This window comes from Pelodiscus sinensis, chromosome 22, assembly GCF_049634645.1.
Source record: "Pelodiscus sinensis isolate JC-2024 chromosome 22, ASM4963464v1, whole genome shotgun sequence".
Taxonomy (NCBI): domain Eukaryota; kingdom Metazoa; phylum Chordata; order Testudines; family Trionychidae; genus Pelodiscus; species Pelodiscus sinensis.
This window is the reverse complement of record NC_134732.1, coordinates 2,376,523-2,511,675: the sequence shown is the minus strand read 5'-3', so window position 1 is coordinate 2,511,675 and position 135,153 is coordinate 2,376,523. Positions and strand designations below refer to the sequence as shown.

At 60.0% G+C, this 135,153-nt stretch overlaps 8 protein-coding genes across 11 annotated transcripts in view; 5 read left to right on the top strand and 3 right to left on the bottom strand.

Annotated features, from left to right (window-relative positions):
• The window catches only part of LOC142819322 (uncharacterized), a 4,077-nt gene extending 3,126 nt beyond the window's left edge, over positions 1 to 951 (top strand). Inside the window, exon 1 of the mRNA XM_075905440.1 lies at positions 1 to 951. This exon is cut by the window's left edge and continues 3,126 nt beyond it. The gene's annotated coding sequence lies outside the window, so the exon portion shown is untranslated.
• A 33,305-nt stretch (positions 952 to 34,256) lies between these two features.
• Positions 34,257 to 37,444, top strand: RNF208 (ring finger protein 208). Its single transcript, XM_075905506.1, has one exon. The coding sequence runs from the start codon at positions 34,669 to 34,671 to the stop codon at positions 35,464 to 35,466; it is 798 nt and encodes a 265-aa protein (XP_075761621.1). The 5' UTR covers positions 34,257 to 34,668; the 3' UTR covers positions 35,467 to 37,444.
• Positions 37,445 to 46,918: 9,474 nt separating this feature from the next.
• On the bottom strand, positions 46,919 to 51,602 carry LOC142819303 (ring finger protein-like). Its single transcript, XM_075905201.1, has one exon. It carries the CDS (start codon positions 49,061 to 49,063, stop codon positions 47,459 to 47,461), a length of 1,605 nt encoding a protein of 534 aa, XP_075761316.1. The 5' UTR covers positions 49,064 to 51,602; the 3' UTR covers positions 46,919 to 47,458.
• A 154-nt stretch (positions 51,603 to 51,756) lies between these two features.
• Positions 51,757 to 70,723, bottom strand: NDOR1 (NADPH dependent diflavin oxidoreductase 1). 3 transcript variants are annotated; one of them, XM_075905198.1, is made up of 15 exons: positions 70,633 to 70,723; positions 69,731 to 69,865; positions 67,685 to 67,762; positions 66,961 to 67,058; positions 65,688 to 65,786; positions 64,597 to 64,698; positions 63,849 to 64,055; positions 63,094 to 63,215; positions 62,588 to 62,808; positions 61,740 to 61,847; positions 60,609 to 60,723; positions 59,924 to 60,070; positions 59,116 to 59,234; positions 55,044 to 55,138; positions 51,757 to 52,007 (listed from the first exon to the last, which is right to left on the bottom strand). In XM_075905198.1, exons 2-15 carry the CDS (start codon positions 69,863 to 69,865, stop codon positions 51,863 to 51,865), a joined length of 1,791 nt encoding a protein of 596 aa, XP_075761313.1. In that variant the 5' UTR covers positions 70,633 to 70,723; the 3' UTR covers positions 51,757 to 51,862. The 3 variants fall into 3 exon arrangements, with proteins under 3 accessions (XP_075761313.1, XP_075761315.1, XP_075761314.1); XM_075905200.1 differs by lacking the exon at positions 70,633 to 70,723 and adding an exon at positions 69,475 to 69,631 and having other exon boundaries at positions 69,731 to 69,868; XM_075905199.1 differs by lacking the exons at positions 51,757 to 52,007; positions 55,044 to 55,138 and adding an exon at positions 57,251 to 58,050.
• Positions 70,724 to 70,765: 42 nt separating this feature from the next.
• On the top strand, positions 70,766 to 71,432 carry TMEM203 (transmembrane protein 203). The gene has a single exon (XM_075905202.1). It carries the CDS (start codon positions 70,810 to 70,812, stop codon positions 71,215 to 71,217), a length of 408 nt encoding a protein of 135 aa, XP_075761317.1. The 5' UTR covers positions 70,766 to 70,809; the 3' UTR covers positions 71,218 to 71,432.
• Positions 71,433 to 80,068: 8,636 nt separating this feature from the next.
• On the top strand, positions 80,069 to 99,714 carry TPRN (taperin). Its single transcript, XM_006131846.3, has 4 exons — positions 80,069 to 82,115; positions 96,455 to 96,641; positions 97,237 to 97,364; positions 98,002 to 99,714. The coding sequence occupies exons 1-4, from the start codon at positions 80,118 to 80,120 to the stop codon at positions 98,062 to 98,064; spliced, it is 2,376 nt and encodes a 791-aa protein (XP_006131908.3). The 5' UTR covers positions 80,069 to 80,117; the 3' UTR covers positions 98,065 to 99,714.
• A 2,357-nt stretch (positions 99,715 to 102,071) lies between these two features.
• Positions 102,072 to 111,751, bottom strand: SSNA1 (SS nuclear autoantigen 1). The gene is made up of 3 exons (XM_075905537.1): positions 111,629 to 111,751; positions 108,157 to 108,356; positions 102,072 to 102,289 (listed from the first exon to the last, which is right to left on the bottom strand). The coding sequence occupies exons 1-3, from the start codon at positions 111,678 to 111,680 to the stop codon at positions 102,188 to 102,190; spliced, it is 354 nt and encodes a 117-aa protein (XP_075761652.1). The 5' UTR covers positions 111,681 to 111,751; the 3' UTR covers positions 102,072 to 102,187.
• Positions 111,752 to 111,773: 22 nt separating this feature from the next.
• Positions 111,774 to 126,698, top strand: ANAPC2 (anaphase promoting complex subunit 2). 2 transcript variants are annotated; one of them, XM_075905530.1, is made up of 13 exons: positions 111,774 to 111,894; positions 113,260 to 113,879; positions 115,181 to 115,307; positions 117,343 to 117,517; positions 117,658 to 117,777; positions 118,797 to 118,914; positions 121,496 to 121,677; positions 121,852 to 121,993; positions 122,858 to 122,933; positions 123,470 to 123,673; positions 124,501 to 124,630; positions 125,385 to 125,620; positions 126,233 to 126,698. In XM_075905530.1, exons 1-13 carry the CDS (start codon positions 111,811 to 111,813, stop codon positions 126,443 to 126,445), a joined length of 2,427 nt encoding a protein of 808 aa, XP_075761645.1. In that variant the 5' UTR covers positions 111,774 to 111,810; the 3' UTR covers positions 126,446 to 126,698. The 2 variants fall into 2 exon arrangements, with proteins under 2 accessions (XP_075761645.1, XP_075761644.1); XM_075905529.1 differs by having other exon boundaries at positions 115,175 to 115,307.
• Positions 126,699 to 135,153: the final 8,455 nt, after the last annotated feature.

The window sequence follows — 135,153 nt, the reverse complement described above, 5'->3', positions numbered from 1 at the left end:
TCAGGCCTTCAAAACTGTCTCTAAACACGGGTGGAATTGGGCCTGTCCCGAGTAGCGCGGTTCAGGACGGCAGCGGCTGTCCCACTCTCAACGTGCCGCCACCGCGGGGGGCCCGAAAGCCGGGAGGGATTATCGTCCGGGGCGGTTTGGGTCTGACTGGGAAGGAAAGGTGCTCTGCCCGGGGCATGTGCAGTCTGTGGGGAGCCAGCACAGGCGGGAGGGCTCGGGCCCGGAAGGAGCAATTTGTTCTCTCTATGCTCGTTCTCTTTCTGGGTTCTGCCCAGACTGTGTGTGGGGTTGTGAGACGCTTCCGAGCGGTCTGACCTAGCGCTGCTACAAAGTGAGTCCAGCAATGAGACAAGGTGCCTGGTAAAGCACAGAGCCCATTTTAATGTTTTCCGGGGAATCCTTCCTTTCTATCCTTCCGTTATCTGTATCCCCTGGAGCCCCCAAGTCGGCCAGGTACATCTGTCAGCGATCAGAAAACAGGGCCCTTCCCCCATGAGTTCAGAAGACTCTCTTCAAAGCTGTGGTCCAAGCCCAGAAGCAGACAGCCGGCCTTCAGCTCCTGCTGCGGTTTCTGACTTGCTGGAGCACGGAGCAGTGAGCCAAAGCAGGCCGTGCAGAGGATCCCTGCTGCTCCAACAGAATCTCTGTGATCAGCTGCCAGAAGTTTAACACTTCCTGGGGAGGCTGGATTAGGACAGGCCATAGCCGCTGGGAGCGTAAACAGCCCAGTGGGGTGAAGGAGCAGAAGCAGGGAGCCTCCACCAGGCGCAGTCTGACTGGCTTTTGGGAGTGGAAGCCGGTAGGTAAATCTACCCTCTGAGCCCCCCCCCGAGTGCGGAGTGTCACCACTTCACTTCTAAGATGGCCAAAAATGGGTCCATTCTGTAAGTAATGGGATGAGCTATTTAGTAGCGCTAAGAAATTCCATGTGATGAACCCGAATTTTATGACAGAAGCGTCTACGTAAATCGGTTAGGAAATGCAAGCCTAATGTAAGTGACGGGAATTACTGAATATTCTGAAACCAGACAAGTCATGAGCAACCTTAAATCATTTTTCAACATATTCATAAAGGATCTGGAGAAAGGGGTAATGGGTGAGGTGGCAAAATTTGCAGCTGATACCAGTTTGCTCAAGATAGTAAAGTCCACAGCAGACTACAAAGCGCTTCAAACGGATCTCATAAAACTGGGCGAGTGGGCAGCAAAATGGCAGATGAAATTCGGTGTTGATAACTGCACAGTAATGCACATTGGAACATATAATTCCATCAATACGTATAAATTGCTGGGGTCTACATTAGCTGTTACCACTCAGAGAGATGTTGGAATCGTTGTGGATAGTCCTCTGAAAACATCCACGCAATGTGCAGCGGCAGTCAAAAAAGCAAACAATGTTGGGAATCATTAAGAAAGGGATACAGAATAAGATGGAAAATACCATATTGCCACTATATAAGTACATTGTATATCCACATCTTAAATACTGTGTGCAGATATGGTCGCCTCGTCTCAAAAAAGATGTACTGGAATTGGAAAAGGTTCAGAAAAGGGCAACAAAATGATTAAGGGTATGGAACTACAGCCATATGAGGAGAGATTAATAAGACTGGAATTTTTCAGCTGGGAAAAGAGAGGACTAAGGGAGATATAGAGATCTATAAAATCATGACTAATGTGAAGAAAATGAATAAGGAAAAGTTACTCCTTTCCGTAACACAAGAACGAGGGGTCACCAAGTGCAATTAATAGACAGTAGGTTTAAAACAAAGGAAAGGAAGTATTTCACACAATTCACGCTTCCTGTGGAACTCCTCGCCAGAGGATGTTGTGAAGGCCAGGACTTCAACAGGCTTAAAGAAAAACTAGATAAATTCATGGAGGTTAGGTCCATCAATGGTTATTAGCCAGGATGGGCCAGGAGGGTGTCCCTAGCCTCTCTCAGAGGCTGGGAATGGACAACAGGGGATGGATCACATGGTGATTATCTGTTCTGTTCGTTCCGTCTGGGCATTGGCCACTGTCGGCAGACAGGATACTGGGCTAGATGGACCTTTGGTCCGACCCAATATGGCCGTTCTTATGTTCATATTAAAGTGCAACCAATTAATAGTTCAGCTGGGAAGATACTATTATAAAATGAACTCCCCACGCCCAGATCGATGCTGGAAGTCTCATGCAGCCAGTAATGAAACAACATCAGAGTTTCTAGAAATTGTAGATGACCATTTCCTAACACAAACTTGTTTGCTTCAACACATGACAGGTTTACTTTGAATCTCATGAGAGAGAAAAATGTGGCAGTCGGTGGACTGGCAGTTGGTGGCTGCCTAAGAGTCAGTGATCATGACCTGATTAGCATCACTATGGGCAAAGCTGAGGAAAGCTACTAATGAAGTTGATTGGGGGAAAACATTAAACAACGTGCATTGGGATTTCTTTGAGCGGAATACGTTGACTGGCCAGAAGTCCCTCCAGCCAAGTTGTCCTTAGTGACTGGGAACTAAGTCAAGAGGAGAAGGGAAGATCACAATTCAAAATCTCACACCCAGACCGACATGTATGGGGAAATGGGGGAGTAGGTTGCAATCAGTATTGAAGTGTAGAAAATGGATAAGGGAATCTAAAGAAATAAAGAGGACAAGCCCATGGCTGCAAGGGCTAAGGGCAAGAAAGGGTTCTTTGGCTGAGTGAGGTGAGGGCCGTGGCTCCCCCGACGGGCATAGTCTGTAACTCAGTAACTTTGGAACAACCCCTCTGCCCGGTGCCAGACAGGAGGAGACCATTCTAGGCAGCGTTAGCAGGAACCCTCCAGGGCTCTTGTTTCATATGTGACTGTTCATACCACCTCAGAGCTTCCAATGCCCCTCTGAGCCCCTGGTCTCTCCGAGTGCACCCCCACTCAGGCCTCGTGCCTCCAAAGGGGGTGGGATCACCCACTTCCTGCCCCCCCGACACTGGGCCCTGGCTGCAGTCCCCTGGTGTTACTTCAGCAGGTCTGTCTTAGGCCCAATCCCCGCAGCGCTGCTGTCAGCAGTACTCACTGACCAGCCCCCTTGAAGGAAAGTGTCACTCAGGGCCAACGTATGTCAGAGAACAGGTCTTCAAACTCCGCCACGGCCTGGCATTGCCTGCCGGTGTTTGCTGGGGGCAGGGGGCTGCTTCGCTCAGGCTGCCTCTCTCCAGGGCCTTGCACAAGTCTCACAACTTCCCCAAGTCTCCTCTGCTTAGCCCACTCCCTGGTTTCTGCACCTCGGAGCCCCAGCCTTCAGCAGCACCCTGAGGTGGTGCAGCCCGGGAAGGAGAGCCTGGCTCGGCCCTGCCTTCGGGCGGCCAAGAGGTCACATTTCCCTTAAACAGCCCAAAGGGCTAGAAACGTGCCGCTCTGACAACGGAGCCTGGACTCAGCGTTGCTGCTGTTTTCACGTGACTACTGCAGGCCCGAATGCCCCCGCCCTGCTCACACGCCAGGCGCCAGGACGGGACGTGCCATGGCCCAGGAGCAACGTGGCCAGGTCACCTGCTTAGAGCCTGGGGCCAGGCCCAGCCCCCCCGAGCGCTCTCGCCGGTCTCCCACCTACACTGGTTTGCTCACGTCCTTATTGGCATCGGCCCCAGCTGGTCCGCTCAGGAGGCCGCCCGCTGGGTCGGTCCTGCCTGGAGACACCCCTCAGAGGGGAGGCAGCCTGGCCGTGCCAGCGCCCTAGGCCCGGGGGTGGGGGGACGTTCACAGTCAGCAGGGGGGAGGCTGGACTGCGGACACCTGGCCCGAGGAGAGTGAACGGCTCTGGGGCTGGGCGTGAGCCAGTCTGCCTGCCATGTCCCCTTTCCGCCACCGGAGGGCACGGCAGGGCACAAAAGCTGGGACTGCGGCCGGGCGCACGGGGGGCAGGCCTGCGTGTGGCAGGCTTCGTGCTGTGCTGCAGCCTTGACGCCCGGCGCTGGCATGACCGTGCCCCAGACCGCGCTGTCCTGCCCTGCCCGTAGCGCTGCCTGGCGGCACTGGCCCAGCGGGGCTGCTCTGCTGTGCACTTGCAGCCTGAACCCGCCTGGCCGGGTGCGTCGCCTCCAGCGTGGCTGGCAGGTGGATGCAGTGACGCCGGGTGCTAGGGCTGGTGCCGGTCCTGCCCCACTGTGGCCCCAGGAGCAGGACCGGCCTCCCTGGGCCCAGGCGCGCTGGCTTGTCGCCCGGTTGCACCGGAATCTTTGCAGCGCCCGGCCTGCCTTCTCCGCGGGGGCGGGTCTCCTTTCCTGGGACCGTGGGCCTGTTTACCCCCCCCCGGAGGCGGTGAATTGGCTGCTGACAGCCTCAGCCCAGCCCCGAGAGCAGGGTGGCATCTAGCAGAGCCCCCTTCGAAAGGCCAGGAAAGGCCGGAGCCCTCGCCTCTGCCGGCGGCTTTTGGCAGAATCTTCTGCTCGTTTGGAGTCAGGCCCCTGAATGCAAAGCCAGAGCCCCTGCCCCCAACGCAGGGACCCGGCTCTGCTCCTCGGGTTCAGCCACCGAGGCGGCAGGCTGGGCCGGGCGAGGGGCAAGAGGCAGCAACGTTCACGCTCGACCCAAAGCGCTAAGTCCGCCCTGTTTGCTGGGGGTCGTGTGTGACTGTTAGCGGGGGATGGGGGTGGCGCGGCTTGGGCAGTATTTCGGGCCTGGGGGTGTCCCAGCCCGGGGTCTTGTCTCCGGCCAGGCAGGGACACGGCTGCGTTCCTGGTACGTCCATGCTGTCAGTGTCCATCTTGCTTTGTGCTGGCCGGCAGGCACTGGAGACAAGCTGATCTCCGCAGCCCGAGCCCAGCAGATGAAGGCTCGGTCCATCCAGCCCGTCATGCAGGGCCTTGGTGCAAGGGGGGAAGTGCGCACTGGGCTGCCTGCCGGGGCCTGGCGGGAGCAGAAAGCAAGGATTCCCTGTCCCCCAGGGCCCTGGCAGGCCCTTCCCACCGGGCCACGTGCTGGCAGCAGGCGGCCCACAAAGCACCGGCCGCACCTTCTGGCCCTTGGCTTGACCTGAGCTGCTGGAGGCAAGTCCCCCTCCCCCACCTGCCGCTCTCCACTGCTGGGGCGCCTCTCGCGCCAGCTCGGGGTGCAGAGGGGACCAGGGGCCATTGCTAGCTGGGGGGGACAAGCTAAAGGTTCAGCCGCCCTCCCAAACAGCCTGAGTCACGGCCCCCTCCGGGCAGGCCCAGCTGGGGGGTTCTGCCCATTGGTCACCCCTGACTCCCTGTGCAAGACCAACACGCAGCAGAGCAGGTGACCAGCCCCATAGGCCAGTGACCCCAAAGTGGACCCCGCCCTGCAGCCTTGGGCGGGGCAGGATTTGCCCCCCATGCGCAGCCCTCAGGCCCTGACTGGGGGAGGGGCTCCCCAAAAAAGAAAAGTATCAAACTGGCAGAAATGCAGGGAAGGGAGCCCCGCCGGAGGCTGCGTGGCTGCTCTTGGCCTGCAGGGGGCGTAGCGAGAGACGGCATGTGGAGATGCTACCCCCCGGGAGTCCCGACCCCAGCCAGCCAGAGCCCCTTCCTGACCCGGCCCCACTGCACAGCTCCAGGCACTCACCCCGCCAGACCGAGCCTGCAGGGAGCAAGCAGACGGGGCCACACTCAGGGGCTGGAGGGCCCTGTCCAGCAATGGCCAGGACTCGAGTAGGGTTGCCAGGTGTCCGGCACTGACCCAGACACGCCGGTATTGTCACCTCCTGTCCAGTAAAAAAATTCAGAAAATACCGGACACCTAAAACGTCCTAAAACGTCCAGAATTTTCTGACTTTTTCCCGGCCAGGAGGCAAAAATACCGGACACCTGGCAACCCTACGACACGCTCAGCAACCGGGCCCAGCCCCTGGACCCCCCGCCGGTCCCCCCTCCCGCTTACCTGCTTCTGCAGGGGCTTGTCTTGGGGCTGAAACAGAAAAACAAAAATGGCCACTGGCAAAAAAAAGCCTCTTCTTAAAGGGGCCATGCTGATTTTTTTTTTTTTCTCAACAACTTTGGTCTCCCCCTTTTTTTTTCCAACAGATTTTTTTTCCCGGTGGGTTTTTTTTTGCGGGGGGGGGAGGGGTGTTCGGTATTTTCGTTTAAACCATCTGGCAACCCTAGACTGGAGGGGAGCATCCTTCTGCCTCCCACCCAAGCCAGGCCCTTGGGCACAGCCCCCTCTGCTTTCCCTGAACAACATGAAGGGCTGGGGCAGGAGGGGTGTGGAGAACTCCACCCCCACACCCGGGCCCCCTTCTGTTGAGAGCCGGAATAGAAGGCGCCCCACACTGACTGAGGACAGCGCGGGCCATGTTCTGTTTCAACGCGGGACCCCCTGATGGCAGCACGTGCTGGGAGCCAGGAGCTGCGGAGCCCGGGTGCAATGCCTGGGGCATCCCAACAGGCCCCATGGGACGGCCAGGGAAACGGCTGCCCCCTTCCTGCTGGCTGTGTGCCGCTGCTGTGGTCTCTCCGCTGCCAGCCCACACCACAGCCTTCCGGCCCTGACTCAAACCTGGCCCGAGGCAGGGCTCTGCCGGAGGCCGCAGAGAGCCTGGGACAGCAGCCTCCCTGGGCTTGGTCGGCCCCTGCCCACAAGAGGGAGTCAGCGGAGAGATGCCCCTCCCGCCCCCGGCCACCCCTCAGTGTTCGCTGGGGTCAGGTGGCCCAGGGGTCCCACTTCTTCAGGGCAGCACCGCCAGGCGATGCGTATGAGGGTCTCCCTTCTTCCTAGCCCGGCCTCCTGCTCTGACCCCGGCAGCCTCTCTGCTGAGCCGCCTCCGCTCTGGGGCCAGGCCGGCCCCTGGGAGAGTAATCAGGGATGCAGGGTCTGGGTAGCTCACTTTGGTCCTTGCTTTAGTCCTGCAAGCCGGGACTCCGCCAGTGGAACAGGAGGGTTTATTGCTTCTGCGAGATACAGCCCAGCCCGGGTTCGATGTGGACATCGGAGCAAGGGGCAGGCAGCCTCAGACCCCGTGGAGCAGGGGTACCCAGGCCCCGATCCCCAGTCTCTTCTCTTTGTGTCTGCCTCTTCTCCAAACCACAGAACACTCATCCCCCTGCCTTTGTTTAAACCCCTTCTCATGGGCAGGTGAGACGCCTCTGCTGGCCATCGCCTACGTGTGTCTGATCTGGGAGACCCCCCCCCCCCCCCCACACACACACACCCCGCTGGGCAGTGCTTACAGCCAGAGGCCAGTAGGGGTCACCCACAGCCCACACAGCAACCAGTCACTGCCCAACCACAGTGGACCCAACCCACAAGAGTAGACATCACACCCAGAGCCGGCCCAAGCAACAGGCTGACCGGGCTACCGCCCGGGGAGCCCCATTGTAGGGGGCGCCAGGTGGGGCTGCTGGGACGGGCGGGGGTGGTGCCATGCATGCGCCGGGCACCGGGAGCTGGGCCACGCTCCCAGGGTGCACAAATGGCTCAGGCCGGCCCTGAGTACACCCCAGCGTGTCCTCCCGACTACATCACACTAGCCTAACTAAAGCTAATCTCTTACCCAAAACTGAACATTGCTTGCACACTAAGGCCATGTCCAGACTGCAGAGCTTATCCGGGACAACAGAGGTATCCCAGAAAAGCTCTGCTGCGTCCAAGGAACGCGTCCACTTTTTGGGAACAGTTTCCGAAAAAGCGGACGTGTTCTTTCGGCATCCCTGTATTCCTCTTGGTGAGAGGAGTAAGGGCTCTTCCGAAAGAAGCCGACTTTTCCGGGCAGTGTAGACATAACGTAGGCTGGGAAAAGACCATGTGTGAGTGCACCACCTGGTGGCACCTTCCACAATAACAACAAATAGCTCGGGATCCTGCGCTGCAAGGCTGGCCGGGGATTAGAGGGAGGGCATGGGACAAAGCTGCTGTCCTGGGAAGCTGAGATCCCCGCTCCATAGGGCTCTGGCTGTGCTAGGCACACGGGGTGTGTCCGAGTGACGGAAGAGTTGCGTTTTGAAGCAGAGGGTCCCCCTTTGATATGGCTGAAGACTGCAGCGTGTCCTCCCGACACAGAGCAAAGAAGGATTTTTCTGAGACTGAACCAGGCGATCCAGCCGTTAGTTGGTCACTGCGCAGGGCCGTGCTCTGGGCCGTGCTTTGCTCGCCAGCAGTGGCTGCAGGACAGCGAGACCGGTGTGACGACCAGACGTGCTCCCCCCGGGCCGGGTGGGCCAGGCGGGTGCCCTGCAGCCAGTGCTGCCAGCCCCAAGTGGCCAAACACCCTGAGTCAAGCCAGCAAACCCACGGAGACCGGGCAGGGTTTTAAAGCCAAATCACTGCAGCGAGGATCTGTTCATTGCAACGGGCATCACTTGACTCCTGGAGCTGCGGCCTCAAGGGAACAAGGCTTGTGAGGAGACCCAGACAAGAGCAGGAGTTGGCCACACTAGTCACTGCCCCAGGGCAGCTGTCACAGGGAGGTAGAGTGGGGGCAGGTCTCCCCTGGAGAGCCGGGAGCTCTGGGCCACGGCTCAGCTCGGCTCCTGCTCTCGGCGCGGGCTGGCCGGTTGCTGACCCGCCGTCCGTTTGTTCTTCCCCTCTTTGAACAACCCCCGTTTCTTTGGCTAGAACTGGGGCCTTTTGTCTGGGCCACCCCCTGACAATGGTTCATTGTTTCCCCTCTGCTGGCTCGGCTTGTGCCCACACTGGCCTGTGTCTGCTTCAGCAATTATCCCAATTAACGCAGCCCCCTCCCAGGCTCCCCAGGACACCCCCCACTCCCTGGTGCCTCGCCCTGCCTGGCAGACGCTGCTGCTGGCACGTACGTGCAGCACTGCCGTCCTGGGGCCCGGGAGCACAGCTCTCTGGGGCGCTCAAGGGGCAGCACCTCACCGTGTGCAAGGGGCTAGGCAGGCCCACCCTGCTGCAGCGGGACACTCCCGGAGAAGTGGTTGCTGAGATTCTGGGAGCCCAAGGGGGTGAAGATGCTGGACCCACAGGCCTGTAAAACTTGCTGGAAGGGCTGAACGAGTTTGGTAACTTTCTCGTCCGGCTTCTCCCAGCTCTGCTCCCGCCAGGCTCCCCCCCCCCCAGCCTCTTGGTACCTCTTCTGGCAGGGATGCAGCGGGTGACGGCCGGGCGAGAGCCCCATCGTGTGGCCTCCGTCCTTTAGAGCAGCCCCTGCCACGCGGGAATGGACAGCAGGCTGCGTACGGCGCTGCGGGATCTCACGGCACGACTCGGCGCCGGCACAGTGCGGACTCACTGGGTGGGAAATGGATCTCCAAGCCCTGGGCAGGTCTCTGAGCTGTTACTGATGCTCCAATTCACCTCCTCTGGCTGAACCAGCCCTGTGCCTAGAACTGGGGGGAGGGGAAGCTGCTGCCTGGGCAAAGCTTAGCTGAAGCCTAAACCCAGGGGCCTGACCCCTGTCAGTCAGAAACCCCACCATGACACCTTCCGTAAGAGCAAAGAGCAAGTCCTGGCCACACGCCACTCTGTGCAACTACCTCCTGCATCTAAAGCCCCGGAGCACTGACCTAATGCAGTGTGTGACACTCCTTGCCCCTGTATTGTGGACTGTTCCTGCGCACTGTTAAACAGCTGCCTCATTCCACCCCAGAGGTAGGCGCATCTCTGTCTGTGCCTGCACTGGTCTTGGGGCTGTGGGACATGCACATGCTAGCTTTGAGCCAGGGCACTAGAAACAGCAGTGCATGCAGCAGGATGGTCTTGCCCACCCGGGCACAATTCCATGTAAGCCCCTAGGTACGGAGACACATAGTCTGTCCTGTTACCCATGTTGCTGTGGCTCCTTGTAGCCCGTGTACCCCTGCCCAGGTTGGGAAATTGAGCTCCAGCTCCAGCAGCCGTGGGAACAAGGTTGCTTCCTGTGCACTGTCAGTTCTGCTCTGACTGGGGCCTCCCTCGCACTCGGGTCAGGTAACGCCTCCGCCGTGTGGCTGAAGTTTCCACTAGCAAAGCTGGGGAGATGCTGACGCTGCTTGTGCTGTAGCTGCTCTAGTTTTCCAACCCGTGCTGTCAGCAGGATGCCCCGTGAGGGGAAACTAGCTGGGGGAGGCCTCTCACCTCGACAGCGACAGGCTTTTGGTGACAAAGCAGCGAGAGCATTCACACGGTGATGCAAATTGTCAGAAAAAATGCCCAGTTTGGGTGACAAAATCCTTCCAACAAGAGACTTTTGGTTTTTCCCCTCGATACATTTGTACTGACAAACAGCCGGTGTAGGGAGCCCACTTACTGCAATCACGGTGACTTCCAAGATGTGTCCCACCAGGCCCATTCTGACCGCTCTGAGCAGCAGTTTGAACTCCACGGCTCTGCAGCCAAGTACACAACTACCCGCCCCGCCCCCTTGCAAGCCCTGGGAATTTTGAAACTCCATTTCCTGCTGGCTAGGCATGGCGAGATCCCATCACAATTTCCCTATATGATCTGAAAATCAAAAAGGAGTCGTATAAAAAGTGGAAGCTAGTCAAATCACAAAGGGTGAATATTAGCAAACAACACAGGTATGCAGAGGCAAGATTAGAAAGGCAAAAGCACAACATGAGTGAAATCTAGGTAGAGACATAAAGGGTAACAAGAAGACATTCTACAAGTATATTGGAAGCAAAAGGAAGACTAAGGGTTGGGTAGGCCCATTGCTCAGCGAAGAGGAAGAAACAATCAGAGGAAACCTGGAAATGGCAGAGGTGCTTAATGACTTCTTTATTTCAGTTTTCATCAGGATGGATGGTAACAGGGTGCCTGACATAGTGAATGCCAGTGGGAAGGGGGTAGGTCTAGAAGTTAAAATAAAAAAAATGAACAAGTTAAAAATGACTTAGAAAAGTTAGAATGTCTGCAAGTCCCCAGGGCCTGATGAAATGCACCTAGAATACTTAAGGAGCTGATAGAGGAGGTATCTGACCCTTTAGCTGTCATCTTTGAAAAATCATGGAAGTTGGGAGAGATTCCAGAAGACTGGAAAAGGGCAAACATAGCGCCCATCTATAGAAAGGGAAATAAGAACAACCCACGGAACTACAGACCAGTCAGTTTAACTTCTGTGCCAGGGAAGATAATGGAGCAAGTAATTAAGGAATCCACTTGCAAACATCTGGAAGATAATAAAGTGACAGGTAGCAGCCAGCATGGATTTGCAAAGAACAAATCACGTCAAACCAATCTGCTAGCTTCTTTGATAGGATACCGAGCCTTGTGGAGAAGGGAGAAGCGGTGGACGTGGTATTCCTAGATTTTAGGAAGGCGTTTGACACAATCTAACATGACCTTCTTATCAATAAACTAGGGAAATGCAACCTAGACGGGGCTACTATAAGGTGGGTGCATAACTGGCTGGAGAACAGCTCTCAGAGAGTACTTATTAATGGTTCACAGTCATGCTGGAAGGGCATAACAAGTAGGGTTTTGCAGGGGTCTGTTCTAGGCCTGGTTCTGTTCAATATCTTCATCAATGATTTAGGTATTGGCATAGAGAGTACGATTATTAAGTCTGCAGATGATCCCAAGCTGGGAGGGGTTTTGGAGGAAAGGGACATAATTCAAAATGATCTGGACAAACTGGAGAAATGGTCTGAGGTAAACAGGATGACGTTTAATAAAGACAAATGCAACGTGCTCCACTGAGGAAGGAACAATCCATTTCACACACACAGAATGGGAAGTGATTGTCTAGGAAGGAGCACTGCAGAAAGGGATCTCGGGTCATGGTGGACCACACATTAAACATGAGTCAGTGTGACACCGTTGCAAAGAAAGCAAACATGATTCTGGGATGCATTCACAGGAGTGTTGTGAGCAAGACACGAGAAGTCATTCTTCCGCTCTCCTCTGTGTTGATTAGGCCCCAATTGGAGTCTTGTGTCCAGTTCTGGGCACCACATTTCAGGAAAGATGTGGAGAAATTGGAGAAGGTCCAGAGAAGAGCAACAAAAATGATGAAAGGTCTAGAGACTGAAAGAATTGGGCTTGTTTAATTTAGAAGAGAAAAGACTGAGAGGGGTCATGAGAGCAGTTTTCAAGTATCTAAAAGGGTGTCACAAGGAGGAGGGAGAAAAATTGTTCCCCTTGGCCTCTGAGGATAGGACAGGAAGCAATGGGCTTAAATTGCAGCAAGGGAGGTTTAGGTTGGAGATTAGGAAAAACTTCCTATCTAACAGGGTGGTTAAACACTGGAATAAGTTGCCTAGGGAGGTTGTGGAATCTCCATCACAGGAGATATTTAAGAGCAGGCTGGACACACACCTGCCAGGGATGATCTAGATGGTGCTTGGTCCTGCCCTGAGGGCAGGACTGGACTTGCTGACCTCTCATGGTCCCTTCCAGTGCTAATGTTCTATGATTCCCAGGTGATCGTGGCTGGCTACCACACCACACACTTTCCTGCTTGGACCACTGCGGCGCTCTTGGATCTGATCAGTAACGGGGAGCGGAGTCTCTAAGTCCCAGCTGTGTCTGACTCGTAGGAGTTGGGACACCTACTTGTCCTGGCTTGCAAGAGAAGGGCCATGGTTGGACACGCTGCCGTGCAGGGTGAAGATACAGGAGAGGAGAAGACCTGCCATTTCCAATAGGGAGCGGGACACTATCATCGGTGGTGACCCCACCTCCACCGGAAAGAGCCCTGGGGATACTTCAGAGGCAGTGGACAGAGGACCTCACCCAGCGGGTTGAAGAGGTGGAGTGGGACACGGCTGTGGCGCTCCTGGCAGGGTCGCTGGTGGGGCAGGCACCCAGGAACTGTTCTTCTCCCCAGAGGTGCCTCTCCACCCTCAGCAGATGCTCCCTGGGGAGCAGGAAGCAGGAGGTGAGATACAGGGTACGTGCCTGGAGTGTGTGCAGTGTGGAGGCGGGTTTAGGGTCTGGAGGAGTGGGAGTCTGGCTGTGTGTTTGGGCGGGACAGTTCCCTGGGCAGCGAATCAGTACAGCAGAACAGAGGTAGAAACACACCAAGATCTCCAGAGAGAGCTCCAGGAAAGTTTCCTAGAGATGCTTGTCAATCCTCTGCCGCAGGTTCCATGGCAGAGCAGCTTTGTTCCTCCCCCTGGTAGGACGCTGTCCCGGGCCAGGCTGCAATCTTGTGCCGGGACCCAAGCAGTACACAGGGAGGCAGCGTAGAGAGCAGGACAGATGCTGCACCCTGCTTCCCCTGTGTATTCACAGCAGTGAGATGTCTGCTACATTCAGCATTTGCTCCCTGGTGCGCCGCACTCACACCTTGCAAAGCCTGGTGCACTTTTGTCCCCGTGGAGCCCTGAATCCCAGCAGCGCTCACCAAGCTTTGGGTGCTTGCAGAGATGTGTGCCATGCACGGGTCCATGGGAACGAGGTGTGCGTGGCGCAAAAGGTGCATGTAATGGAAATATTTCTCTGTTTTGCTGGAATTGAACCATCCTGCTTCTGTGCATTGTCCCCTGTGCTGCACCCCTGTGCTGCTCCAGCCGACCGTCCCTGCCAAATATGAAAGCGCCCAAGAGGCGTCCCAGATGACATGCGTCGGAGGGACTGCAGGGCTCCCCTCTAGAGAAAAGGGAACGCAAGAAGCGCTGGGAAGCCAAAAAGAGACTCACGTGTTGTGACGTAGTGGGGGTACCTGGCTGGTTTCTATGCTGCTGGCTCTGGGGTAACCCCCACTGGCTGCCGTGGGTACCACGACCCAGCAAAACAGGATGAGTCACTATGCAAACCAGTATGGCCAGACACCCCCCAAGGAGAGGAACAAAGGAAGGTGGAATGCTGCCCTGGCTGGGGGGCAGGGTTGGAAGAGAGTTAGTTAGTGGCTGTCTGGGAGCATGGAGGAGACAGCCTAGGGAAAGGGGCTGGAGTTTAGGGGCCCAGTCTCCCCCATCTCAAGGGGGCCTGAGGCATCCTAGCCCAGCTCTGTGACCAGATTCCATCTGTGCTGTGCTGTATCCTGGAGAGGCAATAAACTTCCTCTATTCCACCGGCTGGTGCAGTCTGTTTGTGCCATTTTGGGGTGCAGGAGACGGGGGACCCCCAACGCGCCGTCACACGTGTTGGTTAAGGATGCAACTGAGCGGATGATGAAAGCGATGGAGGAGCAAACACAGATGCTCGATTCTTTAATAACGCTGCAGACAACGTCAGGCTCAGCCTCCACTGTAGCACATTCACAGCCCTAACCATGCCCCCCACATTCCTTTCCCTTCCTGGGACTCCTCCGTTTGCCTGGGACTCCACCCTCAGACAGTGTTCACTGCGATAGCTGGACTGACACACAGCTGTGAAGGTTCCTGCTTTACCAGGGTTGGTGTGTTCAGTGGGCTGGTTCTTGATGAATAAAGACAACGTTTTATAATGGTGAATCTTCATTTTGTCTTCTACAGTCAGATCGCAAGCGCTACTCATACACGAACAGGCATCCTAATCGTTGTCTTACTAGGGTGTGCAACCCCAAATGTCACTGTTGCCGCTTAGGATAACTCCATGAAATGTAACACGGAAGCACCTCTGACAGATACTTGTCAAACTGCTTCCTCAAAGCCGCCCTGATTTGAATTGCTGCCCTCTGGGTCCCTCTGACAGCTGTGGCAGCTGCCTGCTCAAACTCAGCAGCCAAGCACCGAGCCTCAGCACTCCACCCCTGAGCAAACATCACAGAGATTATGCAAAGTACAGCACGCAGCTATGACCATGGGCATATTAGCCTCACTAAAGTCTGATCAGCCTGCCTTTAATCTGTAGGCATGTTCAACTGTCACCTGACACCTACTCAGTGTACTAATGAATCGTTCCTTTCTTCTGTTCAGGTGCCCCGTGTAAGATTTCACAAGCGAGGGCTGTACGAGGTAAGCTGGGTCTCCCAGGATCGCTATAGACACTTCCACATCCCCACTGTAATCCTGAGGTCCGGAAAGAAAGTCCTGCGTGAAGCTTTCAGTACAGTCCAGTGTTCCTGAAGATGTGTGCATCATGCACCTTCCCAGACCATCTCACGTTGGTGTCAGTGAAAAGCCCACAGTGGTCCACAAGCACCTGCAAGACCATAGAGAAATACCCCTTCCTATTGCTGCACTCTGTCGCAAGGTGGTCTGCTGCTAATTTCAGAGCATGTGTGCATCTGTGGGCCCTCCACCCATTTCTGCAAAGCAGCCCACTATTTCACGCACGTTTCTCAGAGTCACTGTCATCTGTAGCAGGATGTGATTCATTGCCCTGCACCGCTCCAACGGCCAACTTCCCCATTCCAAAGGGACTTGCAGCTAACTGGAAGCAGCCTGGCGTGGCCCCTTTCCAGACAGCGAGTGCCACGTGCTTCTGTGCCCGTAGGACAGCTCTCATTGTGGTGTCCTTGTGCTGCAGGCCTGGGACAAGCTCTACACCGTTGAAGGAATGTAGATTTCCACTTCCAAAAATACTGGAGCCGTTGCTCTTTGCCCCACACCTGCCTGAGGATGCGATCCACATTCAGAGCTTGTCTCCCTGGCCCACAAGTGATGACCTACCCTATACAGCTTCTCTGTGAATGCCAAAAGCAACCTAAAGTTGCTCCTAACCATATCACACAGAACGGCACATGCCTGCGAGTCTTTCTCTGCTAGGAACATCATGGTTAACCGCACTGTCATGCAGATGTCTTCACAACACTTGGCAGAATCCATCCCTTCTCACAAAAAATGGCCATTGAAAGAAGAGCCTGAAAGAAAGCCAGAAGCCCATGGAGGACAGAAAGCAATGCATCATGGGACAGTTAGCATCGTCCCCAACTGCACCACGATCCACTCCGCCTTCCCACAATACCTAGCAACAGAAGGTACTGTGGGATACGTATCCACAAAGCATTGCTCACACTGTTGCTGACGGAGCTAGCATGAACAATGTAGTCCAATTTCTCCAGTCATCTGAAGAAGTGGGCTGTGCCCATGAAAGCTCATGATACCATCTACATGTGTTGTTAGTCTTTAACGTGATACTAGACTATCTGTTGGTTTTTAAGTTTTTCCAATTTTTAGTATGTCGACTTTTGGGTGTCGACATAAGTTTGGTCGACAAAACTTGGTAGTGCAGACAAAGCCTTAGGGAATTCTCGCAGGAGCATAACACAGATGTAAAGGTTTTAAGGTTCCTCTACCTACCGTGCCAGAATGCAAGTGAAAGTCCTAGACTACTCAGCTAGGAACTTGTGTGTTTTCTTGCTTCGTTCCTGGGCCATAGTATGGGCGGGGGGGAGGGGGGAGGGTGTTAGATCCCAGCTCAGGATTGATTTTCCTTGCCCATTTTTTAAAAAGACAGGGAGTGTGAGGGTAAATGAACTGTTTATCAAGCTGTCAGTTAAACGACAGGACAGTCAGAACCAAGCATTTCCCAAAGTAGCCAGCCAAGACTCTACCCGGAATACAGGGCACAGAGTACCAACTGGTTGTAACTTTCACATGTTTAGGAAATGGAGACTAGTCAGTCCGACTCGTTCCTGTTTTGTAGTTTCATAAATTACCCAAATAACTGAAAGGGGCTTGGTTACAGCATTATTTGGACAAGGCGTAAGGGAAGCTGACGGACACATTTGCTCCCATCAGCCTCCCGCTGTGAAGACCAAACAGAAACTCAAGTTAAGGTACCTTGACTCCAGCTATGTAATTAACGTAATTCGGCCTTCCCCTTTAGTGTGGGCTGTTGCATTCGGCAGCATAAGGCAAGATCCAGTAAACAGCTCAGAGACAGTTTATGAAACTTCAAAGAAAAATACGGACAAAGAAATTACTGCCTCCAAGTTTCAGCTAAACATCAATGCTCCCTCCCGAGCTCCGATCCGATCGAGTCCAGTCACCGACAGGAACCGTCTGGTTCCAGCGTTAATCTCTAAGGGTCTGTCTACACTACCCCCTAGTTCGAACTAGGGTGGTAATGTAGGCAACCGGAGTTGCAAATGAAGCCCGGGATTTGAATTTCCCGGGCTTCATTTGCATCTTGCCGGGCGCCGCCATTTTTAAATGTCCGCTAGTGCGGACTCCATGCTGCGCAGCTACACGCGGCATGAAGTCCGCACTAGCGGACATTTTAAAATGGCGGCGCACCGCTTTATGCAAATAAAGCCCGGGAAATTCAAATCCCGGGCTTCATTTGCAACTCCGGTTGCCTACATTCCCACCCTAGTTCAAATTAGGGGGTAGTGTAGACATACTCTAACGAGGCAGGCAAGCACTGCCCCATGCAAACTCCCCCACCCCGCCAACAGGACGAGTCTGCGTCTCAAAGCTCTGCCCTGTCTAACATGGATTGGTCAGCAATGGGCCTAATCACCACCCACGTACTCCTCCCGTGTCGCCTGGCAGTGCCACCGGAGGCACATGTGCCGTGAGCCAGCACCGCCAGGCCGTCGTGGTCCGTCCAGCCAGGGCCCCATCTCAGCCCAGGGCCGCCAGCGCCAGGTGCGCCCACGGGAGCGAACAGAGGTGCCGGGAGTCGTATGGGTTGCGCTGTTTGGTTGGTCTGAGTGCGGAGCCGCCCACTCGGGTGTGGCACTGCCACGTGCCCTCCGCACAGGGAAAAGAACATGCTCCTGCCACTGGCACTGCCTCTGCTCCCAAGGGGCCTGGAATGACCCTCCTGCACATCCCACACGGGCGTCCTAGGCAGTAAGAAGAGCCCATTACAAATATTTCTCTCTCTGGGAGGCCCCTTTGTGAAGCTGTGAGCCGCCTGTGGGCAGATGCGATTGGCTGCCATTAGCCAAATTGGATGGGGAGCAGGTGGGGGCAGGCCCGGCAGCTGCCTGTTGTGAACGAGGATCAAGTTACAAGGGCAGCGTGCGGCAGACAGCCCGGAGACACGGCCCTGACAGACAGACAGACAGACAGACAGAGACGGTCTTGCTGCCTGCTCCATGCTGAAATCCATGGCCCCTTGGATGGAGGGGAGCAGCAGGCCTCCATGCACCACCTGGGGCAGAGGTAGAGCCCGGAGCTGCCTCCCCCAGCTAGAGGCATCCAGACACGCGCCGGCAGCCAGTTGCTTCCAGAAGTGGCCTGCCTGAGCCCCGCTCAGCTGCTGCATTTTGGGGGCCTGCCTGTTGTGGGGGGCCCCAGGACACCACACATTGTGTCATTGGTAACGCTGCTCCTGGGCTGCATATGCTCTGCTGATGGCAGAACCTCTCCTCCCACCTTCTGGGACCTCACGCTGGCCACGGGGTTAGACTGGTTTAACTGAACTGGATTTCATTTGCAAATGTAATACTATCATCTTAGGACCGAATAAGGATCTGACCTGGTCAATGCTGTACAAAGGCAATTTCCTCTCTCTTGATAATCAACTCTCCACATCAACTGCTGTGAATGAGCCACTTCCCCCGTACTGGATTAGCCTCATTAACACAACTTCTTTCTTTTGTTGTTCTTATATACACCCCTGCCTCTGCAGCTTCCACTCCAGTTCATCGGATGAAGTGGGTTTTACCCACAGGAGTAATGTTATCTGTTAGTCTCTAAGGCTACGTCTACACAGCTATGCTATTTCGGGATATCGGAGTATCCCGAAATAGCTATCCTGCGTCTTCACAGCAAGCCTGTTGTTTCAGGCTCGCTATTCCAACGTCCCTGTAAACCTCATTCTACAAGGAATAAGGGATGTTTTGGAAAAAAGATTTATTTCAAAATTTGGCGCCGTGTAGACAGCGCCAAATGACGAAATAAGCTAGTTTGAAATAGCGTCAAAATAAGATGTTGAGGTTCAGCAAGGACAAGTGTAGAGTCCTGCACTTGGGATGGAAGAATCCCAAGCATTGTTACAGGCTGGGGACCAACTGGCTAAGCAGCAGTTCTGCAGAAAAGGACCTGGGGATTACAGTGGATGAGAAGTTGGCTATGAGTCAACAGTGTGTCCTTGTAGCCAAGGAGGCTAATGGCATATTAGGTTGTATTAGAGGAGCATTGCCAGCAGATCTAGAGAAGTGATTATTCCCCTTTATTCAGCTCTGGGGAGGTCACATCTGGAGTATTGTGTCCAGTTCTGGGCCCCCAATTACAGGAAGGATGTGGACGCATTGGAGAGGGTCCAGCGGAGGGCAACCAAAATGATTGGGGGGCTGGAGCGCATGACCTCCAAGGAGAGGCTGAGGGAGTTGGCTTTGTTTAGTCTGCAGAAGAGAAGAGTGAGGGGGGATTTGATAGCAGCCTGCAACTTCCTGAAGGGGGGTTCCAAAGAGGCTGGAGAGAGGCTGTTCTCAGTGATGGCAGATGACAGAACGAGGAGCAATGGTCTGAAATGGCAGAAGAGGTCGAGGTTGGATATTAGGAAGAACTATTTCACTAGGAGGGTGGGGAAGCACTGGGATGGGTTACCTAGGGAAGTAGTGGAATCTCCATCCCTGGAGGTTTTTAAGTCTCGGCTTGACAAAGCCCTGGCTGGGTTGATTGAGTTGGGATTGGTCCTGCTTTGGGCAGGGGGTTGGACTTGATGACTCCTGCAGGCTCTTCCAGCCCTAGGATTCTGTGAAGATACACAATTTGCATAGCTCAAATTGCATCTCTTATTTCGAGTTATGGTGCAGTGTAGTGTGTAGACGCACGCTAAGGTGCCACAGGACTCCTCGTTTTTGCAGATACTGACTAACAGGGCTACCTCTCGGAGGCTTTCTTGTCCAGTCTCATTTTCTTTGTGTTCTGTCTCCCCATCCCCACACCTCCCGCCCACCCAAAGCAACACTTCGCCAACGCCTCTGGGTGGAATCACACATGCTTTTGCTAACTGCAGGGTGGCTTCACACCTCTCAATCTCAAAGCAAGGGTTCACCCAGCTAATAACAGTCGTTTTTCAGCCAAAACTATTTGCCGAATTCATTTCAAATTTGCAAGTAGTTCCGGTCAATAGTTCCGGAAACCTCATTTTGGTGGATAAATTTTGGTGGTCATTGAAAAATGTAGCCCAGGCCCAGCTCTCATTTACATCTTGGTAGTTTCCTGCTTTTGGAAGAACCTCCCCTTCCAGGCAAGAATGCTCACACCCCTCAAGAGCAGCAGCGAATAACACTGGGGCTATGTCTAGACTACGGGGGGTTTCCAGGAAATGGGGGTTTCCCCAGAGGTATCCCAGGAAAAATTCTTCCGTGTCCAGGGAACGCGTCCACTCTTCCGGTTTCTTTTTCGGAAAAGCAGACACGCTCTTTTGGAAGCCCTGTATTCCTCCTCCCATGAAGAAGAAGGGCTCTTCCGAAAGAATTTTCCCCCCGAAATTTGGGCCAGTGTAGATGGGCCAAATCTTGGAAAAGCCTCTTCTGAAAAAAATATCAGAAAAAGGTTTGCAACTTGTGGAGCACAATTTGTGTAGCTTTTTCCGATAAAGCCCCGTAGCGTAGACAGAGCCTGATTCGAAGTTTCAGAGGGGCAGCCGAGTTAGTCTGTAGCTGGAAAAACGTAACACACAACCAATAGTCTTACAGCACCTTAGAGACTAATCAAACATGACTGTAGACAGTATCGTGAGCTTCCGTGGGCACCACCCACTTCTTCTTCCGTCTCCTGATGTCAAGAGTGTTCCTCGTTCCAATCTGAACAGCCCAGAGACGAAGGATCTTTCTTTGAATCCATTCTTAGATCTTCTGACAGAAGACGAGCTGACAGAGTCTGTCCCCTTGTGAACTTTTCTTCTGATGACAATGCAGTGAGTGAGGAATTCCTTTTGGCCTCCAACCATCACACGTAAAGGCAACTTGCTTTGACATTAGCATGTTCTGTTCGGCTATGTCTACACTACAGAGGTTTTTTTCGGAAAAACAGTTGGGTTTTTTTCGAAAAAAACTCATGGAGCATCCACATCTCAAGTATGTTTTTGTGCAAAAAAACCGAAAGAACAGAGGGGTTTTCCAGAATAGGTATCCCTTATTCTACGAGGAAGAATGCCTTTTTGCAAAAGAGCTCTTACACAAAAAGGTGTGTGTGGACGGGGAAGAGGAGTTTTTTGCACGAAAAGAGAAAAGAGGAAAAAGCATAGGTGCCCTGGTGGCCATTCTGTGCATAGCAAACACAGCTTACTTTCAGGAGAGCGTCCATGCAGTCTGGATGCTCTCACAAAAACACATCACTTTTTAAATGTGCTTTTTCAGTGTGGACGCGCTCTTGCACACGAAGTTTTTGCAGAAGATCTCTTCCGATAAAAGCTTCTTGCACAAAAAGCCTGCAGTCTAGATGTAGCCTTGATGTCCTTAAATCCTTCATTAGCACGTCACAAGTTTTCTTAATGGATTATTTAGTTACCTGGGCATACACAACATAAATGTGTGCTATTGCGTTAGCACAGGAACAGATCTGTGAAAACAATACAGGTAACAGCCCATCAGTTTTCATGAAGTTTAACGATCTGCATACTCACTTACCGATTACTCATCTCAATCTATACTAACACACAAGCAAATTGGCCTGTGACCCTGACCTGACCTGGTCTGCCAGCATCACAATCATCATAGTCCTCATTGTCATGAATGTATCGACTCTTTGGCCACTCAGTGGAAATTATAATCGCATATTCCCAAACGTACCCGCTTCGAGACCATTATGAAGTCTGCAGCCTGCCCTGGGGAGTTTATAATTGTCAATTCCAGAAATCTGGATCCAACAGCATCTTTGCAGAATGTGCCATAAGCCAAGAAACAAGGACTTGTGAACTACTCTGAGCCCTGTAACAGTAGAAGTAGCCCATTCAGGGCTATTGCAGACTGTACTGTGAGCACGGGACTGGCTGGATCTTCTTGACCATTATAAACGTGCGGGTCTCTATGCTGGTTTATGAGCCGCCAGAGCAGAAAGAGCTGGCTTGCAACCCTACATTCGGCTGGCTCCCTGGCAGACTTTTTAATAGCTTCCAGCCTTGAAATGTGTTTACGCCCCTTGCTAGAGCTGTCTGCATTATGAGCTACGGCCAATTTAGTCAACAGTTATGCTGGGGGTTGGGCAAAACCTCTCAGAAGCTGGTGACGTGCCAGCTGCCTTTCATTCACGATGAATGTCAGAAGCAGGTAAACTCCTTTGGGGACTGAGATAGCAGCAGCAATAGGAGCCGCTTCCCAGAACACCGCACACAGGCAAGGGTGGTCAGAGGCTGGGTGGGGGAGCGCTTTCGTTGGGGGCTGAATCCGAGTCTGGGAGCTGGATGCTGTTCTGCGGGAGGTGGGTGTCTGGGAGCAGAAGCAGACCGCAGCAGACAGCCAGAGAAGCATTGATAACACGGCTGGGAGAGAAAGCCAGGAGGGAGAGCTTTCATGGCCAGGGATGGCTGGAAAGGGGCGTGGAGCTCCGAGCAAAGCAATTGCCCCCCGTGGTTTGAGTCCCTGCTGTGGGCAGGGCAACGGCACTTTGTGGACATTTTTGTAAATAAACAGGATTTCATCAAAGAAGTTCCTTTGTCATCAGCGTCTAACGGAAACGGCCCACAAGGCCTCGCACGCTGGCTAGCTGCCCAGGTCAGAAGGGATAACACAATGTGCGGCCGCCATTATTCTCTTTGGGGATCCGTTCTGAAAACGCTTTGTTCTCTCCCAGCGCCTCTGCTGCTCCGAGCGGCGTGGCCCACACGCGCCGAACGCCGATGCGCTTCGTGCTCTGGGTTCTTCAAGAACTTCCCGCCCTTTGGCGCCGCGATGCGACTGCTCAGCCCCGGTCACGGGGTTTTGTTTCCAGCGCCTGGCTGGGCACACGTGATCGCCAGTGAGCCTGAGGGCATGATGAACAGGCTGGGCCTTGGATTCCCTCGGGGAGTGGGTGGGATGTGGGGGCCGTGAGGAGCAGCGACTCTGGAAGGATTAGAGAATCTTAAAGACATTTTCAATCCTTCCCTGGCCTGAGACATCCCTGCACGGAGAGCTGGGCTATTGTACTCGCACAGGCAGACAGATTGCACGGGAACCGCTCGTCACACCCGTCCAACGTTCCCGCTGGCGGGATGAGGCCTCTGCTCCCAGCTCCATAGACTGGGGCAAATCTCTCATCGAACTGATGCGGAGACGTGGCTCTGGCCCCGTGCTAGCCACAGTGCCCACGTTCCCAACGCGCCCCTGCGGTCAGGGCTGGCCTGTGGGCCACTGACGGTCATGCAAAGACCCTGGCATGCAGACTTCGGGGGGAGCTGGACGGGCCTTGCGCCAGACCTGCCTGCAAAAGATGCAGAGAAGCAGCCGATCAGCACAGAGCAGGCTCAGATAAACGGAGCTACAGGGGCTGAGCGGGTCAGTTGCTGGCAGGGGCAGAGGATGGGGGGCTGCCCTCTGGCCAGAGGATCTTGACCGGGTGAAGTACAGGCCCGAGGACGCAGAGGGCTTGTAGCCCTTCAGCGAGGGGTGGCAGGAGAGGGGCTACGTGGGAAGAGCCCAGGAGAAAGCAGCAATGAACTAGGGGCAGTGAGATGGGGCACTGTGTGTAGGGTCTCTGGGCTGGAGCATGGAGTAGTGGACAGGCCTCAGTTCCCCCATCAGCCACTGGGGAGGTGGCCTGACCCCCAAGAAGGGGACAAAGCTTGCTGAGAAGCCCGAGTGTTAATGGGCCCCTCATTCCTGGCCCCACCCCAGAGCCCGTACCCCCAGACAGAGCTCTCGCCTCCTCCCACTGCCCCACCCCCTGCCCAGCCCAGTGAAAATGAGCTAGCGAGCAAAGAGTGAGCAACAGAGGGAGGAAGGATGGAGTGAGCGGGGGTGGGGGCTCACATAAGGGGTGGGGCTGGGGCCAGGGAAGGATCAGGGCAGGGGGTGGGCGGTTTTCTGCAACCGGAACGTCGCACATGCTCCGTTCCAGGCCGGCTGAGTCCCACGAGTTCTGTTCTGTTCTAGTTTGTATTCTCCATCCCCACCACATGCGAGAGCCGGTCCTGTCACGGAACAAGGAGAGCCTCTCGCGGGCGACCCACCTTCCCAGCGCTCTGGGGAGAGCTTTCCAAATGTAGGCCAACAAAGAAGGATTTCTGTTTTCTCAGGGGAGACCCCAGACCTGGGTTCCAGCATGTGCCAGCTGCAAGACACGAGCCTCGATCTTCTTCTCCTTTTGGTGTGTCCAGGCAGCACTGGGACTGAGCGATACAGGAAGGGAATCACCACCACAAAAATCAATGGACCCGAGGGGCACCCAGGGGCGAACACGCCCTCAGAATCTGGTGGAGGCTCAGAACGTTCGGTCTGCTGACGGTGTGAAGACGGATCCTCGTGTCCCGTGCAATAGCGGAGATACTTGGTAGCGCTGCCGTGGCTCTGCAGAGGGAGGCTGGTGTCTTCATTGCGTGTGGTCCGGGCCCCAGCTGCCGATTACACAAGTGAGAGCTAGTTGACAAGGCACCTGGTCGGAATGTTAATTTAACTCCTGGCTAAATCGGCACCGTCCAGGGGAGGAGACAGTCCAAACGAAAGAAACTCCTTCAACCTGCATGGACTTTTATCTCCCTGGGCCGCAGCCTTCTTCTAGGGCGGGGTGGGCAATAATTCAAACATTTTTTGAAGTGGCCCCAGGCCACACCGGAAGGGGCGGGGCCTCAAATAGAAGGGGCGGGGCCAAGATGCTTCCAGCTTTCCCGCCCACAGATCATAGTTGGTCTGGGGGTGGGGGAGCCCCTTTGCCCCTCCCGTTCCCACTAAGCACCCATGCCTCCGTGCTCCTCCACCCCAGACCAATCAGGGCCTGGGAGTGGGGGAGCACACGAAGACTCCTCCCGCCCTGCCAGGAGCACACGGTGCTTCTAAGTGCTGCATGCTCCTTGCAGGGCGGGGGCAGGGCAGAGGAAATGTCATGCGCTAATTGGCCTAGGGGCAGATGTACCTTGGCCTTGTGGCATTCTTGCTTGGATCCCAGAGACAGGAGAAGGTCCCACAGGCCCTTTTGCCCACCCCTACTCTAGGGCCTGTGGGACCTTCTCCTGTCTCTGGGATCCAAGCAAGAATGCCACAAGGCCAAGGTGCATCTTCTTTACAGGAATTGAGCTGCCCGGTGAGACTTGCCTGTTCCGTTAGAGACCTACCTATTAAAGATGCACTATATGAATCTGAACAGCGAACGGGTGACCTGATTACCTGCGATCTGAGAGCAATGCACAACGAGTGCGAGAAGGAGACCGGAGGTAAGAAAGAACCGTGGATATCTGCAGGGCTAGTGAACATTCTACTTCCCAGCTGCAAGTGTTCACAGGGAAACAGAAACGCATCCAACGACAGAGGCACAGGAAGGCACAAAGAGCGAACTCACGGGACACAGACACAGTAAAGACCAGAGCTGTTCACAGTCAACGCGGAGGCAATCGCAACGCAACCCCAAGAGCTCACTCCCAGGGACCTGACCAACATCTGTATCCCATGGACGCACATCTGGGGAGTGTCCTCGTGCATATGTGCAAAGCGCTGGTCAAAACTGCAGCCTAGCTATTCGGAGAGGGGCCAGCCCAGAGTGACGGTGTTAAAGCAGCCATGTCGTAAGGGCATCACTCTGAGCAAGACCTGCAGGGAAGTGCAAAAGCAGAATAAACTCCTGAAAATGCAGCTAGAGGCCAAAGTTCTGATGCTGATGTTGCTGATGATGCTGGAATTTAGGGCCAAATTCTCTCCTGCTATAATTGATCTCAATGGAGTTATGTCAGCAGAGAGCTTGGCACAGAGCCCTTTGTCTCTTCATCAATTTACAAAGCAAGGGGCGAAAGGATCGGGCTTTGACACGATTTCCCAGGTAGACGCTGGAGTCGAATGACAGCAACCACAGCCAGAGAAACCCACAAGCACCTGATCTTAAGACAGGAGGGCTGCGTCTAGACTGGCATGATTTTGCGGAAATACTTTTAACGGAAAAGTTTTTCCGTAAAAGTATTTCCGCAAAAGAGCGTCTAGATTAGCAAGGATGCTTTTGCGCAAAAAGTGGTTTTGCGCAAAAGCACCCATGCCCAGTATAGACGCGCTTTTGTGCAAGAAAGCTCTGATGGCCATTTTAGCCATCGGGCTTTCTTGCGCAAAAAATTAAGGTGCCTGTCTGCACTGGCCCTCTTGCACAAGTATTCTTGCACAAGAGGGCTTATCCCTGAGCAGGAGCGTCAAAGTATTTGCGCAAGAAGCACTGAATTCTTATATTAGAACGCCAGTGTTCTTGCGCAAATTCAAGCTGCCAGTGTAGACAGCTTGCCAGTCTAGATGCACCCCAAGTGTTTGTACACAGGCATAAAGGGGGCCTGTATGTGGACTGGCAGGACTTAGGAGAATTTGAACAGTTGAACGGAAGGCACCTGAAAAGCTGCCTGCCAATGCAGAAGAGCACGAGGGGGCATAGTTTGTCTGGGGAACAGGATGCAAACGAACCTCTTAAAGAATTCAGCGAGGCTTTTTAACGGACCAAAACACGTAAACGATAGCACACATCTGTCACGCTGCCTGGGTGGGTTCATGACCATGAGTGCCTCTCTCAGGGTGGACTGTCCAAAGCTGGACAGACACCCCAAAACCGTGGTGGGTTCTATAATTAGATTTCAACCCAGCAGCAAACGTGAACTCCTTGATCAGTGTAACTGTCTTACCACGGAGTTACTGGCAGTCTCTTTGGGCTCTCCAATGACCCAGGCAAGCTGAACTTTGTGATAAGTGGTCACTTACATCAAAAATCACAAACTATTCAAGTTGCTTCCAGTCTCTAGGAGTTAGTCACTGACCCCAGATTAATTTAGATCTCAGATCGAAGACAACACTGGTAGCCAGGCCTAGCGTAAACGAATTAAGGGTTCATTAATTAGGAAAAAGAAATGAGAGTTATTCACAGGTTAAAGCAGGCAATCTATATGCAGGCTATGGTTCCAAAAGATGACAGAGAGGTAGTAATCTGTCAGCAATGAATGTCTTTTCAGGGCTAACCCAGGTTGATCCTGGGAATCTCGGCTGTTTTTCCTTAGCTTCAGCCCTTGGAAGAGTCCAAACAACAGAGATGAAAGGTCTTCATGTCTGCTAGCTTTATTTCGCACTTCCAGCATTCTGACTGATGGAACGAGGCCTTTTGCATGCACTTCTCCAGGGGTTGATGAGCAATCGTTTTTGTCCCACAATGGCCCACTTTGGATATGAGTGGACGATCTAAGCTCAGAAATTCAGTGCAGGCATTTTTACAATTATATAGCAAACGCATTTTACCTTGTTGCACGGAACACAGACGTCAGAGTTCCCTCTAAGAGCCGTGTGCTTGTGCAACCACTCAGGAGAGATTCACATGCCACCTAGCTGATGAGCAGAGTGCCCACAGCTAGGTTGTGTGTTTCTACTGGTGGTGCAAAATCACACATATCTCGGTGCACATCAAAAACTGTGTCCCCGCTAGCAGTTTGTCGGTGCTCAGCTGATGCCTACAGACTTAGCAAGAGCTGGCGCTGGTTTACCAGCATCACAACATCACATTAATATAGGTCCCACCCTAAAACAAAAATACACACACATGCGGCTATGTCTACACTGCAGGCTTTTTGCGCAAGAACACCTATTCTTGCGCAAAAACTTGCAGAGTGTCTACACTACACACGTGTTCTTGCGCAAGTAAATTCACAGGACAGCGTCAGAAAACAGGGCTTCTTCCGGAAGGGTTAGTCCTCTCCCCATGAGGAATAAGCCCTCTTGTGCAAGAGCTCTTCCACAAGAAGGCAGTGTGGACAGGCAACATGAATTTCTTGTGCAAGAAACCCCTATGGCTAAAATGGCCATCAGAGCTTTCTTGCTCAAGAGAGCGTCCACACTGCCATGGATGCTCTTGCACAAAAGCACATGGCAGTGTGGACGCGCTCTTGTGGAAGACCTTTTTCACAAGAACTCTTGCGCAAAACAGTTCTTGTGCAAGAAGCCTGCAGTGTAGACCTAGCCACAATGTAAAATGCCATTGGCACCGAAAAATCAGTAATAACGTGGCTGAGACACGAGTAGTTTTTACGTGGGGTGTAACCAAGACAAATCACAGTCCTGAAAGGGTTACAGTTGTTTGGAAAGTTTGAAAGCTTCTGCCTAGCATGTCTTCACCGAGTACTGTTCTAGGGTTTGGTTGTGGCTGTTGTGTTCGGGGGTAGCTTGGTTGTTCGGATGTGGATATTGGTTGCATTGCTGGCTGTCTCTTGGGATCAGGTGTGACTTTGGGGTGAGGATCTAGCTCTTGTGTCTCTGTGGGGTTTCGGTGTAGCTGTGGAGTTAAGGATTTGGACCTTGTGGCTGGTGGATCTGGGTGTCACTACTGGGTATTGGTGTGGCTGATTACCTTTTGGGGTTGTACATTTTTTTTCTAGAAGGAGGAAGCGGAGGAGGTGGGGGGTGGGGGAGATTGCTGGTGTGATCGGAAACTGAGCCCTGACACATGACAGAGCTGTGAGCATTCGCAACACTGCCCTGTGTGAGACGATTGGGCTCTGGAAAAAACGAGCCATTTCTTATCTGCTCTTCTGGGCACCACATCCCCTTTTCCCTGGCCAGAGCCACCAAGCAGGCGACACGATTGTGAGATTTTCTCCCTCCCGACCGAGGGACCGTCCTGCCGACCCGTCTCCAAAGCCGCCCTCAGGTACTGAACGAAGGGCCGAAAGCACCTGGGCCTAGCGGTCCCCGAGCCCCAGGCGGGGCGAGCGTTGGCCCAGGGCGGCTGGGCCTTGTCGCCACTGCAGAGCCGGGGGTGCCAAGAAGACCCCCTGGGCAGGCTGTAGGGACCGGCCTGGCAGCACAGCCCCTGGGGCCAGGCTCCTAGCTCCGCACCGCAGCATGGGCAGGCCGGGATGCTGAGTCACCGCAGGCCCCTCCGAGAGGCCGGGCCCCTGTCCGTCCGGGGGGCCCCAGCAGGCCGCGCCAGGGGTCCAGGCTCTGGGCCAGCCCCCCCCGCGGCAGGGGGCACGTGCTGGGCTGGGAGGCTGACCTTGGGCGGCCACGGGGCCGAGCCTCGCTGCAGCAGCAGCCGCCGGCAGCTGCAAGGTGGAAAGCGGGGGGGGGGGGGGGAGGAAATCCAGCCCCAGCGAGCGGCGCGCTGCAGCCCGGGGGGCCTCCCCCGCCCCCGCGATCGCAGGCGCTGAGCGCCAGGCTGCGGCGGGAGGGGGAACGGCTGCGGGAGCCGGCTCCGGGCACTAGGCGCTGCGGCCCGCTGGGCTCCGTGCTGCTGAGAGGGGGAAATGTGAGCCGGCTGCATCACTGCAGTACCCACTGCAGACACCGCGCGGGGGGAGCGAGCGGCCAGCCCCGGCGCTGAGCATCCGGACCGCCGGCAGCCCGGAGCATCCCCCGCCAGCCCCGCACCTGCCGCCGGAGATGAGCCCAGGCGAGCGCCTCGCCCGGTAGCGGCGGTGCCCGGGCAGCCTTGCGCCCGCCGCGGCTCCGGGAGGCGCAGCCCTCGGGAAACGCGTTCGCCCTTCGCCGCTGCAGCCTTGGCGGCGCCGCATCCCGGGGGCCAGGCGGGAGCAGCGCGCACAGGCCTGCGGGGCCCTCGGGGGCTGCCCCCCGCGCAGCGTCCGGAGCAGAGCGCGGGGGGGGGGGGCTGCCTCGGCGCCCCTCCGGGGATCGGCGCCGCCTCGCAGGGCCCCGGGGCCGCTGGGCTGGGTCTGAGCAAGAGCCGGGCTGGATTTGGGGAGAGCGGGGCCCACGGAGCGTCCCCCGAGGGGCCGGAGCCTGCATCGCTGCCTTTCAGATAACCTCTGCCGCGGGGCCTCCAGCCGCTGGCCCTGGCCTGGCCCCAGAGGAGCCGGAGCCTCCGTAGCTCACGGCCGCCCAGCCCAGGTAAGGGCATCCCTGCCTGCCGGGGTGGTCAGCTGGGCAGCGCCTGCAGGTGTGTGCGCCCTGCCTGCGCTGCCAGAGGGCTCGGCTGCGTGTCTGCCAGGGGCCCCCGTGCTGCCTGCCCTGTGTCCCTGTGTGTCTGCCCTGGGCCCCTGCGTGTCTGCCCTGTGTCCCTGCGTGTCTGCCCTGGGCCCCTGCGTGTCTGCCCTGTGTCCCTGCGTGTCTGCCCTGTGTCCCTGCGTGTCTGCCCTGGGCCCCTGCGTGTCTGCCCTGTGTCCCTGCGTGTCTGCCCTGGGCCCCTGCGTGTCTGCCCTGTGTCCCTGCGTGTCTGCCCTGGGCCCCTGCGTGTCTGCCCTGTGTCCCTGCGTGTCTGCCCTGTGTCCCTGTGTGTCTGCCCTGGGCCCCTGCGTGTCTGCCCTGTGTCCCTGCGTGTCTGCCCTGTGTCCCTGCGTGTCTGCCCTGGGCCCCTGCGTGTCTGCCCTGTGTCCCTGCGTGTCTGCCCTGGGCCCCTGCGTGTCTGCCCTGTGTCCCTGCGTGTCTGCCCTGGGCCCCTGCGTGTCTGCCCTGGGCCCCTGCGTGTCTGCCCTGTGTCCCTGTGTGTCTGCCCTGGGCCCCTGCGTGTCTGCCCTGTGTCCCTGCGTGTCTGCCCTGTGTCCCTGCGTGTCGTCCCTGTGTGTCTGCCCTGTGTCCCTGTGTGTCTGCCCTGTGTCCCTGCGTGTCTGCCCTGGGCCCCTGCGTGTCTGCCCTGGGCCCCTGCGTGTCTGCCCTGTGTCCCTGCGTGTCTGCCCTGGGCCCCTGCGTGTCTGCCCTGTGTCCCTGCGTGTCTGCCCTGGGCCCCTGCGTGTCTGCCCTGGGCCCCTGCGTGTCTGCCCTGTGTCCCTGCGTGTCTGCCCTGGGCCCCTGTGTGTCTGCCCTGTGTCCCTGCGTGTCTGCCCTGGGCCCCTGCGTGTCTGCCCTGTGTCCCTGCGTGTCTGCCCTGGGCCCCTGCGTGTCTGCCCTGTGTCCCTGTGTGTCTGCCCTGTGTCCCTGCGTGTCTGCCCTGGGCCCCTGCGTGTCTGCCCTGTGTCCCTGCGTGTCTGCCCTGTGTCCCTGCGTGTCTGCCCTGGGCCCCTGCGTGTCTGCCCTGTGTCCCTGTGTGTCTGCCCTGTGTCCCTGTGTGTCTGCCCTGGGCCCCTGTGTCAGCCCTCGGCTCCTGTGTGTCTGCCCTGGGCCCCTGTGTCAGCCCTCGGCTCCTGTGTGTCAGCCCTGGGCCCCTGTGTATCTGCCCTGGGCCTCTGTGCTGCCTGCCGTGTGTCCCTTTGCTGCCCCCGGCCTGCCAGCCTGGGGGGTGCAGGGCCTGCGAATGCTGTGTGTGAGTTTTGTGGTGTGGGGTGTGCTTCTTGAGCCAAGTGTGTCACTGCTGTGTTGTGTAGCTGGGTGTGTGCTATGTCTGTGCTGGCTGTGTCATTCCCTTGTTGTGTAGTGGGGTGTGCTGTGTGTACTGGGTTTGTTGTGCCTGTGTTGTGAGATGTGTGCTATGTGTCAGTGTGTGCCGAGAGCCTCACTCTTGTGTTGTGTAGTAGGGAGTGTGTTGTAGCAGGGTGTGTGCCAGGAGTGTCACTGCTGTGCCATGCAGCACGATGTGTGCTATGTCTGTGCTGGCTGTGTTGTTCCTGTGTTGTGTAGTGGAGCGTGCTGTGTGTGGTGGGTTTGTTGTGCCTACGTTGTGTTGAGATGTATGCTATGTGTCAGTGTGTGACTGTCACTCCTGTGTTGTGTAGCAGGGTGTCTGCCAGGGTGTCATGTCTGTGTTGTATAGCAGGCTGTGTGCTGGGGGTGTCACTCCTGTGTTGCATAGTGGGGTATGTGTTGGGGTGTCACACCTGTGTTGTGTACCAGGGTGTGTGCCTTGTGTGCTGGGGGTGTTGCACCTGTGCTGTGTGTGCGGGGGTGTCACACCTATGTTGTGTACCAAGGTTGTGTGCCAGGGTATCATGCCTGTGTTGTGTACCAAGGATGTGCGTCAGGGTATCACGCCTAAGTTGTGTGCCAGGGTGTGTGCCAGGGAATCACTCCCGTGTTGTGGAGCGGGGTGCGTGCCGGGTATCACCCCCGTGTTGTGGAGCGGGGTGCGTGCCGGGGTATCACTCCCGTGTTGTGGAGCGGGGTGCGTGCCGGGTATCACCCCCGTGTTGTGGAGCGGGGTGCGTGCCGGGTATCACTCCCGTGTTGTGGAGCGGGGTGCGTGCCGGGGTATCACTCCCGTGTTGTGGAGCGGGGTTGTGCCGGGGTATCACTCCCGTGTTGTGGAGCGGGGTTGTGCCGGGGTATCGCTCCCGTGTTGTGGAGCGGGGTGCGTGCCGGGTATCACTCCCGGGTTGTGGAGCGGGGTGCGTGCCGGGTATCACTCCCGTGTTGTGGAGCGGGGTGCGTGCCGGGGTATCACTCCCGTGTTGTGGAGCGGGGTGCGTGCCGGGTATCACTCCCGTGTTGTGGAGCGGGGTGCGTGCCGGGTATCACTCCCGTGTTGTGGAGCGGGGTGCGTGCCGGGGTATCACTCCCGTGTTGTGGAGCGGGGTGCGTGCCGGGTATCACTCCCGTGTTGTGGAGCGGGGTGCGTGCCGGGTATCACTCCCGTGTTGTGGAGCGGGGTGCGTGCCGGGGTATCACTCCCGTGTTGTGGAGCGGGGTGCGTGCCGGGTATCACTCCCGTGTTGTGGAGCGGGGTGCGTGCCGGGGTATCACTCCCGTGTTGTGGAGCGGGGTGCGTGCCGGGTATCACTCCCGTGCTGTGGAGCGGGGTGCGTGCCGGGGTATCACTCCCGTGCTGTGGAGCGGGGTGCGTGCCGGGTATCACTCCCGTGCTGTGGAGCGGGGTGCGTGCCGGGGTATCACTCCCGTGTTGTGGAGCGGGGTGCGTGCCGGGGTATCACTCCCGTGTTGTGGAGCGGGGTGCGTGCCGGGTATCACTCCCGTGTTGTGGAGCGGGGTGCGTGCCGGGGTATCACTCCCGTGTTGTGGAGCGGGGTGCGTGCCGGGGTATCACTCCCGTGTTGTGGAGCGGGGTGCGTGCCGGGGTATCACTCCCGTGTTGTGGAGCGGGGTGCGTGCCGGGGTATCACTCCCGTGTTGTGGAGCGGGGTGCGTGCCGGGGTATCACTCCCGTGTTGTGGAGCGGGGTGCGTGCCGGGGTATCACTCCCGTGTTGTGGAGCGGGGTGCGTGCCGGGGTATCACTCCCGTGTTGTGGAGCGGGGTGTGTGCCGGGGTATCACTCCCGTGTTGTGGAGCGGGGTGTGTGCCGGGGTATCACTCCCGTGTTGTGGAGCGGGGTGTGTGCCGGGTATCACTCCCGTGTTGTGGAGCGGGGTGCGTGCCGGGGTATCACTCCCGTGTTGTGGAGCGGGGTGCGTGCCGGGGTATCACTCCCGTGTTGTGGAGCGGGGTGCGTGCCGGGGTATCACTCCCGTGTTGTGGAGCGGGGTGCGTGCCGGGGTATCACTCCCGTGTTGTGGAGCGGGTGCTGTGTTGTGGCTGTGATGGAGGGCCCGGCCGGCCCAGCGGATTCCCCAGCTCTTCCACCCACCTCCTGCTGAGGCCACAGGGCGGGTGGGGTAAACTCCCTTGGCCAGTTCCCTCAGCTGGCCCCTGGGGCTGCCCCACAGCCAGTCAGCCCTGTTGCGTGGTCCTGTGGCCAAGCAGCCCCCTCTCGGGGGTCCCGTGGGCCCCTGGCCCCCAGGCCGGTCCGTGGGAGCTTGGCCGGAGCAGGCAGCTCTGTGCTCACACAGGCTAGGAATTTGCCGGGCCTGCAGTGAAGGAGCCTTTGGCGTCCTCTGCCGAGGGGCAGGCTTGTTTGTCTCCTTGCCACTGGGCAGGCAGCCCCGACAGCCGGGCGCCCCTAGACCCTGGGGCCTCCTCAGCCCCGTCCCGAGAGCACTGGGGGGCACAGAGAAGCCCGGGGGGGGATGTGGGGAGAGTGAAGCAATCGGCGTGGGGGTGCACGTGGACAAAGAGCGCCTGAGACCTGGGCCTGGGGGGAACAGGATACTTTTGCATTGGGATTTCGAGGGGAGGCATCGGAATCCGCCCCCAGCCTTGCCCAGGGTGGGTGCGCCCCTCCCGCAGGGCCCCCTCCTCCCGGGGAGCTGCCAGGTAGGCCCCAGCGAGCCAGGCCTTGCAGCTGTGCTGGGCGGGCGCCCGGGGGGCTGCCGAGAAGCGGAGCGCGAGGCGATTCCCCACGGGCCACTGGCCCATGTCACCTCTCCCTGGAGCCGCGGCACCAACTTCCTGTTGCTTTGTGTTTCCAGCTTTTTCCTGCAAGTGGCTGCGGGGCCCAGAGAGCTGAGGCCGGAGCCGCGGGGCGGCGTGGCGGCTGCATCCCTGCAGCGGGGCATGCCAAGGTGAGCCCCTTCCTTCCCCCACCCCGGCAGGACGCTCCCCGGGCTGGGGCCCCGGGACGGCCCCGCAGAGCTGCAGGCTCCAGGAGCAGCGGCAGTGGGAGAGCCGGAGGGTCAGCGCGCAGGAATTCGCACACATTCTTCAGCCCTGCCAGGACCTTCCCCAGCCAGAGAAACACCCGCCGGGTGGGGGCAGGGCACCTGTGGGAGCTTTCCTCGCTGCCGGCTGCGGATCGGAGCCCTGACGCGCCCGGCCTGGCCTGACCCCTCTTGCCTGGCTGCTCCGTGCAGCGGATGCTGCTCTGGCTCGCACAGAGAGAGCGGGCGCTTGCTCCACGTCACGGGCTGCCGCGGAGCCAGCCCCCGAGGAAGGGACTGCGGGGAGGAAGAGCTTTGATCCTCACCCTGGAGCCTCGGCGGCGAAAGGCTCCGCTCGGCAGGATGGCGCTGTGACTCCAGCCGCTTCCTGTGCACGGCTCCGACCACGCGGGCGGCACCTTTCGGCTCAGCGGGGGCGCCCGAGGGGCTGGAGTCCGGCGGGAAGGTGGCTGCCGACAGCTGCTCCTTTCTCCCAGGATGTGCCCCTGCACCCGGGGCTTTCTCCAGCCCTGCCGCTTCGCCGCCCGCCCGCGATTGAAAGCCCCGCCCGCTGCCGGCGCGCTGTAGCCTCATGCAGGCGCCCCTGGCCGAGCCCCGAGCAGCGGACAGCAATGTGAAAACGATCCTCATGTCGTGTCTCAAAGGGCAACAGGTCATCCTCAAAATGGAGGCCATGAAGATCATCCACCCCGAAAAGTTCTCGGAGCTGCAGGCCTCCCAGCCGCGCTACGCCCCCGCCTCCCGCCGGGAGCCGCCCCTCGTGGCCAAGCGCGCCTGGCCCTCCGAGTCCGAGATCATCGTCAACCAAGCGTGCGGGGACATCCCGGCTCTGGACAGCACCCCGGGCTCGCTGGGGCTGCCCCGGACGCCGCCCCTGCCCCGGCGAGAGCGACTCTACCAGGGGCAGCGCAAGGGCAGCTCGGAGGTGTGTTACCACCGCCAGCCGCCCTCCGACGAGGTGATCGTCAACCAGTACGTGCTGCACCCCTCCACGCCCTGCGAGCCCCTCGAGTGCCCCACCTGCGGCCACACGTACAACTTCACCCACAAGCGGCCCCGCATCCTCTCCTGCCTGCACTCGGTGTGCGAGGAGTGCCTGCAGATCCTCTACGAGTCCTGCCCCAAGTACAAGTTCATCTCCTGCCCCACCTGCAAGCGGGAGACCGTGCTCTTCACCGACTACGGGCTGGCCGCGCTGGCGGTCAACACCAGTATCCTGAACAGACTGCCCGCCGAGGCCCTGGCCGCCAACCCCGGGCAGTGGAGCAGCGACGCCGACCGCAGCTGCTACCAGACCTTCCGCCAGTACTGCGGGGCGGCTTGCACCTGCCACCTTCGAAACCCGCTGTCTTCCTGCACCATCATGTGACCGGTGCCCGCCCAGCCCCGCACCGCCGGCCAGGCCCCGGGGACGCCAGGCCCGAGCGAGGGAGGCGGGTCTGACTCGCTCCCCTGGCGCTGCGGGTGCTGTGCCCGTCCTGCCCCGGCCCGGCTCCCTTCCAGCGCAGGGCCCCCCCGCTCGGCTGAGCAGAGCACCCGCCTGGGCCTGGCTTTGCCCCAGACTGAGGGTCGTTCTCTCGCTCACCAGGTGCCACTCCCTGGGCAGCTGCTCCCCGGGGCCGAGCTGTGCGGAGGCCTGAACGTGCCTCCCGCCGGGATGGGCCGGGGACGTGTCACCGGGCCGCCAGCTCCTCCCTGCGTCATTTGCCAAAGCTTTGCTCTCTGGGGCCAAGCCCCCCGCGCCCACGTCCCCATAGCCAAGCAAACCCCCTGCATTCGCGCACGGCCCGGCCCCCCGCAGGCCCTGCAGGAAAGCTCCCATTTGTCCTCGTTTTGGAGGATCCGTGTGCGTCCATCCCTGCCCTGGGGCGCTTTGTGCGGCCAACGCCGTTGGGTTGGGACCCAGCTTCGTGTGCCTCTGGGAGGGGCCGGGGCTCCCCTCACACGGCTTTTCTGCTCCCAGCAGCCAGCTGAGCAGATGCCGTGCTCCCCGCCCCTCGGCTGCCGGGCCCATCCAGCCCTCCAGCGAGGCTCCCGCTCCCCAGCGGACAGCCCAGGAGTGGGGGCCCCCCCCACATGCTGCTAGCGCCAGAGGAGGGGTGACCCCTGTGATGACAGGGGCTGGGGCGAGTGGCTACCCGGCCCCCTGCCCTCTGTTTTCTTGCCCAGTGGGGCGAGCCGGGGAGCAGCGGCCCTGCTAGGAGACTCTCCGGGACATTTTGGGGAGGGCTTGCTGCAGAAAAGCAAAAAACAAACCCAGAATAAAACAAGCCATAAGCTGCGAGGTGCCACAGAGCGGGCGCGCCGGCTGCACGCTCCCTGGCCACGCTGCCCCGCCCGGGAACGAGGCGTGAGTCCCGCTCGGCCGTCCGGGGGACACGCCGGGATCCTCGGGGCCCTCAGGCCAGGCTGGCTCTGCCCCAGGCGCTCTGGACGCCCAGCTCAGCTCCCCCCACAAAGGCCGGCGTGAGATCCTGCCTGCTCCTTACACTGCCACAGCCCAGAGCCAAACACCCAGCCAAGAGGCCCGAAGCCACCCCCTCTCCCGGTGGCCAGAGCTGGCTCCCTGCCATGTGGAGAGGGGAGGGGAGAGCCGGCAGCAACCCCCCTGGGCTCCCATGGACACGGGTCCCGCAGGCGGCCAAGGGCCACGCGCCCTGGCAGGGGTGGGACAGGGCTGGGGGAGAGCAGGGCCTGACATTGTCTCGTTTTCGCTCTGCCGATTCTCCTGCTGCTGGTTGTGACGATGCTCCTGTTTTCTGCCCGGCCTTGTGAACCCTGCTCCATCTCCCAAATAAAGATTATACCGGAACGAGCCGCCCCGAGCAGCTGTCACATCTTGCACGGGGCGCGGAGCGGGGGCCGGGCCAGGATCCCGGCGGAGACGTTTGCAGACCACCCCAGAGGCCTGCTCCCTGCCCTGGCTGGCAAGGCCCCGGAGCAGGCTCTTGGGCGTGAGCCCTTGACGGGGACCTGCATCAGCTCCGGCTCTCGGCCCAGGACTGGGCTCCCGTGCCTGGCGTGAGTGTCAGAGCTGGTGCCAGGAGCTCATCCTCATGCAGCTCTTGTCCGGCCTGAGGGACGGGGCCTGGTGGGTCTCCCAGTGGTGCCTCTTGTTCTAGCCCGGAATAGCTCTCTTCGGGCTGCTAGTCTCCCACAGGTGTGTGTGTGAGGACCGGGGCGCAGTGGGGGTGAAGGTAGGGTGCAGTGGGGTGAGGGTCAAGGCGAAGTGGGGGTGAGGGCCAGGGTGCAGTGGCGGTGAGGGCCAGGGCACAGGGGAGATGATGGCTAGGGTGCAGTGGTGAGGAGGCCACAGTGCAGTAGGGCCAGGGTGCAGTGGCGGTGAATGTAGGATGTAGTGGGGGGTGAGGGTAAGGGTGCAGTGGGCATGAGGGTCAAGGTGAAGTGGTGGTGAGGGCCAGGGCACCGTGGTGGTGAGGTCCAGGGTGCAGTGGCGGTGAGGGCCAGGGCCAGGGTGCAGTGGCAGTGAGGTCCAGGGTGCAGTGGTGGTGAGGGCCAGGACCAGGGTGCAGTGGCGGTGAGGGCCAGGGTCAGGGTGCAGTGGCGGTGAGGGCCAGGGTCAGGGTGCAGTGGCGGTGAGGGCCAGGGCGCTGTGGCGGTGAGGGCCAGGGCCAGGGTGCAGTGGCGGTGAGGGCCAGGGCCAGGGTGCAGTGGCGGTAGGCCCAGGGCCAGGGTGCAGTGGCGGTAGGCCCAGGGCCAGGGTGCAGTGGCGGTAGGGCCAGGGCCAGGGCGCAGTGGCGGTAGGGCCAGGGTGCAGTGGCGGTAGGGCCAGGGTGCAGTGGCGGTAGGCCCAGGGCCAGGGTGCAGTGGCGGTAGGCCCAGGGCCAGGGCGCAGTGGCGGTAGGGCCAGGGCGCAGTGGCGGTAGGCCCAGGCCCAGGGTGCAGTGGCGGTAGGCCCAGGGCCAGGGCGCAGTGGCGGTAGGGCCAGGGCCAGGGCGCAGTGGCGGTAGGGCCAGGGCGCAGTGGCGGTAGGGCCAGGGCGCAGTGGCGGTAGGGCCAGGGCCAGGGCGCAGTGGCGGTAGGGCCAGGGCGCAGTGGCGGTAGGGCCAGGGCCAGGGCGCAGTGGCGGTAGGCCCAGGGCCAGGGCGCAGTGGCGGTAGGCCCAGGGCCAGGGCGCAGTGGCGGTAGGCCCAGGGCCAGGGTGCAGTGGCGGTAGGGCCAGGGCGCAGTGGCGGTAGGCGCAGTGGCGGTAGGGCCAGGGCGCAGTGGCGGTAGGGCCAGGGCCAGGGCGCAGTGGCGGTAGGGCCAGGGCCAGGGCGCAGTGGCGGTAGGCCCAGGGCCAGGGCGCAGTGGCGGTAGGGCCAGGGTGCAGTGGCGGTAGGCCCAGGGCCAGGGTGCAGTGGCGGTAGGGCCAGGGCCAGGGTGCAGTGGCGGTAGGGCCAGGGCGCAGTGGCGGTAGGCCCAGGGCCAGGGTGCAGTGACGGTAGGGCCAGGGCACAGTGATAAATAAGTGAAAGCAAAACCACAGCAGAGTTGCTGCTCTCCCGCTACGTAACAAAGCCAGGATGTGGTGAAGCAAAGCGCAGCTTCCCTGGGGCTCCTGGCGCCCTGCCGGCACGGTTCACCGCACGCCGGGGCATTTTTGCCGTAACGGTGACCATGAGCGGCATGTGCCAGTGGGGCAAAGGCGTCAAGTTTCCAGTATCGACGGGGTGCGTGGGGGGGTGTGCGGGTGCGTATCCTTCTGTGTGTATGGAACTGCGTATGTGTGTGCATGCACCTCTGTGTGCAGGTGCATGTGCACACCCAGCTCTGTGAGTGTGTGTGCATGGATGCACCTCTGGGTGCATGTCTCCCCTCCCCCCAGACACTGCAGCACGAGGCTTTCCTGCCTCTGGCTAGCCCCAGCGCACCGCTGACCTGCCACTCGTAGCCCTGCACGGGGGGGGGCGATTTCCCAGGAGCCCCTCCAGCCAGTGGGCGGCGCTGCCCTGCACTGGTGCAGCTGATGCAAGGGAGCTGCAGGACCATGGAGAATTCAGCCCCCTAACTCCCCACTGAACCAGAGCTCACCCTCCCTAGGGCCCTGGGCTCTGCAGTGCAGGCAGGGGACAGCAGAAACAGACCCTTGGAGTCCAGCACAGAGAGGACAGATCCCACAATGCACCAGGCCGCATGCAAATGAGGCCCCAGGCCAATGCCCTGGGCTGGCGCTCCCTGGAGCTGGGCCAGGGGCAGTGCTGCCTGGGGCCCGTTCCAGCCGAGCCAGCCCCCGTGGGGCAGAGGGGTCTCGGCCGCGTTAACAGCTCTGGGACCCGCCGGCCACGGCACGTGCTAGTGAGCAGGCGCGTGGATCGGGGTCGGCCAAGGGTCACTGGCTCCCCCCCCACCCGAATGTGGCTGGCCTGGCACCCTGCCCCTCACCTTCTCCCCAGCCACGGAGCCCAGGCTGCTGCAGAGCCTCCACCTGCCAGGGGCGGGGGGCCATGTCCCCCCCACGGCCTGCCCCCAAATGTGGGGGAGGTGAGCACAGCGGGCCTGGAGCCTGGGGCGCTCTCACATCCTGGCTTGGCAAAGTGAACCCGCCGGAGGAGACGGCGCCGAGGAGGATCCGGCGCACGTGGGGCTAAGAGGCGACACACTCGTGTGCTCCCGGGGGCTGGGTAAAGCCACGGAAAGGTGGGCGCGAGGGCCAGAGCCAGGCGGGTTACTTAGAATACGCCGAACTTCGCCAAAGGAAGCAGGGTTTGAGCCTCCCCCGACCGCCGCGCCGGGTTGCAGCTCCTCCCTCCAGGGGCTGGCGCCACCTCCCCCAGCACAGAGTCTTGGTCCGCCAGACGTGGAGAGGGGAGGCAGCGGCCCAGGGAGCCTCCCTGCTGAGCCCTGGCGGTCAGGCAGTCTGCCCGGCTCGGCCAGTCGCGCTGTCTGGGCGCTGCCGCCACACGGCGTATTTCCGCCACACAGAGGACAGTATTTCCTACCGTCCCACATGACGCCCGCGCTCACCCGCCAGCAGGACGGTCCCGTGCAGCAGATCAGGATGCGGAAGACGCGCGCCCAAGACGGACTTTAACAAACCCACCGGCAGCGCCGGACCCTGGTGAGCAGGAGTCCGGGGGCTACGCTGGCGCTGTCTTTGGGGAGCCGCCGACGGCGCCGGGAGCCAGGCTGTGCGCGGGCGCCGTGGGGGTGTCACACCCCCGCAGCACAGTCCAGCGCGGTAACATGCCAGTGCGGACAAGCCCCTTCGGGGGAGCCTGGCGCATGGTTCGCGTTCGGTGACCCGAGCTGGCTGTACCAGAGGCACCCGCGTAGCGGCGGCTGCTGGCGCCCCGGGAGCTGGCGGCAGGTGCACGGGACCGTGTGGCCGCTGAGTTCCCAGTTCCCCGCATGTTCACATCCCTGGTACCACGTGGCCCAGGGTTCGCCGGCCTGGCCTTCAGCGCACTGGGTGGCAGCTCCCCCCCGGGGCCGCAGGGCAGAGCTTTTGGAAACGCGGCCAGCCCGGAGTCACAGGCACTCGGCCTGGACCCCCCAGCCCGTGGGAAGGCCCTGCCCCGCTACACACTCTGGGGCCGGCTGGCTTCCACTTCCAGCCACGGGAGCTGGCCTCACCTTTCCCAGGCAGGTGCCTACAGAGGCCCCGCCCGGCTCCTGCTGTCAGGAAGGCCGTGACGCTGCCCAGGAAGTGCAGGTTAGCAGGGTCCTCGTGGGCCCCAAAGGCCCTTGGCTTTGGCCCCGGAGCCGGGGCGAGCCCCATGGCTCCTTTCCTGGCCGATATGCCAAAGGGGCTGCCATTGGGCCATTCATATGACCCTAACGAAGTCACGCCCCTTGTCTGGCCAAACCCGCCTGTCCAGCCGGCCTGGGACAGCGGCTAGGAGCTACCTGCGGTGGGGGCCGGAGCCTGGTCCCTCGGCACGTTCCTCTTGCAGCCACGTGGGTTCAGCTCGGAGTGAGTCCCCCCCCGCCCCGGCTCTGGAAGCAGCGTTGGGTGCAGTGAGTTTGTCAGGCCTGGGGGCGTTGCTGGCGCAGAGCAGTGGCCCCCTGGCCAGGGGCTCGCCGGGGAGGGTTGCCCCGTGTCGAGCCTCCGTCCTCTCCGGGCGGATCTGTCGCGTGCCAGGCCAGGCCCAGGGTGTCTGCCGAGCAGAGACGCTGCCAGTCAACGCGCTTCCCAAAGGTCCCCCCTACGGCCTCAGCTGCTGGGTCCCGTCCACCCAGCCCCCGGCTCCCAGTCCTGGGAGGGGTCCTGCGCGGAGCCGCTGCCCGACGGTGGGTGGCGCGTCCTGCACTTGCACCAGCCCCGGTCACCGTGACAGGGAGCAACATTGCCCCCACCTCTAATGAGCACCCCCCTGCGGTAACTCCCACCTGCCCCCCTCCCCCCCACGGTATCCCCCACCTGCCCCCCTCCCCCCCACGGTATCCCCCACCTGCCCCCCTCCCCCCCACGGTATCCCCCACCTGTCCCCCTCCCTCCTGTGGTAACCCCCACCTGCCCCCTCTCCCCCACGGTATCCCCCACCTGTCCCCCTCCCCCCCACGGTATCCCCCACCTGTCCCCCTCCCTCCTGTGGTAACCCCCACCTGCCCCCTCTCCCCCACGGTATCCCCCACCTGCCCCCTCCCTCCTGTGGTAACCCCCACCTGCCCCCTCTCCCCCACGGTATCCCCCACCTGCCCCCTCTCCCCCACGGTATCCCCCACCTGTCCCCCTCCCTCCTGTGGTATCCCCCACCTGCCCCCCTCCCCCCCATGGTAACCCCCACCTGCCCCCCTCCCCCCCACGGTATCCCCCACCTGTCCCCCTCCCTCCTGTGGTAACCCCCACCTGCCCCCCTCCCCCCCACGGTATCCCCCACCTGTCCCCCTCCCTCCTGTGGTAACCCCCACCTGTCCCCCTCCCCCCCACGGTATCCCCCACCTGTCCCCCTCCCTCCTGTGGTAACCCCCACCTGCCCCCTCTCCCCCACGGTATCCCCCACCTGCCCCCTCCCTCCTGTGGTAACCCCCACCTGCCCCCTCTCCCCCACGGTATCCCCCACCTGCCCCCTCTCCCCCACGGTATCCCCCACCTGTCCCCCTCCCTCCTGTGGTATCCCCCACCTGCCCCCCTCCCCCCCATGGTAACCCCCACCTGCCCCCCTCCCCCCCACGGTATCCCCCACCTGTCCCCCTCCCTCCTGTGGTAACCCCCACCTGCCCCCCTCCCCCCCACGGTATCCCCCACCTGTCCCCCTCCCTCCTGTGGTAACCCCCACCTGCCCCCCTCCCCCCCACGGTATCCCCCACCTGTCCCCCTCCCTCCTGTGGTAACCCCCACCTGCCCCCCTCCCCCCCACGGTATCCCCCACCTGTCCCCCTCCCTCCTGTGGTAACCCCCACCTGCCCCCCTCCCCCCCACGGTATCCCCCACCTGTCCCCCTCCCTCCTGTGGTAACCCCCACCTGCCCCCTCTCCCCCACGGTATCCCCCACCTGCCCCCTCTCCCCCACGGTATCCCCCACCTGTCCCCCTCCCTCCTGTGGTAACCCCCACCTGCCCCCCTCCCCCCCACGGTATCCCCCACCTGTCCCCCTCCCTCCTGTGGTAACCCCCACCTGCCCCCCTCCCCCCCACGGTATCCCCCACCTGTCCCCCTCCCTCCTGTGGTAACCCCCACCTGCCCCCTCTCCCCCACGGTATCCCCCACCTGTCCCCCTCCCTCCTGTGGTATCCCCCACCTGCCCCCCTCCCCCCCACGGTAACCCCCACCTGCCCCCCTCCCTCCTGTGGTAACCCCCACCTGCCCCCTCCCCCCCGAGGTATCCCCCACCAGCCCCTTCCCCCCTGCGGTATCCCCCACCTGCCCTCTCCCACCGCAGTATCCCCCACCAGCCCCCTCCCCCCCGCGGTATCCCCCATCTGCCCCCTCCCCCCCACGGTAACCCCCACCTGCCCCCCTCCCCCCCATGGTATCCCCCACCTGTCCCCCTCCCTCCTGTGGTAACCCCCACCTGCCCCCCTCCCCCCCATGGTATCCCCCACCTGTCCCCCTCCCTCCTGTGGTATCCCCCACCTGTCCCCCTCCCTCCCGTGGTATCCCCCACCTGCCCCCCTCCCCCCCACGGTAACCCCCACCTGCCCCCCTCCCTCCTGTGGTAACCCCCACCTGCCCCCTCCCACCGCAGTATCCCCCACCAGCCCCCTCCCCCCGCGATATTCCCCACCTGCCCCCTCCCCCCCCGAGGTATCCCCCACCTGTCCCCCTCCCTCCTGTGGTAACCCCCACCTGTCCCCTCCCACTGCAGTATCCCCCACCTGCCCCTTCCCCCCTGCGGTATCCCCCACCTGCCCCCTCCCACCGCAGTATCCCCCACCAGCCCCCTCCCCCCCCGCAGTATCCCCCATCTGCCCCCTCCCCCCCACGATATCCCCCACCTGCCCCCCTCCCCCTGTGGTAACCCCCACCTGCTCCCCTCCCCCCCACGGTATCCCCCACCTGCCCCCCTCCCCCCTGTGGTAACCCCCACCTGCTCCCCTCCCCCTCACGGTATCCCCCACCTGCCCCCCTCCCCCCCGCAGTGTCCTCTTCCTGGGAACTGGAACCTGGCATCCCTCCCTGAGGGTCACCCCAGCTTCACTGTGCAGCGCCCCTGCCCGGTAGCCTGTGGGCGTCTGCAGCCTTCTCCCTGGCCGCCAGGCCCCCCCGGACCATGGAGCTGCGGGTCCCAGTCCGGCACATCCCAGGCTCCTGCCAGGGCGCTGCGTGTCGCAGGGCTCCCAGGCTCCGGGGCCGCCTTGTGGGGCACCCAAGGGTGGAGAAGCCCCGGCCTGGCCCCCGTGCAGTGGAGGCAGGAGGAGCGTGGCTTCTGGCCTGGCCCAGCACCCAGCACGGCAGCTCAGGCTGCCAGCAGGAAGGGGCCCAGACCAGGCTGTCTCCTGTGGCCCTGGGGGCCGGCCCCCCACGGGGACGTTTCCAGCCCAGGTCTCTAGCCCAGGTCTCCGCTTGCCCCCGGCCTAACCCTGGCCGGCGATCTCTGTCCCCGGCTGCACAGACAGATGCTCCAGCCACGTGCCTCACAGCACGGCCCCCTCGCGGCGCCACACTCCAGCCGGAGGGTCCCAGCGCCCGGGCTGCAGCCGGAGCCCAGACGTCTCACCACAATTAAACAGCCCTGCAGACGGAGCCGGGAGTCCAAGCCCGGGGTCCAGTCTCAGGCCGAGGCACCCCCAGGGACGTGGGCTCCTCCGGGCTGTGGCACGCCGAGGCACCACCCTGCCCGGGCCACGGGACCCAGCTCCGCTCCCCCTGCTGGCCAGTGGCCGGGGAACGGCTCAGCAGAGACAAAACTCGCCCTGCTGAGATATTCCTGGCCCTGCCCAGCCCAGCCCCCCAGCAGCGGCTGCTTCCCGGAGCAGGAGGCTGTGCACAGGCAGAGCCCCTCAGCCCTTGCCGCTGGCTGGTCCGCCCGGAGAGCCGCGCTGCCCGGGAGCAGTGGGTGGCACAAGCCCGGTCTGTGCCTAGGAGCGGCGAATGCAGGACGCCCCCGGACCGGGTGCTGGATGAAGGGCGGCTGGAGGCCGCATGCTCTGGTCCGGGTGCTCGCCAACACTCTCTGCTGGAGTAGGGGTCCCTGCTTGGCAAAGGGGGTGACTGTTATGTTGGCAGCTCCGGGAGTCTGAGGGCCTGCTGCACTGCTAACCTCTGCTGCCTGGCGGGACCCCTCTGGCCACACCAGGGCCCAGCCGTGCTCCTTGCCCACATCCAACCCCCTGACAGGTCACGTCCCTTGCTCAGGGATGTACCTCTGCCAGGAGCCATGGCAAGAGACGTCTCGTTCTTTCCTGGCCCCAGGCCGATAGGTAGTAGGTTTCAAACAAACAAAAGGAAGTTTTTCTGCACACTGCCAACCTGTGGAACTCCTTGCTACAGGATGTTGTGAAGAACCAGGACTTTAACAGGGTTCAAAAAAAGAGCTAGATTCATAGAGGTTAGGGCCATCCATGGCCATTAGCCAGGGATGATGTCCCTGGCCTCCGTCTGTGAGGGCTGGGAACGGCAGTGGGAGAAGGGAGCAGCACAGACCGGACCCGTGGACGTGGGAGAAGCCCTTCCTTGGGGAAAGGCGGCTCTGATTTTTCCCAGGACTAACCTGGAACAATGAGCTGAGTGGCTGGGCACAAAGGCCCCCTCTGTCCTCCACCTGTGAGTTCCCAGGAACTCGTCTCCCCCGGCGTCTCTGCTGCACTAGCTGGCCGGGTCCAGGCCCGTGTCCTGAGCAGCAGCCCGCTGGCCTCCCAGCCCCCTAGCGACAGGGCCCAGCCCTCCATGGAGCGGGAGCTGGCGGTGGGAGCCCGTTGTGCTGCTGGCCAGACCCAGCGTAACCAGGCCCCGGTGGCTGTGCAGCCAGGATGGGGGCTAGGAAGGCCGGAGCAGGGCAGAGCAGTTCTGGACAGTGGGACCCCTGGGGAGGCCCCTGTGGGGGGGCAGAGAGGAGGCCCTGGGAGGCCCCTGGGAGGAGTCAGAGAAGGGTCCCTGTGGAGGCCCCTGTGGGGGGGGACAAAAGGGGGTCCCTGGGGAGGACCCTGGAGGGGGGACAAAGGAGGGGTTCCCTGGAGGCAGGGGCAGAGGGGGGTCCCCGGGAGGCCCCTGTGGGGGGGCAGAGGGGGTTCCTGGGGAGGCCCCTGTGGGGGGGAGGCAGAGTGGGTCCCTGGGAGGCCCCTGGAGGGGGGGGCAGAGGGGTTCCTGGGGAGGCCCCTGGAGGGGGGGCAAAGAGGGGTTCCTGGGGAGACCCTTATGGGGGAGGGGCAGAGGGCTGTACTCTCTCAGCCCTGGTTGCACAGAAGTTGCACGTGGGTCTCTGGCGGTGCCTGGGACAGGCCCAGCTCTGACTTTACCTGCCCTTGGGGGGCTGGGCCGCCAGCTCCCTTATCTCTGCGCGGGAAGGACAAGCAGCAGCCTGAAGGGCACGGCCAGCGAGGCAGAGGCAGGACGTGGGACCAGGCAGCAGCTGCCAGGGACAGCCAGGGGCTGGCTCTGCACTCAGGGGCCTTTCTGTTGCTAGGGGCAAGCCGGCGTGGCACCCCTCCCCCAGCACTGCAGCATACGGGCGGGAGGGGGCAGATGGGGCCCAACACAGCTCAGGGCTTTCCTGGCCCCAGGAGGGGGGCAGTAACAGGGCCCCGGCTCAGCAGAGCGTCCCGCCCCCAGGTGGGTCAGGCTCCCCCAGAGCGGATCTGAGGTCAGCACGGGCAAAAGCATCACCTGTGCAACCCCAAGATCTCCCTCGCTGTCCCCGCCATGGGGCGATGGGGTCGCAGGGCTTGGGGGGCAGAGCCCCTCTGTGCTGGAGAGGGGGCGCCCAGCAGCACGGACAGGCAGAGGAACCAGCCAGTCCGTGGAGCAGGCACCAGTGGGCTGGCGGCAAGACCACGGACACGGAGCCGCTCTGCTTTACAGCCTGCGCTTGCTGGGACAGAGATTCTGGGGCTGGCAGAGCCCCCAGCTGCACTGGGCTTGTGAATCCAGCTGCCTCCCAGCTGGCAATGTGGCCCCCAGCCTGCTGGGCACGGTTCAAGGCACGGGCCGTCCACGCGTGGCTTGTGTCCTGCCTGGTCACGGGTGCAAGGAGCCTGGTGGGTCAGTTCCCCTTGGTGCAGGGCCCCGAGCCCCGCAGAGCTCAGCGGGTGGCAGCGGCGCAGGAGCAGGTACGGGGCAGACCCGGGCAGGGACAGAGGGGGTTGCAGGGCAGGAGGGAGGGGCATGGGGGGCTGGGCTGCAGGTGAGGAAAGTGGGGAAAGCCCATGGGGCACCCCCCGCCAACTGCAGCCAAAGCCTCCAGCTGCACGCGCAGGCCCTGCACTCAGCCAGACGCCTCTCAAGTCAAGCGTTTGTATTTTCAGCCTGGGACGGAGGACACAGAGTCTTGCCACTGCACCAGGGGGAACCAGACACGAATGCCCCCTGCCTGGCCCGGCCCAGCCCTGCGCTCACTGCTACGGCCCCACCTCTGCTCCAGTGACACTGGCGCACGTGGCCTGGCTGCAGGGACGTGGCCCTGGGTCACAGTTTGGGACTAGCCAGCCCCTGGCCTCAGTTTCTGCCCGAGATTTGTCAGAGTTCAGCTCCCCCTGCCTTCAGCTCACACCCAGCCCCTCTGCGAGCGGAGAACCTGCCCCGCTCACTGGCACGGCCTGCCCAAGGGGGCCCAGTGGGAAGGGTTTTGCCACTGGGTTGCTGAGCCCACCCGATCCCCTCCTGGCCTGCAGAGCATCGCAGCCCATCACCTGGGCCTTACCCTTCCTGAGGGCGGTAGGAACACCCTGCCTGGCCTTCCCAGGGCCCCCCACCTCCCCGTACAGCCCCCCTGCCCTTCTCTGGCCTGGCTGGGGCGGCCTCCGGCACGGCTGGCGGGCGGCTACTTGTTCAGGATGAGGAAGAGCAGCACGAGCAGCCCGATGGGCAGGAAGATGAGCAGCAGGCTGAGCGTCTCGGCCGCCAGCAGCAGGGCCAGCGAGAGCAGGTAGCAGCAGCGGCAGCGGCGTCGCAGGCCGCCCAGCCCGCGGAGCAGGCACAGGGGGTAGCGCACGCAGGGCAGGCAGCCGAACATGCGGCTGGTGTGGAAGCGCACCTGGAAGTGGTGCTCCAGGGCCCCCAGGAGCCCCGGCCCGCGGGGGGGCAGGGCGGGCGGCATGGCCAGGGCCGGCGGGGGGGCCGGCGCAGGCTGGTCATGCAGCAGCAGCAGCTCCTCCTGGAGCTTGCAGATCTCCCACTCCAGCATGGGCGTCTTCTGGCGGCACATGGGGCAGCGCACGCGCCCGATCTCGGCGGCGCCGGCCGTGTCCATGATGGCGTGCAGGCAGCCGCTGCACAGCACGTGGCCGCAGTTGAGCAGGGCCTGCGTGTGCCGCCCGCTGTCGTAGGGCTCCGTGCAGATGGGGCACTCCTCCTCGCCGCTGCCTGCTGCCGCCTGGGCTCCTGCCCCGCCGCCCGGGGCCTGCTCGCCTGGCCCCTTGCCCCACAGGCTCTGGCTGGTCCTCTCCAGGCCAGGCAGCTCCAGGAGCACCACAGGGCTTGGGCTGGGGCCAGATGTGGATTCCAGGCTGAGGCTGCTGCCAAGTGCGAGTGCCGGGCTGCGGCTGCTGCCAGATGTGGGCGCCAGGCTGGGGCTGCTGCCAGCTGTGGGCACCGGGCTGGGGCTGTGGCCAGATGTGGGCGCCAGGCTGGGGCCAGATGCCGGCACCGGGCTGCTGCCAGCTGTGGGCGCTGGGCTGGGGCTGTGGCCAGATGTGGGCGCCAGGCTGAGGCTGCTGCCAGATGTGGACTCCAGGCTGAGGCTGCTGCCAGATGTGGGCGCCAGGCTGCGGCCAGCTGCGGGCTGCGGGCGGGGACTGGCTGGGGCTGACGCCGGACACGGGTACCCTCCTAGCAGAGGCGCACTAGGGGGGGCGCAGGCAGCTGGCGCCGGGCGCGGATCCAGCAGAGGCTCCCGGGCTCCCTCCTCGCTCTGCGGGTCCCGGGGCGCGCCGCGCACCGCTCCCGGGGCCCCGCGGCTCGCCGCGCCAGGCTCCCCGTGCGCCAGGGGCGGCTCGAGCGCGGCTGCCATCCCGGCGGCCGATCCACGGCAGCTGTGGCCGCATCTGGCCCGTCCCATGAGCCGGGAAGGGGCAGCCCGAGCCGGGCAGGCGGGACCCGGCGCCAACCCCGCCCCCAGCTGCGCGCAGCGTCTCCGGCTCCGCCGCCCCCGCCCTGGTCCGGCTGGTTTGGCGGCTCCGCGGGCCGCGCCCCTGCTCAGCTTCGCTCCCGCTGCCCTTCCCTGGGGCCACAGCTCCCCTGGCCGCACCCGGCCCCCGCAGCCTTCTCCAGCCACGGCCACCGGCGCCTGCCCAGGGACCAGTGGGACTTCCCCCCCTGGAGCCGCTGGGCTTCCGTCTGCTCGCTGCTCGGCCCGGCTGCCACCCTCCCCAGCCAGTCCCGGCCGTCCTCTTCCGGGGACCCAGGTCTGACACCCCCAGCCACACATCCTGTGAGCCTCCCTCGGGGCTCCGGCGCCTCGCTGCCTGCTCTGGGCGCGGCCCAGGGGCGCACAGCCCAGTCCGGGCACAATGAGAACAAGTGCGCCCAAGCCAGGCTGTGTTGCAGGGGCCAGGTAGCCATGCGCCACTGCCCTGCCTGTCCGACTCCCCCCTTTGCCCCACCAGACACACCCAGGCCTGAGTGGACGTGAAGGGGGCTCCCCATTTCAGCCCCAGGTCACCCCTGCAGGCCACCGGGACGCCTGGTCTGTCAAGCCAGCCCTTTCCAGCACACACACTGCCCCTGGCAGAAGGCTCCTGGGAAGAGACACACCCAGTCCCCACTTCCTCCAGGCCCTGTCTGCAAACAGAGCAGGGCAAGGCCAGGCTGGAGCTGGAACAATCCGGGGTGTCTGCTGCCCATTCGGCCACGGAGGGCCCAGTTTATCCGGGGTAGGAGCCTGCACCGCTCCCTCGCTTCCCTGTCGTGCCCGAGAACATGCCGCCCTGGCCTAGGGCAGGAGCCCGGCTCACAGCCGGGTCACAGCCAGGGAGCTAATTACTGTTTACAGGGTGGCTCGGAAATCCAGCGAGCCGTCCGGGAGGGACGGGCCCGGCCCTGCAGACGCATGGAGCCAGGCAATGGGCCACAGCCACACACAGCCGGCAAAGGCCCACACGGCCGGAGAAAGGCAGAACCCCCCTTGGGAGCACCAGGAACACGCGATAGCAGGTTCCCTAACCCTAACCCTAACCCTTCCCACTAACACTAGCGCCTGCCTCTCCAAGCGCAGCCTCGTGCCTGCTGGCAGCGGGGGCCCGAGGAGGAGCGGATACTTGCCTGCGCAGTAACTGGAGTTCTTGGAGATTTGTCCCACCAGATGCCACATGACAAGCTGCGTGGGCACCCGGCCCACTCTCACGTTGCTGCTGGCTACGGCAGATGGGGCTGCCGTGGGCAGTGCTTAATTCACGTGCAAATGAGACGTCCCGCCGATGGGAGCAGCAGCGTAGACGCAGCCTCGGTATTAATGCCCTGGTAATCGATTTGCCAGGGTTTCTCTTTACCCGTCGGTAAATGGCTCATTTGCCACGGCGGGTCCCAGTCCACATGAGCTCTGACCACTAGGCCGCAGCCATGCCCGTGGGCTTGTCTACACTAAACACACCAATGGCACTACAGTGACGCCAGCACTAGAGCGTCTCTGTGCCGTAGGTGCTCCACTTTCCTGAGAACGCCCCCTCGGCCCAGCGCTGTCTGATCGCTTTCTCAGCATCACTCGGGCATGTGGATTTTTCACACCCCAAGTGCCATAGTGATACCAACCTAGTTCCTATTGGCAGCCGGGGCGAACTCTTTCAGCCTGCCCTGAGCACAAACAGTCCTTTCCCACCCCCGGCTAACAATGCCCGCACGGGACTCACAAATCTTACTGAAAATTCCCAGTTCATCGCTCCTCTTCCCTCCTTTGAGACGGAACTGAGCAGGTCACTTTAACCGGTCAGCTGGGGACGTTTGACCCCACGTTACCAGAACACGCCCCTGCATCTTTCCCATGCCCATGGTAGCTGGCCTATCAGGTACCCCCAAGCCGCTTCCAGCACAGCTGCTAATCAAACAATTTCCAGTATAAGTTCCGAGCAGCATCACTCACCCCGATCTGGTCTGGTCGCTGGCACAAGCAGGGGGTGCAGGTGAGGTTTGCCTGCTGCCCCTGGGCCCTTTTGCCAAAGTCTCGAGGCTTGACACAGGGTCTGCCACTCCCTCCTCCACCAGCAACCCTGCACTCAGCCACTGCTGAGAGCAAACGTGGCTCCGGGAGAAGTCGTCCCCCCCCCCCGCCCTCCGCGTGGCTGTTTGACTGGGTGTGGCCTGGGGCCAGCTGGACCACCACCCTCCCTTGTGCCAGATTCCGAGTGCAGGTCCTGCATGAACTCACTGGGCTGGGGGCTGAGCTGGACAGCACCCTTCCCCTCCCACTTCCCCCTTTTTCAGCTGCCTGCCTGGCCCAGCAGAGATACAGCCCGGCCATGGGGACGGGGCAGGGACTAGCCAGCTCAGTCCGGCCGTGCGGGGAAGTTCACATTTCTGAGTCACGCGTCAGGCGACTGGCAGCCTCCAGCAGGTGAACACCTGGTTCAAGCATGCGAGGGCTCGTTATCTTCTGCCGCAGGAGACACTCTCAGGGAAGAAACGCCAGCCACAGTGGCCTAGTTTACATGGGCGGGTGAGTGGGTAGACTCAGGCTTCTGCCATGGCTCACTTGGCCTGGTCACGTCCTCTCTCTGTGCCTCAGTTTCCCTGCTAGAGAACAAGGAGAACAAGACTTGCCCCTTTTGAAAGTGCTTTGAGCACCGCTGAGAGACAACGGGTAAAGAGAAACCCTGTCCCTGAAGGGAGTGCATGTCTACAGCCCCTGGTAGCACCCAGTGGCCTGCAGCGCCAGCTCGTGTGCATCAAACAGCTGTTCTGTGCCTTGCCTGAGTGGCCAGGGGGCCTTGGCCTAGACAGGCCAAGCACCAGCATGGCTTGCAAGGAGACCGAGCGCCCCCTACAGGCCAGGGGGAGGGGCACGGGCAGCAGGAGGGTCACGCATGCTGCTGCTCTGGATGCAGGGGCTGGTGTGGGGACGAAGCCAGCCCGTCCCCGGAAGGGCAAGGGGGCCAGCTGAGACCCTCGGCCTGACATGTGAGGCTGATGCAAGGAGCTGGGGGTTTATTGGATGGCCCGTCTGTGTCCGGACACTCCCGCAGAGCTGCAAGCGTTGGGCTGGGCAGGGACTGGCCAGGAGCCGGCAACCCCAGGCTCACGACCAGGTTTCCATCTGGAAGCGCTGGGCTCGCTCCAAGGCCGTGAGATACGCCTCAGCCTCTGGGGCGGACAGGCCCCCTTCTTCCTGGCACACGGCTCTCAGGGCCTCGGCCACGGCTGCCGGCATCTGCTTGGCGTTTCTGGAAGGGAGAGAGTCTCTGCTGTAACTCAACGCGCCAGCGCATCTGCCCTCCCCACTGCCTCTCAGGCCAGCGCTGCTCCCCAGGCACTGGGGCGTACCACAGAGGGGGGATACTCAGCGGAGGCATGTGGCACCAAGCAGGGGTGCCGGGGCACTAGACTCCTCAGCACGCCAGAGGCACCTGCCCGGCTGTGCCCTGCGGGAGACCTGGGCGGCTCCTCTGGACACAGCCCAAAAGAGGGGGTTCCAACAGCAGTTGGGGGGCGCCCTGACAGACGGCCACTATCTCGCTGTGCAGCTACAGGCCTGAGCCCTCCAAACCAACGATCTGGCCAGCGACAAGTCTCAAACCTCGCCCCTCGCACAGCACAAACACCAGTGTAAGGCCACGCCCCTCTGGTCACGGAGCAGCGGCCTTCGGGTGGCCCTGTGCACAGGGCGGTTTGTCCGCCTGTCTGCACCTAGTGTTTGGATTGCCATTTGGGTCACCAAGAGCCTCGCTGAAGGGATTTCGGTACGTGAGAGACCCATCGCTGCTGCGGAACGGGCAGTGGCGTGTGATACTGGTGGATCTAGGGCAGCCACAGACCTTGTGCGGAAGAGGGTCCGGAGAGCAGGTGAGCGCTGGCTTGGAGTCCACGGCTGCCCCTATAAACTCACGTGGCTTTGGTTAGGCAGCGGCACGGCGTATGGCAGGCTGCTTCCCAGCAATTTGCTGTGCACTGTTGGAGCTGAAAAGCCTCTGAGACAATCTCTGAGGCATCCCTGGAAAACTCCTAATTGGCTTGTCGTTACCGTCTGGTCAAACGTGCGTGGCAACACTGCGCGCCAAGTGAGACGGTTCCGCTGCACGGTGTTACTCACACATGTTCCACGGCTGGGCGTGGCCACACCACTTCCTCAGCCAGGTGTAAACAAGGTCAGTGGGACAGCGCCTGGAAAGTGGCCATTCGTGGGCAGAAAACTGGGCAAGGGTGAAAAATTGGCGTTTTGCAAAGAAAGCGGGGGGGGTCCCCGTCCCCACAGACTGGCACCCTGTGCCGCCAGCTGGACACACTGCGAAAAGGGAGGACAGGGCTATCCAGAGACGGGGCAGCACCCCGATGGCCTTCCTCCTCCAGGCTCTCTCTCTCTCTCTCTCTCTCTCTCTCTCTCTGTGCATCGATTCACGGCACCAGGAGCTGCCGAGACGCCGAAGAACGGCTCCCGGCCTAGGGAGTTTGGCGGGAAGGCGGCGGAGAGCCTGTCATGAGACCCTCCATGGGAGCGCTTGTTGAGGGAGGCGTCTGCTCTTTGGTTTTCTTGTAACCGCTTCTGAGGCCTCGTTTCTCGTAGCCACTTACAATCCAGTTCTTTGCAGTTAATAAGCCGGTTTTGTCTCGTCTGAAGGGGAGCGTGGGGCAAGTCCACTGGGGTAACAAGACCGGGGCATGTCCATAGTTCTAAGGCTAAAATGTCAGTCTCTGTTGGTGCTTGTCTTGTGCAGGAGCGGCTGGGCGGTGACAGGCACATTTCTGGGTTCACGCTGGGCCTGGGGACATGCCGGGCTCGCTCTGCCTGTGGCTGGCAGGCTGTAATTACACGCGCACTAAGCTGGGGTGACGTCCCTGCTGGAGGCTGTTTGTGAGCAGCGCTGACAGGAGCTGCAGCAGCAGAGCCGTGCAAAGGGCAGCCCAGCCTAGGGGGCGGGGCGGCTCAGCTGCTCACCCTGGGTACGTCTCAGCAGGGCTCCCTGCTGGCCTTGCAATGGGTGAGCATGCACCACTCGGGCACCCGCCCTGGCGCTGTCTGGCACGATCTAAAGACACAGCAGGAAGCAGGGAGTGGCCACGGCCGTGCTCAGACTCACAGCCATGGCTGGCAGGAAGGAACTGAGTCATGGCTGGAGCTACCCTGGGCTTCGGGGCTGCAAGGCAGCCCTGTCCGACGCTGGTGACTTGCAGACTCTGCGACCGAACACAGGGCACGTGCCTAGATCCACATGCCCAACCCTCTAGCCAACAGGCCTCTCCCGCGTGGGGGCCTCCTGCGGGAGCCGGGTGCCTGCTTCGGCTCCTTGGTCCGAGAGCAGCGGCCAGCTGTTCCTGGGGATGAAGGCACCTGGACATGCTCCCTGATCCGGGGGGGTTAGGCCCAATGGCCTGGCTCGTCCAGTGCGAGAGCCAAGTCCGTGTGTTTGCTGGGCACCAAGGAAGCCGTGGTGAGCACGTCCAGGGATGCAGAGGGCAGTCCCCCAGCGGGGAGATGCCTATTCTTGCTGTGGACTGGCAGGAACCATCCCTCCTGCAGTTGCCATCGGTGAGGTCAGAACTAACGCTCCTCCGCGTTACGAGGCACATCACCTGTCCAGGGGCTGGACAGACACCACGTCAGCCTTCGCTAGCCCCATTCCGCTGACGGCCCACAAGCACTTCACAATTGTCAGCAAGGCCTCGGAACTGCCTTGCGTGCGAGAGCGAATATCACCCTCATTCCATGGGCGGGGAGACAAACGTGATGGGACTTGACCAAGGCCACCCAGTGAGTCAGGAGCAGAGCCGGACATAAGCCCAGAACTTGTGGTTCCTCAGCATCTCTCTAACCACTAGACCCCACTCTCTGATTAACAGCCCCCAGCTGTGTCCCTGTCCCCCAGGCTCCCTGCCTGGCCACAAGGTGGCAGGTCCGCAGCTCCAGGCAGGCTCCCCGCACTAGCCAGGCCCTGGTGGGGGGGCACCTCGGAGCCTCAGCTTGGTCCTCGGGTAGAGCCCTGCACATCCAGAGCCCCGCAGCCCCGGGAGCAGAGAGCTGCAGGGAATTTTTGCAGCTCGGCTGCAGAAGCACATTCCTGCGGCTGCGCTCGGGGCGCTTTGCAGGTGGCTGTCCAAAGCTTGGCCAGTGACCAGGCTGGCGGGTAAACCTGGCCGTGGCGCAAGGCAGCGCATGGAGAACGGCCCGGAGCTGGAGCCCGGCTGCCCCAGGGTCTAACGGCGCGAGGCAGGCTCCGACGCCCAGCGGTGCCAGGCAGAGCCGCCCGCCCAGGGCTGATACTCACCCCGCCAGGTAGACGTGAGCGTTCCCACGGCTCAGCAGGTCCCACACCAGGCCTTTGTTCTCCCGAATTCGGTGCTGCACATAAATCTTCTCCTCCTGCAGGGAAACACACACCCATGGCAGAGTCTTCCTGAGCAGCCTGGCTCCCACGTCTAGCAGCCAGCAGAGACACCAGACACTGGGGGGGGGGGGGGGGAGGGGAGCAGGGCTGTGCCTGAGTTATTCCCAACCATGCCCCGTGCACAGCAGAGGGCACCAGCCCAGCCACTCTGTCGGCTCCATAGCGAAGCCCCTATGGTCTCCGCAGGCCCGCGGGTGGCTGAGGCCCAGAAGGGGCACCCCACTGGGCAATGGGGTAGCAGAGGGGTCGCACACGGAGCTGGGCCGCTGCAGTAACTGGCTTCCTTCCAGGGCACTGATCCTGTCTCTGCTCCGCCCCCGCAGGCAGCTCCTGGCACCAGCTGGGTCGGAGACGCTCCAAGGAGCAGGGGACCTAGACGCACCCCCCCTCCCCCACCAGGAACGCACCCTGCCCCCCAACTCACAAACTGAACCCAAGTCAACACTGGGATGCAAATGGCAAAAGGGCTAATGTGATGCGGGGGAGGGGGTGTTAACAGGAATGCTGGGTGCCAGACACAGCCGGGAATGGTCCCCTCCCCTTTAGCTCTGGCGAGGCCCCTGCGGGAGCACAGGGTCCAACGACCCGTTTAGGAAGGACGTGGGCAAACTGCAGCGATTCCCGGGGAGAGCAACAAAGAGGATCTGAGGTTCAGAAAACCTGCCCGGTGCGGAAAGGTTGAGCAAACTGGGCACCTTTCGTCTTGAGAAAGGGGCAACCCGGTCACACGCCGGGATCAGTCGTTGGCCGGGGCCCCGGCGGCGGGACACGAGCAACGGGCTGCACCTGCAGCAGGGGAGGGGGAGGAAACCCTGTGCGCCAGCAGGGGAGTTACGCTCTGGAACAGGCCTCCTAGCGCTGCGGGGTCCCCGGCATTGGAACGTTCCAAAGCAAGCGGGGCAAGCGCCGGTCAGGGATGGGCCAGGCTCACTTGGTCTCCCCAGAGCAGGGCTGGCCCCACGGGCTTCGCAAGCTTCCCTCCAGCCCTGCCTTTCCAGCATTCTGGGTACACATCATCCAGGGGTCACAGGGAGTTCCAACGTGAATCCTTCCAAGGGGCTGTCAGAGCCTTGAGACTTTGGTCCATGCCCCCTTCCAGGCCGCCGACAGAGGCGCTTACAGAGCTACTCGCTCGGGCTCGGAAGGGACAGGAATCATTTACTAGCCCTTTCTCAATGCTCGACAATGCAGCCTTACCGCAGCCAGACCCTAGACACACCAGGGCAGAGGCCTGACCGAAGCAGGCCCGTGGAATCTGGTACGATATGGGACCTGAGGACAGGAAGATCTCCCACAGGCGGGCTCCTCTGAGCTACATCTGGAGACCTGGAGCACACTGTTGCCACGGGAAATGTCCCAAAACAACATGTGATGCTGTGACCAGCTGAACAGCAGCTACGTCCAGTCTTCCCAGGCGGGAGGCCAGGGGGTACTCGCAGGCGCACAGCTCTGTGGGTCAGACTCTGGCCACAAAGGTCACTAGTGTGGCAGCCATGGCCAGTCAATGCTCAATGTCCGCATCAGTCACATTCATTGGTGACGAGCTGTCAGTGACCCTGCCGCCAGGTGACTCACAGCTCAAGCGGCTCTCCCACTCTGGGAGCAGGGGCCAGATCCTGCTCAGCTCGGGACAGGGCACTCAGAGGGTGTCTAAACTACATGGCTCTGTCCATGGAGCCATGTAGATGAGGCTGATCGGCAGAGGGAAATGAAGCTGCGATTTAAATAATCGCGGCTTCATTTAAATTTAAATGGCTGCCCAGCTCTGCCGATCAGCTGATGATCAGCTGTTTGTCGGCAGATCGGGGCAGTCTGGACGCGCCGCGGTCGACAGGTATGCCTCATGAAACCAGGTTTACCTGCGCCGGTCGACAAAGGCTTCCTCGTCGATTGCGGTGCGTCCAGACTGCCCCGATCTGCCAACAAACAGCTGATCATTAGCTGATCGGCAGAGCGGGGCAGCCATTTAAATTTAAATGAAGCCACGATTATTTAAATCGCAGCTTCATTTCCCTTTGCCGATCAGCCTCATCTACATGGCTCCCTCGACCGAGCCATGTAGTTTAGACACACCCAGAGGCGTTAACAGGCATGGACCGTGGATCCGCAGAGCCTTTGGGCAAGCTGTTCCTTTAGGCCACGTTTCCTTGGAAACGGAGTCAAATAATGGTGTCTCTGCTATTCTCTGCACATCGCATGTACGGTGCTCTCCCTCCTAGGCCTCCCCAGGGCTTGTACCCTGGACTTCTCCTCCCCGTTCCAGACAGAGCGAGAGAGGAGAGTTTGAATCACCCCTCGTCGCCACCCAACGGGGCTCGAGAGCGTCTGACCAGAGAGGAGCATCCAGGCCAGCCCAGAATGGTTGCCATAGTAATGAGCCCAGAGCAGAGGCACTATAAAGGGACGTCAAAGCGCCCCAAGGGGTTACAATTCCCCTGGGTCTCCAGAAAGATTCTGACCTGGCCCCTCCTGGGAGATCAAGAAAAACGCTCAGGAACAAAGGGCAAAGTCCTGCTGCGTGACAGGAAAACCCAGGCCAGCAGCGAAAAGCCTGAGCTGACTGAAGAGGGGTCATCCTGGCTGGCCCTGGGGATGTGGCTCCCCTGGGTTACTGCGAGATGGGGAGGAGGCAGACAGCACGTGAGCGACACGTACGGATGAAACTGGTCGTCTCGGCCCTCTCCTTCTGGCGCCTATGGGAGCAGAGTGGGGCGCGGGGTCAGCGTTCTGCACTTCGGGGGCAGTGGGTCCACCTGTTGCTCTTGTGCCCCGTTAAGCAGAGGCATTCGCGAGTCTGGACATGCGCCCTGCTTTTCATCCGAGGCTGGAGGGGTTTAAGAGACCAACGCCAGAGCAAGAAAGGGAAGAACTGGGCCAGCGAAGCGAGCTGGAAACAAGAAGAACCATTCGCACCTTATTCGGCAGACAGCTGGTTTCAGAATCGTTTGGGGCTGGAGCCACCCTTGAGGGCAAAGAGTCAGCTCACGACAAAAGCTGGTTTTCTGGACAAGCACAACCCCCTACACCAGCAAAGGGAGACAGGTAGGAGAAATGGTGCCGGCCGCTTTACAGTGGCCAGCTGATGGGGAACTGCCAGGCAAGGGAAGGTTTGCCTGGCTGGCTGGCGCTGGGGTTTTCATGGTGCTTCCAGATGAGATCCGAGTGGAGAAAAGCAGGCCTGGAGGCACCAGAACGAGGTGGCCTGGTGTGTTGGGCAAGGCGTGCAGGAGTCGCAGCCCGGCAGCCTGGGCCTCCAGGGGAGCTGCAGGGTTGTTTGCAAAGGTCTGACACTTGCTTCAGCCTCCCCCCGAGCTCTCCCCTCCCGAGGGGGAGGTGCTGCGCGGAGCCAGCCGGCTGGACGCGGCGACAGAGCTGGGCGTGGGGGCTGCCAGGCTCCGTCCACACAGGGCTACCGGTTTCTGTTTGCTCAGTTGGCTATTACCATGGCAACCTCCGACCCCCAGAGGGCTGTGGACTCTTATCTACCACGCGTTGCTCTCCCACCGCCGGTGAACGCACATCTGGGCGGGGTTCCCACTCGCACGAGCACCCTTGGTTAGAGCCTCCTGCTTCTGCAGGCCCACCCCGACGGCCCATCAGTGCATCCCGCGGCCTGGCCGCCCTACGCCCCTGGGGTGCCCTGCTCACGCGGCATGGGCAGCCCCACAGACGCTACCCGTCGGCTCAGAGCACAGCAGGACCAAGCTGCGGATGCGGTGCCATTACCCCACCTGGCCTCTAGGTGGCTCTCCAGCCCCATGGGCTCCAGTGCAGGTGGCCAGCAGGAGACGGGGACACCTCCCCCCCATCCCCACTGGCCTGGGCAGGGCGCTGGGGGCTCGGCTGCCTGCCCAGAGGGGCTTTGCCAACCGGAGGCCTCCCTGCCGCTTTCCAGGAGCTGGTGGCCCCCTCCCAGGAAGCGGGCCCGGCTGCTCCTTGCGCCATCACTCACCTGGTCCCTGGAGAAGGCAGTGAAGAGAGTCAGGTGCCCGCTGCTCACCAGCGCCTGCCACTCCGCCGCGCAGTAAAAGTCCTTCGCTTTCTGGCGGCAGCCAAAAAATAAACAGCTCCCTGCAGAGCAACCGAAGGGCACGTTGGCGCCTCCCCAGGACTCCCCCAGCAGACAGGAGCCAGCCCCCCACGGGGGGACGGGGAGGGCTTGGCAGGCGCCAGCCACGAGGGCACTGGGCCCAGCCCTGCGATGCCCCCGAGGCCCTGTGGGCAACCGCCCAGGCCTGGCCCTGGCCCGCGTGAACAGTCCACTGTTGCCAGCGAGAAGCTTGCTGGGACTCCCGGGGCTGCCGCCGGGCCACAGGCAGGGCTGACCACGCCCTGCTGTGCCCGATCCCGGCCTCGCTCTGGGCCCCAGCACACCGGACAACCAACCAGGACAACCAACCAACGCCAGGGCCCCTGCCCCTCCCCCAACCCGAGGGCCATGCACCAGGCATTTCCCCAGCCTCCAGGGTTTGGCCCCCACAACTTGAAGGGACATCCAAACTGCCCCTCCCTGGCAGACCACAAGCCGCAATCTGAGGGGCCCATGGGACCCACATATTGGAGCTGCCTCACAGGGCCAGGCGCCCCCACCCTGCTCCAGAAATGCCCACCACTGTCCCCAGGCCACCGTCCACCAGCGGCGGAGGCCCCAGGCCCCAAGAGCGGTTTACTCTGGTCTTCTTGTGCCTGGATCCCCCCTTCCCACGGGCACGCCCCTCGGCAGCAAGGAGGGGGCCTGGAGTCCCGGGCGAGCGCCTCACCTTTCCTGCCCAGGGCAACGCGCTCTTGTACAGCTGCTCTGAAGGGCGCCACGCCCGTGCCAGGGCCAATCATGATGACCGGGGTGTCTGGCTCAGCAGGGAACTTCATCCCTCCCTTCTTCACCCAGAGAGGCACCCGGACGTCCCCTGCAGAGGGAACGGGCACCCCCAGTCATGCCTCGACCCCGGCAGGCCCCTGCCTGGCAGGGCACTGCTCTGGGGGCAGCTCAGCTTTGTGCCACTCCCCTTGCTTTGGGGGAAACACAGAGAGCGCCAGGCCACGGAGCAGAGACGCACTCGGCACCTGCACGTCAGGGGCCCGGGGAACCATCCAGGAGGGCGCGCTCAGGGCCTGTGTGCGGGGGGGAGACGGACTCAATGCGAACCCCCCCGTTCTTCCGTCTCTTGCTGACATCCACGGCACCAAATCTTCATGGTTCTGCCAGGTACCGGAGCGAAGCCCAGAGACCACGGCAGGGCCAGCTCCCTGCCCTGTGGGGGGAAGGGTGGAGCTGGCAGCATTTACCACCGGGGGAGCAGCGCGGGAAGGCCCGGCTGCCCTGACTAAGGGATTGATTCCTGCTCTCCCCTCTCCTCCCCGGAGATCCCGTCACCAAGCAGCCGGGGCGGCCGAGGAGCAGTGGAGCAGCTGGCGCGCTGCCTCCGACCCCGAGGGACCCGGTACCTTGGCGTGGGCTGAGGGATGCCAGCCAGGTAGAGCAGAGGCCGCGGCGGGGTTTGCAGAGGCGTGTCCTGTACTGCACCACAGCCAGGAGGATCTGGATTCGGTTGGGGAGAGCCTGGGGGCAGAGAGGTGCCCCGTGACGCAGCGTCCCGAGCCAGAGCAGCCTGGGTGCTGGGCTGAGCCCGGAGCCAGCCAGGCCCGCCCTGCAAACCGCATGGAAGGTACCACTCTGCAGAGGGCAGCGGTGGCTCCCCGCGTACCGGGCCCAGCCGGGCTCAGCTAACGGGGCAGGAGATGGGACGCCGGAGCGGCGGGCGCTCTGCTTTGCAGGGCAGGGCCATGGTCTGACTGGGGGGCAGTTCCCGGGCCCTCCCCACCCCATCGGCCTTCCTAGCCTGATGCTGCCATGCTGGCAGCAGGACAGGGAATCCCACCCTGCAAAGCTCTGCTGCGACAGCCAGGAGTGGCCCCTCCCTGCAGGCGGGCGTCCTGGCAGAGGCCCCCGGAACGCCGCTCGGACGAGGCGGGCCAGCCCCAAAGGCGGAAGGGAGAACCCTGCCGGGAACTGGGTGTCTCCCCGCCCCCGCTCACCCACAGGACAGTCTACCAGCGGCCTGGCCTGACCCACGCTGGCAAAACAGCCGCCTGGTCACAGCCCTCCCCGGAGCACAGCACGGACCCACGGGGCACACCAGCCCGGGCAGCCCTCACCCGCAGGTCGGCAACACAGCAGGGCCCGGCCCTCCTGCTGCTTCAGCTCAAAGCGCCTGCGATGCCCAGGGCCACGCAAGTGAGGGAACGGGAACGGCCGGGGCTGGTGGCTGGAGCCCCCCCAGCAGGGGCCACTGAACAGTTTCCACAGCCCGGGCACTGGAGGGGCCTTGGGACCAGCTGACACTTTTAACTCGCTACCCGGCCCCATCACAGCCGTGGGTCCTGGCCTGCCGGTCCCTCAGCGGCCTGGGCTGCTCGGGCCCAGCGTGGCTGGTACCACCGGAGCTCACTGGCCAGCCTCACGCACCGCGGCTAACCGTTTAACATCCCTACGGGGGCCCTGAGCGAAGAGCCGTCTGGGCGCCTGGCCTGGCCCCGGCGCCTCCGTGGGAGCACAGGAAGGCTGGCGCTCCTTACCAGCATGGAGGAGGCGATGGAGAAGGCCCGGGGCTGGATCCGGGGGATGAGGTCCAGCAGGTAGTCAAGCGGAACAGCACACGTGGTGTGAGGGAAGTCACAGAGCACCTGAGAACAGCACAGAGATGGGAGGGAGGGGGCAGGCCCAGGGAGAGACACTCCCGGGCTTGGCAGACGCAGCCCGTCACTCACGCCCACGCTGCTCCCTCTCCCGAAGGAGCTCCCTGGGGCTGCTGGCCACGCTGCCTCAGCCAGCAAGGAAGATCCTTTTCTTGCCCTCCCTCCCCCGCATTAAAATTCCACCGGGAAAAAAATCTGACGGGAACAGTGAGGTCACAAATAAAAGCCGAGTCCGGGGCTGGGCCAGCCAAGGGGCCCTGGTCCGTGAGCGTTTCCAGCCCGCGCAGGACGCTGCAGGGCTTCTGGCCCCGGGCCTGCCCCGGCCAGCAGGAGGGGAAGGGCTGCGGCTCGCTGCGAAAGAGCCCTCGCCCTGCAGGGGGGCAGGGTGTCCGCGCCAGAGAGGAGCAGGGCCGGAGGGCTGAGAACCATGCCCGGCCTAACCAGCCAGCGCCCTGGGACAGCCCTCAACCCTCGTATGCAGTCCTGCCCCTGCCCCCGCCCCCCGGAGCACCACGCACCCCACCGTGGCCCCAAGCCAGGGCTCTGCTGCTGGCTGTTACCGTGCCGGGGCTCACTCGGCCGCGAGGGCCGCCCATCCCGCCCCCGCGGAGAAATCTCTCTGCCTTGCGCCGGCTCCATTGGCCCGGCTTGGGGGAGACGGCCAGGCCACGCAGCGTGGCGCCCTACAGACAGGCGACCCCCGCGGCGGGCTCCTCCGGCCGCCCTACCTCCAGGGTGGTCCTGCGGGGCCGGTGGCAGTAGCTGTAGAGCTCCTCCTGGCCCTGCGCCGAGCTGAACTCCTGCAGCTTCTCCCGCTCCAGCTCATCCGGGGAGAACCAGGACAAGAGCTCGAAGAAGGAGCGGCGGGGGACGCAGGAAATGTCCAGGTAGCAGGCGACCAGGTGCTGGATGGTGCAGGGCTGCGGCAGGTGGGCAGGCAGGGGGGTTCCTGCAGGGGAAGGCAGGAGGCCAAGGGAGCTCGTGAGGCTGCCACGGACCCAAGGAAGGGGCCAGAAGCCTGGAGGCCGCCGGCGAGACGCTGCTGGTCAAGCCCCACGCGCCAGGGACTCAGAGCCCTGAGCATTTAAACCCCAGCGCATCGTGCCCCTCCCCGCTCTGCCCAGAGCTGCCCAGCTGACCCTCCCCGGCCCTGCTGCACCTCCCTGCCCCGCCCAGGGCAGCCTGGTGCCGAAGAGCTGCCGACGGCAGGGGAGCGCCGGGGCTGGGGCCGTACCGGGCTCAGAGGGCTGCAGCACGAAGCATCGGTCTGGCTCTAGGCGCAGGAGCTGGCAGAACTGCTGCACGTCCTCCGGGGCGTTCTGGGGCTGGATCATCACCACGTCTCCCGCGCTGAACCTGCGGGGCGCACGCACGCCAGCTGAGCCCGGCCAACAGCAGCGGCAGGACGTCTGGACGGGGGCTGGTCCCCCCCGCTGCCCCGTGCACGGACTCACTCTGCCGACCTGGCTGCTTCCTGTCTCCGCCACTGCGCTCCCCGACGGACCAATCCCCATCAGCGCCCCGGGCCCAGCGCAGCTCTCGGCCAAATACAGCCCAGCCGGCCACAAGCTCCGCCCAGCAGGGGCCAAGCAGCTGGAGCCCATGAACCCCAACATCCTTGCAGCACCCCACAGAGGGGTGGCCAGGGACAGGAGATGGCCCACGTGGCCTGGCCTGGGGGCACGCTCAGCGGGACCAGCTCCCCGCCCCTGCCTCGCGCTGCCTGGGCCATCGCTCGAAGGGCTGCACAGTGGCAGCGACCCAGAGCAGTGGGGCCGGCGAAGAGCCTGACAGCGGGACGAGGGGTGCAGCAAGCCGGACGCTGACGGCCTGGCAGGGACCGATCAGCCCGCGGACCGCAGCTCTGGCCAGCCACAGAGCCTTGGAGCAGCGATCCCGCAGGGACTGGCTGAGGTCCCGGGGTCTCTGCCCCAGTGGCCCCCGTTCCAGGCGGACCCTCGGAAGCCCGGGGGTCTCGGGGTGACTCACTCGATCCCAGAGCCTGTGACATCAAACTCAATGAGCCGGACGTCCTGGAAGTGCGATTCCGCGGTGACCCGCAGGTTGGACACCAGCTGGGCAGCAAAGGGGTGCAGCTGGGAGGGGGCCTGCCCGGCGGCCTCCTGCCGCGGCTGCTTCCCAGCCCGGTCCCTGGAGCGCTCATCCAGAAAGTGCAGAGTGAACCTGGGGGGTAAGCTGCAGGGGAGAGCAAAGCGACAGTCAGCTCCACCACACGGCCCCTCGGGGCGAAGGGGGTTCACGCCTGTCACCCCCACAGCCCGAAGCACGGCCTGGGGCCCCTCTGCCGGCTGCTCCCCAACTCACGGGGCCCCCGATGTGCCTCAAAGCGCCGAGGTGCCGCAGGTGGCTCCGTAGCAGGAGCACAGGCTGAGGGGCCCGTCTGCAACCCCCCGTTAAGGCTGAAATAGGGCCGGAGGCATTCACAGCTAGTTGGGGGGGGGGGCTCCGTTCCTTAACACTCTGCCCTGCGGTTGGTGCTCTGAGCCGCTCCCATGCGCCTGACACTTCCTGTTCTACTGTGTGCCTCGCGGTGTAGCCTGGCTCTTTCCCCAGGGTGCGTCTGGGGCTCTGGCAACCTCGGGCAGCAGCCCCTAGCAAACGGGCAGGGCAGAGACCTGGGAAAGCAGCACTCCAAGGCAGCCCGTGCAGCTGACCTGCTCTCCCGGCCAGCGCGGCTGGAAGGCAGCAGACCGTCTGCCCCCCCTGTGGTACTCACAGGACGTCGGGGCCGATAATGCCAAGGCCAGAAGGCAGAGGGTACAGGGGCAGGATCCTTCCCCACAAGTCCAGTAGCCAGGGATCAACCACCGCGTCTGGCCTGCAGAAGGTAAATACGCACAGCGGCCGGGGCTGTATCACTGAGCTGGGCGGCTGCTGGGACCCCGCGACCCCCCCACTCCTCCTGCAGTGCTGCACTGGGCGGTCGGGCGCGGGGGGGCCACAGCAGGTGGCACTGAGGGATCTTGGATGCTCCTCCCATCAGGGCCACTTCTCCCAGCATGGAGGGCGGATTGCCAGGCCGGGCCCTCCGCAGTCCCACGGGGGGCAGCAGTAGGCAGAGGTGACCAGACAGATGCGGGAGAGGTAGGCGCTGACCAGCCTGCCGCTGTGGGGAGACCAGCCTGCCGCTCCGTAGGCGCTGACCAGCCTGCCGCTCTACGGAGCCCTCAACCCAGGCTCTGCATTCAGAGCCAAGGGCAGGGGCCTGCCCCGAGCTCCCACTGCAATGACAGCAGCACGTCCACGGCCCGTGGGCTGCCCCACGAGTCAGGGCGCTCCGGGCAGCACAGCCGGCCCAGCTGGAACGCCGGGGTGAGATCCGACGTCTGCGTGAAGTGGGGTTCAAACGTGGCACCAGGGCAGAGCACCCACCCTGCTGGACGTGTGGCCACGTGACACAACCACAGGCCTGGCTGGGATACGGGGCAGTCTCCACAGGCCTGGAAGAGCTGGTGGGGCTGCAGGTCAGGAACGGGGAACATGGGCGGGGCAGGGGAGACCCGGGGCAGAAGGGCAGAGCCGGGAGGGGAACAGGGAGCCAGGCTGGGCACGGGGCTCTGCGGGAAAGCCCTGAGGTGCGTGTGGCGAGGGGGGGATACAGCTGCTGCACTGTGGGACGGACCCAGGCCGGGAACAGCTCGTCAGAATTCAGGGCAGGAGCGGAGCCGGCGCTGGGCATGACACAGCTGGGGAATCAGAGCAGGCCACCCTGCCGTCCGGGCCACGCGGGCGGGCAGCCTCACAGCCCTGCTTCTAGCCAGAGGCCCACGGCCCTCCAGCAGCCCCTCCCCCATGCCGAGCACTTACCCCAAGTCGTGCTGGTCGTCTCCCAAGGCCACTGGCAGGAGGGGGCTGGCCCCGAGCTGCAGCAGCCGCTTGTGCAGCTTCTTTGCCACAAAATTAAACCTGGGCCACGAAGAACCAGAGACACGGAGGCAGTTGGAGGGGCCTGTCCCACGGGGAGCGCGCGGGCCAGGAGCTCGCGGTCCTGGCTGCTCTGCTCCACGTGCACATTTCTGTGCTGCTGCCCAGCCGATATGACTGCCTGGCTCCCTCAGCTGCAGGACGCACGCAGCTCCAGAGGGCTGAGGTCCCCGTGGCCCTACTAGGCCCCAGGGAGGGGCTGGCTAGGTCGCTAGGATCTTTTTAACAACAATAGAAAAGAATCTTCCACCTTCCCGTCAGCCGCTGAATGCACAGCAAAGCTGCCCCTGCCCACACAGCTCCTCCCCCACAGCTACCCTGCCTGCGCGGAGGGCCGGGACCGTCCTGAGGGGATGCAGGGCCCCGGGGTAACGTCCCCAGCGGAGCCAAGCACAGGCCCAGGGCACCCCCAACTTGGCACAAGCTCCACCCCTGGTCTATCCCCTCCCTACCCCCCCCGAAGCAATGTGGGCTGGGAGATTACGGGGGGCCTGGCACAGTGGCAACCGGGGCACTCTGCTCCCACCACCGCTGAGAAGCCGAGCGCAGCGAGCCAGGAGGCGGCGGCAGGGCTGAGTGGAGCAGGCTGCCAGGCCAGGTAATCCCATGTGTCCCATCCATAGGACAGCTGAGGGGGCCCCCATGGGGCTCCCAAAAGCGTGGGGCCTGGTACGGCTGCCCCGAACCGTCCTACAGACAGGATGGCTCTGCCCAGGGCCTACAGACACTCCTTGCAGGAGAGAGCCGCGGGGCTGCTGCTGGGTAAGAGGGGACGCACAGCACAGCTCGGGCTGCTGCCTGCAGGCACGCCACGTGCCCAACCCCCAGCATGCTGCCCTCTCTCTGCAGGCGTGCCGCTAGGACGGCCCCAGCACGGGCTGCCCTCTCCGTGGGCGCACCGCGGGGCCAACCCGTGGAACAGGCTGCCCTCCGCTGGGGGTGCTGCTCAGCCATCTCACCCAACAAAGCGTGCAAAATGACAGTGACTTTTATAAGATGATTTTAAACCATCGCTGGTCGAGTTCCACCCCGGCTCTCTGAGCACAGTTCTCGGGGCTGGGAGCGGAACCGCCAACAGCTGCAGGAACCTGCAGGCCCGGATGGCACCTCGGCAGCCGTGCATGACACAGCAGGGGACCGGGGAAAAGCCACTCACTTGGGATAGGAGGAGTCTCCGAGGCCCAGCACGGCACAGTCCATCTGGCAAAGGGAGGTGGGTGGCAGGTTCTTTCGGAAGATAAACCGCCAGAAATTCTACAAGCAAACACAGTCAGAACCGCCGGGCTCCAAGGTCCCTCCCCACCCCCCAACCCTCAGACTGCTCTGCCCCAAGGGCCCAGTCTGGGGTCTGTTTCAGGGGGCGATCGGCTCAGCTGAGCCCTTGGAGATGCAGAATACAATTCCTCTGGTTTATTCAGCAAGCTGAAGCCAGGAAGCAAGCAAGTGTCGGCCTTCCCTGGTGCCAGTCGGCAGGGAGCCCTCGGCAAGCACAAGGCCCTGCCTTGCCATGGCAGTGGGACAAACCGCAAGCTGCTGCAATCGCGCCACCTTCCACATTTGCCCCTAGGCCTGCCAAAGAAAGGCTGTGAGGGGGCTCTGGTCACATGGGGACCCCAGGGCACATCCGCAGCTCTGAGCACAGGGCTGGGGGGCATCTGTAGCCCCATGATCCCCCTCTCTGGCTCCCTTTCTGGTCCCTGTAATGCCTCCTCCGCGCCCTACACATCCCCACCCTTCCCCAGATTGCTGCAGGCAGGTGCCACCTGCTGCCGCCTGCGTGTCTAGGAACAATCGGTTCTCAGGAAACAGTCACAGGAGTCAAACCAGGAGTAGAAACTATCAACAAAAAGGACAGGGATGTGGAAAATGGCACGTCCTACCTTCATGTTGTCAGGCGGGTCCCCTTGGCCTGTGGTTGCACACACAAACACCACCAACGGCTCGTGGATCAGCTGTGCCTGCATCACAACAAGCATGGACACACACCATCAGGGCCAACAACCTTCAACATCCACTGGTAAAGCCTCCCCACACAGCCTCCCCCACCTGCACAGCCAGCCCCAGTATCACTCCCTTCACAGCCCCAGCTGCAGACACTGCTGCCCCCCACAACGGCACACAGCCCATCCCCACACCACAGCCCCAACACACTGCCCTCGCACACCACAGCCCCCCACATAGCCACAGCCCCACACCCCCCTCACCCACACAACCAAACCCACACGCTGCCCGCAAGAGGACACGGCACAGCCCCTCACCCCACAGCATGCCCCCACCCTCCAGCCACAGCAGTACAACACATACACTCCCTACCCCCGCACGCATGCTGCTACCCCCAGCCCAGACACCCTTCCCATGCACACACAGCCCTGGCTGTTTGGCCACAGTAATGCGCATGTCGCCGCTACATGCCGGTGCAGGTCACAACCCCGGCACGCTGTGCAGGGCGTGGATGCTCACTGCCGTTCACCTAGAGAAAGCAGCGTGAGGGCCTTCTCCTCCAGAGAGCTGGGGCAGAAAGCCAGTTCCACCAGCCCTTCCCCTAGCAGCTCAAGGGGCACCCTGCACAGCTCTCCAGCAAGGGACCCCTGCGGGTAGCTGACGAGGAATGCCCCTAGCTTGGAAAGGTGCGTGTGGCGGTGCCACACTGAACTCTCTCCATCCAGCTACAGCACAGCCTCACGCATCCAACTGTCCTGGTGACCGCGAGGGGATTTATAACAGAGCAACAGATCAGACCAGCCCTCCCAGCAATGGTAATTAACAGGAGTGGGATCAGCAACCAGCAGAGAGCAGGATGGCACGCATGGCCCAGAGCCCAGACAGAGGGTATGATTAACAACACTGATAATGATTCACAGTAATAGCAACAAACAAAACTTGAGGAAATAAGTACAGAGGCCTGGGGTTCTCTGCCTCCCCCGTATCTCCTAGGCCCCAATGGGCCATTGGGCAGTAACGCTTTTCTCCTGCGTGACCTGCACTGACCAGTCTAGTGTCTCCAGCCGTCCAACAAATCTGCTGCCAGCACTGCCCAAACCCTTCGTGCAGCCACAGAGCACAGGTGCCAGCAGGGAGGCATTCTGGGACAGACAGGCAAGTGGGCACAGAATGGGTCGTCTCGTCAGCAGGATCTGGGGTTTACATCTGTACAGCCCTGACCTCAGAAGGGCCTGGCCCACTTTGTCAGAGCATCTCATCCCCCACCCCCACGCAGCACTGACAACTAGGGCTGTCAAGCGATTAAAAAAATAATCACGATTAATTGTGCTGTTATAAGACTCTAGCTGACCCCGGACTCCCCCTTTGAAACATGACAGCAGCATTTCAAAGGGGCAGCGTGCATGGAGCTTGGGGTCAGCTAGAGACTCCAGCTGACCCCAGCTCCACTTTGTGCTGCCCCTTTGAAACGTGGTGGCAGAGTTTCAAAGGGGCAGCATTGCAGAAACGTCTGTGATTAACTCACATTAAAAAAATTAACACATTAATTCTGCCCTTCATTAATTGACAGCCCTACTGACAACAGGTGTTAGCAAGACCCATTTGTGTTTTGTGGGAACGATGCAAGTGCCTTGTTTTATCTGATTCTGGCCACAGAAACCCCAGCTCTCATTTCTGCAGGACATGCTCATGCTCTTTGTCTTATAGAAAATGGCTCTACTGAACTCACCGGGACACCAGTTTGCTTGAACGCAGCTAAAAGCATGTTTTACTCCTTCCCTGGTTCTCAGTCTTTTACAGCAGACTACAGCAGGCGTGCCAGGTAGGTGACTCTGAGGGACAGCATGCAAGCCAGGGCCCAGGTGCAGGGTGCCATCCAGCACACCCTGGAAGGAACTCAGTGGGGAGGGATCAATACAGAATCTGCACAGAGCTCTTCTCTGCCTCAACATCCATTTTACCCCCTTCCCCCGCCCCCCACTCACCACAGGGTAACTGTCCAGGGCCTCCACCCTGCAGTGAAAGTGGCGCCGCTTGGCTTCCCTGCCAATTCTCTCGGCCGTATCCTGAGCTGTTCCCGTCTGGCTGCCAAAGAGAACGAGGAGCTTCCGTTCCGCCATCTGGAGGAGGCAAAACTAATCAATAAAGCACAGAGGAGCTGCAGCTCCCGGTCACCTGCCCCACTGCACCCTGCCTGCCCCCCAGGGCCTCACCTGCCCCACTGGGCCCCGCCTGCCCCACTGCACCCTGCCTGCCCCCCAGGGCCTCACCTGCCCCACTGCACCCTGCCTGCCCCCCAGGGCCTCACCTGCCCCACTGCACCCTGCCTGCCCCCCAGGGCCTCACCTGCCCCACTGGGCCCCGCCTGCCCCCCGGGGCCTCACCTGCCCCACTGGGCCCCGCCTGCCCCCCGGGGCCTCACCTGCCCCACTGCACCCTGCCTGCCCCCCAGGGCCTCACCTGCCCCACTGGGCCCCGCCTGCCCCACTGCACCCTGCCTGCCCCCCAGGGCCTCACCTGCCCCACTGCACCCTGCCTGCCCCCCAGGGCCTCACCTGCCCCACTGCAACCTGCCTGCCCCCCAGGGCCTCACCTGCCCCACTGGGCCCCGCCTGCCCCCCAGGGCCTCACCTGCCCCACTGCACCCTGCCTGCCCCCCAGGGCCTCACCTGCCCCACTGGGCCCCGCCTGCCCCCCAGGGCCTCACCTGCCCCACTGCAACCTGCCTGCCCCCCAGGGCCTCACCTGCCCCACTGCAACCTGCCTGCCCCCCAGGGCCTCACCTGCCCCACTGCACCCTGCCTGCCCCCCCAGGGCCTCACCTGCCCCACTGCAACCTGCCTGCCCCCCCCGGGGCCACACCAGGATGCGCCCCCCCCCCCGTCACCTGCTCTGCTGGGCTCCACCTCCCCCGTTCACCTGCGCTGCCGGGTCCCCTCTAGGCCCCGCCCCCCGCGCGCCCCCTAGCCCCGGCCGCCCGCCCGGCCTACCTGTGCGGCCGTCCGCGCGCTCCTTCCGCTTCCGGTGACGGCATCCGCGCGCGCCGGGCCGGGCCGGGTCCGCCATGCTGTTCTCGCTGCGGGAGCTGGTGCAGTGGCTGGGCTTCGCCACCTTCGAGCTGCTGCTGCAGGCGGGGGCGCTCGCGCTCTTCTCGCTGCTGCTCGTGCTGAAGCTGGACGGGGTCGCCGCGCTCTCCTGGTGGGGGGTCTTCGGGCCCTTCTTCGCCGCCGACGGGCTCAGCACCTACTTCACCGCCATCGTGTCCGTGCGCCTCTTCCAGGACGGCGAGAAGCGCCTGGCGGTGCTGCGCCTCTTCTGGGTCCTCACCCTGCTCAGCCTCAAGTTCGTCTTCGAGATGCTGCTGTGCCAGAAGCTGGTGGAGCAGACCCCCGAGCTGTGGTACGGGCTCATCATGTCGCCCGTCTTCATCCTGCTCCAGCTCCTCATGATCCGCGCCTGCCGCGTCAACTGAGCCCCCGCAGGGGGACGCGCGCTCGGCCGCCTCGTGTCGGGCCACTCCCGGGGGCGCGTTGGGACTTCGTGACAGTATGACGTACTCTGGGCCCCACGGGGAGACGCGGGCCGCGTCGTTCCGCTGAGGCGCCTGGGTCTTCGTGGGGAAGTGCCGTGACGTGCGCGCATCGCCTGCTCGTGTCCGTTGTTTTGTAATAAAAACGTATCCGATGATATTTAGTCCTTCGTTCTTAAGAAAGCCAGCGCTTGTAACTGTTGCTTGGGGCATGTGAGCTCGCTATGCCTTGACTGAGAAATTTGGACCTGAACAAAAAATAAGTGACTACCCAGTAAGGATGTAAAAATCTCCTTTAATTAGTTAACCGGTCAAATGTTAACGGGTTAAATGGGGTTGGGTGTGCTGGAGAGGCCCCCATGCCACAGGCAGAAGCTGCTCTAGCCCATTTGCTTCCGGACCTGGACTGGGAGTTGGCAGCCTTGCCCATAGTACAGAAGTGGCAAATGAGGGGTAGAGGGGAAATAATCTGAGATTTTCTCACTAGCCAGAGAGAGTTTCATGGGCCTGAACTAGGTGAAAAGCCCTGCATTGAACTAGGTAAATCCATTGGCAATGAGAAAATAACATTTACTTCTGTTTTCTCCCTTTAAACTGAGTTAATGGTGACACAACTGGTTAAACTCTTCCATCTCTAGTTAGTAAACTGATAAACATCGGTTAAACGCCTGGCCACTGCTAGGAACCTGCAGGACCAGCAGAGGCAGCAGCCACCACGAAGCATTTAATCGTGTAACCAATTTAATTTCAATTGGTTCCACAGTTTTCTCTTTTTTAAATGTTTATATCCCTACTACTAACCAAGCAGAGGCAGCAAATTCTGGCAGATATTGCGGGGAGGGGTATGTCCCCACATGTTGCCTCTGACTTTGGGGAGGTCTCAGGGTTTCGGCCACAAGGGCACATCGGCCAGGGCTCAGGCCTTCAGTAGGAGTGGGGCATCAGCCCTGAGCCCCAGCAAACACACCCTGGCTCTTGAAGATTGTTGTATGCAGCTTGGAGGGTCAGTAAGTTTGGACATTCCTGTATGATAGTAAGGATGTAACATGTAACTCTGATAGTGGCACTAATGCTGCTTCTGCTCTGCTGCCTAGGGGTATGTCTACGCTTGCACTCTAGTTCAAACTAGGGTGCAAGTGTAGACATACCCTAAGAGTGTGGGAAGTAGAGTGACCTGTGAGGCAGCCGCTCCGAGAAGAGTGCAAGTGCAACATGTACTGGACACAGCCAGTGAAAATGTTCTGAGTTACTGCATTGGGGAAATCTGCCACCAGGAATGGGACCCACTTGCACAAACTTCTTGACCAACCGCCATTACCATTACTAATTGCTCTGTAGCACCCCAGTGGATGTCCCACTAGTGCCCCTCCAACGCTCTAGTGCGCACCCTTGCTGTTGTCCCCTACGATGGATTGTACCCTTGTGTTCACACCCAGCTGTACTAGTATTTGTACAAGATACGCTTTGTGGGATATCAGTTGCAAACGCATAACTTGCTGATCAGAAATACCATGGCAAAGTGCATACAGTAGCATTGTGTGCACTTCAGTCATGATTCCATATTCTTAAGTGTATTTTCCAGATAGGTCTGCGGAGTGGTTAATCCAGTTTCTTGAAGGCAAGCTCCAGCCAGATGTCAACATAGCTAAGGGGCCAGTACCTACTAAGTGGCCATTCTTTGGCAAAGAAGGGGGACAGGCCCAGGGACAGAGATCTGCATTTTTGCAAAGAAACAGCACAGTCTCTGCCTTCCGGCAGACTCTGTGAGTCTCCTGGTTCTCGGGTGGAAATACCTGAGAGGGACAAAAAAACTATAAAAACACCCGAAGCAACCTTTCCATCTCACATTGTCCACTTTGTTCTCTGCACCTGAGATGACAAAGGAAGCAGCTGTTGGCCTCAGGGTGAGGGGTCCTGACTGAAAGAATTTGCTCAGTAAGACTACTGAAAGTGTGTGGTGAGAATCTTTGCTTGAATCCAATACTTTAATTTAAACACTAAAAAGAGTTTTAATCTTAATTTTTGTAACCATTTCTAACTTCTGAGCCATGTTACTTGTACTCAATTAAAATCTGTCTCGATAGTTAATAAACTTTTTATTGTTTGATCTAATCCAGTGGGTTTAGGTTCAAGAGTCTGGGTAACCTTGATAACAAGCCAGTGTATATTATTCCCTTAAAAGAGTAAGGCTGCGTCTAGACTGGCATGTTTTTCCGCAAATGCTTTTAACGGAAATGTTTTTGAAGTAGGAATAAGAGATCCTCCGGAAAAGGGCTTTATTCCGGAGGATCGCGCCAGTCTAGATGCTTTTTTCCGGCTTTTCCCCAAGCCGGAAAAAAAGCGGCAGACATGTTTATTTAAATCCCGTGGGGAATATTTAAATCCCCCGCGGATTTCCCTATTCCAAAGTGAGAAATTAGCATGCCTCTTCCGGAGAAGGGGCCAGTCTAGATATAGCCTATTTGTATTGTCCAGGAAAGGGCTAAGCAATAGAAGACACACATTTCTGGGGGGAAACCTGGGACTGGGGAGTGTGTTGGGGTCTCCCTACATTATCACCAAGGCTGGTGAGAGCCAGAATGTGACTGGCTGGCTGCTACTACACAGACACAGGGCCATGACTGACCAGCATGCTGGCAAGCTGTTTGGGAGCGTTCCCGGTTGGGAGCTACAACAGCAAGGCATTGCAAATCACCCAGGTTACAGGCAGGAGTGACACAACCCCGCCACGCCCACTGGTCAGGGTTCTACACATACAAGGTATGTCATGCACCAACACTGTCACACTGGTGTGTGCTAGAGATATAAATCCTGTTAATTGTTTAACTGGTTAACCAATTAAAAGGGGGCGGGCTTGAGCACCCCTGCTTGTGGAGGGCGGGGAGTTGCTCCAGCCCCCACTGGTTAACTAACCAATAAGCCTCACTCTTTAAGGGTGAGGCTTATTGGCTAGCCAGTTAATCATTCACATCCTTAATGTGTGCCCTTCCATTGTCCCTCTGTTTTCACACCTGTGTGCATGTCCTGCCTCTGCACCCTGCTATCACAGAACAGAGTCCTTGGCTCAGTGCTGCTCTGCAATCTTTGATACTAGATTCTGGCTGTAAGGAATTCAGAGTAGGGATGTAAAATCCCTTTTAATTAAACAGGGCTGGAGTGGCCCTGTCTGCAACATTCTGGCTGGGCTGGTGTGCCCCTGTCTGTGGGGGATCTCATGGGGCTGGAGCAGACTTCTCTCCATGGCGGGTGGGGGCAGCTCCAGCCCCTTCAGGTTACCCATAAACATCTCTAATTCAGAGGGACCTCTTGGTGGTGTTAGGGCTCTGGCTCCCATGGAACATGCATGGAATTTGATGGCTGGATGATTTTGCTAAAGCATAAGAACGGCCGTACTGGGTCAGACCAAAGGTCCATCTAGCCCAGTATCCTGTCTGCCGACAGTGGCCAGCACCAGGTGCCCCAGAGAGAGTGGACCGAAGACAATGATCAAGCGATTTGTCTCCTGCCATCCCTCTCCAGCCTCTGACAAACAGAGGCCAAGGACACCATTTCTATCCCCTGGCTAATAGCCTTTTATGGACCTAACCTCCAGGAAATTATCTAGCTTCTCTTTAAACTCTGTTATAGTCCTAGCCTTCACAGCCTCCTCTGGCAAGGAGTTCCACAGGTTGACTACACACTGTGTGAAGAAGAACTTTCTTTTATTAGTTTTAAACCTGCTACCCATTAACTTCATTGGTGTCCTCTAGTTCTTCTATTAGAGAACTAATAAATAACTTTTCTTTATCAGCCCTCTCCACACCACTCATGATTTTATATACCTCTATTATATCCCCCCTCAGTCTCCTCTTTTCTAAACTGAAAAGCCCAGTCACTTTAACCTCTCCTCATATGGGACCTGTTCCAAACCCCTAATCATTTTAGTTGCCCTTTTCTGAACCCTTTCCAAGGCCAAAATATCTTTTTTGCGATGAGGAGACCACATCTGTACACAGTATTCAAGATGTGGGCGTACCATAGTTTTATACAGGGGCGGTAAGATATTCTGGGTCTTATTTTCTATCCCTTTCTTAGCAGAAGCTAAGAGTGTCCCGAGGGCGTCTGTGGCTTGCTATCATACTAAACACACCATTCTGAACGCAAACTGGTGAGCGCATGTGACTCTGCGCAGTGGTCGCAGTAAGCCTTCATTCTGCAACTAGAGATTGTTAGCCCTCGCTTCAATGATTCCTACAAGCACCTAGCCAGTTTCTGGCAGCAGGTTATTTTGGGAAAGTGAAAGTATTTGCAAACCACCTTCATGCCACATGTCATTTGAGCTTTGTAGTGCCAGGATGTGGCTAGTCTAATGCTCTTTTGCATGTGTAGAGCAGCATACTATCCTGTGATCCAAACAAGCCCTAACTCCTCCTGCTTTGCAAAATCTTCTGGGCAGCAGAGTGTAATTGGCTGGTGCTCAAGACCCAGTGACAGGATCAAGGGCCTCCTGCAGGACACAAAGGGTTGTTTTTCCACCTTTCCTGTATGAGGAAGTGAAACTGCTCTTGTTTAAGCAGTGGGCTGCACCTGGGAGTGGCTCATGAAGCAGGACAGCAGGTGAAGAAGTCAAGGCAGGTACCTGCACAAAGATCACTTACATAATTTCATGCGGACACGTGCGATCTGTCCCACTGCAACTTCTCATGTATGGACAGGGTTTCAGACTCATCGCTAAGTAAAACTCCAGCTATCTGCGCTTATCTGATGCATGGCCAAATGATTACGTGAACTCTTGGTTATCCAAAGAAAGTTGGTGTCAAAGGCCTTTACTGGTATGGGCATGGCAAAGGCTGGTGCTGAATGTCCTTCTGCTGCGTGAGGAGCAAGTTCCCACCCGAAGAATCAAAAACATGTTTCTCGTTTTCCTTCTTGTGTCACATCACTTCTCAGCAGCACTTCTTTGCTGGCCCAGGGCACAGTGAGACCTGGCCTTCCTCCCCACCACTGCTCTTCAGCTCCCACGGGATTATGGAAACTGCATCCGCTGCTGGAAACATACAGGTGCCTCCACAGGCTTAGCACCAGGAGACTCACCAGGGAGATAAGGCCTGCGTTAGAGTGACACTTTTTGACAGCCCTCACTTTTTGACAGCTTGAGCAATAATAATAATAATAACGATAATAATTCCAAACATCAAAATTGTATCTTTTCCCTGTTCCAGTTTTCAGTGCATCTACCACATAGTATACAGTGCATCCTAGAGAGCTAGCCTGCCTGCTTGCCTAAATATTCTTTATGGTTTATGTTTATTATTGTAATAGGTTTATATTAAAGCAGCTTGGCTGTAATGCAAGGGACATACAGATCATATCCTGTATGCTGAGCGAAGACAGAGCTAGCAGATCTATCCCTGGGACCTTTCACCTAGATAGCAAAGGCAATATGCATATATTCGGGTCCTTTCACCGATATAAAGCAACCTTCAATGGCATTGGGGCTTCTAAAAATACCCTCAGACTTAACAGGGACAGCACAACTTGGAGAAAAAAAACCAACAACCACTTAAGACCAAACCGAATAATCGGGTAGGACAAAACTAATAAATGTGATACATAACCCCAACAGGGGCCATGGGAACGAATTGACGTATATGATAAGTTGAGATCAATGGTACACTGAGCTATCGGAAAAAGCCACTTCTCCATTAGTAAGAGGAGGAAACACAAATATGGAGAAAGGAAAACATCCCCTACTGAATATGCATCGAACACAACCACCCCAGTGTAACAGATGATACAAGTGGCATCCCACCCTAGGGGCAGTCGGAAAAGGAGATGTAGCCCTTGCAAGGTGCCACTGATGAGGAGGAGGAAGGCAAGGTTGTTCTAGAAGGGATGGTGCGAGCATATGGAAATACAGATGTACATTTCCTACCTGCCTTGCCAAGTCAGGGTGTGTGTGACTGCGCTAAGCGTTTTTATAAACTAGATTTGTAAATATACAAGAGTTGCTATTGTGTGAATGTTGCAATTGTGCACAAGGGGGTTCCCACCCATACTATTTAAATAGCAGGTCTGATCCTGGGACAAGGCTCTGACCACCCTCAGAGTGGTAACTGGCAATTCACTGACAATCTACATAATGAATACACAATCTAAAGACTGGGCAACAGCTTCGGTTGTGTCTTCCCAGAGCAATACCCTCTCAAGCACCTTCCCCCCATTTACACCCACTGTGCTAAGCAGTGATACTGCAGAAAATGGGACTGACTGTGTAATCCCACTTATAGAGGGACACAGCTTTACGGCATTATTTACAGGGGAGCTCAGCAAGTGTCCCATGGCCACTGCTACCTGGGAGACAGCCTGGGTTCTACTCCCTTCTCAGCTGTGCCCTGGGCTGGTGTGGTGCTGACCAACCCTCTACAATGTCTTCATCTTTTGAGAATTGTTTCCCCTTCAGTTTAGGAATGAAGCACCTTGGTGAGCTGCTGGGTGCCTGGGAAGTCTGTAGCTGGGGTTATTAGTTAGTGGGCGTGAAGTTCTTTAAAGATAAAATTCACTACTCAGGTGCTAAGTATTCTTCTTCAAGGGCTACTGGTTGGCTTCTTTTCACTAACAAGTACTAAGTACAACCAAGCCAGTTAGGGCTTCTCTAGGCACAAAGTTAATCCTAGTTAGCTATTATGCTTTAAATCCACAGTCTACCTTAATTGGAATGAACTTTCAGGCATAGACAAGCCTTCTGAGTGAGTGTTTGTGGGGTCACAATTGTCACAGTGCACAGGCTCGTTTTCTCTCATCTGAAATGTACCTTTGTACTGGGGACTAATACCTAACCCTTTCTATTTCCTTAGAAGATAAGGCTATTCAACGAATGACCTTTTCCCGCAATACAACCTACCTCCTTATGAAATCTGTTCTAATTAATAAGGACCATTATGACTCTTGAGCCAAGTCGGTCCTAGAGCAGCGGCTCTCAATCTTTCCAGACTACTGTCCTTCTTCCAGGAGGCTGATTCCTCTTGTGTACCCTCAAGTTTAATCTCACTCAAAAACTTGACAGAAATCAGACATAAGAATACAAGTGTCAGAGCCACACTACGGCTGCCAAATTGCTTGTTTTCTTGGTTTTATTATCATTATAAAAATCACCTGGAACATAAATACTGTACTTACATTTCAGTGTCTAGCACTAAGAGCAGTATAAACAAGTCCTGTCTATGAAATTTGTGTGTGACCCGCCTTGGCTTGGGATTACCCTGCAGTGGTTGTAAAGCAGGCCACATGCTAGTGGAGTGGCTACACCCCAAAGGCGCAGGACCTGGCCCTAGACACTAAGGGTGTCTCTAGACTACAAGGTTTTGTCGACAAAAGTGGACTTTTGTCGACAAAACTATACCTGCATCCACACTGCCTTTGAGTAATGTTGACATATGTAAACCTCATTCTACAAGGAATAACACCTTTTGTTGACAGAGTTCTGTCGATAGAAGGCATTATTGCATCTACACTGTCTTTTGTGTCCACACTGTTATGTCGACAAAGCGGCTTGCTTTGTCGACAGAACTGGATGTCATCTAGACGCTCTTTGTCGACAGAAGAATACCCTGTAGTCTAGACATACCCTAATGGTCAGAAAAACTCTTGCAGCCTCAGTTGTTAAAGTAACTTAACATTTCTTACAGGTAGGGTGTGTCTAGACCACAGGGTTTTGTCAACAAAAGTGGGCTTTTGTCGACAAAACTATACCTGCGTCCACACTGCCTTTGAGTTATGTTGACATATGTAAACTTCATTCTACGAGGAATAACGCCTTTTGTCAGCAGAGTTCTGTCGATAGAAGGCATTATTGCATCTACACTGTCCTTTGCGTCCACACTGTTATGTCGACAAAGCGGCTTGCTTTGTCAACAGAACTGGCTGTAGTTTAGATGCTCTTTGTCGACAGAAGCTTTGTCAACGGTATCTGTCGACAAAAGTTCTGTCGACAAAACCCTGTAGTCTAGACGTACCCGTACTGTCCTATTGTAACCCAGGTCCCTGACAGCTCTTTGCGAGTACATCTACACTGCAACACGCTTTCAGGATACCAGCGTGTCCGAGGTAGCTATCCCGCGTCTTCCCAGCAAGCCCGTTATTTCGGGCTCGCTGTTCCAACATGCTTGTCACCCTCATTGCAGGAGGAGGAGGGGACGTTTGGGAACCGCTGTGTTTAGAAAGGGATGAAATAAGCTATTTCGAAATAGCACTGACACGGGAGACGCCAGCAGGTTGCGGGGCTCCACTCTGCAGCGGATGCAGCCCGGACACGCCCGTGCACCTCGCTCCCTGCCGCAGCTGCGCCCCAGGGCCGGGCGCACCCGCTTCCTTTCCCCTCTGCCCCGCCCGCGGTCCGGGGTTCTCTGCTCGGTGTCCCCATCCGGCTCCCTTATTTTGAACCTCTAACCCGCACTCCTTGATCCTTTATTCATTATTTGTCCCAAGGAATTAGTTGGACATGGGTCCAGTGTCCCTCCCATAAGGCTGGGGAGGGGCTTTTAGAAGGTGGGCGGGCTTCGCCCGCCCACCATCCCATGTTTTCAAATAGTTGCCCCGCCCGCGGCGGCCACGCCCACGCGGCTCCAGTGACCACGCCCACGCGGCTCCAGCCACCTGGTCGGCAGCCCCAACCCCAACCCGCCGGCGCGTGCGCACAGCGCCAGCTTCCCTCCAGAGACGTCTCGCGCTGGGCGGCCACCCAATGGCCGGCCTCGCCGCCTCAGCGCGGCGGCCCAATGGGCGCGCGCGGGGGGCGGGGCGGGGCAGGTGGCGAAGCGGCCGGCGGGCGGGCGCAGTCGGTGCCGGGCCGCGGCGCGCGCAGCATGGAGCCGCCGCTGCCCCCGGCCGGGCGGGCGCTGCCCCCGTGGCAGCGGGAGCTGCTGGAGCGCAAGCGGGCCAAGCTGGCGGCGGCGCGGCCGGGCGCGGCGCCCCCCGACGAGCGGCGGGTGCTGGGCGAGAGCCTGGGCCCGCTGCGCGAGAACCCCTTCATGCGGCGCGAGGGCGAGCGGCGGCGGCGGCGGGGCGCGGCGCGGCCGCTGCAGGAGCTGCTGGAGCTGTACAGCGCCGTGCCCGGCCTCCGCACCATCCGCGCCGACAACATCCTCATCATCGAGTCGCGGCCCGACGCCGCCGCCTGCTTCGCGCCGCGCGAGCCGCCCCGCGCCGAGATCCGCGCCGCCCGCGTGCTGGTCTACGAGCCGGCCGAGCCCGCCCCGCCCGGCCGCGTCAGCCGCCTGCTGCAGCGCTTCGACCAGCGCCCGCGGGGCCGCCCCCCCCCGGCCAGCGGGGCCGCCCCACGGCCGCTCCCGGGGCCAGGCTCCTCGGCCAGCGCCGCGGCTCCCCGGCGGGCCCCGGCTGCCCCGGTCAGCGCCTCAAACCGGCGGGCCCCGAGCTCCCCGGTCAGGGCCACAGCTCCCCAGCCGGTCCCGAGCTCCCCCGTCAGGGCTGTGGCTCCCTGCCCGGTCCCAGCTGCCCCGGTCAGCCCATCAAACGGGCCGGTCCCGAGCTCCCCCGTCAGGGCCGTGGCTCTCCGGCCGGTCCCGGCTGCCCCGGTCAGCGCATCAAACCGGCGGGCCCCGAGCTCCCCGGTCAGGGCCACAGCTCCCCAGCCGGCCCCGAGCTCCCCGGCCAGGGCCACAGCTCCCCAGCCGGCCCCGAGCTCCCCGGCCAGGGCCACAGCTCCCCAGCCGGCCCCGAGCTCCCCGGTCAGCGCATCAAACCGGCGGGCCCCGAGCTCCCCCGTCAGGGCCGTGGCTCTCCGGCCGGTCCCGAGCTCCCCGGTCAGCACTGCTGCCCCGCAGCGGGTCCCAGCTGCCCCGGATACCTCACGGGCCAGTGGCTTCCTGCACAAAATCGGCTCCAACTCCTTCACTGTCACTCCCCGGGGTCTCCGCCAGGACAGTGGTGCCCCGCTCACGAATGGCCCCTTGGAGCACAGTGCCAGCCCTGGGGGTAGGAGCCTGCAGGACAAGGCACCTCCAGTGCCATCGCCAAGCGTTTCTGTTGCCAGAGCCAACACCCAGCCAAAGCCGGAGAGAAGAGAAGAGATCCAGCCACCCCAACCCAGTGCCACCCCTAGCTCAGGCCAGCCACTTTCGGCATCTGCTCTCAGGAATGGGGGCTCCTTCGAGATCCGCCCAGCCCCCAAGCCGGACCTGGCCACCATCCCAGCTAATGATCTCCAAGCGCAAGCCCTGGCCAATCTGCGCCTAACCTCACGGAACTCCTTCCTCTTTGTCCCCCGCCGTGGTGGAGGACAGTGTCTGACAGAACCTGCAGGGACTGTAGCACCCCTGAAGCCTGAGTGTGAGCAGCAGGAGGAGCCCATCACCCCCCCACAGGTCTCTCAAGATCTTTTGGTGCCTGTGACTTATATTGATGATGACATTGTGGAGCTGGATCCTGGGGGCCTACCTCAAGAGATGGGCCCTGCTGTGGGACTGAAGGACTCAGAGCAGCCCCAAGAAGCTACCTCAGCACTGGGAACAGAGGCTACTGCTATACCTCTGTACAAACCCCACCCTGTCTCCTCTTCCCTCCAGCAGAGAGGAGGCAATACCTTTACCATAGTGCCCAAAAGGAAGCCACACAACACTGGGACGGAGGTTGACAGTAGAACCAGCGGAGCTCAGCAACCAGAAGAACAAGATGAGGAAAGCGGCAGCAAGGGCAAAACCTTGGGGAGCCCTGGTGCACTCCTCCTGGACCTCGGGCCACTGCTTAAAAAGCGCTATCCCACTGTGCATGAGATTGAGGTGATCGGCGGTTACCTGTCTCTGGAGAAGTCCTGCATGAGCAAGACAGACTCTCGCCGCAAAAAGGTAACCTGATGGGGGTGTCGGGGATGGTTCTGTTCTAAAGTGACTGTGCCTTTCCCATGTGGCTCAGCTCATGGTGTGAGCTGCCCTGTGTGAGAGTAGGGAAGCAACGGTGTTAAGGACTTCTGCTCCTGTTAGCCATGTGAAGCCAGCACAGCCCTTGGGAGGCAGAGTTGTGTTGTTTACATCCTCCGTATGAGAGCTGATCCATGGGGTGTACTGCTGTAGCTTTGCAGGACAAGACTGCATTTCATTTAAACATTACAAATTTTGAACATTAGTAAAAGTGAGTAGTAGATGGCTTTGGGGGGTGACCTTTTTTCCAGTGCTGCATGCTGTGTCTAATGTGCTCTATAGCACTGCTCTTCCCTTCATGGGCTTGCTATCTTGCTGTTCTATTTAACAAGGTGACATAAACTTGGCTTCTTGTCTGAGTTAATAAGGTCTTGTTGGTGGGTGAGGGATTAGCAGGGTCTCACTAGGCAGGGCATGTGGGATGTCAGCACCGCTGAACTCTTGAGAATATAGAGCCCCATACCTCTGTTTAGGACGGAGCCTGTGCACAGCTCTGAACTACTCAGAGAAATACATAGCTTAGCCTGGACTGCTGTCAGATGGCTTTGAAAGATCTGACTGCCAGATCTGCTCGCCAGTTGGAAGCAAATTTTGCTCTGGTGAGGCTGAGATTCAGAATCATGTTTGTGCATGTTTATGCTAATTTGACAAAGGTGTAATTTTATTGATATGATGGTCTGTTTCCAAGACAGAAGCAGCACCTAATGCTAAAACACATTGTTGCACTGCTGGTAGTTAAGAACATATGTCACTGACTTTGAGGTTTGAAACAGGACACCAAATAGCTTTTGTTTTTATCACCTCAAAGCAGGAATTGCAGCAGGAATATGTAGCCTTTCCTCAGACTTTGAGGGACTGTTCACAGGGTGGCCTGAGCAGATGTAATATTTAAAGGAAACTTCAGATTTGGATGAATTGCATGTGGAAATTTAGCTCTGGAACACAGCAGCTTTGCTGTTTTTCACTGGTTAATGTTCATCTATGTTCCTTTAACTGGAGACTATGGACTCCTGGAATTCAGTGGTGATTTTTTAACTAATTTGCTGGGTTGAACCATGAGGACCATGTATTAGAATTAGCAAATAATTTAATACTAGCTACACGTAAAAATGTAGCTAGTATTAAATTAACTGGTCTGACCTTGTGTGTTTGAATAGGGGAATTGGCTGGGACTGACTTGCTTCTTCTCTTCTTTCTTGGAAGGGCTGAGACTCGCTATCGTTGTGGCAGCTGCAATTTGAGGTTCAAGTCAGACCATACTAATGCAATGTGCTGTTTCAGGCAAAAACTAAAGAATATCTTCTGAAAAGTAGGGACTCTATGGAGCATGCTTCCCTTAGCTGCCATATCTCCCACACTTGTCATCCAGCCCATTAGGCTCATGATGGGAGGGAGGGGAACCAAGATGGGAGGGGCAAACTAGGGATGTAATAGTGTAGTTGATTAACTGATAAGTAGAAGCTTATAGGTTAGTGCTATAGACTACATGCATTCTCTCTCCTCCCCCGCCCCTCCCCCCCCACTAGTAAATTTTTTAGCAGCCTGGCTCGAGCTGGGTCCAGGATCTACCATTGCTGCGGCTCTGCATTTAAAATGTATTAGGAACCAGGCAGGCGGGCAGTCCAGCTCAGTTCCAGCTTGCGCTGGGTCCCGGAATTCAACTCCCCCTTCTCTCCTGCAGACAGGGGCTGCTGTATCAGAGGCAGCAGCATGGGGCAACAGGCAGCCAGTCCATGAGGGGAGCTGTCTTTTAAACTGACTCCCCTCATGGACCAGCTTCCACCTGACACCCCCGCGCAGCTGCCTCTGATACAGAGGCAGCAGCACAGAGTGGCAGGGGACTCCGCAGGAGTGGGGCCCAAGTTCACTGACTGCTGCCCCCGTACTTGAGAACTATAGAATAGTCGAGTAACCGATACAAATTCATGAGATAAATATCAATTAATTGAGTAGTTGATTAAACATCCCTAGCACAAACTCCCATAGATTTTTTTTTTCTTAACAGAAAGATGGAGGCTGATCATTCCTCCTGCATTTAGGAAGGAGTGGGGGATCTTGGTTTCTCCTAGAAAGAAACCACCTCCTGAACTATAAACATCTGTTAATGCAACCTCTGGTACCCAGTAGAATTACAAGTCAATGGGATAATGTGCTAGCTGCCTACATATTGCCCAGAAGGGGCATCTGAAACTGGAGAGAATGGGTAGTGTGGTGGTTCCAGTGCTAGTTTGGAATGACTCCCTGCTCTGCTAGACTGCCTGTGTACCCTTGGATATCAGAGAGACGCTGAGTGATTTGCCCAGCTATACAGTGGAGACTGGAAGTGGGAGAGCAGTTTGGGCCTGAGGATCTGTTGCACAGTGATACCATTCTGAGGAGAGAGAGATGGCTATGCAGTGCAAGTTTAAGGATACTGTACACACTCCACACCCTAATCCTGATAGGATTATGATACTGGCTTCCACATCACAAAACAGGAGTTGTGTGCAGTGTAGAGGAACTCCAAGAAATGCTGACTCTTGGTAAGGTAATAAGTACTCTACCCACAGTTTGCTGACCAAAGTGTCACACTGGGACATGGGTAGAGATTTCCCAACAACTTCTTGTATCAGCTAGTTCTGGAAGCCAAGAGGGAGACTGTCTTGTCTTATTCTTAAGTAACACTGAGAAACTGATTCAGCCAAGTTAGTCGCTGTGACACAAGCAGTAGTGTCTACAACACAATAAGGTTCGTCTTCCTTTGAGGCCATCAAATTTCAAGTGACAGTTCTAGAAAAGGGGTTCTAAAGCAAAAAATGAGGAAATGAAAATGGTTAGACTCAGCATGCAGGCTGGTCAGATACCACGAGTCCCAGGAAGCTTGTGTCCCTAAACTAGAGGGGGGTATGAAGGCAAGAAAACCAGTGTGGTTAAATAGTAAAGTTCAAGAGCTGGTCTGAACCAAACAAGAATGCTCTAGAAAATAAATCAAGCTGAGCAGCATAAACTGTCCGGTATTACGTAAGATGGGAATGAGGAGGGGTTTGAAGAACAAATTCAAAATCTTTACCTTGGATCAGAGGCAGTGAACCTGAGGAATCAGTAGGCCTCTGGATCAGGAATGTTAACATGATTATTAACCCATTAAACAATAACACTTAATTGGTTAACTGTTTTAATGTAGGGTCTGCCAGGAAGTAACTTTAATAATATAATTAACCTGAAGAACTCAGTGCCACAAGATAGTATTGAAACTGTGTACAAAGGTTTGAAAAACGGCTGTTTACTTATATGGATAATGACAACCTCCAGGGATCACTTCAGTGCTATAAACTCTCCTGCTTCGTGACATAAGCTAATGAGTGAGCAGCACCAGACATTTTCCCTGTGGACAAGCTATTACATAATCTTTCACCCAAGTGGGTCTTTTTTACCTTCCCCTGAAGCATGCATTGCTAGCAACTGTCCGACAGATACAAGGCCGAACAGACCACTGATCTGGACTGGGCATTCTTTTGTTCCTGTGGATGTAAGTAGTGTCTATACCTCGGAGGTTTCTGCTGTTGACAGCCTTAACAGTTGATGATTGTCAGTGAGTTTTGGCTCTTTGCTTCTGATAGCTACAAACTAGCCATGTATCTGAACAAGAGCAAACTCCTGTCTCTGCTGCTGACTGGCCAGTGAGGAGAGGTTGCTCCCAAGACGCTTGAAGTTTGCAGAAGAACAGTTTATTTCTTCAGATGCCTAGAATCTATTCCCTGGTGCCTCCCATAAGCATTGACAAAGGGCTGGATGTTACTAGATCTGCTTGAGCTCACACCTGTCCTACTAGAGAAATGGGAAAATCTGCTTTGTACTGTGCCCTGGAGGCCAACAAATCCAGGCTGTGGCTGCAAGTTCCAAAATGTGAGCCCCTGCCAGCAGCTCCTGCTCACTTACGCTGACGGAGTGCCTCTGATTTCAGTGCTGGCAGTATATTACCGGGAGTGTCTCAGCACCTTGTGCCCCAGGAGTTTCTTACCATGCTCTGTGGGGAGCCATATGTTCTTGGTTTCTGCTGCTGCTTGAGGTGTCCTGGCTTTCCATGGAGTGGATGTCTATAAAAGTAGTGAGAAAAACACAAATAACCAGCTTAGCTGCCACGTAGCTTTGTAGGAGTCAACAGAGTGACCTTGGGTACTGGTGCAAAGAGGGTGCCTAGGAGAGAAGGGCCGCATTGTGCACAAGGAGAGAGGCCTGAGCAGTGACAAATGCAGTTTTGCCAAAAAAGTCAGGGTGTCAGATACAGGGCTTAAAAGGGACTGTCCCAGCCAGCATGTCACACGTAGCTTCAGAAGGGTAGCTGGGTTAGTCTGTAACTGGAAAACCTTAAAAACCACAGTCAGTGAACATCCGGTGCTGTCTTTAGTCACGCACCAGGCCATCGGAAGCTTGGTAAGCAATGGGCAGGATTCAGGAATGGCTGGAGAGGTCCCTGCACAAGTGTGACTTGCTCTGTTTGGCACATCATGGAGCTTGCTACACTGGATGAGTTGCAGCTAGGTACAGATACAGAAGTGAGGTCCAGTGCTTTTCTGCTACTGCTTGTGAAGAGCTCTTCTTGGAGCTCTTGTCTCCCTGCAGACATGCATGCCATGTTCCAAGCTGCTGCATTTCCGAATGTCACTGTTCTGCTTAAAAGTGTCATGCAAATATCCATTTAGAATTAGGCTCTTCAACAAAAATGCTGCTCTTCTTGGGTTGAGGAACAAGACTGATCATTCTGTCTGCCCTTCTGCTACTCAACCATAGTGGTTCTCAAGTTGTCTCTGGGACACTAAAGTGGGTCACAACTAATATTCTCTTTCCATCCATGTGTAGAATAAATTTTGTTATGGGCACCAAGGCATGTGTGGATGTGTACCACCAGTAGACACACATGATGCTGTGTGGGCAGCTATGTGTGCTCTGCTAAACAGCTGGGTGGCATTGGATCTCTCCCAGTGGCTGGGGCATGCCTCATTTTAATGGTGTCTCCAGAGGTGGTGTTAGGCTCCCCTGGGGCTGAAGCCAGAGGTTGGAACAAAGCTGGGTTGGCCAAAGCCCACTTATAGCTTGATCCCCTGTCTGAAGCTGAAACCTGATCCCTGACACCTGGGTCTTAGGCCCTGGGGGGTAAGTCTCAGGTTAGAGGTCTCATGCCCAGGGCTGAAGCCTTTGGCCCGCCTGCCCAGGGTGATAAGGTTCAGGTGGGCTCAGACTTTGAACCAAACTTCTGGAGCTGTGCAGTGATTTTTGTTGTCACAGAGGTTGCGGTGCAATGAATCCTAGATCTGAAATCTGAAATTCGAGAAATTTTGCCACCAGTTATCCTCCAGCATAGGTACCAACTTCCCCTCTACCCACGGATGGTCAAACTTCACCCCCTCACCCCCGGCCCTCCTCACTCTACCCCTTCCCCCAGCCCTGGAGCTCCCATGGAGACGTGCCTATCCCCCAAGCAGAACTGAGTCATTGGGACATGCTAGTGCTGGCAGGTAGGCCAGGTGCTGGCAGCCACAAACCTTGAAGCACCACTGTGCAGACTTGCCCTGATTAGGGATATAAGCGACTAGTCAACTATCTAATGAGCAGAAGCTTATCGGATAGTTGATACACTAGTCAACTAGTTGCTCTCCTGTCTCCCCTCCCCTGGCCTTACTGCCTCTATCAGAAAGAGGCAGCAACGGGTGGGGGGGAGAGAAAGAGGTGCTGGGGGAGATGGCTTAAAAGCTGGTTCCCTCCAGCGCCTTGGAAGGGGGCAAGGGTGCAGCAGCTGCGTTTCAGTCTTTGGAATGCACAAGAGCCCTGCTGAGGCTTTTGTACGTTTAAAGCGGAAGCGCTGCGTGGAGCCCGGGGCCAGTGGGGGGGGGGGGGGGCGCGCTCTATGCCACATTTCAATCTTTGAAATGCACTTTCACCTTTGAAGTGTAGCAACAGCCCAGCGGGGTCTTGCTGCATTTCAAAGTGGACGTACCCTCATCAACTAATCGATGGAAATGCCATTGACTATTTGATTAGTGGATTAATCTAATTTTATCATCCCTAGCTCCGATCATAGTCCCATAACGTGGCTCTTAAATCTTGGTGACCTCCTGGCATCTGACTTCCTGCAGCTTCTAACACCCATGGAGCTGATTGGCTGGTGGCAGGGCTGACAAATAGTTTCACCCATACTTGGTGTGGGCGCCCCTTTGCACGATAGAGCCTCCCTGAGGGTGACGTGAATGTGACCTTAGCAGAGTGCTGCTGCTCCAGGAATGGGTTCCTGCCTTTGAGACGCCAGCCCAGCTGACTACAGTTCCTGTCACTGCTGGGAAGAACACACCCACTGCCTGCCCACACCAGCTGGGAAGTGGACTGTAAAGCAGAGATAAATGGGCTCTGTGGTCAAAGTCCTGTTTCAGGAGAGATCCGGTCTGGAGGGCAGAGCCTCATTTGATCGTCAGCAAATCGGAAGGCGCTCTGATCATAGCCAGGTGTGTGACTGTAGTATAGACATGTCCTCGAGTGCCTCTCCCAGTCCCAAAGGAGCTCGAAAGCTTGTGTGTCTCACCTCCGTGTTTGGTCTTTGTGAGCCTTCTACCAGGAGCAGCAATTCTCCCCGCTGCGCTTATGCTGCTGCTTCTAACCAGGAGTGGGGAACCCATGGCCAGCAGGCCACATCCGGCCAGCAGCTTGCCTTGTTCCAGGCCACAAAGCTCAGGACTTCCCTCCCTGCAGCAGGGCGAGCCAATGCTGGTGCTCCAGCCACGTGGAAGAGTGAAGTTCAGCCCTCCCTCCCTCAGGTGTGGCTGGAGTGCCAGCGCTGTGCTGCTTGGGGTGGAGAAGCCCCGCTGAGCTTCTCGGGGTGGATCAAGGCAATCTGCTGGCCAGATCAGCCTACAGGCTGGTGAGGGGTGTGGGGAGGGAAGAAGCAGTGCTGCACTGTGAATGGCAGCACTGGGCAGTTCTGTCCCCTGTGCTACTTGCAGGCTCCATGCCTGTTGCTCCCATTGGTTGGAATTCCTGGTCAATGGCAGTAGTGGGGGGCAATGCCTGCCATCATGGAGCCAGCAGTGCCCGCAGGGAGCTGTGCCAGTAGGTTGTCCCATCTGGCCCAGATTCCCCATTCTCTACCTGTTCCTGCACTACACCTCTGGCATCCCCCTCCCGCATGCTGAACCCATCCTTTTTGGCCCCATTCCAGAGTGTAGGGAGCTCCACAAAATCTGCTAGCTCTGGGCCCCCAGAAGAGTTAATCTGGCCTTGGGGGAAGCCATGTACTTTGGCTCCCAATCTAAAAAAGGTTGGCTGCCCATGTTCTAGATCATTATTGAGAGAAGGGAGAGTGCATGAAGCAGGCGCTGTGCTGTCCACCATGGCCAACCAGCCGCAGGCTCTTGGGCCGGGAACACAGTGGGAGGTGGTGCGTTTGGCCTTGGCTGGCTTGGAGTACAGCGTTCTCTGCTGCAGGTCTGGCTGGGCAGCAAGAGTCTTGGGGCTTGTCTGCACTTCAAAGTTTGTTTGGCTTTAGCATAGGCCAGGGTGTGAAGTTATAGTGCTATAATTATTCTGGAATAACTCCATGTGTGGAAGGGACTCATGGCCAGGAGAGCAGTTATTCTGCCCTGCTCTCTGTGGATGCGATCTGTCATTTGGAAGTGGGGAAGGGAGAGGTTGTACAAGGGATGTAAAAAGGCTGTTAAACAGGTAACCGTGTAACTGCTGAAAATCTTAGCAATTACACATGCTACAGGCACTCTAAGCTTTATACTGCAGAGCCCTCAGAAGCCTCTCCCGGGAGCAGGGCTGGCAGTCTCTGCTGGCCCCACTTCTGGGGAGCCAGCGGGTAACCTGGGATGGGAAAGTGAGGGGGCCGGGCCCACCATGGACAGGGATTGTGCTGGCCGTCTGGCTGGAGAAGCCCCCGCGGTTGGCCCCCAGGTGCCTAGTGGAGCTCTGAGGCTGTTGGGGCTGATATTGACAGCATGCTGGGTTCTGGAGGAGCTCTACTTCCTGATGCCTTTGATGCCTCTCTACTGTCTCTGCTCACCAGGAATTTGAAACTAACTTCCCCGTGTCTTCCCTTACATGGAGTTTAATATTTCGAGTCCGGGTGCCTTCTTCCCATCTACCATGTGCTTCGGTGTATTGATTACACAGAGCGGGGTTTTGTAAGGGGAGATCCTTTTGTTGAGCAGCATGGCATGGGAACCGGTGCCTGATCCTACAGACACTCTCCTTTGCCAACAGCCCAGCACTCCCGGGCATGCTAGCCTGTGCCAATCTTACTCTGTGTGGGTAGAAACACTGACTCAATTCAAGAAGCAAAAGTGTGCTAATCTTGGCAGACTCTCGTGGGATGGTATCGAATAGTCTAGCGTGGAGTCACTTCACACTGACGCCTTCCTGCCTCCATGAAGAGTGTGACAGGAGAGCCGTGTTGGGAAAATAATCCAGGCAAGGCTCTTCTAGGGCCCTAACGCTGCTGCTGGGGGTGCAGCTGTAGTACTGCAGTCTGTAGCCTGTGATGGGAGAGCTAGTGCCAGGCTCCGCCATCCCCATGTTACTGTGGGCTTCCACCAGCCAGGACCTGGAGCTTGCCTTTTAAATCTAGACTGAGATTTAAAATCTTCTTGAATTGGTTAACTGGTTAAACAGTATGTTCAATGATTAGCCAGTTCAGTGGGATTTTACATCCCTACTTCCTGCATTGCTGTCGTACAAACACCCTGGGGAAAGAAGGAAATGTTCTCCCCACCCCCACTCCCAAGCAGTGTTCTTCCTTTCCTTGGGGTGTAAAGCTCTGAGAAGCCTGCACGGACACTCCCTTTTTTTCTTTCCTGACCAAACCGAAAGGATAACTGTATTGCTAGGCCCCGGGGGAGGGGACAATTAAAAGGTCAGGGAGATCCCTCCCCTCCCTGCCCCGACTCTGCCTCTGCATTTCTTCAGGGTCCCAGAGACTCCTGCTTGCTTGTTCCACCTGCTTGGCACAGTACCAGAGAGTGAGTGGCACATGGAGCCCTTTGGCCTGCAGAGGTGAGCCGAGATCATAACTTCCCCTCTCCCCAGTGACTTTCTGGGCGCTACCAGCGTTGTTCCCACATGCTCGATGGTGTGTTTACCTGCTCGCTGACCTTCTAGAACACACATGGGAGCTGGCATTCAGCCCCTGTATTGGAAGAAGGTCAAAGCAGCTGGGCGGCACCAGGCTGCCAAAATGCTGCTCAGCTGGTCAGAGACCTGTTACAACATGGGAAAGTCCCAAGTCTATTAAGGACTCCCAGGAGCCTATGGGGTAAATGCAGGGGCCTGGGGAAACCATTCTGCTCTCCTAAACCTTAAGGGGTGTACATCTGACAGTGGTCCCCTCTAATTTTTCCCATGCATGTGCAGAATGAATTTTGTTATGTGTGCCGGGTTGGAAATGTGTGCATCCATATTGGTGCACATAACAAAATTAATGTGGTGGGGCTAGGGCCAAGGGATTTGGAGTGTAGAAAGGGGACTCAGAGCTGGGGTGCAGGAGCGTGAGGGCTCTGGCTGGAGGTGAGTGTTCTGGGCTGGGGCCAGGGATGCAAGGTTTGAGGTACAGGCCGCCCTGGGGCTGTCTCAGGGAGAAAGGACTCCCTCCAGCCACACCTGCAGGACAGATGCCTCTCCCCAGCTGCAGCAGGGTGAGGGCTGGGGCAGAAGTGCCTCTCCCCAGCCACATAAGGTCTGGGCTTGGGGCCAGAGGAGAGGCCTTTATAGTCTACTGTGTAGCTGCACAGCTTAGAGGGAACTTAGATGTTGGGTGCTGGCTGACATGCTGCTTAGCATCCCCGACAGCCCCATCTTCCACTCACTGGCCGTATTTCCCCAAAGTCAGTAACCCTTCTAAACCCATCTCCAAGTGGAGATGGGCCTGCCATTCCTTGATCCTAATTGTAAAGGGCTCCATAGCTCTCCCTAACACTGTCTGTGTCCCGGAGGATTTGAACGTCCGCTCTGTCAGCAGTACAGCAGTGTTCCTCCAGCTCCGTCTCTAGGCTGCCCCGACAGGCCTGTATCTCTGCAGTTCTCAAGGGGAGCTGTGGCGGGGCAAGGGCAGTACTGGGGTGGGAAGTGGCAAAAGAAACCAGGTGCTGCAGGCTCTATAAATGGCGATTGCCTCACTTAGCTGGCAGAGCTGCAAGGGGTGGCTAGGAGGGGCGCTCTGCTCTCTTTGGGACCTGATTCTTTGGTGGTTGGAGGTTCTGGCTCTCGTCCACAGCAGGAGGGGTATTAACTGGGTTTTCTGGACGAGTTGCAACTCTGATCATTGCGCTAACTTAAACTTCCTGTAGGGTTGGCATTCGCTGCACTCTGTGTAATTGGGGCATGCTGCACTGTGCATCGGTGCTGCCTGCTCGCTGGTGAGGGGAGGAAAGCTTGTGTATGTGTGAAACTTGGCGGTTGCTCTGGCACTTCTGGAACAAGAGCCACCAGGGAGCAAGGGTCAGTTTGACGTCAGGGGATCTCGAGGGTAAAGTGAGCTGAGGGCGGGGATTGGCGTGCACTGGGAACAGAAGGAGCTTGTTTGCACTAGTGCTGTCAGGGTAAGCGGCCACTCATGCAGATCTTCTCCTCCACGCCCAGTCCTGCGCAGTGAGGCGGCTGTTTGTTCTGCATGGATGGCCCAGAGCGTTCTCTTGCTGTCTCCCCTCTAACATCTGCTGAGCCCGGCCTCGTTGCATAACTGGCTCATTGGCTCTGCCGCTTGCAGCGTGTCACTTGTTACCAACACGCTGGGTGATGAACACCAGTGAGGTGGCCACGGAGACCTGGTCTGCATGGAGGCGTCTCGCTGTGGGTTAGCTGCATTGCTGCAGTTCCTGTGGTGCCTGCCCCTTCCAGTGGGGCAGGGGCATGTGGTGTAACAGCCGTTAGTTGCCCAGATAAGGGGTTTGCTGTGCCCCGTCTTTGGCAGGCTTGTGTGGGAAGAGAAGAACTGGCAGGCTGCCAAAGGCTGGCTAGCACGGCTCGCCGAGCACTCGCTCTGTCACTAGGGCTTGGCTCTAGAGTCATGCAGGGAAGGGGACCAGGCGGTTTAGTGCCCAGACCAAGCAGTCCTGCCTGGCATTCCTCTCGCCCCTTGCCTCGGTGTGTCTCAGGAAATCTTCACGTTATGCTCTCTGCTTACTCCTTGGGCCTTGCCCCCTGCGCGGTTACTGCTCCTTGGCTAATGTCTTGGGTGCTTGCGAGATGACACACCTGAGGAACAGCCCGCAGTGCTGCAGCTGGGCGCTTTTTGGCTTCTGTTTCCTGTCTTTTGTCTGTGTGCCATTGCGGGCACATTGGCTAGTCTGTCTCCACTAGGGATGTTAGTTAACCTCATGAATTCTTATCAGTTACTCGACTATTCTATGGTTCCTGGGGGTGGGGCCGGCAGCCAGTGCACTCCGGCCCTACTCCTGAGGACCCCCTGCCACTCGGCGCTGCTGCCTCTGTATCAGGGTGCCAGGTGGGAGCTGATCTGCAAGGGGAGCCAGTTGAAGAACCAGCTCCCCTCACGGACTGACTGCCTGTCGCCCTGCGCTGCTGCGTCTGATACAAAGGCAGCAGCCCAGGGTGGCAGCAGCCCTTGTTTGGGTGCAGGGGCTGAGCTCCCAGACCTGGCACAAGCTGGAACTGAGCCAGGCTGCCTGCCTGCCTGCCGGGCTCCTGGTACCCTTTAAATGCAGAGCCAGGCCTGGCAGGTGTAGGTCCCGGACCCATCACAAGCCGGGACTAAGCTGGGCTGCTGGCCTGCCTGCTAAAAGATGTACTGGCAAGGGGAGGGGGAATGCATGTCGTCTGTAGCACTAACCTATCAGCTTTTGCTAATCAGTTATCGACTACACTATTACATCCCTCGTCTGCAGCTGGTCTTTGGCCATGGAATTTGAACTGGATTTGATCAGTTGCCTTCCTCAAGGCTCTGTCCCTTCTGACCGAGGTGGGGTCCCTCTGGCCTTTCCAGCTCCAAGTTAACTGCTGGGGACTGATCCCCTCCCCTCCCCTTGGTATCTGCCTTGTTCAGGAGCAACTCCCGCTTGTCCTAACTGGCTGAACTTCTGTAGGGGCTGTCTTATTTGACCTCCCTTCTTCCTCCATGCCCCAGTCTGAGGACATCTGGGCCCAGCTCAGGGCCTCCTTTAGCACGTGTTTACAGCTGCTGTTTGTGCTTGGGAAGGCTGGGTGCGCCTTGATGGTGAGCATTGGAACAAAATTGGTGTAGCCTCATAATGCCAGACTCTGTCCCCCCTCCTCCAACACCTTCCTCTTCAGCCCAAGTTCCAGGGGTCACAGTCAGCTGTTAGGGGCAGGGATCAGGAACACCTGATATTCCCCTGGTGCAGAGTGAGGTGGGGGCTCCCTAGTGACAGAGCTGGTGTTTGGTTCTGACCTCACCGGTCTCACAGCCTTGGGTGCAGGTGGCATGATGAGGGTGCAGAGGGGCAGTGGCTGTTGCAGGCTGCGCTTCAGCTATCCCCAAGGAGACTGATGCCAGCTAGTGTTAGTTAGGGTAGTCCCTTCCTCCCGCACTGCTCTGCCCAGGGCTGGGGCAGAGAATCAGGAACTGCTGGTTGCTCTCACTTCTCCTGGGGACTGTGTGGGGGCCAGGAGCCATCTGGTGCTGGATGCTGCCCTAGGCTCAGGCAGAGCCAGTCAAGCCTCTAGGCTCCCAGCCCAGCTCGGAAGCAGCTGACCAAGCAGCCAGAGCTCCTCTCCCCCTGCAGTGCATCAGGCAGCCAGTAGGGGCGCTGCGGAGCAGGTGCTCGTGGCCTGTGGCAGAGGTGCTGGCCCTCTGCCCCCTCCCCACAGCTGTAGAGTAATTAAACTTCAGAAGACACAGGAATCCGAGCAGCGCTCGGCAGCCGTCCTTGTGCCCCGTCTCCCTGGAGATTGGAGTCCGGACGCCATGCAGTGCCGGCTTGTCTGGAATGTGCTGAGTCCTGGTGGAGTCTCATCAGCCGGCTGCCTGCTGCTCTTCCAGGGCGGAGGCTCTGCTGGGTGTGCTGGCATGCCAAGCCCCTCCTGCTGCTGCAGCTGGAAGGTACTTTCTCCAGTCTGACCTTGCTGGGAAGAGGCAGGTGCCCCTGGGGTGTTGTGCTGACTCAGGCGAAGAGGAGGAAGGGGCGGGGGGAGCCTGTCACGTGCTCTGACAGGTGAGCAGCAGGGCAGGGATTTCTGCCCCTCCCTGGGAATGGCTCTGGTCTCTGCTGCTTGGAGCACAGGTAATTGATCAGACTCTTTATGCTTCCTCTGCTGTTCTGGACAGTGTCAGGGAAACTGACCAGAGGTGCCTGTGAGTGTGTCAGACCAGACCTGCACAGGTCTCCCTACAGCCTAGCCAGCAGTCTGGCCTGTCCAGGAAGCAGCCAGGACAGCCTTCTCGTGGGGACTCTGGCTAGCTCCAGGCAAGGGCATTTATGGCTCTGACTGTGGAGGGTTTGGCACTCCCCTCTTGCCCCCTGGGCTGGCAGAACTGTTGGGACAGTCCTGTGGTGCTCTGCTTCGGGGGCAGGGAGGGCGCTTCTCACCTTGGAGAAGACAGGTACGGTTTAGTGGGTGTTACCCTGGGGCTCTGTAGTTAATATGTCCATGGGTGGGTCCTTTTCCAGCCTTGGCTGTGGGTCCTGCCTGTGACTGGGCAGTTGAGTGCCCGGGCAGAGGAGGGTCCTGCACTGAAGTCCCTGGCAAATTGTGCTATGGGATCTGAGCTCCTGTGGGTGGGAAGATACCTCCTGGTCTTGGAGCAAGGTGGCTGTCCCCATGTCCAGGCAGGGCCTGTGAAGGGGGGAGCCCCAGATGACTGGGTCACTGCAGTGCACTGCATGCGAGCCCCTGCGGCCAGAGCCATGCATGGCAACCGGTTGGGCAAGGGGTGCTCCTTGCAGGGGCAGTGGAGGTGATGCTGCATTTGGATGAGGTTTGGAGGTTGGGTTTGACCCAGAGTTTCCTTGGGGTTCTGGGGCCTGGCTTGCTCTTCAGGGGCACCATGACAGGTGAGGAGCCCCTGGGCAGGAAGAGGAAGCAGGAGGCCCAGAGAGCATCTGTGGGTTGCATGCCCTGCTCCAATTTGCCGTTTGCCCTTTAGATAGTGCTGAGAAGCTAGCAGGGTCTGCAGGCAAGTCAGGTCGCTCTAGGGCACCTTAAACAGGGAGCAAAGTCACAGCATCTGTCCTGGCCATTGTGTCAGCTGGCAGCGTCCCGGGCTGAGCCGGGATAGGGATTGCAGCTCGGTTGCCTTGTTCCCAAGATTCCTTGCTCTCTTCCAGATGAAGATCTCTTTCAACGAGACAAGCCTGCAGACCATGTTTGAGTACCCCTCCGAGAGCTCGCTGGTGGAGGACGGGGAGGAAGAGTCTGTCTCAGAAGGGGAGGAAGATGATGATGAGGACAAGCCCTTTTCCCTGTACATTCCACGCCCAACCAGCACCATGGTCGCTAACGTGCCCAGCTCAGGTGAGCCAGGCAATGTGACGCCAGCCTGCTCCTGGCCTGCCCTGCAGACAGGCTGAGCTGGCACCTACTGGGTTTAGGCAGCATCCACGTGGCGTGGGCTGGCAGCAGCCAGCCCAGCAGGACACCCCCACTCCCAGACCAAGGGAGATCTGGTGAACAGCAACAGGCAAATGGATGCTTGGCTCCTGACTTCCCTGTGCACTGCATGGCGGAAGTGGGTGTTAGAGGAATGTAATCAGACAGGGCCCGAATGGGGGAGGGGAGTTCCACGTGCCTCCCACTGAGATGCCCACACAATAGACTGTGGTGTGAGTGCTTGCCCTGTTGGTCCCTGCAGGGAAAGAGGGGGCAACTGCAGCCACCAGAGCCAGGGCAGAAGTTGCTGGGTCCCACACTAGGAGCTGAAGCCTCCATTAGCTCCCATATGACCCCCTAGCAGGAGCCTGGCAGTGAATCCTCCAGCTGGGCCGGACCCTCTGCAGGTTGGGGGAGGTGGCCCTGAGGAAATCTGCCTTCAGGAGAGGAGCAGCTGGCTGGCTGCTGGGCTCCCTGCTCTGGTCAGTAGCTCTGAAGTGTCCGTGTCCCCTCCTTGCAGGTTTCTCCAGCTACACCCCCAAGCACTCCGTGGAGTTCAGCAAGTGGCAGGAGCAGGAGTACGAGAAGCCTGCCACCACCGCCAGGCCGCTCCTGAAAGAGGCCAATCCTCCAGGGAGCCAGGTCATGGTGAGAGTTCAGAGCAGGGGTGGCTGGGTCATGTGCTCCCCTCAGCCACACTGGGCCGGGGTGGGGGGGTTCTTCGTAGGGCTGGTGAGCTGTGCCGGGCCAGCAGAAGCCGAGGAGAGAGCTGGAAGTGGCAGGGAGGGGTTGTGGTTTTTGGGGGACACAGGTGTGGTTTTCTAGAAGGGGGCTACCCAAGGGCAGCATGACTCAGCTGTTCTGGGGTGGTGCCCCCCACTGTCAGCAGGTACAGGTCGTGTCTGGTTCAGACCAGGACTTTCTGAGCCTGTTGCACTGTGCCCTGGCTCTCGGCCTAGCCCTGAAGTGCTGCTGCCAGCGTGGTGCAGAGGAGAGGGAGAGATCCTTCCATGCTGAACCTCTGCATTCGGGTGGAGTGGGGAGCCCCAGTGGAACCAAGGGCCAGACAGGCCAGCAGTAACCACTGCCTCCTTCTGCCTATTGGCAGAGGGTCAGCTGCCGGCCTCCATGCCTTCCTCTGAGAGTGGTAACGTACGTTCAGCATGGAGATGGGGTGTAGCCACCAGCCCCAGCAAGGTACCAGGTTAGAGCCTGCAGCATGGGCCCCTGGCTGTACCCAGGACTGGCAAGGCTTCTGCTCAAACACCTCTCTCCTCTCCTGCAGCTCACTCCGGCTGAGCAGAGTGGCCTCTCCGACTTCAGCAGCGAGCCTGCCCTGTACTTCTGACTCCTGGGCCATGCACCTGCAGCACTCCCTCCGAGCTGGGAACCTGGCAGCTTTCCCTGTGTCCTTGGCTGCGCTTTGTGGGCGGGAGGCTTTCTGAAGCCCCACAAGGAGCTGGTGGCACTCCAGCCTGGCACGGGCCCTGCTGCCTGAGGGGGACGGCATGCCACTGGGCACTTCCGAGAATATTTGCACTGGATTCTGGGACACCTGCAGCTGCTGGGTTCTGCCTGTGGCCTTACACGCTCCTCCTTTGGGAGTAGCTGCCAATAGACTTCTGGGAGTGACTGAGAGCACCTTGTGAGCCCCATGCTGGACGGAGACCCTAGGACTGTCTGCTGGGCTCCGCCCACCCGCAGGTGTGACCTGAACAGGCACCTGCGGCTCTGAGCTGCCGCTGGAGCCAGCGCTTGAACGGCTGGAGAGCTCTGCTTGCGGAGGAGGCTCAGGTTGGCAGTCTCGGCTGTGTGAGCGCTGAGGGCTCTCCGGGGGTTTGCCAGGGTGTGGGCACTCAGGGAGGGTGGTAGGAAGGGGAGACTGCTCTCTGCTCAGATGGGAATGATAATTAGAATGGGAGCGTCCCCAGCCTCCAGTGCGGCTTTGCTCCCTATGAGTGGCTGGACCCGCATGAGGCGACACTTGGCCCCTTGCATTCCGAAGCACTGGCGGGAGCTTCCCTAGCACAGCTGTTGGTGTCAGGCTCTAAGCACAGTCACTCCAGCCAGGGTTTGCCTGCTCTCCACACGGCTGTGGCTGGCTTCTGAACCTGCTCCTGTTTGCTGGGCCTCAGACATGTCCAGCCCCTGCACTCCCGGCCCCGGCGCACACCTCAGTGTGGAGAGCTCGCCTGCTGAGTCAGCCAGTGCTGTCAAGCCTGCACCTGGCCCTTCCCGCCCCTCTGCTCCAGGCTCTCCCCTTCCTTCCACAAGGAATAGGTGGTTCTCTGGCTTTTTAGAATTCCCCTTCGCTAATGGTCAATGCAAGCCAATATACAGTCAGTCTGCTAGGCTGCCACTGCTTGTGGGCACATCGCTAGTACTGTAGACTCAGGGTCAGAATAGCATGTTCTGGGAAAGACCAATGTTAGTGAACTGAACGTTGCTGCTAATGTGACTTTACTCCTGGGCCAAAAGGAAGGATGACCAGCCCAGGGCTGGCCTCTGAGGCACTGTGGATGGGAGGACAGTATCCGAGTCTGCCACCTTCTCCAAAGGACCGAGCTCCTGTCTTTCTGATTTAAATCAACCGATGCATTCAGTTTGCTTCTCCAATAGAGCACAATCAAGCTGTCTGTGATTGTGGCTGAATTGGAAATGTCTCTTGCACTTGCTTGGGGAAGAGCGTCTGCAGAGTCAGAAGGGGAGGGTGTGTCTGTGTACTCTGGTGGTGCCAGCTCTCTACCCCAGTGACCCTGCTGGGACCTGCTGCTTCTGAAAACAGCCCACGAACTTCACTGCTCCACTGACACGTTGCCAGGCTTGCCAGAGGAGCCAGGTACTGATGCACCTGTACACTGTGTGCTTCCAAAGCCGATGAAAGGCCCCATGCGTGGTAGTGCCCGGTGATTTGTAGTACTTTGGAATTACGGCAATTCAAAAGAACTGTCCTGGTGGTTTGATAAATGGGGGGGTCTAATAAATTTCATAGCAGTGAGCCCTTGATGCTGATGGTTGTCCTTGCCAACGTGGGGTGAGGTGTGCGATGAAGTATAAGCGTTGCTGAGACAAGAGCGGGAATCTGAGGGAGACCCTTTGTTTTCAAAAAGGGTCGGGGGGGCAGTACATGGTATGGCCAGTGGCACCCCCTTCTCCCATGCATTTAGGGAAGAAGAGTGGGAATTCATGCCAACTGTGCCCTAGGCCAAGGACAGAAGGGTAGGGGGAGGTAGTGACTAGGAGAGGATTCCTGAAGGGGCTGCAATGTGGGGAGCCTCTAAAGCAGAGAGGGGGCCACTAGGCCCTGTGCTTCCTAGCAGAGCCCTCTGCTCCCATGCTGCGCACATGCAGTGAGGAGGTAAGGAACGAGGGCGGGCCAGTGAGCAGGGCCTTTCCTATGCCCTGGCAGGGGGAGGAAAGTCCATTTACCCTGGCCCAGAGGGAGGATAACAGGAGCTGTAAGTCCAGCCCAGAAGCTGAACCTGCCTCTGTCCCACATCCTCCAGCTTTGTCCTGCAGCCACACTTCATCCTGTAGACAGGGGATCCCTTCTGCAAACTAGGGGACAGCATAAGCCAGTGGCTCTGGTGAGGCTGTGTGAGCTCTCACTGGAGGTATGCAAGAAAAGTCCTGTGATGGGGACAACACGTTTTCTAAAGTAAGACTTGGCAATCTGTTCACAGGCATAGTGTGACCTACGCTCCCTCCAACTTTCCCATCCATGTGCAGAATACATTTTATGTGCACCAGAGCATGGGTGGGTGTGCACCACCAGTAGAAACCCAAACCCTGGCCGTAGGGGCTCTGCTCATCAGCTGGGTGGTATGTGACTCTGAGCAGCTGCACATGCACCCAGCTTACAGGAGCACTGACTGCCACCCTGTCTCAGGCAGGTGGGCGGGCGGGGCAGACTGTTTGGAAATGGGCATGCAGCCTAAGAAGTTTGAAAAGCACTGACCTAAACCCAAGTGCCTGTAATCTGTAGGCACTAGGTCGAGTGGCAGCAGCATTCCTTCAGCTCTCAGCTGCTTGGCTGGGGCAAGGCAGACCTTTCTGCCATAGACCAAAACGCAATCCTGTTGAAATCCCAAGGGCACAGAGACCTTGTTCAAACGGAACCATCTGTGGCGGCCTTTTCCTTCTATTCAGCTGCCACATCAGTCCTGCTTGAGACTGTCTCTCTGCTGCCCTCGGAGCTTCCCCTGCAGCTCACCAAAACCTCCAGCACTGGGAAGCAAGTTGCTTAAAATTAAACGAAGTTATTAATGGACGTCACAGAACTGGCCCGGACTCCAGTTCTAACAGCCATGCCAGGCAACCGCTAATGCTCTGCCTGTGACGTGCAAGCTGCTGACTCCAACTGGGCAAGAGTTCTCGGGCAGATGTGTGGGGCCTGGCCCACAAATGCACGTGGCCTTGGCTGTGTGCCCTCCCCAGCTAAAGTCTTACTTCAAGGAGGGTCCTGAGGCTACTGCGCTTCAGGCTACACATTGCCCCAGCAGGGGTGATCTAGAGGGGAATGCTGCCTACCCTGGGAGGAGCTGGGGGCTGCTGGTCCCTGCCCTGAAGGGCTACTCTCTCGTAGCTCTAGGGCGGGGTCTGGATGTGGCCCTTGTGGCTCAGACCTCCCCTCCTAGCACAGGGGAGCCTGCGCCTACTGAGGGACCGGAGCATGCGAAAGCTACAAACCTGGCCCCCGCTAGGCTCTGGGGTGTGAGGGGAACGTGGGGAGCGTTCTCCTCAGTGAGGGCTTGGGGTTTTTTGCTCTAGAAATGCGGCTTCTCCATCCTGGTGGGTGTTTCATCCCTCGTGTCCCAGGCACTGGGCATGGGCCCCGAGGGGGTGTGGCAGTGGGGCTGTCCTGAAATGCAGCTCTCCCGCTGCCCCGAGAGTCGTGGCCCTGCCCCTCCATGCTCTTGTGCTCCTGCTTCCCAGTGTGCTGTAGGAGTGCCCTGTCCCATCCCTCCAAATGATTTTTCTGGGGGTCAGCAGCCCCTGCTCTAGGATGTGCGCTGCTGCTGCCACCTCCCATCTGCTGCACCCAGGCCAGCAGCACAGCCGCTCGCCTCCCTTGGCGTCTGCATGCGCCAGCAGGCTGCTTCCACGCTTCCCACCCTTCTGCAGTGGCCCCTGGCAGCTGGGCTATGACCTCTACAGGGCTTCCCAGGGCTTTGGAAAATGGCTCCTGCCAAAGCAAACTGTGCACTGGCTCTGAAGGGGGAAGTGCGACATCCTGAGGCCCCTTTCTTCCCCAGGCTGCATTCCCAGGGCATCCCAGCCCTGCTCAATGGCACCTGTTGCACACAGCCTGAACGGATCCCCACCTGGCCCCGAGGCTGTTCCAAAAGGACTGACTTCTGCAAAACAAAGATTTTATTAGCCATTGCTTCCCCCAGGTCACGCGCTCAGCATGCTGGCCAGGGACGCTGCGGCTTCCCAGAGTGACCCCCAGAACACTCGAGTCCACGTGCTCAGCTCTCCTTCGTGATGCTACTTTTCAGGTCTGTGGCTCTGCTCAGATTCCCTGCTTCCCTCTTCAGCACATTGAGCAGCGTCTGGGAACTCTCCAGGATCTGGGCAGGCAGGAAACACAAGTTACTTCATTTTACAGAAACTGAGCAGGTCTCTTAGCTGGAGCTGGATTTTGAGCAAGCGCCCAAGGAAGCAGGTGAGCGTCAAGCCTGGGTGTCTCCTGAGAGAGACACGTTAGCTCAGCCTCAGGTTCTGGGCTGGAGGCAGGCAGTGCTGGGTGAATGTGTTGTGGCTGTTAAACAGGAGCAGACGAGGGTCCTTCTGGCCTCCCCATCTAGCAATATTAACGCAGACCGGTTCCTTAGAACAGGGATGTTTAACTGGGCAAGTGCTGCTGTTTATAGATGTTAAGACTAGAAGTGACCCTTGCTCATCCGGTCTGACTTGCTGCGTAACTCAGGCAATTCCTCTGTCAAACCAGTAACGTGGAGTTGAACTCGTGTATGTTAGAAAGAGATGTCCAGTCTTAGACTCCAGTGGCTACTGCAGGAACCCCTGCAACTGGAGAAAGAGCCCCACCCCAGAATGCCTCCTATGATTCAGTGGTCAGGGCATGCCCGTGGGCCATGGGTGATCCAACTGCACGTCCCTGCTCTGATTCAGCAGCAGGGAGATTGAACCCAGTCCCCCTACAAGCTGTGAATACTCTGACCCCTGAGCTAGTGGGGGAGCACTTCCTCCTCGGTGTTCCTGTAAAACGACAGATTTCTCCTTAGTCACAGCTGGCCCTAATTAAACACACAACTATTTAAAATGTACATTTAGTGGGATGACATTTCTAAGTGTTTGTTCCACTTTTTAATAATGCCATTTTCTGAAGGCAAATCAACTGCCCCTTACCCCACAGTATAACAGTGCTGGTGTCAATATTTAACAGAGCTGAGGCCGTGCTGGAGGCTGACTATTTCCCAGGCAACCACCGCAAGCCCCATCCCCGTGACTGTTGGACAGTTCTGAAGAGCCTGGGCCATGCCCAAAGTTTAACTTCTTGGAAACCGATGGAATGTGTCCTTGCCATTTTGCAAGAGCTCCTTGAATGAGGAACTGGCTTTGACAGACTACAGATTGTGCACGTCTCAGCTCCCTGTGGCTGTCAGCCTGAAGGGTCACTACAGGTAGAATGAAAGCTGTAGGAGTAACTACAACCCTAGAAGCCATGGAGGGGTTCACTGACGCCTGGAACACTCAGAGCTGGCCCCTCTCAGATGGCAGCTTTGAGAGCAGGAGGGAAGTGGCACTGTTCCTTGTTCTCCTATGGAAAGTGAAGCATCCCCCTGCAGCTGTGTACAGTTCCCAGAAAGAGCAGACAACAGCTGGCTGAATTCCTCCTCCCAAGCAGTGCTGGTATATTTAGCATCTTCCTGTTTTTCAAGGGCTGGAGCACAAGTGAGGCTTGGTGTAGATTGATTTATGGTACTTCCCAGGAACCCCAGCCAAGGGTCACGGCCCTCCTGTGCTAGGTGTTGGACCGGCTCAAACTCTGTGGCTACGTCTACACTGGCCCCTTTTCCGGAAGGGGCATGTAAATTTCAGCAGTCGTCGTAGGGAAATCCGCGGGGGATTTAAATATCCCCCGCGGCATTTAAATAAAAATGTCCGCCGCTTTTTTCCGGCTTTTAAAAAAGCCGGAAAAGAGCGTCTACACTGGCCCCGATCCTCCGGAAAAAGTGCCCTTTTCCGGAGGCTCTTATTCCTACTTTTTTAAAAGCCGGAAAAAAGCGGCGGACATTTTTATTTAAATGCCGCGGGGGATATTTAAATCCCCCGCGGATTTCCCTACGACGACTGCTGAAATTTACATGCCCCTTCCGGAAAAGGGGCCAGTGTAGACGTAGCCTGTGTGACTGAGGGGATGCCATAGGGGCTTGCTGGTGCTTGTGGCCAAGACCAAATGGGAGGGGTCTCTCTTTGAGCAAATGCTCTGTAGACATATCTGCATAAAATGACGCTCTGCCAGGGTGGGGCATGGCTCAGCCACTTCAGAACAGTCCCAACCACCAAAGAGTGGGGACTTGCAGCGATCTGCCAAGTAGTTTGTCACCGACATCCTCAGCTCTGTTACTTACTGACATTCAGAGCCATCTACAGCCTGTGAATGGGAGTTGACCTGCCTCTCCCTAAGCGTATTCTTGAACTAGGAATCGCTGTTACAGAATTCACTGTTATCGGGCTAACTGTTTTTTAACCTGCTCTAGAGGTCTGATTGACCAGACAGAGCTCAGGACATGGAAGGCTGGGGCAGAAACACTTTTCATTATGCTCAGCAGCCAAGTAGCATGCCCAGTTGGGATGCTAAATGGAGATTATTTTAGTAATCGAGTAGTCGATAGGTTTATCGACTACTTGATAGGGGAAGGCAGCCCCACTCAGTCCTGGTTTGCACCAGGACCAAACCCCGCTGCGGCTCTGCAATTTAAAAGGCAGTAGGAGACAGGCAGCCTGTCCTCGGCTCCTGCTACGTTTTAAATTGCAGAGCCACAGCAGGGTTTGGTCCCCGAGCTGGCACAAGGGAATGAGCTGGGCTGCCTGCCTCCTAAATTTAGTAGGAGCCGGCCGGGTAGATAGTCCGGCTCAGTTGCTGCTCGCGCCGGGTTGGGGACCAAACCCCGCTGTGGCTCTGCAATTTAAAAGGCAGTAGGAGCCAGGGACAGGCTGCATGTCTCCTACTGCCTTTTAAATTGCAGAGCTGCAGTGGGGTTTGGTCCTGGCGCAAGCTGGGACTGAGCACGGCTGCCTGCCCAGCTGGTAACAGCCCCTGTCTGGGACCCCTGCCCACAACCTAGTAATTTTCATCCTGTTGCTGCCTTGGGAAGCTGGGGCAGAGGCCCTGGCACGGGGTCGAGTCCAATGCACAGTGGTGAAAAACTCTTTTCAAAATGGAAACTGAATTCCTCAGCAGTAAATGACGTTATTCGTTATCCCGTTATTCCGACCCAGTTTTAAATGGAGGCCACGCAAGAAGGGGCACCACTGAACTGGGCACCACACAAATGTAGAGTAAAACATTCCCTGTCATGCAGAGCTTGCAAGTCAAACCGCAGGGAAAGGGACAGAATACGCAAGCAGGAGGAGTCGTTCTTCCGCTCTACTCTGCGCTGATTAGGCCTCAGCTGGAGTCTTGTGTCCAGTTCTGGGCACCTGCTCAGAACGTTTTGGAGAAGGTCCAGAGAAGAGCAACAAGAATGATTAAAGATCATGAGCTACGAGGGGAGGCTGAAAGAATTGGGCTTGTTTAGTTTGGAAATAAGACAGAGGGGGGGACAGGATGGTTTTCAGGTATCTAAAAGGGTGTCATGAGGAGGAGGGAGAAAACTTGTTCTCCTTGGCCTCTGGGGATAGGACAAGAAGCAATGGGCTTAAACTGCAGCAAGGGAGGTTTAGGTTGGACATTAGGAAAAACTTCCTGCCTGTCAGGGTGGTGAAACACTGGAATAAGTTGCCCAGGGAGGTTGTGGAATCTCCTTCTCTGGAGATATTGAAGAGCTGGTTACTAGACCTCTAGCAGGGTGGTCTAGACAGTGCTGGGTCCTGCCATGAGGGCAGGGGACAGGATTCGATGACCTCGAAGTCCCTCCCAGTGCTAGCGTTCTGTGATTCTACAAGCAGAACAGGTCCCTGGGGTTTGGTGTTCTAAACTTTCAGGCAGTGTTAGGAGGGGGAGGGAAATAGCTACAGGGAAAGACCGGGGGGGGGGGGGGGGGAGGTTCCTCAGCATCTATATTGAGACAGTCACAGTGCAGGGAAACCAGTGTGGGACTTTCATGCTCCCATCAGTGCCCTGGGGTCCTATTGAAACCATCCTGCAGTTGCAGAGGCTCCCTCTCTAGCTGGCTCCTGCCTGTGTCTCTCTCAAAGGCCATATGGCTGAGGGGAGGGGAAGGCTGCATGGCTACTAGTCCCCCTGGGGCATGGGATAAGGAGATTAAGAGAGAGTCCTGTTGACTAGTCAGTTCCCCCGCTCCCTGCTGCCTCTATTAGAAGAGGAGGGGGAGAGAATACTTCCGGCTCCATGCGCTGGTGCTTTGTACCTGGGCTCCGTGCGGCGCTGCCCTTTTGAAACGCTGCCACTGTGTTTCAAAGCAGCAGCACCACATGGAGCCGGGGGGAGCTAGGGACTCCCCAGCTGATCCTGGGCTCCAGCCTGGCATTTAAAAGAGCGCAGAGCCCGGGATCAGCTGGGGAGTCCCCGGCTGACCCTGAGTTCTGCAGCAATGCCCCACAGAACCCAGGGTCCCAGGCAATGGTGTGTGGGGTTCCCAGCTGACCCGGGCTCTGTCACATTTCAAAGCAGCCTTGCAGCATGGAGCCCGGGGTCAGCGAGGGACTCTGAGTCCCCCGCCGACTCCAGGCTCCACCAGGGCACTTCTGCTTTGAAATGCGCAAGAGGCCCCGCTGGGGACGTGTGTACATTTCAGTGTGCAGCCCGGGGCCAGCGGGAAGTCCTGCTGACTCCGGGCTGCAGGCAGAGTTCCGCATTCCTCCTTTGAAAGGGTGCCCTGAGAGTAAGCTGGTGGGGTGGGTTCTGGCGTGGCCTAGGGGATTGGGCATTCGCCTGGGGAGAGCAGCGTGGCGGGTTCTGGTCCCTGGCCCACCCCCAGGGGGAGCTGGGGGCTCCTGTACATTTCAAAGGAGGAATGCAGAAGTGCCTGTCAAGTAATCAATGGAAATTCCATCGACTATTCAACTAGTAAATTACTTGTTAGTTAACATCCTTACTGTGGAGAGGCCAAAGTTCTGGGCTCTGTTGGAGAGCAGTGACCCAGGCTATGCCCCAGTTACCTTCCCCATCCTCAACTCTCTGCAGGTCTGGCCCCTGCCCTCAGTCCACACGCTTGAAAAGAAAAGGCCCTCCCCTCTCTAGCTCCTGTTGAGGGGGTTTCTCAAGCCTTGGTATTCAGCACGGCCCTGTGCTCCTCACACCCTTTCCAGAATGGGAGACGTGTGCTGGCAAAACTCAAGCACTGCAGCAGCAAAGGCGACACTTCCCATACAACACAACCACAGAGCCTTGCCCCTGCTCTGAAGTGTTCCCTGGGGAGATCACTGCATCTTACTCCCCCCCCCCCCAAGATTCTGTCTTGTAGGAGAGGGCAGCCAGTCCTCCCTGGGGCCATGAGGCTGTGCTAGGCCCAGGCTTTGCTAAGGCACTGTGTGCCATGAACGGAATGCCAGTGGGCGGTGACGGACCGGAAGAAGAGAGATGATGCACTGGGATTGGAGCTGAGAGTCTACAAGGCAATGCAGGAGGCTCTCAAAGAACTGCAATTTTACAGAGAAGAAAGAAATCTGAGGTTGCACAAGGGCACTTTGGGTGGAGCTGGAATCAAAACCACCAACTCGAACCCCTAAGCCTCACCCAAACTGCCTTCTGAAACGAATGTGCCAAGCCCCTGCTTGCTTACCCTGTCTCTAGCAGTCATTCTAACCACTAGGCCCTAGTGCTCTTCCAGAACCAGGAGGAGAGGCCAAGAATCCCAGTTCCCAATGTCCCCCCGCAACGCAGCCAAGTGGCAGAGGGCCGTGGTAGGGGCTGGAGGTCCCATGTGCAGTGCCTGGTGTGGTTTTCTCACAGCAGTACCCTTTTTGGGAGAGCTGTGGAAAGGCCTTAGCTAAGTGCTCCCCAGGGTGGGAAGTGCCATACCCAGGAAGGCAGCCCCCACGTGCAGTGGCACCTTTCAACTCACTTTTGTAAATGACCACAGGATTTTGGCCGAGTGAGTTGAACCTAGTTCTGGTTCAGCCACACCACAAAGCCCTGCTTTCCCTGGCCTTTTGATTGCAGTTCAGAGCTGGTTCTACACGAGGCCTTGCTAACTGGAGAGACGCCATGCCTCTTCGGCAGTACCACCCAACCCCCCACGCATCGGGCAGCTGCCTTGGAGAAATCCAGCCCCCGGCGGCCAGATACCTTCGTGTAGGCGGCCTCAGTCTCGACGATGGTTTTCTCAAACTCGTTGCGGGTGGCCATCTTGCGAGCCAGGCTCTCGTTGACGCGGGCCAGCTTCTCGGTCAGGAGCCGGATGTCGTTTTGCAGCTTGCTCTTCTCCTCCTCCTCGTGCTGGATCTGCTGGCTCAGCTCATCCCGCTTGGTGCACAGCTCCTCGATACCTGGGGCAGGAGGCGAGTCAGGGCCAACTGTGGCCAGGGGCTCAGGGCCCATCCCTCTAGCACGCACGCAGGCGAGACATGTCCTGAGGCACCTGCATGGCCTCCCTGCACGGGGAGGTGGGGCCCACCTGGCCAGTGCAGAGAGTGTGGGGGAGTATGGGGAGGGAGGGGATGCAGTGCACAGAGCGGGCACAGGGTGCATAGGGGGGCAGTGCACAGAGCAGAGGGGGGGTGCAGGGTGCATGGGGGCAGCGCACAGAGGGGGGCAGGATGCATGGGGGCAGTGCACAGAGCAGACGAGGGGCGCGGGGTGCATGGGGGGAGGCGCACGGGGGGGCAGAGTGCATGGGGGGGCAGCGCACAGAGCAGACGGGGGCGTGGGGTGCAGCGCATGGGGGGTGCAGGGTGCATGGGGGACAGCGCACGGGGGGCAGGTGCATGGGGGGCAGCGCACAGAGCAGGCGGGAGGCGCGGGGTGCATGGGGGCAGCGCACGGGGGGGTAGGGTGCATGGGGGGCAGCGCACGGGGGGCAGGTGCATGGGGGGCAGCGCACAGAGCAGGCGCGGGGTGCATGGGGGGCAGCGCACAGAGCAGATGGGGGGCAGGGTGCATGGGGGGCAGCGCACGGGGGGGTAGGGTGCATGGGGGCAGCGCACAGAGCAGACGGGGGGTAGGGTGCATGGGGGGCAGCGCACGGGGGGGCAGGGTGCATGGGGGGCAGCGTACAGAGCAGACGGGGGGGCAGGGTGCATGGGGGCGGCGCACGGGGGGGCAGGGTGCATGGGGGCAGCGCACAGAGCAGACGGGGGGCGCGGGGTGCATGGGGGCGGCGCACGGGGGGGCAGGGTGCATGGAGGGCAGCGCACAGAGCAGACGGGGGGTGCATGGGGGCGGCGCACGGGGGGGCAGGGTGCATGGGGGCAGCGCACAGAGCAGACGGGGGGCGCGGGGTGCATGGGGGCGGCGCACGGGGGGGCAGGGTGCATGGGGGCAGCCCACAGAGCAGACGGGGGGCGCGGGGTGCATGGGGGCGGCGCACGGGGGGGCAGGGTGCATGGAGGGCAGCGCACAGAGCAGACGGGGGGTGCATGGGGGCGGCGCACGGGGGGGCAGGGTGCATGGGGGCGGCGCACAGAGCAGACGGGGGGTGCATGGGGGCGGCGCACGGGGGGGCAGGGTGCATGGGGGCGGCGCACAGAGCAGACGGGGGGCGCGGGGTGCATGGGGGGCGGCGCACTGGGGGGGCAGGGTGCATGGGGGCAGCGCACAGAGCAGACGGGGGGCGCGGGGTGCATGGGGGCGGCGCACGGGGGGGCAGGGTGCATGGAGGGCAGCGCACAGAGCAGACGCGGGGTGCATGGGGGCGGCGCACGGGGGGGCAGGGTGCATGGGGCGGCGCACAGAGCAGACGGGGGGCGCGGGGTGCATGGGGGCGGCGCACAGAGCAGACGGGGGGCGCGGGGTGCATGGGGGGCGGCGCACGGGGGGGGCAGGGTGCAGGGGGGCGGCGCACGGGGGGGCAGGGTGCATGGGGGCAGCGCACAGAGCAGACGGGGGGCGCGGGGTGCATGGGGGCGGCGCACGGGGGGGCAGGGTGCATGGAGGGCAGCGCACAGAGCAGACGGGGGGTGCATGGGGGCGGCGCACGGGGGGGCAGGGTGCATGGGGGCGGCGCACAGAGCAGACGGGGGGCGCGGGGTGCATGGGGGCGGCGCACAGAGCAGACGGGGGGCGCGGGGTGCATGGGGGCGGCGCACAGAGCAGACGGGGGGCGCGGGGTGCATGGGGGCGGCGCACGGGGGGGCAGGGTGCATGGAGGGCAGCGCACAGAGCAGACGGGGGGTGCATGGGGGCGGCGCACGGGGGGGCAGGTTGCATGGGGGCGGCGCACAGAGCAGACGGGGGGTGCATGGGGGCGGCGCACAGAGCAGACGGGGGGTGCATGGGGGCGGCGCACGGGGGGGCAGGGTGCATGGGGGCGGCGCACAGAGCAGACGGGGGGTGCATGGGGGCGGCGCACTGGGGGGCAGGGTGCATGAGGGCAGCGCACGGGGGGGCAGGGTGCATGGGGGCAGCGCACAGAGCAGACGGGGGGTGCATGGGGGCGGCGCACGGGGGGGCAGGGTGCATGAGGGCAGCGCACGGGGGGGCAGGGTGCATGGGGGCAGCGCACAGAGCAGACGGGGGGTGCATGGGGGCGGCGCACGGGGGGGCAGGGTGCATGAGGGCGGCGCACAGAGCAGACGGGGGGTGCATGGGGGCGGCGCACGGGGGGGCAGGGTGCATGAGGGCAGCGCACGGGGGGGCAGGGTGCATGGGGGCAGCGCACAGAGCAGACGCGGGGTGCATGGGGGCGGCGCACGGGGGGGCAGGGTGCATGGGGCGGCGCACAGAGCAGACGGGGGGCGCGGGGTGCATGGGGGCGGCGCACAGAGCAGACGGGGGGCGCGGGGTGCATGGGGGGCGGCGCACGGGGGGGGCAGGGTGCAGGGGGGCGGCGCACGGGGGGGCAGGGTGCATGGGGGCAGCGCACAGAGCAGACGGGGGGCGCGGGGTGCATGGGGGCGGCGCACGGGGGGGCAGGGTGCATGGAGGGCAGCGCACAGAGCAGACGGGGGGTGCATGGGGGCGGCGCACGGGGGGGCAGGGTGCATGGGGGCGGCGCACAGAGCAGACGGGGGGCGCGGGGTGCATGGGGGCGGCGCACAGAGCAGACGGGGGGCGCGGGGTGCATGGGGGCGGCGCACAGAGCAGACGGGGGGCGCGGGGTGCATGGGGGCGGCGCACGGGGGGGCAGGGTGCATGGAGGGCAGCGCACAGAGCAGACGGGGGGTGCATGGGGGCGGCGCACGGGGGGGCAGGTTGCATGGGGGCGGCGCACAGAGCAGACGGGGGGTGCATGGGGGCGGCGCACGGGGGGGCAGGGTGCATGAGGGCAGCGCACGGGGGGGCAGGGTGCATGGGGGCAGCGCACAGAGCAGACGGGGGGTGCATGGGGGCGGCGCACGGGGGGGCAGGGTGCATGAGGGCAGCGCACGGGGGGGCAGGGTGCATGAGGGCGGCGCACGGGGGGGCAGGGTGCATGAGGGCGGCGCACAGAGCAGACGGGGGCGCGGGGTGCATGGGGGCGGCGCACAGAACAGACGGGGGGGGCCAGGGTGCATGGGGGGCGCAGCGCACAGAGGGCGGGGAGCAGCGCACGGGGCTGGGGGGGGGGGCTGGCCGCCGGCCCCCCCCGCACCCTCCCCCCCGCGGGTCCCCCCCCGCTCACACTTGACCAGCTCGTTGTTGTAGCTCTGCAGCGCCGCCCCCTGCTGAGTCATGGCGGCCCGAACCCGGCCCGGCGCGCGCCCCGCCCCGCCCCAACCGCCCCGCTCGCCCCGCCCCTCGCCCGGCTCCGCCCCCGCCCGCTCGCCCCGCCCCCGCCTCACGTGCCCCTGGCGCGCGGGCCGGATGGCGGCGGGGCCGGGCCCGGAGCTGTCGGCGGCCTGGCACGCGCTGAGCACCGGCCTGGTGCCGCCCGCCGCGCTGGGGCTGGTGAGTGAGAGCGGCCCCCCCGCAGGCCCCCCCTCGGACCCCCCATGTAGACCCCCCCGTCTCGCCCCCCGACGGCCCCCCCCAAAACGGCCCCCCCCATGCAGCCCCCCAAAACGGCCCCCCCCATGTATACCCGCCCAGACGGCTCCCCCATGTAGACCCCTGTCTCCCCCCCCGACGGACCCCCCATGCAGCCCCCCTCGGACCCCCCTGTCTCCCCCCCGATGACCTCCCCACACGGCCCCCCCATGTAGACCCCCGTCTCTCCCCCTGACGGACCCCCTATGCAGCCCCTCCTCCCACACGGCCCCCCCATGCAGCCCCCCCAAACGGCCCCCCCATGCAGCCCCTCCTCCCACACAGCCCCCCCCATGCAGGCCCCCTTAGCCCCCCCCCAGATGGAGCCTCCCTCCAGGCCTCCTAATCAGCCCCAGACAGCCCCCCACCCTGCAGACAGGCCTAGCCGTGCCCCCCACCCCGGATCCCAGCCATTTCCCCCAACCCCCCCGCCCCGTTTTTGTCCTGAGAACCCCTAAGTGCGTAGGACAGTTCAGTTCGGGTGGGCCCCGGAGAGGGTGTTGGTTGCAGATAAGGCAGCTCGATTTTCTAGTTTTGTTAGGGCATCACTTGGGCAGCAGATTTAAGGTGGTGCCTTTGCACCTCTTCTGAGTGCAGACTTAAGGCTGAACTTCCTGGGGGTCTCAATGTTGTTTCTATCCAATTGCTCTTGCAAGGTCGCAAACCAGAGGAATGGATGTCTGCCCGCACCTTTAAGTGCATTCTCACCCTGGTGTGTGGGAATTGCCTTAGCTTTTGTTCTTGCCAAGTCAAAGATGGTCGCAAGAGAGGAGCCTTGGGATCCCCGCAGGGATTCAGGGCCACCCCTATTCTTAGAATGTTCTAATTTGGAAGCTCATTCACTTAACATTTTCTAGGAAAATGCATATTGTTTCCAAATTGAATCTGCCTGTTCCGAGCCACTGTATTTTCGCTGGTTTAGAGGGAGCAAATTATGGAAACTTCTGTGCACTGAATGGCTGGCATTGTGGCTTTGAGCTCTTCAATAAATAGGCTGCTCACCTGACAGCTCCCATGGCCGCTGTCAGCAAGGGGAGCAGTTGATGCCAGTCACGGTGTGGGTGCTCATGATGTGAACACCTTCCTATCAGCAGGATTGAGACCCCACCCTCTCCACCAACAGCAGGTGGTTGGTAACCTACAGCCGCCTGAAACGTGACCCAAATACCAGTGGGGGACATGCTCCATCCATAGCCTGCTGGCTGTTCTTTGAGGTGGATTTGCAAAGCCCAGCCTCAGTGATTTGTAGGTGCCCAGGCTTGTGTTTAACTTGGTGTGTCTCTTTAGGCAGGCCCCAGATCAGGTTCAGCAGGGCTGCTGAAGGACAGTGACTTGCAGGCGGCCGTGGAAGTGCTGCAGCGCTATGACTTGCACTCTGTCCTGGAAGAATGGTTCACTGAAGTTTTACAGACAGACTTGCAGGCCAATATAGCTCCTGAATTCTGGAATTGTATTGGCCAGTATGAAAACACGGCGGAAGAGCCACAGTGCTCCTTGCTTCTCCTGGATGCCTTTTGTCTGCTCAAGTGCCGCCTCGACCCTTATCTGAACAGCTTGGACCTTCTGGAAAAATGGACCAGAATGGGCTTGCTCCTTGGAACAGGCTCCCAGGTGCTGCGAGAGAAAGTCTACACCATGTTCAAAGCCATCCTTTTCTTCACCACCACCGAGACGTTCCAGGAGATGATCCAGCAGTTCTACAGCCGCACCTTCAAGATTTACATGCGCCAGGGGAAGAAGGGTGAAGGCGGAGTGAAGGCGTGCGAGAGCAGCATGAGTGAGAACGAGCCAGAGAGCGATCCGGAGGACGGAGGAGACGGCCGGCAGTGCCTGGGCTGCAGCAGTAAGAGAGAGCAGTGCTGGTGTCCCACAGCCATGGAGCAGTTCCAGCAGCTCAGTGAAATCCTGTGCGTATCTTACAGCAAGGTGGCGAGTTGTAGGGGCCTGCGCTCCCCCCCTCCCCCTCGCGTTTGCTGGCTCAGGTCTCCCTGAGTTCCGCCACCCTATGCTTGCCCCCCAGCCCCGCCTGCTGTCCCTGGGTGATTTTAAATGCCTTGGGGGGGCCCCCACTGCAAGCAGCGCACAGAGACCCACTCTTCTCCCCCCACCCTCCCAGGCCCCTCGGAGGTGCTGGCAGCCACGCAGAGTGAGCGGCAGGAAGCCTCTCTAGCCCCGCTGCACTGCTGATGGGGGCTTCCAGGGTGTGTTAATTCACCTAGGGGCAGCAGGAGGAACCAAAGGATGCGCAGGGCGGAAGGCATGTGAGTGGCAGGTGGGGCGGGAAGAGCAGTGGGAGCAGCACCGTGCACTAGGAGCTGCTGCCAGAGGGTGGTGCCTCCCAGGTAAACATGGCACCCTTTACCCTGGTGCTGCCCCCAAGCTCCAAACTGCCTCCCAGAGCCTGCCTCCTCCTGCGGCTTCCTCCCCCACCCCAGGCCAGAGCCTGCATCCGGGCCTCATCCACATTCCCTCCCAGAGCATGCACCCTGAACCCCTCCCGCATCCAAACTCCCTCCAAGAGCCTGCACCCCTCCTACCCACCGATCCTCTGCCCAGACTCTTGCTAACAAGACCAAGATGGCTGCACACAAACTCCCTTACTCCCTTTTCCTGCCTCCACACTACTGATTGTAATGAGAGATTATGGTATGCTGATGGTATGAAATTTGCATATAAATTCCAGTTCAGCAGTTTCACCTTGCAACCTGGTTTGGAAGGTTTTTTTACGTTGGAAGTTTGATATTTGATATGACTTGGGCTATATCACGCGATCCTGTAGTCTGTTGTTTAGAATCCGAGAGTGTTCTATTGTCGCATTTGCTTTCCATTCGTGTCAGATGTTAACATTTGGCTGCAGTTGCCCTGTTTTCTGTTTTTTTTCCTCTCCTAGTGGATAAAATCCCTTTCCGAATAACCACCCTGCTTACTGAGCAAACCCCATCCCCATAAGTCTGTGGCACTGTTGTCCAGCTAGAGATTTAGACAGCTCACCGGGGTATTGGCTCACCGAAGTACCGGGTTGACATCTGGCAGAGTTGTAACGATGTTTGTCTGGGCTACTGGCTCTGTGGAGAAGGAAGCCAGTACCTAATGTGACCCCTGCTAGCCCATGTGCGGTACAGGCCCCGTCTCCGGTTACTTCACACTTAGTTTCATGCTTCCCTTTCTGTGTGCTCTAAATGAGGCCGGTGTTTGTCTGCAGCCACAGGCTGAACTTGCTGGAGAGAGTGAGCGCCGATGCTGTCACCACCATCCTGCACAGGATGCTAGAGGAGAGGATGGAGCGCAGATGCAGGGGCGAGTATGAGCGCTCTTTCCTGACTGAGTTCCAGGAGGTAAGGCCTACAGCAGGCTCGGAGGGGGGACACAGCACTTCCCTGTGGAAGGGATGATATCAAAATGAAACTCCTGTTTGGAAAAGTCCCAACCTGGCCCGCTAGGCGCCCCTCCTCCCCCATTTCACTGTTTCCCTTGTGTTAATTACAGCATTAATACAGGGAAGTCCTATGGCCTGTGTTATGCTGGAGGTCACAGTAGATAATTGCCCTTGGTCTTTTGACTCGATGAATCTATGTACTGAGCCCAATAATTGGTGTATGGCTGAAGGATTTCTAGAAAAGCAGCCAGTCTTGATCTGAAGACCTCAAGAGATGAAGACTTCACCACTTGCCTTGGTTGGTTGTGCCAATGGTAAATCACCTTATTAAAAAAATTTAGCTTAGCATCTGATTTGAATTTGTCTGTGTGACGTAGTGGGGGTACCTGGCTGGTTTCTATGCTGCTGGCTCTGGGGTAACCCCCACTGGCTGTCGTGGGGACCACGACCCAGCAAAACAGGATGAGTCACTATGCAAACCAGTGGCCAGACACCCCCCATGGAGAGGAACAAAGGAAGGTGGAATGCTGCCTTGGCTGGGGGGCAGGGCTGGAAGTTAGTGAGTTGGTTGCTGGCTGTCGGAGGGCATGGAGGAGAGCCTAGGGGAAGGGGCTGGAGTTTAGGGGCCCAGTCTCCCCCATCTCAAGGGGGCCTGAGGCATCCTAGCCCAGTTCCTGTAACCAGATTACATCTGTGCTGCGCTGTGCTGGAGGAGCAATAAACCACCCTCAATTCCACTGGCTGGTGCAGTCTGTTTGTGCCATTTCGGGGTGCAGGAGACGGGGAACCCCCAACGCGCCGTCACAGTCTGGCTGGAGCTTCCCACCACTGGTTCTTGTTCTGCCTTTTTCTGCTTTAGAGAGACCGTTCATAGCTGCCATTTTCTCCCCCAAACGGTACAACGTCACCTGGCATCTTTGGTAAATTCAACAGATTGTGCTCTCAAGTCTCCCACCACCAGGCGTGTTCTCCAGCCCTGCAATCATTGTTGTGGTTCTTCTCCATCCTCTCCAGCTGTTCAGCAGCTCTTTAAAAATGTGGGCCCCAGAACTGGATGTGCTCTTCTAATATTGGCCTCGCCAGTGCTGTGCGGGAGGTAGAATCGTTGCCCTGCTCGCACCTCCTGTGCTTCCACATCTCAGGGTCACACTAACTCTCTTTGCCCCAGGATTGTGCTGGGAGTTCATGTTCAGTTGCTTGTCTACTGTGCCTCCCTCAATCCTTATCAGTCACTGCTCTCCCCCCCCCCCCCTTCATTCTTGGTTCCTCCCCCCTCTCCCCCCCCGGTCTGCATTCTTGGTTCCTCCCCCCTCTCCCCCCCCCCCCCCCGGTCTGCATTCTTGGTTCCTCCCCCCTCGGTCTGCATTCTTGGTTCCTCCCCCCTCTCCCCCCCCCGGTCTGCATTCTTGGTTCCTAGACGTTTAACTTTGCATTTGATTGTGTTCAAATGCATTTTGTTTGAATGGATGAAACTTACAAAGGGATCCAAATGGCTCTAACTGCACTGACCTCGTTAGTTACCACTTCGTCAGGTCTGATTGCAAATCTGGCTGCATCTCATTCCCTCACCCCAATGATGCTTCCCCCAGCTGCAGCCCTGGCTATTGCAGACCAGTGATCTCCAGCCTGGGCTTGGTTTGGGCCAGAGCCAAGGGCAGGGCTCTTCCCAGGTGGCTAGTGTGGAGTTGTGAGCTCTGGGAAGCCTGCTGCGAGTGTCCTAGATTCCCAGGCCAGAGGGCACCATTGGGATCAGTTTGACTGACAAAGGCCAGAGACCTTCCCCAGAATAATTCCTACAGCAGATTTCTTGCTCCAGTCTCGATTGAAAAATTCTCGGCTGATGAGTGCCCCACGTCCAGGGCCCTGGGTAAATAGTTCCAGTGGCCAGTTACTATTAAAAATGCACCTTCTGTCCAGTCTGCCGGAGGCGAGCGGGGTGGGGGCTGGCACCGCTGGGCTGCGGCTTTCTCCATCGTGTCCCTCTCGTTGTGCAGTGGATTGAGAAGGTGATCGGCTGGCTCAGCAGAGTGTTCCTGCAGGACAGTCCCATGGGCCACTCCACCCCCGAGTCCAGCAGCACGCTGAAGCGCTGGCGGTGCCATGTGCAGAGGTTCTTTTACCGCATCTATGCCAGCATGCGCATCGAGGAGCTCTTCAGCATCATCCGTGGTGAGACTCTCCCCTCGCCGGCCAGCCAAGACCTGCCCCACAGCCGCGCAGTTCTGCCTTCCCCGCCCCGTGTCCCGTCTTTGCTCTCCCATCCTTCCTTGGAGGCCCCGGCACGTCCTCTGACTGGTCTTTGGCTTTAGATTTCCCAGAGTCAAAGCCAGCTGTGGAGGATCTGAAGTTCTGCCTGGAAAGGACCAATCAGCGGCAGCAGCTGCTCAGCTCCTTGAAAAGCGCTCTAGAAATGCGGCTTCTCCATCCTGGTGGGTGTTTCATCCCTCATGTCCCAGGCACTGGGCATGGGCCCTGAGGGGGTGTGGCAGTGGGGCTGTCCTGAAATGCAGCTCTCCCGCTGCCCTGAGAGTCGTGGCCCTGCCCCTCCATGCTCTTGTGCTCCTGCTTCCCAGTGTGCTGTAGGAGTGCCCTGTCCCATCCCTCAAGCTCCCCGTTTCTCTGCCGTGCAGCAAGGAGCCGAGTAAAGGTTGTCTGTAGGGATGTTAAAGACTAGTCGACTATCCAATAAGCATTTTCTTATCAGATAGTCTTTTAACTAGTCGATTTCCCCCTCCCCCTTGCTGCCTCTGAGATAGAAGCAGCAAACGGGGGAGGGGTACTTCAAAGTGTGTGGCACTGCCCCTTTGAAACCCCAAGGTGGTGTTTCAAAGGGGCAGCCGCTGCCCCTTTAAAATGCCACCTCCATGTGTTTCAAAGGGGCAGCAGTGGAGCCTAGGGGCAGCTGGGCCTCCCCAGCTGATCCCGGGCTCTGTATGGCATTTCCCCAGATCCCGGGGTCAGCTAGGAAGTCCCCAGCTGACCCCATGCTCCACAGCAGCTGCCCCTTTGAAATGCCAGAAGTGGCTTTTTTAAGGGGCAGCCGCTGCACAGCTGATCAGCGGGGGCTTTTGTACATTTCAGAGGAGGAATGCGGAAGTGCCTCTCGACTAGTTGAGTAGTCGATAGAAATTCCGTCGACTAGTCCACGAACCGCATTTTAACATCCTTAGCTGTCTGTGCTCGAAGGCGTCTCCACAGTGCTGCGTGGCTGTGCCAGCGGTCTCTGATGCTCCCGAGCACACCGTCTGTGCTGAGCTGGTTTCCACGCAGCCTTCCTGGTTGGCACCTCCTGCCTGGGGCCTCTGTCCCTCCACCTGACCAGGGCACTGCAGCAGCAGGCACTTCCCCGCCAGCACTGTGGGTCTAACTGGGACTCCCCATGAGGCCCTTCCTGGGCCTGCGCTTTGCGCTCTGCTCTGAGACTGCCTGTCCTTCCCCTTGGCGTTAGGAGTCAACACGTCGGACATCATTACTCTCTACATCTCGGCCATCAAGGCCTTGCGAGAGCTGGACCCCTCCATGGTTATCCTAGAGGTGGCGTGTGAGCCCATCCGGAAGTACCTGAGGTAAGCGTGAGCGGCTTTTGCTGAGCTGCCGACAGATGTTAAACCTGGGCTCTAACAAACTAGACCTGCCCGTTTGGTAAAGGGGTAGATTTTAATTAGGGCAACCCCTCTTCACTGAGTCCAGGGAGAGCTGGCTTGCTAATTCTAGTTCTTGGGTATTTTACCTGGGATCGTATCTCTCAGATCGGGACACTTGGTTATTCTTCGCCAATTAACAGTTTACTAATGCACAAAGAACCACATTACTAACCAGTCACCCATCAAATGTTTTAGGCATGTACAGAATACACATGCAGCTCTGTGCTGGGACCTGAGCAGCTATGCAAGGAATAACCGACTTGTGATCGCCGGCTGTTGACTCTTCACAGTCATAGATTTGTCCCACTTCCCATAATTTTCCAGGGAATAAGGCAGCACATGATTTAAGGCATGTCTGGGAATATAGTCCCTGCTCTTGGAATTGTTTGGCACGAAGAGGACTCATTTAAAGCATCAAGGGCAGTTGCTTAAAGCTGTTCAGTAAGTTTCCCTTGGGCAGTTTGCTTGGCCGTACAAAGGAGGAACATGACTATAGCATTAGTGACTTAAAACCCAAACTATGGTGCTTGGTTTCATTAGGAGGAACGTAGCCCCAGCAGGGTAGCTCTGCTAGTCACGTTAACACAGAAATACAGTTGCTAAATGAACTCATCACTGTGTAATCGTAGTGACAGCTGGATTTGGAGTGTCCATGTGGCTCGTCCTGGTGTCACTAGCAAGTCACCTGTCCGGGTTCTGCAGCCTATAGGCAGAGTTGAGTCAGAATTCGAAGGCCGGTGAAGCTGGAGGAAGAGGGGCCATTTGTAACAGTTCTAGGTAGTTCTAGGGATGTGCCTCCTCTTAGAGGCAGCAAGGGAGGAGGAAAAGAGGAGGGGGTACTTCAAAGCAGCAGTGGTGCTGCCACTGTGAAACACCATGCACAGTCCAGGGCCAGCTGGGGTGTCCCCAGGCTGCACGCGGTGTTTCAAAGCGGCAGCACTGCATGGAGCCTGGGATCAGCTGGGGATTCCACCGCTGACCCCGGGCTCCCTGTGGCCCTGCTGCTTTGAACCGCTGCAAGGAGCCTGATGCTGGGCCCCCCACGGCGGTTCAAAGCAGCCACGCTACGCGGAGTCCCCAGCTGACCCCGGGCGCCCCGCGGAGCTGCCACTTCAAAACGCCCCATGCCCAGCGCTTTGGCCTTTCACGTGGAGCTGCAGCCTTAGGGCTGTTGCCACGCTTCAAAGGCAGAGGCGCCCTATCGACTAATCGAAATGTAACATCCCTAGTTCCTCCCTCCGAGGCAGGGGGCACCTGACCATGCCCCGTTATCTACGCTGGGCGCTCCAGCACTTCCTTACCGCTAGTGGGGGCAGCCCTCCCTTTCGCGCACCTTCTGCCGTCTCTGGATGAGGGCTCAGAAGGAAAGTCGCAAGCCCCAGTGTGTCGCGGGATACTCCCTCCCTGTGGCCCAGCACAGAAGGGGGTGGTGAATCGTTACGTGCTGCCAGCGATCGAGCACCCAGGTAAGAGGGCCGGGGGGCAGTCGCTCTGGCTGGGCTCAGCACGTCTCTCCCTGGGAGTCCGTGGTGCTTGTCTGGGTCGGGCGGGCCCGGTGCTGTAGGTGAGAGCGTGGGGAGCGCTTAGCACCCCCGGCGTGGAGTAGATTCCATTGGGTACAGGCGTTGGTTTGGTTTGTCTCGGTGCCCCGCTACGCTCGTGTTCCAGCACCCCAGGGCCAGGGTCAGGCCTCCCGTCTAGGAGTTCTGTCCGTGGCTTTGGGAGTCACTCCATAGTCCCCTGCTTAGGGCAGTTCTGGTCCTCCTCCCGCTGCTGACGGCAGCCTCCTCCCTACCCTGCAAGACTGGCAGGGCTGGAGGGGCAGGGCTACCCCCTACCTGCTGCCAGGACTTCTCAGCACTTCTCTCGTCTGCACGGTGTCGATACTCCCTGGCCACGTGGGCGTGGCCGGTCCGGGGTCCTGTGCCGTGGCCTCGGCTTCCCCACGTGAGCGCAGGTTAGTTGAGTGCTGTTCTCACTGGACACTTGCTAGTGGCACTCAGGCAGCGGCTGTGTCTGTGCCAGCTCCATTGCTACCCAGCGGGTGGGGCTGGCACAGAGCGAGCGGCTCGGACCCTTTTCCTGGTGGCGGGCTCGTGTGCTGCTGCGTCCCCGGGGCCCGTCGGCCTGGCTCGTTGGGCCGCTGGGTTGGATCCCGCAGCGCTGCGCTCTGGTCAGCTGCTCGTTCTCTCTGCTTTGTGCCACGTATCGCCACGTTCCACCGCCAGGAGGGGCCATTGTGGCCGGTGCCCGAGGTCGGCTCCCAGGCTCGCTCGGTCACGGCGGCAGCTCAGATTTGGTCGTTTCCAGGCTAGCTCCAGCCTGTGCGCGTGGCCGGCGCTCCTCGGAGGTGCGTGGAGCACGTTGCCGGGGCCCTGTCTGCCGAGCGATCTGGTCCTCGTTGCTCGGGAGCGTGCAGGTCTTATTTCCCACTCCCCAGCGTGGCCATGCTGTGCTACTCCCTCGCTGGCCCCCCTTTGACCACTGCACCCCCTGCTCTCAGGACCCGGGAGGACACGGTGCGGCAGATTGTGGCGGGTCTGACGGGCGATGCTGAGGGCTCTGGGGACTTAGCAAACGAGCTCTCGAAAGCTGACCCGGTGACGCTGGAAAATGGCCAGGAGAGTGACGACGACGTGTCGGAGCCAGAGGACTGGCTGCCGGACCCAGTGGATGCTGACCCAGGTTAGCCGCGAGGGCCAGAGGAGCCGCAGGCGGCTGCACCCACCCTGACCTGACTGTTCCTCAGCCCACAACTTCCTCCTGGTTCTCTTGGGGCTGCTGCTCGCCCTCGGGGGGGCAGGGGCAGAGTCGGGGGGAGTGAGGTGTCTCATGTTCTGCTCTGGCCTGTGTTGTCAGGGAAGCTGAGTTCGAAGCGCCGCTCCTCGGACATCATCAGCCTGCTGGTGAGCATCTACGGCAGCAAGGACCTGTTCATCAACGAGTACCGCACGCTGCTGGCCGACCGCCTGCTGCACCAGTTCAACTACAGCGCTGAGAGGTGAGGGCTGCGCCCGAGTCTGGCCAGGCAGTGCCGGGGAAAGGCTGGTGCGGGGCTGTCGCTGAGATCCAGGGTCTCCTCCCGGCGCCTGTGGCCGTCGGCTTGGACGGATGTCATCGGCGCCAGCCTGGAGCGAAATGGCCTCTGGCTTGGTGGGCCGGGTGCAGTGTGGGCCAGGACCCTTCGAAGGGAAAGTCAGCCACGGAGCCGAATCCAGGCTGTCCCAGGCCCATGGGGCTGCCCCACATGCCAGTGGAGCCCTGAGACACTTGGAGGCAGGGACACGGCGGCTCCGGGGAAGGAGCAGTGGAGTCCAGGGAAGAGCAGGTCCCCCTGCCCCCCCCAGGATCCTCCTGGCTCCATCACACTGAAGGCCTGCAGAGGCTGTTCTGTGGGGAGGCAGCATTGCCAGTGAGGAGAGCACAGGACCGGGGGTCAGGAGACCGGGATTACATCCCCAGCTCCTCCTCTGACTGGCTCGCTGCCCTTGGCAAAGTCCCGCTCGCTTCCCCCTTCGGAAGGGGGTTATGAGGCCCCTCCCGTGCCCGGCGCTCTGGCTGGCGAGGGGGCCAGGGGATGCTGCGCATTGTGAGGTAGGCGTGGCGGGGGCAGGTACCAACTGCCAGCCCGGCCGCGGGGGGTGGGAAGTTCGTGCAGCAGTCCCAGGATTGGGGTAGAAGTGCTGCGTGTGGGTGGGTCCCTCCATGCCTGGCACCACCCCGAGTTAGCAGAGGCTGCAGGGGCAGCTGGTCCGTAGGGCTGCCGTGGGCGCCTGCCGGGCTCTGCCTGGGGGGGCGGGTATGAGGCCGGCCTCGGCTTCTCCCTCCTCGGTCTTGCTTGCGATCGCTGCCCCTCTGTTGCCAGGGAGATCCGCAACGTGGAGCTGCTGAAGCTGCGCTTTGGGGAAGCCCAGATGCACTACTGCGAGGTCATGTTAAAAGTAGGTCCTTGGTCCTGCTGGGGGGGTGCGGGGGGGCCTGGTTTGAAATGAGCCCCCGTGGGGGGGGGCTGCTGTGAGGCCTGTGGCAGGGGCAGAAGTCTTGTGAGCAATGGGAGGGCCTCGCTGTGGCCCTGGGTGAGAGGGGGAGGGGGTGCTTTGGGGGTCCCAGGACTGGGGTCAGGTCTTGCGTGTTGCAGCTGTGAGCGGGGTGGGCTGGAGAGCCGGGGCCGTCGTCCCATCTGTCCCCGAGCGGGCCCAGCAGAGGCAGCATTGTGCCTGCAGGCGTGGGGCGATCCCAGCGTCTCCCTGCCGGGTGCGCGAGCACCGGACTGGCGCCCTCCTCGGCGCGCAGGGGGGAAATGGCGACGGCCTGCCGTGTCCCCGTCCTCCCCCCGACTGTTCTCATGCCCCCTTCTCCAGCTCAAGTCTGCTCTGGCAACGGCCCCGTGACGCGGGGCCCAGCCCGGCTCTGCTCCGGCGCCTGCCAGGAGAGGAGCCGGCGCTTGGAGCTGAGTGCTTGGCCTGCCTCTCCGCAGGATATGGCCGACTCGCGGCGCATCAACACCAACATCCGGGACGAGGAGGAGAAGCTCCCAGAGGGGGAGCGGGCCCCCTTCAGCCTCGTTGCCGTCGTCCTGTCCAGCGAGTTCTGGCCGCCCCTGAAGGAGGAGAAGCTGGAGCTCCCGGAGCAGATCAAGGAGGCCATGGACGCCTACTCCAAGAAGTACGAGAAGTTAAAGGTGAGGGAGCCCTGTGACCAGCTGGACCAGGCTGCCTTGGAGCTAGCGAAGCCCCCAGCCCGGCCCCCCGGCCCCTCGGCCCCGCTTCAGGAGGGGAGCAGCGCCGCAGAGGCCGTTCCGTTTACGTGTCGTTTGCACCGACACCGCGCGTAGTCGATAAGGGCGCCTCCGCCTTGGAACGTAGCCAGAGCGTCCTGCCGGCTCTTCCGCGGGGAGCACGGTCCTCGAGCCGGCCCCGCCCTCCCGGGGGCTTAGTCCCCAGCGGCCCCCGCAGCGCCTCTGCTTCGGCAGCGTAGCGAGCGCATTGCAAAGGCGGCAGCGCCACCGCTTCCCCGCGGGGTCCCTGCCCCTTTCCCCACGGAGACTGTGCTGGGGGGAACCAGCGTTTAAGCCGGCTCCCCCAGCACCGGACCCTCCTGCTCCACCCCCCTCCTTCCCCCCCGCCCGATTGCCTCTCTCTGGTAGGGGCAGCAAAGGGGAGTCGCAAGTCGACTAGCCGATAAGCAATGCCTGGCTAGTGGCTCCCATGCCCGGTACTGCGCACTCCTAGCCGGTGTCGATGGGGAACGCGGCTGGGGGGAGGGGCTGCACAGTGGCCTGTATGGGGAGGGAGGGCGGGCCAGGGGGGCGGGCCCAGAGGGCTGGCCAGCTGTCGGGGGAGGGGCTGGGCGATGGCCCCAGCGGCTGCGCCTGTGTCTGGGCGGAGGGCAGTGGCCGAATGGGGCTGAGCACGGGGGAGGGGGCTGTCCCAGCGCCCAGCCTGCCAGCTGCCCGCGAGCGCCCTGCCATGCACGGGAGGGGTGAGCAGCTGCTGCTTCCGCTTCCAGGCCATGAGGACTCTCAACTGGAAGCATCACCTGGGCCTGGTGACCCTGGATGTGGAGCTGGCGGATCGCACGGTCTCCCTCTCCGTGTCCCCGGTGCACGCAGCCATCATCCTGCACTTCCAGAGCAAGAGTGAGTGAGGCCCGGGGGTGTTCACTGCCCCCTCGCGCCCACAGCCCCTGACCCAGACCACGGCCCCGCTGCTCTTCGTGCTGCTCCGAGCGGCCTGTTCCCCTCGCGGCAGTCGGCACACAGCCTGCTTCCTGGAGCACGGTGCCAGGGCCCTGGTTCTCTGCCTGCCACGGCTGCCTGCCCGCTCCCTGCTCTCATGCCCTGCCCAGCCCCCTCCCTGGGGTGCCAGTTCAGAGCCATCTCGGCCGCAGAGCCTCCGCAGCAGCTCCCGCAGCTCGGTGCCTGTTTCCAGCTGGGGGCCAGGCCGACTGAGGGGAGAGGAGAGGCGATAGGGGGGATGAATCTGACTCCTGCACTCAGGGAAAGTGCAGGGCAGCGTGGCTGGCCCTGGCAAACGGAAGCCAGCCTCGTGCCCGGCGTAAGTAGCCCGCAGGACTCCAGCGGCTAGAGACGCCGAGGGCGTAGCAGGTTCAGAAGAGGCCTGGCCGTTGAGACGGAACGAGGCAGACACCGCTGCAAGGGCTGGAACCCTGCCAGGCGTCTGAGCCAGCCCTTGGCGCCCAGGGCGCGGGAGGATCGGGTGGTCCCAGAGTAGCCCCCCGGGTTTGGCAGGGCTCTGGGCTGGGTGCCCCTGTGACCTGCCCTGGCCGTGCGGGTGCTGGTGGGAGGCGGGCTCAGGCCTGTCCCGCGTCGGGTCCAGCCCCCAGCCCGGGAGTGACGCTGCGGCTCCTTGGGGCGCCCGGGGCCCCCCCAGGCACGTGGGCTCTGGCAGAGCTGAGCGAGGTGCTGAAGGTGCCCGTGACGTCGCTGCGGCGGAAGATGACCCTGTGGCTGCAGCAGGGCGTCCTGCGGGAGGACCCCCCGGGCACCTTCACCGTGATCGAGGAGGAGCAGAAGGACCAGGTGGACAAGGTGGTTCTGATCGACAGCGATGAGGAGGGGGACTCGGCCATGGCTTCCCAGGCTGACCAGAAGGAGGAGGAGCTGCAGGTACTTTGCTCAGCCCCTGGGGCATTGCCAGCCTGGGAGGCCCTGCCCTCTCCTCTGGGCGGTGGGTTGTTGCTTGGTCCAGTCACCTCCGTTAGCAGCTCGCCCAGCCGCGGGTGCTGGCTCGGAATCGCCCCTGGCCGCCAGAGGGGCCCTGGGCCGTGCTCTGGGTTCCTGGGGAGGGGGGTGGAGTCCAGCAGCAGGAAGCTGCCTGTGAGGGTGGGCACTGGGAGCTGCCGCGGGGCGTGGAGGGGCTCACCCTGCCCTTGGCCGCTAGACTCATTCGTGTGCCGCTGGCTGGAGCTTGTTTCTGCAGCGCTCTGGGGCACCGCCCTGGGGGGGCTGCGCGGCGCTGGGGCACCGCCCTGGGGGGGCTGCGGGGCGCTGGGGCACCGCCCTGGGGCGGCTGCGGGGCGCTGGGGCACCGCCCTGGGGCGGCTGCGGGGCGCTGGACGCAGCGGAGTGCAGCCCATGTTCTGCCAGCCCTACAGACCTGTCCCGCTGACTCGGGGGCCTGCGCTCCTCATGCCTGTCCCTGGCGTATAGCGAGGCGCAGGGGGGTTCGGGGGGGGGCCGGGCTGGGATTGACCCCTGCCCTCCTGTGTCCCGCTGCAGCTTTTCTGGACGTACATCCAGGCGATGCTGACCAACCTGGAGAGCCTGTCCTTGGAGCGGATTCACAGCATGCTGAAGATGTTTGTGATGACGGGCCCCGTGGTGACCGAGATCGACATCCAGGAGCTGCAGGGCTTCCTGCAGAAGAAAGTCCGGGACCAGCAGCTCATCTACTCGGGCGGTGTCTATCGCCTGCCTAAGAACTGCAGCTAGAATCGGGCCTCCCCACGGACCCCGGCGCCCCGCCTGCATCACCCCCGTCCTGCCTGCGTCCCGCGGTGGCTGCCTCGCGGCTTGGGGAGCTCTTGTCCCGGTGGCTCGGGGTACTCGGGGCTGTCGCGCAGTGCAGCTGCAGCGCCCCTCGGAGCCGGGCCAAGCCGCGGGGCTGGTGCCAGCCAGTCAATTCCGTCTTGTACGTTGGCCACTAGGGCCCTCTCCCTTGTTAATAAAAACTGTGTCTATCGGAGAGCCCCGACTGCTTTGCCGCCCCTCCCCCACGGTGCGCTCTGGCGTCCCGCCCCGGCGGGGGGAGCTGGACGGCCCGAGTTCGTGTCTGCAGGGCAAGATGCTCTCTGCTGCCCCCGCAGCCGCTGTCAAAGCTGCCTGGGTCCTGTAACGCGGCCGGAGCAGCCTCCTAGAGCTTGCTGTGTGCTGGAGGCCCCCGGAAGGCGCATGGCAGAACAGGGCGCTCTCTGCCGCGCTTGCCTTGGCCTACGCAGAGAAGTCGGCTTCTCGTCCCTCCTCCCTTCGAAGGGAAAGGCCCGTGGAGGGACCAGCGATGTGCAGTGGTACCGGCCTGGTTGCTCCGGGGATGGTGGAGAGGGGCCTTGCATGGGCTGTTCCAGGAAGATGGGTTGCTAGGAAGAGATGGGATCCACCAAAGGAGGAGCGTCTTCGCAGGCTTGCTGAGCTAGTGAGGGGGCTTCAAACTAGGTTCCCTAAGGAGGGGGTGGAAGGTTTTTAAATCCCGGCTTGACCAAGCCCTGGCTGGGCTGGTTGAGTCGGGGCTGGCCCTGCTTTGGGCTGGGGGCTGGACTCGGTGATCCCTGAGGTCCCTTCCAGCCGTGGGATTCTGCGATTCTCTGGCACGTCCTCACGCCGGCTCGGCCCCTGCAGGGCTCTTGGGGCTGAGCGTTCAACTGGGGTAGCCGTTCCAGCCTGCTGCCGCCATTGGCCCCCGGCACTGGGCGGGCACGTGGCCACATGGACCCTGCGGTCCGGGGGCTGGAGTCGGCTGGGAGAGGTGGCTGCTTAGGGGGAGGCTCGGAGCTGGAACTGTTCCAACAAGTGGCTTCCCGGGGTCCCGCAGTTCTCGGTGCATCTCCCTTCCGTGGGACTCCCCGGCGCCGAGTGACCCCGGTGGGAATGGGGCAGTAGCAGCGGCGGTTGGGCTGCGCTGAGACCGTCCCCCGGCCCTGCTGCTGAGACGGGAAGGCAGCCACAGCTGTCCCTTTGTCCCCTCGGATGAGCCGCCGCCTCCCGCTGTCCCTGGGGGGTTTTCTTGCAGTTGTGGGGGCTCAGCTCCCCCAGCCCCAGCTGGCTGCCAGTCAAGTGTGTGCTCTGATCAGCTCACGGGTGCTGCCCAACGGGCTGTGGGGGAGAGCCGGGAGGGGCCTCAGGAGGGGGGTGGAGCAACCCCTGGGGAACATGCAGCTCAGGCCCATGGGGTCACAGGTCTCCCCGCAGCAGGGCGGGAACCCAGGAGCTCTCCGAGCTTGCGTCTCCTGGCCCCCTGGCTGAGCGGGAGCCGTTCCGGCCAGTTTCCTAGCAACTCCGCGGTCCCCAGCCGGGGAGGTGATGGACACCCCATGTCCCTTAGCCTGCCCGGGTGCAGCCTGGAGTCGTCCCCCTGGGAGCTGCGCAAAGTGTTGGGGAAACGAAGGCTCGCAAGGACAATTCCCGCTTCGCACACGCCGTGTCGGGCTCCGCTCCAGTGCCTGGGTTGGTGTCAGACTGGCAGGCCAGTAATGCCCGGGGCCGTCCTGCTAAATACTGGCTGGGGAGCTTTCTGCTGCTCTGCCGGGGCTGCCCCTGGCTGCGGAAGAGTCTGGGAAATCCACAGGAGCGGTCCAGCCCCTTGGCTACCTCCTTAGCCAGCCTCTACCGAGGGGCCGCTTGGCGAGCGGCGGGCAGGGAGCAGCCTTCGTCTATTGTGACCCGCTGCAGTCACAGGGAGGGGTTATTGTGACACGCGGCGCTGGGGCTGCAGGGGGAGGGGTTATTCTGAGATGCTGCTTTGTCAGGGTGTGTTCCCATCAGTCAGGGCATCGCAGTGCCAGTTACTGAGAGATGCTGTGGTGTGTGTGGCAGCTGTTGTGAGTGTGTAGGGGATGCTTGAGAAAATGGTGGTGACCATGTGATTTAGCCAGATGCTCTCTTCTTGCTGGCTATGACAGTGCTGCGGTTGGTGAGCAGGTGGGTGGAGGGGCGATTGTGACATACTACAGCTGGGTGTGCGGAGGGGTGATTGTGACATTACAGCTGGGTGTGCGGAGGGATGATTGTGACATGCTACAGCTGGGTGTGCGGAGGGACAATTGTGACATGCTACAGCTGGGTGTGCGGAGGGACGATTGTGACATGCTACAGCTGGGTGTGCGGAGGGGTGATTGTGACACGCTACAGCTGGGTGTGCGGAGGGGTGATTGTGACATTACAGCTGGGTGTGCGGAGGGGAGATTGTTACATGCTACAGCTGGGTGTGTGTGGAGGGGTTATTGTGGGTGCTTCAGTATAGACGTAAGTTTAGGAGATTTTGAGATGCGGGGGTCACGCCATGTGAGAGATCTATTGGCCAAGTAGGGGCCCAGGTTCCAGTGAGATGCCAGGCTGAGAACAGGGTTGCGAGGGGGGGCAGACGTAGGGAGAAAGGGGGATGGTGTGAGCTGTGGGAGGGTTATTGTGAGGGGCAGGCTGCATACTGTGCAAGGCAGCGGCGCTCAACCTTTCCAGACAACTGAACCACTTCTAGGGGGCTGGGTTGTCTTGCACACCCAAGTTTCACTGCACTTATCCTAGGAAAAAGTTCCTACCTGTCAGGGTGGTTAAACACTGGAATAAATTGCCCAGGGAGGTTGTGGAATCCCCATCTCTGGAGATATTTAAGAGCAGGTTAGAGAAATGTCTATCAGGGATGGTCTAGTCAGTATTTGGTCCTGCCACGGGGGCAGGGGACTGGACTCGATGACCCCTCGAGGTCCCTTCCAGTCCTAGTGTTCTATGATTCTACGATTCTATCCGTACACGAGTCCCAGCCGCCCCATTGCTGGCAAATTGCCGACGTGCTCGGTTTGCCGTGTAATTATCCAGGAAAGCGACTGGGATTTAAACCGTGCACCTGCCGCCAGTGTGCAGTCTGTAGAGCGGTAGGAACAGGCCACTGTCTGCCTGACACTGGGTTGTGCCGACTTCGCTGGTGCGTTTCTGTAGCCGGCTGTGAAGGGATGTCCCTGGGGGGCCTGTGTGGCTCCCGAGAGGTGCACGTCCCCTGGCTAAGAGCCACTGTGATCAGAGGGGGGGGTCTGACCGAGTCCCTGATGGGCGGGTTGCTGGGAGGCGCACGGTGGAGCCAGCCTCTGTTCCCTGAGCTGGGCGCTCCCTGTGTCCCTGCAGCGTCAGAGACGTGCGAGTGCCCCGGCGGGCCGGGCCAGGCCACCCCTGCAGCCATTGTTGCCACCTTGGCCTGTCTCAATGTGTGCGCCCTCACTGTGCTTCTCCTGGCAGTGGCCCTCGTCCTCCGCCCGGCCCGGGAGCAACGGTGAGTGACAGGTGCAGCCGCGTGACAGCTGGTAGCGCCCTGGCCCTCTGCCCCGCACTGCTGCTGCTGGATGCTGCGCCCTGGGGAGCTGACGAGGCCCCTCAGTGGGCTAAGCCCATTGGGTTCCTCAGAACCGTTCTGGTGCTGGCCTGGCTGACAGGAAAGGGGCCAGTGGCCCCGAGTCCCCGGCAAGGTGCCTCCGACCCAGCAGCCAGACCGTGCGCGTTTCCCCCCCGCCGCCTTCTCCGCTAACACCCGTCTCTTGTTTTCAAGGCTGCTCGGCCAAGAAGCCCCCGGCCCCCCCGCCGTCCTGTAAGTCTCTCAGCGCCCGGGTTCGTGCAGTAAGTGCGGCCGGGGCCGGGGAAGGAGAATCCGCTCTTCCCGGGAGCGGTCACAGGGCGGCTGGCCCGGGGGGCGTGTTGCCATCGCACTGCAGCGAGTCGAGATCTTTCGCTTGAAATGGTGGCTCAGTGGCCAAGCGCCCATGGAAAGCCCCCAGGCAGGGAGAAGACGCGTCAGACGCAGCCTTGTCCGTCTCCGGGGGCCAGGCCGGGGCTCCCCTGCAGCCCGCGCTCTGGTGCATCGTTCCGAGCAGTGGTGCTTCGGCGGAGAGGCTCCTCCCTGTCCTCCTGCGTTTACGTTTTCTTGCTTAGTTCGAGCCCGTTCCTCCTCCTAACTCCCCTTGCACCCCAGCTGCCTCCCCGGCGGGTCACGCCGTTCTTGCCTCCCCGTTGGGCCGTACCTGCACCGCAGCTCACGTCGGCAGGACGCGTGTGCTCCGGGGGAATCAGCCAGCCTGTGGCGCCCTAGGAGTTACGCCGCCGGGTGGACGGTGTGATGCCGAACGGGAGCGCTCCTCCTCCCGACACGGCTCCTGCCGCTCGTGGGGCCTGGAGCAGCGACGTCCGCGCGCTGCCGGTTACGTGTCCTTCCCCTCGCTTCAGCCCCAGGGGTTCCAGCATGAGCCGAGTGCCCCGTGCACCAGGGAGAGCATGCGGTGCGCTCAGGCGTCCCCGGCCACGGAGGCTGGCGCCCTGCTGCTCTGCCTGGGGCAGGGTGGGCATGGGGCGAGGCAGGGATCCATCCCACCATTGCTTATCGGATTCTCTGCAGGGCTGCTCAGCCAAGGCCCCCTTCAGCCCAGCACCAGGGAGCAGCAAGACGTGTGGGGCGGATCCGTGTCTCCCTGCCCATTGTCCTTTGCAGCATCGTGGCTGGTTTTTCCGTGTCGGGGGGGCCCTGGGCTGGAGGGAAGAGGGGCTTGGGGCTGCAGGTGTGGACAGTGACTGCGGCAGTGTCTCTCCCCCAAAGACCCCTCCCTGCTCCGTGAATTGAGGCGCTGTGATCCGTTCTCCGGGAGCCCGGCAGGAAGGCGTGTCCAGAGCAGGGGCGGTTGGGGTCGTTTTGTGGCCTGTTCTGTGTGGCGCTTGTCTGGTTTCTCTTCAAACCTTTTGTATGGTAGGAAGCCTTTAAATCTGGCTGTTTTGGCCTCGCTGGCCGATCCGTACCTCAAACCTGTCTGCAGCGCCAAGCTGAGAGCACAGAGATTTGTGGGGGGGGGGGGGGAGGAGATGGTGCAAAAATGTTGCTTTTAAGAAACGTTTTAGGCAGCGTGTCACATTCTGATTGGAAGCTGAGATGCCGTGCGTGGAAGCCTGACCGAGGTATTGGCTGGGAGCATACGTGAGCCTGCGGGCTGCAGCGAGTGGGCTGGGTGCAGAAAAACCTTTCTCCCTCGTCTGCCACCCTCTGTCAAATTTTAGCCTATCGCAGAGGATCACTTGTGTGCAGCTGCTGAGAGAAAAAAGTGGCTGGATTTGTACCACGATAGGTCCGTCCACTCTGTGTCCAAATCCCAGCCTCAGATCAGCTTTACAAACACACGTGTTCTTGTGAAGAGTTGTGTTACTGCGCATGCAGCATGGCTGAGCCCAAACCACAAAGGCCAGGCACTTAAGCTGAGCCCTCTAACAGTGCAGACCCTGTACTTCTCCCAGGACAGACACACACACCTGACCATTACCACAATGGCTGAACACCAGTGCTCATGTACCGCAGCCTTAACTCTGTCCCCCACATGTGCAGGCCTTGCATCACCCCCGTCAGCCACCCTTCTCTACGCTAACCATGGCCGAGCCGCCGCCTCCCAACCGTCGGCTGCGACAAACACCCACAACTACCAGTGTTGAGGAAAAATGCTCTAGGGCAAGAGGTGTTCAAAAGGGGGGGTGTGGGGCAGAGATAAGGTTGCAGTGTGCAGCACCACAGTTGTAAGGGGGAGTGCTGTGCTGTTGTGTATGGCAATTGGGTAGCTTTTCATACTTTGGGAGCCGTCTAGTGGCCCTTTCTGTTTCCTGTTGTGGACGCCCCCAGAGTCGAACACAGCCACCGTGGAAGGCTGAGAGTGGTCAGCGAGCCCGGCCGTGCACGTGCGGCGTCCTTGTATTGTTCCTGTTGAGTTGTGTGGGTGGAGGAGCCGAGGGCGTCCCGCTAAGTGGCTTAGCTTGGGTGCTTCAGGCCTGTGGCCCCAGGCTGTGCACTGCAGCTCAGATCCTGGGGCCAAAGAGCCTCAATTCTCCGTTGGCTTCAGCTCTCCTGGAAGCCCTGGGGCCGCGGGGAACAGCTTGGGGGGGGGACCTGCCTTGGGAGTCGATGGCTTTCAAAGTCAACTGCCATTCTGAGCTGCATGTGGCCCCTCTCGGCCAGGGGGCGGGGGGGAAACGGGCTCCCTGGGGCTCTGTCACTTCTTATCCCTGCTCCCTTGACTGGCAGCCTGTGTGAGGGGCCCGGCAGGCAAGGGCACGGCCCAACGGCAGGAGCCTGGTGCCTGCCCGAGGGGGTTGTGCTGCCCCGGGGGATGCCCCCAAGTCAGAGCAGTAGGGGCGACCCCTGCTGGTGCGGGCTGGGGCACTGAGCCCTCTGTGTTGTTGCAGGCCCCGGCCCGAGAGCATGTACGTGGATCCCAGCGAGCTGCACCCAGGACCCAAGTGAGTGGGAAGAACAGGAGCCGGAGCCCCCCGGGGCAGGCAGCTTGCCGAGGGTTTGGGAAACACGGGCGCCCGTCCGCTCCCGCTGCCTGGAGACCGATGCGGGGCCCAAGCGGCCCGTTCCGAAGAGGCAGCACCGTGCCGGCTGGCTTTATCTTGGCAGCATCCTGGGTTTGGCCTGCCTGCAGGAGGGGCTCCTGCTTGGGGTGCCGGGTGCTGGAGAGGACGGGGCGCCCCCCTCGAGTTTCAGACCACGGGAATAGGAGCAGCTGTGAGTGAAGGTAGAGCTGGGGGAGGCAAGCCCCCAGTCCTGCCCCTTCCAGCCAGGCTCCTCTCCCAGCACCATGGGGTGGTGGGGCAGTGCATGGCCCCAGCCTGCCCCGCCCCGGAGCACCAGGAGGGAGGAGGGGGTGTGGCCCCAGCCTGCCCCGCCCCGGAGCACCGGGAGGGAGGAGGGGGTGTGGCCCCAGCCTGCCCCGCCCCGGAGCACCGGGAGGGAGGAGGGGGTGTGGCCCCAGCCTGCCCCGCCCCGGAGCACCAGGAGGGAGGAGGGGGTGTGGCCCCAGCCTGCCCCGCCCCGGAGCACCAGGAGGGAGGAGGGGGTGTGGCCCCAGCCTGCCCCGCCCCGGAGCACCAGGAGGGAGGAGGGGGTGTGGCCCCAGCCTGCCCCGCCCCGGAGCACCAGGAGGGAGGAGGGGGTGTGGCCCCAGCCTGCCCCGCCCCGGAGCACCGGGAGGGAGGAGGGGGTGTGGCCCCAGCCTCTCTGCCCCAGCAGGCGTCCTGGGGCGAGTCTGGGTGGGCCAGGCTGGTGGCTTGGTGGCAGGGTGAGATTGTGGAGTTGCTGTTGGCCCAGGGCTGTCCCTGAGCAGCGGAACCAGCAGCTCCCCTCTCTCCGCCTTCCTCCCATGAAACTGGGGGTGTCTGAGCTGTGCCGCCCGGAGGGGCTGCCCCTCCGCGTCGGGGGTGGGGCTTGTATTGCCTTGGGAGCCTGGGGCAGACACCCCTGCACCGAGCGAGGCCAGTGTGGTTCCCAAATGCCCCCTCTGGCAGGGAGCCTGGACCGGCTTGGTTTGTCAGGCTGCACCTGGCACCCAGTTACTGCAGGGAAATGGCCTGTACCTGGGCCTGCCCGCCCTGTGGCACGCCGCTGATGTGACGAGCGCCAGGGAGCCGTTTCCGGCCTGCCTCTGTGCAGGGAGGAGACCTGCCAAGCGCTGGGCTCCTCGCGCCTCCCCCGCCAAGAGCAGCTGTACTGTCCGTGGAACAGCGGGTGCTGCGCTTCGCACGCCCTGGCTCCTGCTGGGAATCAGCCGTTGCTGTCCGCGCCTCTGCCGCTCCCTCCGCAAACACGCCAGGGCCCTTCTTGCATTATCCTGCGCCTCCCCAGGACTTGATTCCTCTCAATTCCTGGGGGCTGAATCCTCCCCGGTTGTCGCAGCCTTGGCCCCAGGTCTCGGTAACTCCTGTGACATACGAGTGTGTCCCAGAAATGCCATTGTTAGAGGCAGATTGTCTTAGCCACGGCAGGGGATCTACCTTTGTAACGGCAGGGGCAAGGGCCACAGCTGGGTCCCGGGCGGTCCCTGCTCAGGATCCCGATAGTACGTTCTAAAACGGGCTGGTAGATCAGTTGTTTGTAAATGCAAGTTCCATTTAAAATTGCTTTTCCGTTTTTTGAGTCTTTGCACCTTCCGTCCCTTGCCCTGCAGCGTGTCTTCGTTTGCGCTGGGGAGCGAGCGGCTCAGGAGGTTTGACGTTCTTTCTAACCGGCAGGTTTACCCAGTGTTGCGTGGGTCCTTAACAAATGCGCGCTTGTCTTCATTTCAGTCAGTGCTCTGGGGTGTGCTGGGGAGGGGGGCTCGGGTGCAGGCTGCTCCAGGGAGAGAGGACACCCCCAACCCCTCCTCACTACAGCAGCTTGGGGCCAGGTGAGAAGTCCCTGTCCATGGCCACTGCAGCTCCAGTGGGCACAGCCCCGGGAGGGGGCATCTCCCCTGGCTGGGGCAGGTCCAAGTTCACCTGCCCCCTGTGCTCCCCAGCCAGAGTGTGGGGTGCAGCAAACTGCACTTCCCCCTGGTTCCCGACAAAGGGGAACAGCCAGCAACATCCCTGTATGAATTAGGGTGGGGGGGAGTTTCAGCTTCCTCCCCCTGCCTCTTAAAGAGTGCCTGGGGCTG

Coding starts and splice junctions, on each gene's coding strand:
- LOC142819303 (XM_075905201.1), bottom strand. CDS start 49,063: ATGTGTGGCTGGGGGTGTCAGACCTGGGTCCCCGGAAGAGGACGGCCG.
- NDOR1 (XM_075905198.1), bottom strand. CDS start 69,865: ATGGCGGAACGGAAGCTCCTCGTTCTCTTTGGCAGCCAGACGGGAACA. Junction 67,059..67,684: donor ACCCGCCTGACAACATGAAG/GTAGGACGTGCC, acceptor GTTTGCTTGTAG/AATTTCTGGCGGTTTATCTT. Junction 65,787..66,960: donor GGAGACTCCTCCTATCCCAA/GTGAGTGGCTTT, acceptor TTCGTGGCCCAG/GTTTAATTTTGTGGCAAAGA.
- TMEM203 (XM_075905202.1), top strand. CDS start 70,810: ATGCTGTTCTCGCTGCGGGAGCTGGTGCAGTGGCTGGGCTTCGCCACC.
- TPRN (XM_006131846.3), top strand. CDS start 80,118: ATGGAGCCGCCGCTGCCCCCGGCCGGGCGGGCGCTGCCCCCGTGGCAG. Junction 82,116..96,454: donor CAGACTCTCGCCGCAAAAAG/GTAACCTGATGG, acceptor GCTCTCTTCCAG/ATGAAGATCTCTTTCAACGA. Junction 97,365..98,001: donor CTCCAGGGAGCCAGGTCATG/GTGAGAGTTCAG, acceptor CCTCTCCTGCAG/CTCACTCCGGCTGAGCAGAG.
- ANAPC2 (XM_075905529.1), top strand. CDS start 111,811: ATGGCGGCGGGGCCGGGCCCGGAGCTGTCGGCGGCCTGGCACGCGCTG. Junction 113,880..115,174: donor CAGCAGCTCAGTGAAATCCT/GTGCGTATCTTA, acceptor GTTTGTCTGCAG/CCACAGGCTGAACTTGCTGG. Junction 117,518..117,657: donor GCTCTTCAGCATCATCCGTG/GTGAGACTCTCC, acceptor CTTTGGCTTTAG/ATTTCCCAGAGTCAAAGCCA.
- RNF208 (XM_075905506.1), top strand. CDS start 34,669: ATGCAGGCGCCCCTGGCCGAGCCCCGAGCAGCGGACAGCAATGTGAAA.
- SSNA1 (XM_075905537.1), bottom strand. CDS start 111,680: ATGACTCAGCAGGGGGCGGCGCTGCAGAGCTACAACAACGAGCTGGTC. Junction 108,357..111,628: donor CAACAACGAGCTGGTCAAGT/GTGAGCGGGGGG, acceptor CTCCTGCCCCAG/GTATCGAGGAGCTGTGCACC. Junction 102,290..108,156: donor CTGAGGCCGCCTACACGAAG/GTATCTGGCCGC, acceptor CTGCCTGCCCAG/ATCCTGGAGAGTTCCCAGAC.